This window comes from Heloderma suspectum, chromosome 3 (assembly GCF_057233095.1).
Source record: "Heloderma suspectum isolate Gila_16-S chromosome 3, 16-S_ref, whole genome shotgun sequence".
Classification (NCBI taxonomy): domain Eukaryota; kingdom Metazoa; phylum Chordata; class Lepidosauria; order Squamata; family Helodermatidae; genus Heloderma; species Heloderma suspectum.
This window is the reverse complement of record NC_139460.1, coordinates 128,066,853-128,211,031: the sequence shown is the minus strand read 5'-3', so window position 1 is coordinate 128,211,031 and position 144,179 is coordinate 128,066,853. Positions and strand designations below refer to the sequence as shown.

Below are 144,179 nucleotides of genomic sequence, written 5' to 3'. Positions count from 1 at the left end.
AACATGCATAGGATTGCACCCTATCAGAACAATGCTATGCATGTTTACTCAGATGTAAATCCCGCTGCGTTCAATTGGGCTTACTCAATGTTTAGGATTGCATTGCAAACTGAGGGCTTCTCCACACAGGGCTTTTATCCTTGGTTACTCACAGAAGTTTGCAGGTCCATTACATGACATTGTCAACCTCAAGGGCATCTCCAGCGCTAAATGACCTTTATCCCATTTTTTTTTACAGATAGGAGAGAATGAGCTATCAAATTACAGTGCATTGAGTTCCCTGGTGAAAAGAGGAAATGCTACAAAGAGAGAACCTAGACAACAGCGCCATCTAGTGGCTATGTAATGAAACATATAGGACATGCAGATAAGGGGGGAAGGGAAGCCCTTGTGATCCTGCATTTAAAACAGAAGCAGAAAGCCCCAGCAAAGTTGCAGGACTTTAGGCTGGTGTAGAAAGGTTCTTAGTGTAACTCTCAGATTTGTGCAATGCAGTCTCCCCCTGTCTTTTTTTTTAAAGGCAGCTTTGAAAAAGGGAGGGGAGGGATTTTGAGCAGAGAAGTGAAGGGAGAGGGTACATTTCTTTACAGTGTTGTTGTAAGAATTACTTAGATTGTACCATTTTCTTTATATATTTATATATTATGTATGCTTATATATTTATTATATTTGAGTGTCCACCAGAAGACATTCAAGGCGACACACATAAACTAATAACCTGGTCATGGATGTGAAGCACGTTGAGCACTATGGAATTGCTATATCAATGTTATAGCATTGTTATTATTATATGAATCTGAGAACATGGAAGATGGATAGGCGACGATCTGCCCTCTGCAGCACCTCCATCTGCTCCAGTGTCTCATAATTGGAAGCAGAGCACATCAAGCACCACAGGAAGAACGTGAATGATTCCAGCAATGAGCAGGCAGCAAAGCCCTCTAAACCTTTCTCCCCTTGAGACAAAAACATGCATATTTGTGGCAATACTCATGCAAGAGTCATGCTCTTCCCTGGATATGTATATGAGATAAAATCAAGAACCTTACATCAGTTCTGTAAAATCTCAGTCCTTCAATTGCTTCAAGAGCAAAGTTTTCAACTTTCTGTTAGTACTAGGATCCCAGAGGTCTCTCAATAGAAGTATAGATATTTAGGCCTCAACGGTGCAATCTTATACAAGTCTACTTAGAAGTAAGTCCCATTGAGTTCAATGGGGCTAGCCTCCTAGGTAAGTAGATACAGGATTGTGCTCTAAGTCTCACTGAGTTCAATTCAGCTTACTTCCAGGTATATAAGTATAAGTAAGCCTAAGGCTGCAATCCTATACAGACATACCTGAGATTAAACCTCATTGACCTGGGACTTAATTCTGAATAGACAGCTATAGGATTGTGCTGTAAATTGACTTTCCCATACATACAGTATTAATCCCAGAGGGGGGAGAGGAGATGGATGGGGAGAGATCATGCTGAGTGCATGTGATATGTCCCAAGGTCTTCCAGTACAGACTGCAAATGCCTTTCTAATATCCTAGATTTTTCAGATAGAATGTTCATAGCTTGAAGTGCCTGTTGCTAAATAGGCAGACACATACACACACACACCCCTGTACCAGTTGGTACTAAGGGCATACATATAATCACTTAAACAATAAGACAAAATCAAATAATGCAAACACTTGGTTTGACTATTCTAAAGCAAATAATTGCAGCCTTTCACAATAGGGCAAGAACAGTATTGTAAGCCCAGGATTTGGGTGTTTGGAAGACACCAGACAATCTGCCTTTCTAGTTTTACATTGCACTTTAGCTCAGACATTAATGCAATTAACTGTCCTCACACTTAACACATACTCCAAATGCTACTCTTAGACTGAAAAAGCAAACAGCAGAGCTGAATTAAATTATCCTAACTAAGTTTGTTCCCAGTCACAGGATATTTTTAGAGTTCAGCATTTGCATTCCAGAAAGAAGGGACATGGCCTCCATTTTTCAGCGGCTTTAATTTGCATCATGATAAAATAGACAGAGGTGATAGCACCACTGGCAAGTGGTCTACTCTAAATGTGTCATGACCCCAGGGCCATGGTTCCCAGAAGGGGTATCAGAATGGGAGAGGGACGTGCCCTCAGAACCAGCCCCAGGCATTCCCACTGTCCCAGCTCCAGAAGAAGAGGAGTCAGCGGAGGCCATGTTGTCATCTTCTGAGGACTCCAGCCCAGAGGTCCCCAGCAAAACTATGCAGTCAATGGCTACTGAAGCAAGGCAGGTCCATTCAACTAGAGAGGCTTTGATCCCCAGAGGTGGTGCTAGCTACCCAGGTGGAAGAGCCTGGGTTGGGTCTGATTACCTCATCCATGTTCCTGCCTCCTCAGCCATGTTTCCAGGACAATGGAAGGAGAAGCTAATGGAGGAGTACCAGATTTTTAAAAAGGGATCAGGTTTGCTGTGAAGAGAGGCTTCCCCCCTCTCCCCCCTGTCCACTCTCCTTTCCCCTGGAAGTCCAGATGCACCTGCATTTCAGGAGCAAACCTCATTGAGCACAATGGGAGTTACTTCCGAGTAGACCCACATATGCTTGTGCTGGGAAGGGGGGAGGACACAAAGAGGGAAACCAGCCCCCATTTTAACCCAGAGGACCTCATTGACCCCAATGGGAGTTACTTCTGATGAGACAGTAATGGGCTTGTTGTGGGAAAGAGAGTAGTAAACACAAAGACAGAAACCTGCCCCCATTGTAACCTGCACGATATCTATAAAGAAGCTGTGAAGTACTTTCTTCCTAAGGCAATTATTCAAAGCATCAAGATGCCACTTTGAAGGCTTAATGGCACTTAAGGAACTGGGCTTAAAAGTGTGCTGTTTCAATTGAGGGGGAATCTCTGTAAGTTCTGATGTAGGCATTCAAAGGCAAGCCTCATTCAGCACAATGGGAGTTACTTCTGAGGAGACACTAATGGTAAACACAAAGATGGAATCCAGCCTCCATTGTAACCTGCAGGATAGCTATAACGAAGCTGCGAAGTACTTTCTTCCTAAGGCAATTCATCAGAGCCTCGCTTGGTCGCTTAAATGCATTTGAGGAATTGGGCTTTAATGTGTGCCGTTTCAATTGAGGGGGAATCTCAGCCTCATCCACCGCAATGGGAGTTACTTCTGAGGAAACACTAATGGGTTTGTTGTGGGAAAGAGACCAAAACCAGCCCCCCAGCTTAACACATAGGATCGCTATTTGGAATCTATGAAGGAGTTACGTCCTAAGGCAATGGACCGAAGCCTTGAGATCACGCTTAATTGCATTTCAAGAACTGAGGGCTTTGACATGTGCTGTGTCAATTGAGGGGCTTCCCTGTTATTTCTGTGGTCATTGAGAGGGCAAGACTCATTCAGTACAATGGGAGAAAACACCCCTTGACTGGGGTCGTGGGCTGTGTTCTAGTGCTAATTTTCAATGATGTTTTAAAAGTTGGTCGCTTGGCATCCTGCTCCAAAACGGCGATGAAACTTCTGGAAAACAGAGAGGGAAAAGGTTGGGTCAATGAGGTCAGAGCGACACACCCACAAAGGCTGGGCTACACACCCCATGGGCAGGACTATGATACCGAACCCAGTGCGGTTGTGGAAACAGGTCAGTAATGGAGCTGTGGTAAGCTGGAAAAGTCAGACTATAACCAGTCTCAGAAGAAGTGGTTTTTCCACCTTAAAATGCGGGGCTGGTGCTGAATGGCCACGATGTCATGGAGACCTAGAGACCTCACTGTGCAGCCAGGTTGGAGTAAATCACTGATGGAAACACAGCCCAGGCCCCTGCCATCTGCATTATCCTCTGAAAGAAGGGAGCAGGCTTCCTTTTTCTGGAAGTGCAGGTGGCAAGTAGCTAGGGCGATCCCTTCTATTAAGCACACTTGAATGCTTTACCATGGACTAGCAGCTCATGAAGGATCTAGATGAAGACAGATTTTGTGTGTTAAGAGGATAAAAGAATATGATTGTGGAGCTGGGGGAAAGAGGGCTAGGTAACCCCTGGGTAATCCATTGCCAGCTATTTATTTGTCCTGTTGCGGAAATAATAACTATCTTTGTTGGAGCATACTTGCCCTGAGGGATGTTCCAATTATATTCAGACATTGCCCTTATCCACTGATGCTAGACATAGCTTATGTCTGCTGGTGATTTATTGATTTAAATAAATGTTCCACAGAAAAAATACTTCTCTAAGACATACTGTGTTCCAAAGTAACTGCAGGCTGCTAAAAGAAAAAACAGTTGCAACAGATCATGGCTTCAGTTCTAGTTTTGGGTATGAAGATCTTGCCAGAGCAAGATCATACACACATGCACATGGGGGTGGCAGATGTAGGTTAAAGAAGATGATCTGCAAGTAAAAAATGTAAAGTTCTGTGACAGGGGATGTCCAAAAAGAAGCTAGCAACCTACCAGAAATGCATTTGTAACTTGAATGAACAACCTAGATTTGCTAGAACATGCATCCTATTTTTTATCAATTTAAAAACTATCTTTTAACTTTAAAAAACCCTTTTAAATTGTTCTTATATTGTATTATAGAAATTCAGAACTAATGCAGTCGAGATGTGATATGGAAATTCAGTTCTATCTGGCAGCCCTCAAGATAGCATAAGAACACAAGAGCCATGTTAGATCAGACCAAGGGCTCCTTCACATGGAGCTTTTATCCTGCTATTGAGATTGCTCACTCACGGAAGTTTGTGGGTCCTTTTCATGATGTTGTAAACCTCCAGGGCACATCCGGGGGTATGTCCTGGTTATTCCATTTCAAAAAGATCCAGAACAAATGAACTATCTTTTAAAGTCAGAATGTTATGTGGTCAAAACAGCCACTAGATGGTGCTGTTTCATTGAGTTCTATGGAACCTTGAAAATTAAAAGCTTCCCCTCTCAGCAATCACGTGGTCTCCATCTGGGAGCCACTGTAAATGTGGAAAGGCTCCACAATGGGAGGACTGTAGGTTTTTTATTTAATGTAACCTGACCAGACCTATATTGAAAACATGGAATTGATATGGAGTCCTTTCCTGTACCCCACTTACAGAAATCATTTTCAGCATTGCGTCTACAATGCATGCCCTCTGCCTTCCTGGAGGGAAGATTTGACAGTACACCAGTCCATCAGTGACTCTGTATCTTGGGGTCTGCTGAGGTTGAGGGTGTCTCTCCTTACTTACTAAAATGTCCTCTATATGGCCATCCTAGGCACAAAGTTCTTGCCATAATTTTCCAGTGCCTCTCAAATAGAACGCCTTTAGAACAGATATGTGTTCTTCTTTCTGGCACTGATGCTTTTACCACTGCCCAGGTAGCAAAATTTGCCTTGGCAGCAAGGAAAAAACCAAAGCCCAAACAGCCTAATAGGGATGATTCCTTTGGATGTGTGAATTTATGTATATACAAATATGTGATTGTACTGTGCTGTTGTTTTTTTTCTCCTTTCCCTCTTTTTTTAATGTACATTGTGGTGGCCTATGGCTTTAAGCAATAAAGTATCTACTATTTATTTAATGTAAAGGCAGCCCAAGGCTTCATCTAGTCCAGCTTTCTGTTTTCACAGTAGCCACCCAGATGCCCCAGATTCTGTTGCACTCATGCCCACAGCGACACCCTCCTGTTCCCCAGCAACTGGTACACATAGGCATATTGCCTCTAATACTGGAGGTAATCTATAGCCATCATAACTAGTAGCCATTGATCGCCTTCTCCTCCATCAGTATTGATAGCCCATGGCCATGCTAGCTGGGGAGGATGGGGCCTGTAGTCTAACACACTGGAAGGCACCAGGTTGGAGCAAGCTGGCACATCACATTCAGCGCTAAAGCATCCAATAGACTGCCAAGCCTTCTTCCAGGGTCTGCAACCTGTGAAGCTAAAAATGCACATGCATGTTCAAGTAGTTTACTGACCACTCTGGAATCTGCCCCCCTCTGTATTATCAGCATTCACACCGTTTCCCTATGTGAACTGTCACTCAGTCACCTCCAGCTAGTCCAGGAGAAGACGTTTGCCTCCTCTAAATACTGGCTGACGTTGCCCTATGCTGAGACTCAGATGCAATCTGATCATGATATAAGGAGGGAGGTCGTTAGCTAAACCCCTGAAGGTGAAAATGCGGGGGGGGGGGGCATGGGGTTGTGCAGGTTAGCTCCACCCTCTGCAGACAGCAGAGAATCATCCCTTGCATGGAGGAGGTACACATTCAAGCCCCCTTCTCATGCTTACTGAAGATGCGAATGGGGGGCATTGACTTTGGGGGCACAGGTGCAAACCCTCTCCCCTCCACATGCGATACATGTTCATTAACAGTCCTTTGGTTGGTGATGGTGATGGTGAGTAATGCTCTCACTTTCTGCATTACCTCCCACCCCACCGCTGATTTCCTTCGAGTTTCATCCTCTTTGGTCCCAGGTTATATTGACAAGCCCAGGAGAAAAGTCTTGTCAATTTCATGGTGACCTGGTAAATTTAAAAATAGAAGAGGAAGAGGAATTGGGTAAGGCAGCCTTCCTCAACCTGGTGCCTTTCAGCTGTTTTGGACTACAACTCCCAGCATTTCTTACCATTGGCCATCTTGGCTGAGGCTGATGGAAGTTGAAGTCCAAAACATCTGGAGGCCACCAGGTTGGCACCACACCTGTTAAGAGTGACCGAAGAGGGGCTTCTGAGTCCATACAGGGAGGAAATTGTGAAAAAGCAATTCCCAGATTGTACAGCTCTATGGAGAGTTGTACAGTCTTGTGGGCGGAAGATAAAATTGTAGGGGGAAGATTTTAAAAAATGTGCTTCATATAGAATACATCTGAGAGACACACACAGATACAGGAAAGTTAAAATGCAAAACTGAAAATTCACTTTCATGCCCTATTATTAATAATAAGAATAAGAACAATGATAACAAGAATAACAGTGATAACAACACATTTGCGATGACATTTTTGTCTTCCTCATATGCACTCCAGCAGCAACAGGGAGGCATGTATGAAATGGGGAGAGAGAGAAGGGAGGGGAGGCCCAGCCTCTCTATGTGGCGGAGGAGGCCGAGCTAGGGAATGGAGAAGGAAGGATCAGGAGGAGGGGGGCTGCGGAAACCCCTCAAAACTCTTAGGCTTATGTGATTGGCAGAAGGCGTGGGGCATAGGCAGGAGTGCAGGGGAGGCTGGGCTCCTGGGTGGGAAGATGAACTGAGAATGGAGCAGATGATATGGGAGGCAAAGAAGGGACTAGTGGAGCGGAGACCAGGCCCTGAAGGAGAGAATTGGGGGGGGGGGTCAATGGGATACCTGGGCTCCCTTTCAGCAGGTACCAACTCACCCTCTAGAGCTGGGAAGAAAGACAATATGACTGTGCATGGCTCCCTTCATGGAAAGGCGGTGGGGGTGGGGGAGATAAAGCATGGGAGCTGCCTGGAGTAAGGCAGGACACTGCATGAAAGGTTATGGGTTGACTCTAGCTAGCTCCAGAGATGGGCACAGAGGCATTACTGCCCTCAGGTCAAGATTTCTCTCAGGAAGCCTGCTCACAGGATAACAGCAAGCCTGAGCTCACAAAATATATTTCTCCTCAAATAATATAATCCTTCCTACTTCACCAGTACAATATCTTATAGCCACCTTCCTGCAACTTGATACCCTCCAGATATTTTGGACTTCAACTTCCATCAGCCCTAGCCAGCAATGCCAGTGGTCAGGAATGCTGGAAGTTGTAGTCCAAAATATCTGGTGGGCACCAGGTTTGGGCAAGGCTGTTTTATAGGATCATATCTCAAAATACTATTTTCTTTTAGCGTTCTGTCATTTCCTCAGCAGCGGAAGGCAATCCATAACCAACTGGAAGGGGGAGAGCAGTCTTCTTACTGCTTAGACCAATGAACCTGGCCCAGAAACTATTACAGGAGTCAGGAAGCATCACTTGACCACTCTGCCATATTAATCAAGGAGGCTTCCTTACATGGTCTCCCTGAATTTCCCTCCTTTGGTCACAACTTGCTGCCTCAAAGGTTCTCAGTCCAAGATCCATTGTGCACTTCAAATCTGAGTCTTTTCTAGCCATCATAGTTTATTTTAGTTAAGCTAACTGAAAGTGTTCAGATTATGATACTATGATTCCCAGATGGGTAGCTGTGCCAGTCCATTGCAGCAAAAACAACAATGACACCGGCATTCATTCATTCATTCATTCATTCATTCATTCATTTTAAAAAATTCTCGGCTGCCTTTCAGGGCAGAAGCCCTCCTGAGGTGGCTGAGAGCAATAAAATACATAAAAGCAGTTAAAATATTAAAAAGTGATAAAAACAATAAAATAGCAATAAAAGCAACAATAAAAGCTGCCAATAAAACCATCAACAGCAGCAAAAACAGCAACAACAGAGGTCCTTAAGGACTAAGCATTTATTCTGGCATAAGCTTTCGTGGACACTGTCCACTTCATCAGATGCATGAAGAGTTAACTTCAAATTGACATATTTATATACACATGCTGGGGGTAAGGTGGAGATGTAAACTGAAAACACAGTGTACACACACACCCTGCCCCAGCATGTGTGTATAAATCTGCCCAGGCCTACAACAAGAAGAAGAGAAGAGTGGTAGTAGTGGGAGACTCCTTGCTGCGTGGGATCGAGACCCAAGTATGTCACAAAGACCTGTGGACTCGCCAGGTATGTTGTCTCCCGGGAGGATGGATTAGAGATGTGACTGAAAGATTGCCTGCACTCATAAAGCCCATTGACAGGTATCCCTTTCTTCTCATCCACGTGGGAACAAATGATACCACCAAGCGGAGCTACGAAGAAATCACGTCAGACTTTGAAGCTTTGGGAAGGAAACTCAAGAACTTTGGGGCCCAGATAGTTTTCTCATCCATCCTTCAAGTAGTTAGAAGAGGGCTAGAAAGGGAACAAAAAATACTCCGGGTGAATGACTGGCTACGAAGGTGGTGCCGATGAGAGAGATTTGGATTCTGGGACCACTGGCTATACTTCCTGGAAGATGGGCTGTTGGCAAGGGACAGGTTGCACCTCACAAAGGCTGGGAAGAATGTGTTTGGCCACAGCATGAAGAACTTCATCAGGAGGGCTTTAAACTGAATCCTACGGGGAAGGGAGATGTAATGTTGGGGGTAACAATGGATGTAGGCGCAACCAATGCACTGCAACGGAGAGAACAGCTCTGATAGTGCCCAATAATAGTCTTCAGACACATGTAGGAAGAAAGCCAGACTATGACGCACATGGTCTTCAATGTCCATATACTAATGCCCTGAGTATGGGAAACAAACAGAACGAACTTGAACTCTTAATACAGGAGGGAAATTATGACTTGATAGGTATAACTGAGACTTGGTGGGATGACTCTCATGACTTGAATACTGCAATTGAAGGATATAACTTGTTCAAAAAGAACAGGAGGAACAGAAAGGGAGGTGGGGTTGCACTGTATGTGAAAAATACATATCTCTGCACAGAAATACAGGAGGATGAGCTTGGTAGACCCAACGAGAGCATCTGGATCAAAATAAATGGAGCAAAGAATAAAAGGAACCTGGTGGTCGGAGTCTACTACTGGCCACCCAACCAAGGAGAAGATGAGGATGAAACTTTTGAAAAGCAAATAGCCAATGTTTTAAGGAAGCATGATGTAGTAGTAATGGGGGACTTCAATTTCCCCGATATTTGTTGGGAGACAAATTCTGCAAAACATGGCCCCTCCAGGAAATTCCTGACTTGTGCGGCGGATAACTTCCTCCTACAGAAAGTAGAGGAAGGAACTAGAGGATCGGCTATCCTTGATTTGATCCTAACCAAGAGAGATGACTTAGTGGATAAAGTAGCAGTTACAGGAACTCTGGGGACAAGCGACCATGTTGTACTTGAGTTCTTGGTTCTAAGGGAAGCAAAAGCTGAGTGTAGTCAAACGCATACCCTGGATTTTAGGAAAGGTGATTTTAATAAACTCAGAACAGTGATCAGTAAGGTCCCATGGCAAGCGACTCTAACGAGAAAAGGAGTCCAAGATGGGTGGGAGCTTTTAAAAAAGGAAATTCTCAAGGCACAATCACAAACAATTCCAACAAGAAGAAAAGGTGGAAGACAACAGAAGAAGCCAATGTGGCTTCACAAAAAGCTTAGGGATGACCTGAAAACAAAAAAGGACACATATAGGAAGTGGAGAGAAGGCCAAGTAACAAAGGAAGAGTAAAGGCAGGTAGCACAGAATTGCAGGGATGGTGTGAGGAAGGCTAAAGCTGAGAACGAGCTGAGGTTAGCGAGGGATGCTAAAAGCAACAAAAAGGCTTTCTTCAGCTACGTGCATAGTAAAAGGCAGAGGAAAGAAATGGTGGTTCAGCTATTAAATAAGGATGGCAAAACAATAACAGATGACAAAGAAAAGGCAGAGGTGCTCAATTCCTACTTTGGCTCAGTCTTCTCCCAAAAGAGTGTCTATGACCCCCCTGGCCAAGGCGAAGTACAGGCTGAAGGGGCAGGATTGCAACTTGAGATGGATAGGCATATGGTCAAGGAACACCTAATTACTTTGAATGAAAATCTCCAGGGTCAAATCTCCAGGGCCAGATGAACTGCATCCTACAGTAATAAAGGAACTGGCAGAAGAACTCTCAGAACCGCTGTCTATTCTCTTTGAGAAATCATGGAGGACGGGGGAAGTGCCAGATGACTGCAGGAGGGCTCATGTTGTCCCTATCTTCAAAAAGGGTAAAAAGGAGGAACCTGGGAACTACAGACCAGTCATTCTGACATCAATCCCTGGGAAAATTCTGGAGCAGATTATAAAGCAATCCATCTGGAAGCACCTTGAAAACAATGCTGTGATTACTCGAAGCCAACATGGATTTGTCAAAAACAAGTCCTGCCAGACAAATCTGATCTCATTTTTTTGATCAAGCAACCTCCCTTGTAGACCGTGGGAATGCTGTAGACATCATATACCTCGACTTCAGCAAAGCTGTCGACAAAGTGCCCCATGATATCCTGATGAGCAAACTAGCTCAAAGTGGGCTAGAGGAAACAACGATCCAGTGGATCCACAGTTGGCTACAGAATCGGACTCAAAGAGTGCTTATCAATGGCACCTTCTCAAACTGGGGAGAGGTAACGAGTGGGGTACCACAGGGCTCAGTCCTGGGCCCAGTGCTCTTCAACATTTTTATGAATGACTTGGAGGAGGAGGTGCAGGGAATGCTGATCAAATTTGCAGATGACACCAAATTGGGCAGGATAGCTAATACTTTGGAAGACAGAAACAAAATTCAAAGTGGTCTTGATAGACTGGAGCGCTGGGCAGAAAACAACAGAATGGCATTTAATAGGGATAAATGCCAAGTTCTGCACCTAGGAAAAAGAAACCAAATGCACAGTTACAAGATGGGGGATACGTGGCTCAACAACACTACAAGCGAGAAAGATCTTGGAATTGTTGTCAATCACAAGCTGAATATGAGCCAACAATGTGATGTGGCTGCAAAAAAGGCAAATGCTCTTTTGGGCTGCATTAATAGAAGCATAGCTTCCAAATCCCAGGAAGTACTAGTTCTCCTCTACTCAGCACTGGTTAGGCCTCATCTGGAGTACTGTGTCCAGTTCTGGGCACCACACTTTAAGAAGGATGCAGACAAACTGGAGAGGGTTCAGAGGAGGACAACAAAGATGATCAGGAGACTGGAAACAAAGCCCTATGAAGAGAGCCTGAAAGAACTGGGCATGTTTAGCCTTGAGAAGAGAAGACTGAGGGGAGATATGATAGCACTCTTCAAGTACTTGAAAGGTTGTCACAGAGAGGAAGGCCAGGATCTCTTCTTGATCATCCCAGAGTGCAGGACACGGAATAATGAGCTCAAGTGACAGGAAGCCAGATTCCGGTTGAACATCAGGAGAAACGTGCTGACTGTTAGAGCAATATGACAATGGAACCAATTCCCTAGGGAGGTGGTGGGCTCTCCCACACTGGAGGCATTCAAGACGAGGCTGGACAGCCATCTGTCAGGGATGCTCTGACTTGGATTCCTGCATTGAGCAGGGGGTTGGACTCGATGGCCTTGTAGGCCCCTTCTAACCCTACTATTCTATGATTCTATGATTCAATCTGAGGTTAACACTTCATACATCTGCTGAAGTGGACAGTGTCCATGAAAGCTTATGCCAGAGTTCAGATTATGTCCGTGATATATGTCCAGGATACATCTGCAGTCCAAATCTAAACCAGATTTTAACTGTCATGGCTTGCTCCAAAGAAGGCAGGAAATTGTTGCTTTTTGAGGATGGTAAGAATCCTCCATCAGTGATCTGGAGCTTCTTCACAGGACTTCAGAAGTCAGATGTTCTTGACTGGGGAGCAGGACAGGAAAAACGCATGTGAAACTGGCTTGAATGTGTAGTGCAGAACAAAGTGTTCTTGAATGGTACTAGCTATCTCTTAGAGCATTCAGAAAACTACATTCTCAGGGGTTATTGACACACAAGGGCAGAGACCTCCAAACCAAAGACTCCAGGAAATGGACTACATCTTGCAAGGGGCCTGTATTCATGTGAAGGTATTTCACCCTCTTAATTTTGTTTAAAAAATAAATCCAATCAGGTAACAACTATTTGGTAACGTTTCATTGAACTGATGCCTTGCTTAATTAAAGAAGAATGCATTGCCTAAATGCAGATAACCACATTACCATCTAATGAAATAAATGTGGTTTCAGTAGTTCCTGCAGACTCATGAGGAGCCCTTGCATAAATTAATGGCAACAAACTGGTGTAAAGCAGAGAACTGTGAACAGATCGCTTGAACGAAGTTTTCTGATATTTAAACTTTGTTTTGGTTTGCTACCAATTCCTTTTGCTGTCGCAAGCAACAGATAACTATGTCTAAGCAAGTTGTTAAATGAAAGCCTGTCTAGATTAATGAGGATTTGGACTGGTGGATTATGAGATGAATATAAATATGGACTGAAGTAATTTTAGCATGATCTCTAAACAGCAGCACCACAAGAATGAACAAACATTGCAGCCGGCTTGAGAAGGAAGAGAGCCAGAAAGCAGCTGCAAAACAGAAGCTTTTATAAATCATACTTTTGCAGAAGAGACAAAGGGTGGGAATGAAAGAAAGATGAGCACAGGATGAGATGTGTATAATAATGATGTTGTGCATAATGATGATGATGATGATGAATAGAAATGTAATTCACCCTCTGAAAACACAAAAGCCAATGGTCATCTACTGAAAGTCGTATGCTGGTGGCTTATAAAGGACAGGTTCTCAGTTGTGTCCATTTTCAGAGGCAGTGCACTTCTGACCAGTACAACAGCCTTTCCCAAGCTGGCATCCTCCAGAAGTGTATGACTACAACTTCCATCATCCCCAGCCAAATCATGTGAAAATCAACCTGGATGGTTAAAAAAAAATGATACAGGTATGAGATTTCACATCCCATGTGCAGGACGCTGCTAGGGAGATCTCCAGAGGAATGAAACACTGAGCATTAAACTTAAGATCAAAGATGATGAGATGACAGAGAGCAAAAAATAACAACAAAAGCCAAGGTGATGAGCACCATTCTAATGCACTGAGTCCTCCAGTTCCTCTAAGGAAGAAAAAAAAGTTCTCCAACCACATACTGGATGGGAAGTTTGATTCCAACACAATATATTGCTGACATTTCTGTGTGTGCTTCTTCCTCTTCACTAGCTCTGTTCCCTGGTCCTTAGAGTACCTATCAGGTATACAGTTCCTACCTCTTAAATCCACAAAATTAGATTAAAGGCTCAGCAGCATTTCAGTACAGAGCTTAATCCATTGTGCTCCTGGTGAGTGGCAGGCTAGTGACATCAGATTCCCATGAATATCTCGCTGGAAAGCTCTCCTCCTTGATGGGGAATGTGGCACTCAGTCAGTGCATTCTGATATAACCTTGTTAAAGCTGCTTATTGCAGATTGTCCTCCTCCCTCTATGACCTAGCCCTGGGGGCATCTGCAGCTTGATCAAAGAAAGGTCCCGGAACATTCTCCTGTTGACACGAGGGCCCCCAGTGTCAGCTGATTGTATGGGGAAGGCCAAACAATCCTAAAATGAGAGGTGCTGAGTCTCAAACCTGACTTCGCCCCAGGCACTCTGGCATGGCAGCCCTCTGCGTTCTAATCCCAGACGTGTTGGGGCTAGTTTCATTACTTAGTGATGAGAGGCAATGCACTCTGCATATGCACAGAGGGCTTCTACTTTATTGTTGTTTCATGCATGCCTGGGCTCAGCCCTGACACCAAAAGCACTACGTGTGCTATGTGGGCTATGGTGAGTCCTAGCTCAAATCAAGCACCGCGCAAAGGCAGCCAGATGTGCCTTGAAAATCCATTCCAAGACATCATGACTTCTCCAGCTCATTCTTGCCCAAGTCAAAAGTGCATATTCATCTTATTTATTTGCTATTTTTCTATCTGGTCTTTCCTCCAAAGATCTCAAGGTGGTGTACATTAGCCTTCCCCAACCTGGTGCCCTCCAGATGCATTGGACTACAATTCCCATGAGCCCCGGCAGCATGGCCAATGGACAATGATGATTGGAGCTGTAGTACAACCTATCTGGGGATGCCAGGTTGGGTGAGGTGGTGGTACACAGTTCTCCCCCTCCCCATTCTGTCCTTACAACAACCCTGTGAGGTGGGTTAGGCTGAGACATGGTGGTGCCCTGTGCAAGGTCACCCAGAGAGCTTCCTTGCTGAGTGGGGATTTGAATCTGTATCTCCCTAGTTCTACTCCAGCACCCTAACCACTACACCACACTGGCATCCCATTGATCTTGGAGAGAGGCATGGTTATGCTTAATCCTCTCCTTGAAATAAATGAGACTTATAGGACATTTCCCGATGAGGCTTGAAGTGAGTCTTGGTCCATTGGTAAGAATGCTTCTTTGCATTTACAAGTGCCTCTCCTCTGTTTTCTCTCCCACAATGATAAGATGTTAACATAAATAGCACGGAAGTCTTTAAAGGCCATTTAAAAGTCAACACAGAGATAACCAATAAAATGCCAAGAGAAGTGTGGGTGTCTTTCTTTAAACTGTAAAAGAAAGGCAGCATAAACGACATGTGTGGGAGTGGGGTGCCTGCCTTATACCTCAGTCCTTGCCAGAAAGGAATTGGGGAAAGGGGAGACATGCTTGGATCAATGGACTGATGGGAGGTAAAACACAGAGGGGGAGGGAAGGATTAGCATCCTCTCCAATGTGCTCTTAAAATAATATCTCCCCCCACCTCACTTTCTCTGAGGATGGGAAAGGCACATAGAAATAACCATCACATCTAGTATGGCCCAAGTCTCATGTGTGAAAACAGTTTTACAGCCAGATTGTATCCAATTGTGTTCCTATTGGATGTTGCCACCAAGTGGTAATCAGAAAGAACTGTGGTTCCTGTCTGCCTCACTTTGCAACGAAGTCCCATTCCTCATCTCATAGAATCATAGGGCTGGGAAGGGCCTACAAGACCATCGAGTCCAACCCTCTGCTCAATGCAGGAAGCCTGATTCCCAGGCGGTCTCCCATCCAAGTACTAACCAGGGCTGGCTCTGCTTAGCTTCCAAAATCAGACGAGATCAGGCGCATCCAGCCCTCTGCTCGTCTGAATGAAACAAGACTTTGAAAGATATTTGGAAAGCTTTGGTTTTCCTTGTAATTAAGTCCAAATGTTTTTGATTGGGAGGGATTTTATTTCCAAGAAAGTACGTTTAGGTGGACAAACTTAAAAGAGCTTAATTTATTAGCCCTATTCAGGCATTCCATATGTGTCTTTAAATAACATGAGTGGTGTGAGAGTGATGACAAGCATGATAGTTCTTCCCCCACCCCACCCCCTGCCATCACCATTTTTGTCACTCTCCATGTGATGAGCCACTCTTATCCATGGAGGCTCCTCGTGTGATTTAGAACCCAGGAAAATAAGATCTTATGGGGAGCCTCCACAGATTCAAGCAGCTCCCCTCTGCAGACAGTTGCACTGAACACAGAGAGAGCAGAGCTAGTGTGCTCATCCTCATTCTCCCTCATCGGGCATTAATTAAAGCCACATAACAGAATGCCTGAATAGGGCTTTGGTCTGACTGGTTAAGGAGATCAGGGTCTGGTCTGTCTGCAGGCATGCTCCCAGTTTGAAAGGATTGTCTTGAACAAACCTAGCCACTCATTATCTCAAGCACATCAGATAATTTTACACTTGGGGAAGGGAGTGGGTCCTGCTTTGTGTGTGTGCGCACACGTGCGCGTGCGCACATACACACACACACAAATGGAAAAGAAGCCTTAATGCCGGCTTGCCATTAGAAATATGGACACGGGATAAAACAGAGAGATGTACACTTGCCACAATTTTAAGATAGAGCCGCTATTAATTAATTGCACAATGGTATCTGGCATCTAAAATCAAAAAGGATTTCAATGAATGGTTCTGGAAATGTGGCAGGAGACAGGTGATTTTGGTTATCACTCAGTGGCTCCCATCAGTGCTGGACTTTGGGGCCCAAGTTCAAGGCCTCACAGCTCTGGGGGCTCCCAAACAACCTCCAGCAGCAGCTGAGGCAGGAATCAGGCATGGTCTCAGCACTCAACATGGGCAGCTGCATACCAGTCGCTGCCGGCTGCCACACAACCTCCTTTAAAAAAACCATTGATTAACTAACCCTTGAGGAGCTGTGGTGTGTGCTGGCCACCATTATGACAATGCAAACCTCAGCTGGGGGTTTGGGGAGGTTGTTGTGTCATGCGAACCTGGCCAGTGGGGGTTATTTGGGGGCTAAACAACCCTCGCATAACCCACCAACTGTTGTAGGGATATGTGAGGGTTGTTTAGCCCTCAAATAACCCCTCCAGCCAGGTTCACATGACAAGAGAACCCCCAACAACCCCTCACTGTTGGTGTTACATTTATTATTATGCCTTATATAGCCTTTTAGTATCTTTCTTCTTCTTAAAAAAACACAGTGCTTTACTTTGGCTAGATTGCACTCCAGTTTCCTGTTTCTAATGCCCACATGCACCACTGACAGTAACCATGCCCACAGCCCACAAGCAAGGGCCTCTCATTCTGCTACCGCAGTCGCATTGAACTCAGTGGGCTAAAGTTTTATCTCAAAAGCTTTTGCTTTATGGACTCTCCCCTAGTTATTTGATTTCTCTGGGGTATGAGAAGGCCAGAGCAATGCTCAGGCAATGCCTAGCAGGCACAGAATATCAAGTCGACTTGAGTTTAACTTCAAATTCCATTTTAACTGATACTGCACTTCGACTTCACAAACCAGCAGATTACTTCTATTCACTCTCAGTCCAGAAGTACCGCAAAGCTTTTACGTTGGCACGTCTCAGTTCCCTCCCCTCAGCTGTCTTAGAGGGCAGATTCCGTAAAACTCCCTACTACGAATGGAAGCATCCCTGTAACTCCGGAGAGACTGAAACAGTGACCCCTGCTCTTCTGTACTGTCTTTTCTATTGTGACATTCGTAAAACTTTTATTGATCCCTTTTTATCTAAACTGCCAGGATGCTCGGATGCATTTCATGTGCTTTTATTTCTCTCTTATAAAAAAGCATCCACTACTCTTATTGCTGCCAAAATTTCTGCAGCAGCAAGCAAAATCCATCAAGAATTTACTCAATTCACTCAGTGTATGTATGTGTGTATGTATATGTATATATATATATATGTATATACACATGCACACACACACACATATATATACGTATGTATATTCTTTGAAATGTCTAGAACTTTTCTGAAATGTCTAGAACTTTTATAATTTTTTGGTTTTATACATATATAGTCTTATTTCCTGTTATTGGTCAATGTGTTCTATGTTGATTATTGTGCTACTTTGGTCATTTGACCGTAATAAAAAGTGATTGATTGATTGACGCCAGCCCTGCTTCTCAGCATCCACCTCCACTCTCATCTAACTGTATACCTGGCTCACCAGCCACATTCATTTCCTGACTCCCTTGCCTTACTCACAAGCAGGCTATTACTTATAAAGAAGCCATCACTGGGATCAAGGAAAGTGCTAACAGGTGGAACCAACTGCCCACTGCCCCTGTGTCCTGGCTTGGTTGCCCCTGTGCCTCTCTTCTCTGCTCAGCATCCATCTTGTTCTTCCTCCCCACCCCCTATCATGGACCCCAACACCTGCATGCAAGGGCTTTGGCATGGTCCCTGGACACTGTACATTGCGTAGTCACAACAATTGCTGAATCCCAGCCAAAAAGAATTATGGCTTTATTCATGTCCTGATTCGGATATGGGTGCATCAGCATTCTGCAAGGTCAGGGCTCTCTCTGGGAATCTTGGTACGTATGAGATCACTTTGAAATCTTACTGCTGTACCAGTTGGGGCCACTTTTTTGGTGGCTTTGTCCCATGGAATGGTTGTTGCATGGCAAGAAAACAAAAGGAGGTGAGCAGCCAAAGCAGATCACAAAGAAGAGAAACGGGTTCTCAGGATTTTAGGCTCAGTCACCAGTAGAATGACACAGGAGACAAGCCTTTGCTGAAAAAATTCTGTGGGGTTTTTTCTTCACGCCCTGAAGAAGGCCTATAATGAGACAAAAGGCCAAAACACGTTGGGCTTCTTACAATATATTTTATCTTGCATCCTGAGAACATGTTTCTCTTCTTTGTTACATTGCAAGGCCTGCAACCATGTGCCTTGACATGAAATCGCCACCCCCAGTCCTGGGAAGGGTGATGGCCTCATGATGACCCACACCATGGGCCCCATCCCTCTGGTTGCAGACATCTAACCATTATTGCTAAAAAATGGGACAAGCATTAGAGCTGCACATCTCTCAAGTGGTTCCATTAGAACACGGGGTGCAGAACCGCAGGCCTGGGAGCTGAATCTGACCCACCGGGGGCCCTGATCGAGCCCTCTGGAGGTCCCCAGGAGGATACCCCCCCTTCTCCTGGCTTCACCCCCTTTCCCCTGACTACCAGACGTTGGGAGGCTTCCCAGCTTTTGTGCAGTTTTTTCCCCATTCTAAAAGGGTGAAATGCCTCCCCCAAGGCTTGGTGACTGGAGCTAAGATTTTGGCCACTCCCCCTTTGCCTTTGGCCCTGCCCATCACTGGAATAGGCCACTGAGAGCTTCTCCAAATGGAAGTCTGCCCTTAGTCTGAACTAAGGTACTGCACCCCGCATTAGATAGTGTGCTAAAGACTTGCTCTCGCACAGCCTTCCCCAATCTGGTGTCTGCTAGATGTTCTGGACTACAACTCCCAGAATGCCTGACCATTGGCCATACTGGCTGGGGCTGATAGGATTTGAAGTCTCAAACATCTGGTTGAGGAAGGCTTCTCTAGCACTATACCTTCCTGGACACCAGTGTGGGTACTTCTTATACAGCTCTTCTTAAAATATACCGACAGATATATTACAGAAATCATGTGTTGTAATGTGGGTTGGCCAGCTATCTCTGCTGAAATGCCTACTTGTACACACAGTTATTAAAGGTGGAGGAACCATGATCTACCCTGGGTCCATGACATGGGGGAAATTATTTTTAACCCTTTTTCCTGGCTGAAGACCCCCACCACCCCCACTACCAAATGTGCTATTTGCAGCAAATAGCTTAGGGAGCAAGTGGCAGCTTGGAGGTGGGGGGATTTTCAGCTGGAAAGGGGTAAGAGTTAAGACAGCATGGTCCACATCTGAATTGGAGCACCAACAGTTTTTTTTTAGAAGGGGAGAGAATCCCAAGCATGAGATTCAAAGGCATGGTACTTAATATCACATCTGGTTTGACCCCCTACTATAACACATCATACATGGGATCATTCATTTGATGAAGTTCTAGACCACAAAGCATCTGCCGCAATAAATCTGCTAGTCTTTAAAGTATTGCGGGACTCATTGTTTGTTAAAAACGTATGGGTTGGGTCCAGCATCTGCCTTCCACAACAGGAAGATGCCTTCTGAAAGTGGAACGGTTCTGCTCACATAGAAGGTCCCTCCGCCAGTTTAGGGGGATGCCCCGCACTACAGCTCACCCAGACTCTCTGTGTAGCACTTTCAGGGAGCTGCCATGGGAAGGAGCGGGCAGAGGTGTCCACTTCTGCCAGTGCAGTTGATCCAGCTGAAATCTGGATCCAACCCTATATTTATCCATAGGTATGTAGCACAGCTACCTATGGAAGAAACAGGACAGCAGCACTTAACTGGAGTAAGACCATCCTTGTTTCCATTGCAGACCTGTGCTGTTCATAATGATGCCTTAAAAGGCAAGCGTTGCAGAGATGCTGTGCTTCTTATCTCTGAGGACGGCTGCTTCTTTGAGATACTGTATTTATAGCTCATCTGGCAAATGAACTCCTGACTGTCTAATTGCTTAATACATAGTTTGGGTAATCCAATAAAGCAATAAGCCTCAGTGCCTGCCTTTGTCTCCCCTCATTCCCTGCTTGGAAAGTCGTCCAGCAAGGTAAGAGCAATGAGAGAGCGAGAGCGATCTTTTCAGCCACTCCTTTTCACCCTGCAATACTGCTATGGGGCTGGGCTGAAGGGAACTTTATGGTTTTCCTTCAATCCTGTCTGCGAGAAATACGCAATATTTATCTCCTCTCCCGAACAGGAGTCAGGGGATCAAATGTCAATGTTCTGTTTCCCCAGGGGTGATCTTTGCTCATTTTTTGTTATTGTTGCTGAAATGACAAGACTTGCCATTCTTGCCTCATAGTAGTTTTGCTGCACATGGAAAGGAATGGCGTGTACTACTGCAGTGCAATCCTATGCACATCTATTCAAGCAATGAGTTCAGTGGTACTTACGCCCAGGTAGGTGTGAATAGGCCTGTAGCCTCAGTTACTTTACATTACTGCCTTTAAATGCAACACCTGCACACCAATCACAAATAGGTTTGCCTATATAACTGTAATACTTGAATACTGCAGTTGCTTTGTCTGGGGGTGGCTGGACAGTTTTACTTGTTTGTTTTCATTATTTCTATCCCACGGTTCAAAAGCATTCCCCCCCCCCCCAAAGCAGCTTACAAAGAGAAAGCAAAGTTGTATTAAATTCTGTGGAGGTCGGGGTTTTCCAAATAAAGTGGAATGCCTAAAAATAAGGGAATCCCCACATTTTGCCAACAGTTTTTTAGAATGCTAGAGTCCTTACATCTGAGTAATTTCGGCTACGGTTCTGTGCATGCTTACTTGGGGCAGTCCATCCCACTGAATTTATCAGGACTTCCTTCGCGCTAAGTAAACATACAAAGGATCGGCCTGTTGGTTTCATGGTATAGGAGATGGAAAAATATTCTTGGGGGTGAGGAAAGATGCTTTTAATTCATTTCCATTTTTCCTTTGCCACTGAATACTTGGTAACTGGAAAATGAAAGGGTACCCTATCCATCTATAGCTGTTTTAATTATTTCCCAGACGCTGCTTTCTGGTGGCCTCTTAGAATATGATTCTGATTATATATTTAAAGAGCTTTGCATTAGAAGTAATGGGAACTGTTCTAAAAGTGTGGTGGGTGGGTGTGACCCCTAATCCATGTGTGACTTGTGGCAGGAGAGGACTTTGTCATAATTATTGTGCCAAGTAGTAGCTTTAACAGCTGCCAAACGCCCATTATAAATTCTTCATATTGAATTGCCTTTTAGAGTGATCTCAAGGGAGTGCTCTGTTTCGTTTGCAAAGCATGTTTACATGAAGAAGTTAGAGTGATTGTCTATGAATATTCATAGATCGTGTAAATTAACATGATAATTGTTTTTATGTGCAATATGTATTGCAGTCCTGGGGCCAAGGGTTTCCAAGTGGGAAAATATGTGTTATCCCCGTTTTATGGATTCAGATTGTGATTTGGGCTGCTATTCTGTACCTGCTTAGCTGGGTGAGTGGGACTTACCAATGAACAGAGTGAGGTTTACTTCTGAGTAAATATGCATAGGATTGTTCTGTAAATCTTATGTTTTTCCAAATCTACACGCATTGTAGTGGATCAACTTAAGGATCAAAATATAAGCAAGTAAATTTCCAAGCAAAATTTTTAACTGGATTTGTTTTTAAACAACCCCCCATCCCTTGCCATCAACCAATTATTTTTCATCTCCAAAAAATAAGACACTTTCATCTGATCCTTGTCTGATCTCTAACCCAAATATCATGGCATTCAATTAGGCATGCACATAGTAAACTAACTTGTCAGGCAGATTAGGTCTAGCCTAGGTCTCTACCTGAGTGTGCTAATATTCTAATTGCAAGGTGTTTTTGTTTTTTGTTTCTAAAGCCACCTTTCTAAGATTCCTGCAAAGTGCCTTATCAAAATAAAGGGTTTCATTATTGTTGTTTTAAAAATAACATCTGTCCTACCTGTTTAGTTTTTAAATAAGATAAATTATTAGATGAACAATTCTGTCTCTAGATTTGTTCTGTATTGAGTTACCATGCTATAAATCTAGGCCCCAGTTCAACAGTATGAGTTTGCCAGTTAGAGTGAAACTTGGCTGAGCAGGTTTCAAGGTTCATGAGTTTTATAAATTGAGTATGAATGAAGATCGCTGCTTTCCCTTTTATAATAAAAATGTAACGATAATAATGATTTATCTGTATGCTGCTCTGATCAGGCAGATGCATTTCTGGAAACTTTTATGGCAATGCAGCACTTCATGTTACATTTGTAACACTGTGTTTATTGCAGCAAAACTATGTGAGGGGTTGGATCGAGACCGAAGAATGTGCCGCTGGGCTGGTGGAAGTAGATTCCACCCCGTCCTACTCACAGCACACCCTCCAGCCCCCTGAAAATGCAACACAGAGGGTTAGGAGACATAGATGAATGGGGTGAACTGTGAGAGGGATCCCCCCAAATTGGGCATAGCCACCTTCCATGAGCAGAGCCCTTCCGTCTATGGAAGGCCAGTCCTGGATCCATCCCAAGGCATGGAAGTAAAACCTGCATATACATGCCTCTGGGAGATCTGATTTGCCCAGGTTTCCTAGAAACACGTACACAAGTATTTTACGTCCACATTCTATTCATTTGCCGCAAATGAGTAGAATGCAATTGTAACGTGCAGTGCTAGAAGGATAGACTAAGTCAAGGGTGGGGAACATGTGGCCTTCCAGATGTTCTTGGGCTGCAGCCCCCATTATCTCTCACTATTTGCTATGATGGCTAGGCCTGATGGGAGTTGCAGTCCAGCAACTCCTGGAGAGCTACATGTTCCCCAGCCCTTGGCTGATGGTGTTCATATATTAGGCTCAAATCATGTCTGAGCCTCTCTTACAGTATTTATGCAGCTGTGTGATCCTTGCCAGGAGGGAGTAGACAGCAGAAGAGAGGCACGTGTATCTGAACGTCCATTTTACCTAATGTAGGACTGAATCTGCACATAGCAGTTGTACCGTCATCATACCATTATCATAACTATTGGTGCCCATTGGTGTCATGTGTACCAATAGTTATGATAACAGTATGGTAACAGTATAACTGCTATGTGTAGATTCAGTCTTGGTTTTATACTCACATTACACGCACCTCTTTAAGACAAACTCATTTTAAGCCTCAAACTCATAATATTTAAAGAGAAATCTGAGCAGGTTCCTCGCCTACTACATGAACCCAGTTCCCTCCTGGCTTTGCAGTTTGCACGACAGCCTTACAACCTTGCAAGTCAAGTAATGGGTTAGCTGTTAATCTTGCCTCTCCCCTTATCCTTCAGTGGGGCAGACTGCTTTATTTTTAAGCAATATGGGCAGATTTTTGCGGCCTCCTCCTCCTCTTCAAGCATAAACATTTGTATACAGTTGCAGAACTGCTGTAGGAATGGGTGGCCAAGTGCCCTAATTTACAGAAGACTGTCCTCCACTTGACAGCATCCTCTATTTAAAAAACTGCCCAGTCCAAGTCCAGTTTAAAGATAAAGGAAGGAAGACCAGGGGCCTTGAAGCTGCCCATCAACTGCACCTGGGCAGCAGACTGAGCAAGGCCCACAGGTCGTCTGGTCCCAGTCTTCCACACTAGGGTGAGATGTACTGAATCTCTATTTAAATTACAGTAATTATTTCCACAGTTTGCAGGTATACATGTATATTAGCATTTTTGTGCAAATTTTATGTACATCTGTATCAACTTTTGTCCCCCTGGGTGATGCATTTTCTCTTTTTTGTTGATGCTTAAATGGCTGCCCTAAACTGGGGGCGGGGTGAGGTGTCCTGTTGACATCATAGTTGCCCACTAATCACACTGTCCACAGATGCCATTTTTTGTAGACATGCGGTGCAATCCTACACATGTCTACTTAGAAGTAAGGCCCACTGAGTTTAATGGGCTTAACTAGGAGTAAAGTATGAAGGGGATTACAGCCTTCCAGAGCTGTTCTTTTCCAAGCCACCATCTGGAGAGAAAACAGGTATGCTTAGACTGAATACAGCTTGGACCAATTGCCGAGTTGTCAATTGGGTGGGGAGGGGACACCAAGAAATATGCACAAACTTAGTGGCTGCAATTTAAATGGAGGGGAAATTTTCACACCTACAGTAAGCGTTCCATTAGTGTAGGTGCACAAAATTCCCCTCCATTCCCCTCCAAATTTCCCCATTCATTTCCAAGCTCTTAAATCTACCCAGAATTATCTTCCATTTACTTCCCAGACATTAAATTTCCATATATTTCTCAGTCCAAAATAATTGCACAAATATTCCCAACAGTTAAAAAGCAAACAAAAAAACCTTAGGTGGCAGAACAGGATGGAGCAAATGGGATATCAGCACCAGCAGCACTTATGCCTGCCTTGCCCCCATGGGGCCCGATTCGCTCCATCCCTTTCAGCTGCTTTCTCAGGGATTTTTTTTAAGAACTGCCAGAGATTTGGAGTAACTGCAGCAGTAAGTGCTCCAAAAAGGAGATGCAAAAAGGGGGGGGCTAAGATCTCCCCTTTCTGGAGTAGCTGGAGAGTCAGGGAAGTGCTTAAAAAGTGAAGGGCATTGAGAAGTGTCAGTTCGACACTTAAAACCCAATGGATCACATTGCTAACTGGGAGATATAGGGCCAGCCATTGCTGTTTCCCCCCCTCCCCTTTTATCTGTTCTTTTCCACTGAGAGCTCAGCAACTGATACCCAGCAACTAGGAATGGTGGAGAAATCCACTGCGTATTCAAATACAGCTGGATTCTCAAGAATCTGACCTGTGAAGTCCACAGCAGACCAACCCCACTCACCTCCAAATCTGCTGGATTTCCTGCAGGGTGGCTCTTCTCCATCCTGAACCATATGATCAATCGGGCTAATGGCGGCTGCCCTCCACCGATGGCGGGAAAAATACAGCCTCAAATTGCGTAGTTAACAGCATTTGCGGCCATAAAGCACTTTCTTCTATGTAAATTGTGATGTAAATGGCTGCAATTTGCATAGAAGGAAGTGCTTTACAGTTGCAAATGCCATAAACTACGCAATTTACAGCTGTATTTTTTCCGCGATTGGCTAATGGCGGTCGCCATTAGCTGATTGTGCTGTCTAGAAGGGGGGGAGCCACCCTGCAGGAAATCCGACAGATGCAGTAAGGCTCTGAGGAAATCCGCAGGGCTCCAAGTGGCCTGGATTTCCCCTTTGCAGACCCCCCTGCCCGGACTGGAAGTCACAGGGTTCATACATCCCTACTGGCAACTGTGTGCAAATTAGCCTATATGCAGTCTCATCTTGTCAGTTTCTTTGCATGTTACTATTCCACTTTGGTGCTCCCTTTGACTGCTGAAATATACAAGGAAATTGACCAGGCAAGACTACACATCAGGCAGCTGTAAGAGCGCACTTGCACACTTGCGAAAGACCAACAGTGAAAAGAAATGAAGACATTTGCACAAATTTCTGGGACCAGATTTTTTTTTTAAGGGAAGGTGAAGCAGTGACACTTACTCTAAAGTGCCACTTGGGCATTGGTTGAAGGGCTGTCACTGGTGGCAGAAGAGGGAAAATCATGAAGAGTGGCAGGGGTCTTTGTTGCTCTTCCTAAGTGGCTCACTGCCTAATTCCCATAGCTCCCAATGAAATGGCTCTGCCAGGTTCGGATGACACGCCAACCCATCATGGGTTGAACAACCCCTAAAACAAGCCATAGGTTGTCAGGGTGGCTTGTTGCCCCAAAATAAGCCACCCTGTGGGAAACAATTTGGACAACATGACAACTCATCATGGCTAGTTACCCACATATGGGTTGACCTGTTGTGCAAACCCAGTCTCTGTGTGTGCACTAAATTTATGCTTTAAGTACTTTCAGATTTTTTTTATCCCTTCAGCAATTCAGAAAGGTATCTTATATACACATACTACAATCTGGCATTACTGTTGTTTGCACCCATTTTGCATTTAGGCCTCATTCAGTGAGGTTGCCAAAATGCCTCTGGTATTGTGGGAGACGTTTTCACACAAACACATACATACGGCCACATACATGATCCCTGTCACACATGATTCCAAGATTCATAGGAAAACTCATGAACCCTTTTTTTTTTTAAAGGTAAATGTGGGCTATAGCACAACCAAATATCTCTGCTCTCAAGAGCTTTTATGTTTGTTATGTTTGCCCTGGCAATGTTTCAGTAAGATCAACAAACTTGCAAAGGCTCCTACTTAGTAACTGAAATTCTTAAACTTCAGCTACATCCTGTAACAAGAACAGTTGGCCTTGCCTTCTGCCCCCACACATACTAGATGTTCTGAGGTCTTCCCCCCCCCCCCCGGACTTTAATTAATGGGATATATTCCATTTCAAGGCTATAGAATTGGAAAATTGATCACTGAGTCTGTTGAAATGAAAGCTTTATTCAGGGTTCAGCTTGCCACTGAGGTCCAATTCACTAGATCAAACTATATATTCATATATAACTTTCTACTGACAGTTTGGGGAGGGGGAGAAAGAAAAGCAGCCATATGGGTCTGCAAATTTAGGCAGAGGACAAACAGGGGGAGTGCCTGTTAACCTTTTTACCTTGTATTGATTCTGTTCAACAGCCCCCCTCAGCAGCTTTTCTCCATGTGTGAAAATATATAACAGGATCTGGATCCTTTCCCCAGTAAGAAAAAAGCAACTGGAGTGGGGGTGGTGGAAAGAGATTTTGAGTGAAAAACCAGTTGGCAGGGAAAGGGTTAAGCATGGCCTCTCCACGTAGGCATTTTCTGCTCCCAGTTTCCATCTACTACTGCTGTTTTGGTTTTTTTTAAAAAAAACAGTGGAGAGTTACACTGTGACTGCACACTCCCATTTTAGTAGTGACCATAAAAAGGGGACGGTATTATTATTTTAAATTAACATCATAGCATTATGGTATTATAGCAGCATACCTCTCATTTTAAAAAGGTACAGCAGTAAAAGTGCTTTCACCATAATTAAAAGATAGATTAAAAAAACAAAAACAGGGTTATAAAATGGCAATTGCCACAAAGGTCATAATGAATTACTTATCTTCTCATGAGGGCAGAGTGGAGCATACACGTAAATAAAGCGCAATACTTCTGATAGTACAGAATCAATCACAATTCCACTTGTCATTTACAGTGAAAGAGCAATGATTGGGTAATGCTAGGAGCCACCCAGGTTAGATCCAGGATCTGCCTTGTGTTGATGGAAGGGGTCCACTCACAAGAGGGATCCCCCCTTCCCCTTTGCAACACAACTCACCCCATTCAGCAGGATCCCCTGATCCTTTGCATCGCATTCGCAAGGGGTTGGAGGGGTGCTTTGAGAAGGAATGGGTGAGGACTTCTACTTCCACCAGCCCAGTTGCACACCTAAATCTGGATCCAATGAGCCCAATATGGAAGCAGCTCTGACTAGTATCCATTGATAGTCTTCTCCTCCATGCATCTGTCTAATCCCTTTTTAAAGCCTTCTAAGTTGGTGGCTGTAACGTATGCCTATTAAATTAATGTTTGTTAAATGTAACCCAGGTAAGAAAAGGTTAATAGTATGCCAAAGAGTGAGTGAAAATGGGAGGGGCCTGAGTGTGTGTGAGGATTCTAAGGTTATATTAAGGATGAACTGACATTTAGGGCTCAATCCTATGCATGTTTAGACAGAGAAAAGACCTACAACTCCCAGCATGCCCCAGCTGGGAGTTGTAGGCCTTTTCTCTGTCTAAACATGCATAGGATTGCACCCTTAGTTAGTCAGACAGGGGCTTACAGATCCTGGAAGCAACATCTAGTTAGTGGGGTTTGAGTATAAGGATTTACAATTGCGCTCATTTCACATGCCAGCAAGGTTATGCTCAAAATCCTACAAGCTAGGCTTCAGCAGTATGCGAACCGAGAACTACCGGAAGTACAAGCTGGGTTTCGAAGAGGCAGAGGAACTAGAGATCAAATCACCAACTTTCGCTGGATCATGGAGAAAGCGAGAGAATTCCAGAAAAATGTCTATTTCTGCTTCATTGACTACGCTAAAGCCTTTGATTGTGTAGATCACAACAAACTCTGGCAAATTCTGAAAGAGATGGGGGTACCAGACCACCTTACCTGTCTCCTGAGAAACCTGTTTGAGGGTCAAGAAGCAACAGTAAGAACCAGACATGGAACAACCAATTGGTTCAAAATTGGGAAAGGAGTATGACAAGGCTGCATATTGTCGCCCTGCTTATTTAACTTACATGCAGAGTACAGCATGAGAAACGCCGGGTTGGATGAATCACAGGTCGGAATTAAGATTGCCGGGAGAATTATCAACAACCTCAGATACGCAGATGATACCACCCTAATGGCAGAAAGTGAAGAGGATCTAAAGAGCCTCTTGTTGAGGGTGAAAGAGGAGAGTGCAAAAGCTGGTTTGAAACTCAACATTAAAAAAACCAAGATCATGGCATCTGGCCCCATCACTTCCTGGCATATGGAAGGGGAAGAAATGGAAGCAGTGACAGATTTTATTTTCTTGGGCTCCAAGATCACCGCAGATGGTGACTGTAGCCATGAAATTAAAAGATGCTTGCTCCTTGGGAGGAAAGCAATGGCAAACCTAGACAGCATAGTAAGAAGCAGAGACATCACCTTGTCGACGAAGGTCTGTCTAATCAAAGCTATGGTTTTCCCAGGAGCAATGATGCTTTTGAACTGTGGTGCTGGAGAAGACACTTACGAGTCCCCTGGACTGCAAGGAGGTCAAATCAGTCCATCCTAAAGGAAATCAACCCTGAGTGCTCATTGGAAGGACAGATACTGAAGCTGAAGCTCAAATATTTTGGCCACCTAATGCGAAGAGAAAACTCTCTGGTAAAGACCCTGATGCTGAGAAAGACTGAGGGCAAAAGGAGAAGGGGATGGCAGAGGATGAGATGGCTAGATAGCACACTGATGCAATGAATATGGACTTGAGCACGCTCCAGGAGACAGTGCAGGACAGGAAGGCCTGGCGTGCTATGGTCCATGGGGTCACGAAGAGTTGGACACGACTGAACAACTGAACAACAACAAAGAATAGGTAGGGAAGTTAGGACCAAGTATTAATGAATAATAATATATAACTTGTTCATGTTTTAAATATTTATTTGTTTACTTTTTTAAAAATCCCAACACACACATCTTGTTTGATTTTATTCTACCTTTATTGTATCTGTTTCCTGGTTACTTCTTCTGTAGTAGGTTGAGAGAACCAATGGAGCATATTGAGTTTCTCTGGAACCTAGAGATGGTAAAAGGACTGAAGGTTGTGGGACAGGGGGCACAGCTGTCCCAAAGTGAAAGCAGGTGTCCCTGAGGGGTTTGGTTCTGAGTTTCTGAGGAGGAGGCTGGGGAAAGGTGGAACCCATGCAGGAGTGTCACAGTAGCCATCACTACATCTTGTGGCAGTGAATTCTGGGGTTTTAACTACATGCTGTAGAATGGAAGGACTATTCAATGCATCCTCCTCCTAGTATTCATTTACTACAAATCAGCCTATTCCCCTCTCCCCCACTGGTGAGCTGCTTTCTCCCTGCAAGGAAAAAGATATGAGGTCCCCATATATTTCTCCCCACATGTGGCAATGCATCTGAAGGGATTTTTAGTGTATAAATGACAAGATGGGATAGGGTCAAGCAGCCTCTTCCATGTCATATCTAGTTTGGCTGTCATAAATAAGTCTGATAATCTACTCGTTTCAAGGCCACAAGATTGGGGGAGGGATGTTTCCCTTAACAGGAAATGTTGAAAGGGGGATAGAGCCAGATTTAGTCATAATGAGACAGACCAATTGAAATCAGTGGGATTTGAGCTAATCATGACCAACTGAAGTCTTGTTGATTTCAACAGCTCTACTCCATGTATGACTGAATCTGAATGCCACCCAGGTTGTTTTCCGCATATTGTCTATACTTAAACTCACTCTCTCTCTTTTGTGATGACAGTATCAATTCTTCACTGGAGACTCCCAGAGCTCAGTTCCCAGCATTCGTTGGTTGGGAGGTAAAGTGGGTATAATGTGGTGCTCACGTTGGGACCACTGGCTAGTGTGAACTGGTCTACAGTGCCATCAGAGGTAGCTCAATAACAGAGCACATGCTTTGCCTGTGGAAGGTCCAGGTCCAATGCTTAGCATCTCCAGGCTGTAATGCTGGTAAAGATTCCTCTCTGAAACCCTGGAGAGGTACTGCAAATCACCGAAGACAATACTGAGCTGGATGACCCCATAGTCCTTGGTGTCTAAGGCAGCTTCCTACCTACCTTGAAACATATGACCTTTGACCACCCTTGCTCTAGTTACGCAATACATCATTCACAGCAGGCAGTATGGGCAGCGCAAACAGATAACATCAGCATAATCGTCTTGTTTATGAACCTAACCAGGCAAGGAGATACAAGATCAGTAGGAAAGGTGTGTCTGTGTGCCTGTTTGTGTAGTACACATTTAAATGCTTATACTTTTTCCTGGTGCAGATGGCAATTGCTTAACTTGGGTGGTATGGCCTAGAATGTATTTACCTGTTAAATTTCTATCCCGCCTTATCCTCCCAGGAGCCCAAGGCAGCATACATGATCCGCCTCCTCTCCATTTTATCCTCACAATAACCCTGTGAGGTAGGTTAGGCTGAGAGTCAGTGACACCCAGTGAGCTTCAGGTCTGAGTGGGGACTTGAACCCAGGACTTCCCAGTCCCCATCCAGCGCTCTAACTACTACACCACACTGGCAGTATACAGAATTTAAAACAACAACAAGAACAATGAAAAGACAAATATAGGAAGCAGAAAGCCTGACTGCTGTTATTGTGTTAATTAAAAACACACATTCAGGGATGGGACCCCAATATAAGCCAGTATGATGATGGGGCTGAGTGAGATAAGTGGGTGTGGAGACGATGTGCTCCCTAAGATATTGCGACTGCCAGCAGCACCGAGCCTCCACGAGTGAGTGTCTCTGGTGCTTTTGTCTCCTTATATGGTAAAATGATACACAGGGGGTTTTCACTAGGCTGTGAAGGCAGACGCCTGTTTCCACACAACGCAGACGGCTGAGCAGAAATACGAAGAGCGGCTTGCACAGACTGGAGGATCCCCTGGCTAGCTGTGCTTCTCCTCTTCTCTACCGGCAGGTCACTGTGTCAGCCATTTATTAATGGATGTGACTTCCCATCCCAACTCCAGAGGGTACAATTAACTACCTGCCTGTAAGTAGACATCCCTTTTTGTCCCCCCCTCCCCAACCAACAGTAAATCTTTGGAGGTTTCGCTGTAACTGACAAAGGATATGATGCTAGGACAGGGTGTGATGTTGGATAGGTTAGGGCAAGGGTTAGGAGGATAAAGCAACAGCCCTGAATTGCATATAAGATCTACTATACAAGAGGGCTGACCCTCCGCTTTTTTGCTTGCAAATATGGGCTACAGAAAGAGGCTGAGCAGGAATAAATGATTTTTGACTTTGGGGGAAAACGTTCTGTGCCTGGACGTGACATGCGAGCCAGGGGGAGATGGCATTGTGTCAGTTCACATTGAGACCATTTTTGCTACCCAGTGCAATGCCGGATAAGCCCCAGGGAAGATCATAAAAAAGCGAGTGTTCAGGTCGCGGCTTCTTTACACCTCTGCGAACACTTCCTGCTTCCTAGAGCGACAAAGTAGCTCATACATTTTTACAGTAGCAGAAGCACTGAAAACAAAGGCAGCCTTGCCCGTTTGTGCGTTCCCCCCTCTCTTTCTCTCCTGCTCTCCCTCCCTCTCTCTCACTCACACACACACAGTTTACCCCAAATAGCTATAAGAAAGGTAGTACTCTAAAGTGTACTTTTATTTTATTTCAAGATATTTAAATGCAACGTAGAATTTTTTCTGACTTTCTTTGCATTCAGTGTTTGATATCTGCAATGTTTCTTCAATAGCTATAACTGAAAAAATACATGTAAGTTAGTCAACACCTACTTTCATGTCTTGTCAGATTTATTTATTTATAAACATTGATATCCCAGGCTAAGCAAGCATCCAAGGCAGCTTTGTATGTCTCAGGGCACAGTCGTATGCATGGCTGGTTGGGGAGTTGCAGGACTTTTTTTTCTGTCTAAACCTGCAAAGGATTGCATCCTTACTAGACCACTGGGCCACTTCCTTCCCTCTCATTTTCCACCACAATACCTTTGCCTTTGATTCATAGTGTCCTGGATCACTGCACATACCAGCTAAAATACTTTCCAGGGGTTGTTAAAGCAAATGTATGATTTAAACTAGACTGAATAGTTGCCATATTTACCACCTGTTACAATTGCATGGGATCCAGGCATGAAATGAGAGAAATGTTAGACATGTAGGAGAACTGGGAGGGAGGGATACAACCTAGAAAAAGGATTTAGAGTCCCATTTAAATAATAAGGATTACCTCTGCACTTTAGTTCTGTTAATGTGATTTGGGGGGTTATACGCTTGGTGTATAACAGCCTTCCCCAACCTCGTGCCCTGAAGATGTCTTGCACTACACCTTCCACCACCTCAGCCAGCCTGGGCAGCCTGGGAAGGTTAGTGTATAATAACAAAACAGATGCAATAACTTCCTGCACATTATTTCCTCTGTTTATTACCTGCTACTTATTACATTAAACAGTAAGTGGTTTCTCCTTATGCAAAACAACTGCAAATGAACAGAGGATATATTTTCAAAGATGGTATGGAAAGAGCATCTGATTTAAAGTTCAGTATGTCTTACTTCAAGACCGGGAAAATTACAATCTATGTACTATAAGGAACTCAGATTCATGCACAGAAACAGCCTAATGTCACATCTTGGTTCATCCTACTTTTTAAGCCACACATTGTAGATCACAGGAAAAAGAAAAGTTCAGGCAATATTCAACCTACAGGCGTTGAAACCAAGCCCGCAAACCATGCCAGTGCTTCGTTTGTCAGATCAAAGCTGGAGCTGGAAATTCACTGCAATGAAAGCACTATCCGCACATTCTGAACATGCCTGAGTGTGTGTGCATGTGTGTCTGTTTGTGTGTGAAATTGACCAGTGTGGTCTGGCGCCCACTCAAAGGCCAAAGTGCTGTGGACTGATAGAACCACCCATACGCCTCAGAAGTTCACAGAGAGAGCAGGTCAGGATTGGTCTAGCAGGGTTTCTAGTTTTTTAAATGGAGTGCCTATTTTTCTACCATGTACAGCTGGAAGGTCTCTGACAGCGCATGGATCAACATTTCAGGGATGCCTCTCCCACTTCCTACAGCCTTGATGTTTTTCTTTGCTTAGGAAGGCAAGGTGTGTAAGGGGAGGAACCTGGTTTTGATTGGGTCTTTCTAAAAGCCTCCCTGACCAATGAGGCTTCGCATCCTCAAAGACAAAAAACCTCTGAGCTTTTCTTAGTGCCTGCCTCTTGTCCCAAATATTTATATTAAGAAATGTAATACTTGGAGTTGACACGGGTCTATCTTTAATGCAGCCTTCCCCAACCTGGTGCCCTTCCGGTATGTTGGACTGCAACTCCATAATTCTTAGCTAGCTGCCTGGGAATTATGGGAGCTGCAAGCCAACACATTTTTGGAGGACATCAGATATAGGAAAGCTGCTTTAACATGACCTACACCAGATTATCATTCAAACCTAGGTGGTTGTATCTGTGTTGTTGTTGTTTTAATATAAGAACAACATTTTCAGTAAATTAACTAAATCTATCTAAGCTGGTGTGTGTGTGATTTCTGGTGAACAAATTGCTGTTATTTTATAAAATAATTTCAATGCTTCTAGATGAATAATTCCACCCTGTCATCATTGACTGACAATTTTGAATTGACCTGGCAGCAAATGGTCAGGTTCATATCTTCTAAGTCATGCATACTTGGTACTATGTATTTTTGTAATTAATGACTGTAAACTCTACACCAACGTAAGTATTGGTCGGTGGCCAAATGCAGCAAACCACAATAGCTGGAGCATTCCTTTCTCTTCTACTAACTGTGGTTTCTGTTTCCTAGCCAGGCACAAAAGAAACTTTCCCCCAAATTTGACTCTTGATATACCCTAGCAACAATATTATTTGATTCATTTCTGTCAAGTCTGCCCAGGATTTTGTGAGCCACTGGCTCACAAAATCCCAATCTTTCTCTTCAGTTGCTCAGTTTTTCCCATCATCTCCTTCCTCAGCATTTTGAAAGAGAGAAAAAATATCTAATCTGTGCAATGTTAAAATATGTTTTTGATTGTTGACATAGTCAGGCACACACTTCAAGAGATATAAGGTTTTTATTTTACATGCAATAACAAGAAATATAAATTATTAAGAAATTTTTGATATCTAGGTATGAATATATTGTAACACACACATTGAATAGTCTTGTATTTTATTAAAAATTGAAATATAAATAAAAGAAATGGGCTCATCCCAGCTGAGAGGCTTCCTTGCAGGTAGGGATTAGTGGTGGCAGGGACAGAAAGTAAAAGCAAACACTTTTGCCTTCTGATGCAGGGCCAGTATCAAAGGCAGGCATGGTCAGGCACCTGCCGAGGGCCCACACCCCAGCAGGGGCCCACTGGCAAGAGCCTGTTGGAGTTGCTCCGCCTCTTCACCATTGCAGCCTGCTTGTTCACCTGCCTCTCGCTCTGGCCCAGACAACAGTGGTGGTGATGAAGAGGAGGAGCGGTAGATGCCACCGCCTCCTTGCTCACTGGCTCTCTGCCTGTCAAGCAGGCAAGAGGTAGCAATGATGAGAAAGAGGATGAGGAGCAATATCAGCTGGTGACAATGGTGGTGACAAGACTCACTGAGGGAGGAGCCCCATTGAGGGTCTCTTGTCCAAGGGCCATCAAAAACTTGGAGCTGACACTGCTCCTGGGCATTGTTGCTTAAGCATCTGCAGCCATGGGTTGTTTGAATGCTACCCTGGCCATCTGTGAAGCAACTGATGATAGCTCATGAGCGTTACTACTTGTTTCAGTATTATTGACCAGCACTGGCTCTGTGAACTCAGCCAACAGGTTGCTAAAGAAGCTGTGGGCAGCAGAAATGATCTTCACCTCCCCGTCTGATCTTGGAAGCTAAGCAGGGTCAGCCCTGGCTAGTACTTGGATGGGAGACCACCTGGGAATCAGGCTTCCTGCAATGAGCAGGGAGTTGGACTCGATGGTCTTGTAGGTCCCTTCCAACCCTATGAGTCTATAAGTCTAGGAGATAACAGGAGAACGATGACTGGACCTCCCAACATTTCCATTGTTCCTTAAATGCAGCTGCAAGAGGCCTGGATTTGACCATGACTGAGGTGCTGAGGGAGGTATGCTCTCCTCTGTGAGACCAATGGCAGCTAGTGACAATGGCAGTGTGAAGGTAGCCTCAGTGAGGGAGGGGGCCCATTGAGGTGCCTTGCCCAAGGGCCTCAAAAACCTGGAGACAGCACTAGGCCCTTCCATTAGGCAGTGACGTGGTTGCCTCAGGTGGTAAATACTGGAGGCTGTGAGGGGAATTGGTGGAAGCCTCCCACTGTTTTTTCTGAGCACAACCCACCACTGGTATTTATCTGTGTTGGAGGACAGAGCTGTCTGTTCCACATGGGCTGCCCTGCACCCACTAAGCTAGCTTGCTGCATGGTAGAGGACACTGTCCTGTCGTCACCATTGCTGAAGTACGTTTCAACAAGTACTTCTGACAGCTTCTGTACATGGAGGGGGCGGGGGCATCTTGTCCTTCACCTCAGGCAACAAAAAGTCTTGAGACAACCCTGTCCTGCTCCTGGCCATGCAGGCCTCTGATGGCACAATCGCACATTATTTCAGGAAATGCAAGTCCCCAGGCTCACGTTTCATGAGGTGGCATGATGTGGAGGGGGCACTAGGAAGGGCTTAGTCTTATGCATGTTTAGACATAAAAATGCCCTGCCACTGCCAGCATGCCCCAGCCAGCCTTGCTGGGAGTTGCAGGCCTATTTTCCTGCCTAAACATGCATAGGATTGAGCCCTAAGGGACATCAATGGAAGGGAGAGATACATAAGCCCTCCTCCCCTCACTAATTTCCTCCTTGTAAAGCCTCCACCCCCACCCGAGCTTTCTGATTTCAGAGCCTGGTGGGGAGGAAAAGATTTGAAAATGACTTGGATTATTTGCAGGAGGGAACTGGGTGGAAGCATTAAGCACCTTCCTCTTGCCTACTGGTTTTCAAATGCCCACCCCACTCCTGCTTTCATATTACAAGGAAACATGGGGTTAGGAATTCCCTATTTCCTTTGTATCCCATGGTCCCCATTGTACCCCAAAGAGAGTCATGAAGAGCAGGCTGATGAGATGTATTGTATTTCTGTTTAAATTATCATTGTTTTTAAATTTGAAGCTATACAGATACCTGAGCTATGCAAATTTTATGCAAACTGGTCCTCTTTTTTGGTGATAGATTCCCTCTTTTTTTGGCAATTCGTAAGTGGCCACCCTAGGCTACATAGACAAGTAGTCCGACTTGGTATAAGGAAGCTTCCTACATTCCTAATTAGTGGTGGAAGTGTGGTGGATTATGCAATTCTGGGCTTCCATGATATGACTTGTGGTGAGCATCAAGGAGATGGTGTACATTGGTGTGATGGGTGCTCCGCCCCAGAAAAAAACTTCTCTGTGATGGCCCCCATCTGCGGAATGCCCTTCCCAGGGAGATCCACCTGGCATTTTCACTGCATACTTTCAGATGCCAGATTAAGACCTTCTTTCTTCTAGCAGGCGTACCACTCCTAATCTGTTGCTCTGATTATGAACTATACTGCTGATTCTTTAATAGTTTTAATACTTACAACAAAAATATGAAAATATTGTATTTATCTCTTTGGTTATTATTTTATTGCTGCTTTAGTTTTGTTATGATTGTAAGCCTCCTTGAGGGCATCTGCCAGTTGGGCAGCATGTACATTCCATAAATAAATAAATATTAAAAAGTAAATCCATGTTTACAGAAAGGTGCTATGGAAGTTATTAATAAAAATGTGCATATTTATATCTGGACATGGCTAACTACCTTATACACTGCCTTTTCCTGGCAAAACCATTCCTTTCTCCAGTATCTTAATTCCTTACTTGTTTGTATAGATTTGTAGTTTTTACTGGAAAATGGATGAGAGTTCCTGGAAAAAGGACACAAATTCTCCTTAAGAGATGATCAGCAACATTTGTGCCAACTACTGGTAGGGGCCTGAAGAGTGATCCTGGTAGTGCAGTTTGCTCCAGTGTAACAAAAGCAACACTGTAAATCTTTACAGTTTTTGAAACAATAACAAAGATGCTTTCCAAAGCTTCTACTTGCATGGATTTATGCCTACAGATGTTCCAGATACAAATCTTGCTTTGTCTCGTGAAAGAAAACAAAGAGGAAAAGAAAAATTGTACATGGGCACCAATCTAAGTCCCAGGCGTGTCTTACAGTGTCTGTGTGTGCACGCATGTGCACACTTTAAAAAATATGAGAAGGAAAACTAAGTTCCTGTTTACAGCCACAAGAAAGCCCAGGGGTGGGCAACTTGCAGCCCTCAAAATGTTTTGGTCTACAACTCCCATCAGCCATAGCTAGCACAGCCAATGGTGAGGCATGCTTGGAATTGCAGTTAAAAACATCTGGAGGGCACCAGTTCAGGAACACTGCTTTATACAACCCTTTAAATTAAGGGAACTAGTCACTTGAACAGTTTTCTTGAGTTATTTTATTTATCAGTTTTGCACCCTATCCTTCTAGGACCTTAGGACGCCATATATTTAGTTACTCTCCCTTTTAATCTTCACAACAATCCTGTAAGGTAGGTCGAGCTGTGAGACAGTGACCCAATGTTATCCAGTGTCAGGGTGGAAACTGAGCCCATAGGGCCCCAGAGCAGTTCTGATTCTAAGGAAGAACAGCAATCCGTGGGAGAGGAGCTTGCTCATCTCTCACCTCTTACAAGCACAGCAGCTGGCAGAGATTCCTCCTGCCAGCATGCCTGGGAGAGATAGTAACCCTGGCAGCAAGAGAGTGCTGGAGGGGGGCTTGCTGGATACTCGGCGCAGACGCAGGGAGCGGCGACAGATGGAGGGCACCGAAAGGGGGCATAGCACTCGTTTGGCACGCAAACAACGGTCGCGTCCCGAGGTCCCAAGGGAAAGAGGGAGGATCTCTCCCTAGCCTATAAGTTCAGGGTCTTCCCGTGGTTCTCCTTCAAACGGGGACCAACTACCTTACCTGGAGCTTAGGCTACTCTGTTATCTTCCCCCAGTGCTGTTCTTTGCTTAGTCGCTAGTGATTAGTATCTGAAAGAGTCATAAAGTAATAAAGGAATAAAGCCTTGGAAAGAATCCTCGTCATCTGTGTCCTGAGCTGGCTATTGGAGGGGACTGCAAGAGGCAGCTAGGGCGCTCCTGACATCCAGTGAGTTTCATGGTAGAGGGGGGATTTGAACCTGGGTCTCCATGGGCCAAGTCTAATACTCTATCCCAGCCTTCCCCAACCTGGTGCCCTCCAGATGTGTTGGACTGCAACTCCTTTCATTTCCAGCCAGCTGGGAATGATGGGAATTGCAGTCCAACACATATGGAGGTGCTAGGTTGGGGGAAGGCTGGTCTGTGTCACACTCGTTAATCCATACATTTTTAAAAGCCAGCATGATAATGCTCTGGACATTATTTCAGGCGGCTGCCAAAGTCTTTTTTTCAGGATGGCCAAATGCCAGGAAGTGAATCCTGAACATTTTGCTTTAAAAATCCCCGTCCGACAGGGATGAAACACATAAACTGCTCTCTACTCTCTTCCTTTCATTCTGGTGACAGATTAGTTATGCAGTCCCTAATGAACATGTGTAGAACTCTTAGGTTTCCTGGACTGTCAGGCCTGATTGAAACCAGAGTAGAATCTCCATGTTGCATAAACTATCAGATATCAACTCTCTGATAAGAATCAGATATTGATATTGCCTGAGAGTCAAGGGAGATGTTATAAGGGAAACACAGGGCTCCTAGACCTGTATTTTCTTTACCACTTTAATGTGGTGGTTGAGGGACATCTGCAGTGGAGAGTCAGCATGTGAGAGAAGCTGTTTAACCTTTCCACCTCCCATGGTTCTCCCCTTCAGATTCCCTGCTTCCCTGCTAAATGTTAATGCCCAAGCTGGTTTCTGCAACTCAAAGTGAGTCTGAATGGTTGAGAAATGGTGGTGGCTGGCACGGATGGGGCTTGTGTGTGTTTATTTGAAGGGGAGGTCCCTCTCCCATTGAGATAATGACCTGGTTCACACATAATGACAATGGGTTGAGCATGAGTTGTTGTTGAATCATAGGTTGTCGTTACATGTGAACCCTGCACTATGGTTTACCTATGGGCTGTTAACCATGAACAATCCAGAGTTCACAACCCAACAAGTTCTTCCTGGGTTGTTCATGGTTAACAACCCATACTTAAACCACAGTGCAGGATTCGCACATAACAACTACCCATGGTTCAATAACAACCCACAGTTCAATGACAACCCATACTCAACCCATACTCTGGGTTGTCATTATGTGTAAACCAGGTCAATGTGTACTTTAGTTCTCATAAGAATTGTGTTGCTAGATCAGACCTGTATGTGTGTTTGTGAGTGAGTGAGTGAGTGAGTGAGTGAGTAAAAGAGAGAACGTGAATGAGTCTAAAGCCTTATTCAGGCATTCAAAAATGGTTACCATGGAGAGGACATCAGAACACACACACCAACACCCCGAAAACTACAGCTCTATCGCTTGACCTTTGTGTGTTGATGGGGCTGTAGCCATATTCAGCTGATTGCTGATAACAGTGCTCCATGCTATCGGGAACCCCTCCATGCCAACCTGTGGTTTTTCAACACCTGAATAGGGCTTTTTGCAGGGAAAAGACAGAATATATGAGGTGTTCTCTTCTTTTGTTCTGAGTGCTTGCAGTGAATTCAGCAATTCTCTCAAAGTAAAGAATATTAACAATTTGATATTAAAGATCAGAATGAGATGTAGGGTAGTATCATGGACAGAGTGATAGATCTGAACCAGAGCAATGAATCTCACCACGTAGCCTTGGACAAGCGGCCATCTGCCAACCTTGGATGTGGGATAAATTTGTGTGGTTTGCATTTTAATGCAAACTGACCTAATTCAAACTTCCTGAACCAATAAACAAACTGGAACAGAATTATCCTTCAATGTTTGCGCTTCTCTGAATTTTGCAATGCAGCTCTCCTATTGATCGCACCCTTGGTGATCAGAAGCCCCCAAACTCGAGATGTCTGCTGATTCAATGCAGGGCAGGAGGAGTGGCGGAGGCAATCTTCACCTCCCCGTCCTCGTCCCCTGCAGATTTCACTAGATAGACTTTTAGCCCAGCTTTGGAGGGGGAGGGAAGGAAGTGGAGAAGGCTCAGGATAACTCATATCCTGGCCTCTCTGGTCTCCTCCCCTCCCCACCCACTGGAACGCCCCCTTTCCCCCCTCTCTGAGGTCACTGGCAGAGTTATTTCCACACTGGCTGCAAGGGGTTGGGGGAGGAGGGTCAGACCTCTGACTTGCCCTTCCAAGGTTGGAGTACTGTTTCTGACCTCGGAGGGGGGAATCTGACCTATCCTATGTTCCCTGGGACGCTCACCCAAGGACCATAGGATTGTTCTCTTGGAGATTTCATCATATAAAGCAGTATATAAGTATTATTAATTAATAATACAATTATTATACTATTATACTATATTGTTAATAATAAGTAGTATGAATAAATAAATGAATAACACCTCACACAAAAAACTTCATTATCACGATATGCTTTCCACTCTGAAATTCAAGGTTACGCTATTTTAACCTGAAGCTGCTTGTTTTCTTGTTGACAGGCCATCAAAATCCTCGATGTCAAAATGACGGAACGCTTTGACTGCCACTATTGCAAGGAAACCCTGTTTGGCAAGAAGTACATCTTGAGGGAAGACAGCCCCTACTGCATCAAGTGCTATGAGAGCCTGTACTCCAACAGCTGTGAGGAATGTAAAAAGCCCATTGGCTGTGACTGTAAGGTACCTTGGATAAACATTTTACTGATCTACTTCTTGGATCAGATTTCCTGCATTACACACAGGCTCTCCAAGAGGTATCCTAAGGCCCCTGCCTGAATAGAGGGGTCTGGGAGACAGACACAGGGTTGTAGCCAATGTTAATCCTACTTACAGTAGACCCATTGAAATGACTGGGACTTAAATTAGACAAACATTGGATACAACCCATACCTTGTTCAAATGTTTCACCATTAACTGGGCATTTTCTCAACTCCAAAAATAGGGCTTCTTATAACAGCTGGTCCATACGTTCCATTTCTCCTACTCAGAGATTATCTGGTTGGCAAAAATTTCTTTCTTTCTTTCTTTCTTTCTTTCTTTCTTTCTTTCTTTCAGTCAAGCATTTATTAGCCATGGCTCTCAGAGCATCCATGGCGGAAAATAAAATCTAAAAATAGAATAACATCAAAGAACAGCAGTTAAAACCAAGCATAAAATAAAACACAGCATAAAAAAGCCTGGGTAATGAAAACCATTTTCCCCTGGAATTAAAAAGGAAATAAAGACAGCAGGAAGGAAGTGATGATACAAAACAGGGCACTATGATGGAAAAAGGCTCCATCTCTGGTCTCCACGGCTTGACTTCAATTGGCAGCAAGACATGGAATAGGTCCCCTGAGGCTGACCCCAATGGCCTGGCAGCTTCATCTTGTGGAAGAAGGCAGTCCTTTAGGTATCCTGGTCCCAAGCTGTTTAGGACTGCAGAAGTGCAATGCAAGAGCTTATTTTGCCACAAGAACATGGCTTTAGTAGCTGCACCTTCTTTCTCTCCTAGTCAGGTCTGGTTTAAACATGAGGCCAAAGAATATATATCAATATCATGGCATGCATATATATTGATATCGATATATATGCATGCCATGCAGTGCTCCATTCATCAGGCATCTTGTTTAAACTGGGCCCTCAGCTACTGTACATATTGGTCCGGTTCACACAATCACCACGGCTTCAACAACTCTCAAATAACCCAGGGCCTGTTGTAGATTTATTGGAGGGTTGTTTCCCCCTCAAACAAGCCATGATGGCCAGGTTTGGATGACATGACAAGCCATGCCCAAGTGGGTAATTAGGCAAATGGCACCTGACCTGGTATGCACTGGCACACAACTTAAACAAGCCACGCATACTGACTAGGGGATGCTGGGAGTTGTAGCCAACACGTCTGGAGGGAACTAGGTTGGGGCAGGCTGCTGTAACATGTAGCTCTACCTTTGGGGCCAACAGGATGAGGAAAAGAGTCATGATTAGGTGTTTTTATTGGAGCAGCAGCACTGGGGAAAGAGGGCTTTAACTCTTTCCTGTGTGCCATTTCCCCGATCCAAAGCAGCCCCTGAAGGGGGTGGAGTGGGGTAGGGGACAAATAGTCATGATAAAGAACAAGAAAACAGTCCTAGGGGAAAAGGTTCAACCCCTTCCTCTCCCAGCACTATGGGTCAAATCCAAATTGGAGCTCCAGTGGCTGCTTTAAGGAAAAAGTAACCATGTCATCACAGATCTCTCACATCTGGTGGCATTTGGCCCCAAGTCCTTTTTCTTCTTTGTAATCACACACTTCTAACAAATCAGTGGAAAATGCCCCATAGGTGCTTCTAGTCAGGTCTGGGGGCAGAACTCTATTAGTAAAAGGTATCGTACTCCATATGTACATACCTCTCAGAGTGATGGGGAGCAGCATGAAGAAGAAGCCATTTTTTAAAAAATTCCAAACCTGCATGTGCAGATTCCCTGCCTTGACAAGCAGAAAGGGGGTAGAGTTCTTCCCAGAGTTCCCTTTTGACTAAAATCGTTTTAAGCCCTTGGGCACTTTGCATGTGTTGACACTGAAGGATCCCTGAGCTTGGCGCAGCTTCAACAAATCTCAGAGCAAGGAATTAATCAGCTAAACTTTTCAACCCAGATGGATGGATTTGGAGGAGTGTAGGTGTTACCAGATCTCTCTCTGTTTTTTAAACAAGACCTTGTACAAGGGCAGATAAAGTATATGATAACATTTTATATGCCAGAAGACGGCTGGAGTTCTTTTTCTTGTGAAGGATTAGAAAAATATTTGTGTGGTGGTGAGCCGGGAAGAGTGTGTGTGTGCATAGCATACACACACACACACACACACACAGAAGCTGACAGTAGTGGCTTCTTAACAGTAACAGGAGAGAATAACCAAGCTGATGTGTGCTGCTGTACTATTGCCTTTGTAATATTGTCTTTGGGCCCATTCAAATAGAGTCCTCTCCCTGCAGTAACTGCTAAAACACACACTGCCATGTGGCAGTATTCCATAACCACTGCTCACCACGTGGCTGTTCTTGATGGCACAGGGCAGCCTTCCCCAACCTGGTACCCTCCAGATGGACTGTAACTCCCATCATCCCCAGCCAGCATGGCCAACATGCACTTACTCTCTATGCTGGCCTTCCTCGACCTGCTGCCCTCCAGATGTGTTGGACTGCAAATCCCATTATCCCTAGCAAGCATGGCCAGTGGGAGTTTCCTCCTCCTCAGATTTCTTCCTAAAAATCCCTAAAGTGCTTTTTAAAACCCCTTTAGTTTTAAAAGTCCAACAGTCAACGTCCATCGTGCACTTACACATGCCTAAGTCCCATCGAAGTCAGTGGACGTGTGCATGCATAACTTTGCAAAGGATTGCGACCATTGCACGGTTCAATTCGCCATTCTGGCTGGCCACTGTGAGAAACAAGATGGCGGACTGAAAGGACCCTCTGTCTGATCCAGCAGGGCCCTTCATATGTTCTTTTGATAAACAAATGCCTTTAGGCCAAGTGTGGGGCCCCCGCCCTCTTCTGGATAGGCCCATGTAGCAGCCGTGGTGGCAATGCTTATGCATGGAGAAGACTTGTGCACCTAGGAGCAGTTTGTCCTAGAAAGTTGCTGGATAATTAAACAAACTAGCTGACAGGGATTTCACCATCTCCAAACATTCTAAACAGGTCTTGAGAAAACTTGGTTCTGTTATAACAGTAGAATTGCCTTAAATGGATACAATATGCTTGAGTCTCCAGCATTCAGAGCTGTTGGGAAGGGGCAAAATAGGGGAGGATTAGCTACCCTAGTCTCCATTGGTATACGGACACTTCAGTTCACATTCTGACGCCTTACTAACTGTTTACATTTCCAAATATTCTTTTTGCAGTTGTCAAACAGGCAGTAAGTACATTCCTCCTAGGTGAGTCAAGGATTTCAACCAGAGATCTGGAATGACCTGGGACAGCTTTGAGTTACAATATTTTCATGAATAGTTTTTCTTACTGATGGAGTATTTTAATGGCCCAATAGGTACAGATGGTTATACTATTTGTAATTCAGTGAGAAGTCCCATAATTGACTCGCCTTTTATATGCACTGTACTGAGATTTACTATATTTCTATTTAAGTTATAGCAATTATTTCTAAATTTGTACCTATATATATCTAAATCAGTATGTGCTAATTTTATGCAATTCTTTGTCCTCTTTCCCCTGCTTTTTTGGTGATTCATTTCCTATTTGGGGGTGATGTGTAAGTGGCTATCCTAATCCCATTCTGTAAACCAGCTGTTTACCTGGTTCAACCCAGTTTACCTACATTACATCTAACCATTTCCTCAGGGGGTTGGACTCGATGGCTGTGTAGGCCCCTTCCAACCCTACTATTCTATGATTCTATGATTAATGGATAAGACTCAGGAAGCTTATCTTATATGGTGTCAGATCATTTATCCATCTAGCTCAGTGGGGCCTCCTCTTTCCGGCACCCATTCTCCTGGGTCTCAGGTGGAGTTCTCTCCCAGTTCTGCTGCTTGAGAAGACCCCCTTAGCTGGAGATGGCTGGCACCGAACCCAGGACCTTTTGCATGCGAATCATGTGCTTTACCACTGAGCTCCAGCTCCTCTGGGATGCTGCCTACATAACACACACTCTTGTTTTAAAATGGTGAAAATCAGATTAGAGGAGTGTGATCCTTCTGCAAGGTACCCTTAATGCTGAGTTGTGTTTATATAATGCAGGCAAAAACACTGCCGTTACAGCACTGCTTCTCTATGCCATTGCACCTGCTGACTGTTGGCTTGGAGGGCAAAAAAGCTTTAAAAAATACTCTCTACCAGATTTCCCGCCAACCCTATACAATTAAAAACAGATGGTCGTTCTTTCCTTTCTAGCCAAACTCCTCTTTCTGCTGTGGATCTGACTTGAACCATACTGCCATACATAAAAATTAGCATATGCAAATAGTATGCAAATTTATGTTCTCTTTTTTTGATGATGCATACATATGTGGCCACTCTATCAGTGTGGGAAACTAATATTATAGTGCAGCCTTCCCCAGTGTAGTGCCCTCCAGCATTAGGCATGCTGGCTAGGGCTGATGGGAGTTGAAGTCCAAAATATCTGGAGGGCACCAGATTGGAGAAGGCTGATATTATGCCTAACCCTAACAGAAATGGACTCATTGTAATCACCAAGATTTATGTTAGATTTTTGCTTGGCAAATTGGTGGGTAAATTTAGATCAATTTGAATACAGACTCTGCCGCTGTTATCCTTTGATTACCCAGTCCTTGTGTACATTGCAGGCTAAGTATTAAGCATGCTTTGTGGTTTGGGATTTCTACAGGATCTGTCCTATAAGGACCGGCACTGGCACGAAACCTGTTTCCACTGCTTCCAGTGCAAGAACTCACTGGTGGACAAACCTTTCGCCGCAAAAGAAGAGCACCTTCTCTGTACTGAATGCTACTCAAATGAATACTCCTCTAAGTGTAGTGAGTGCAAGAAGACCATCATGCCAGGTTGGGACTTCTCTGCTTTGGGGACTGGGGTGGGCATTAGGTGACCTCATCCAAAAGCCTTCTGAGACCAATTAGGAGTCTCTTCAGCAAACCACATTCTTGAACCTTTTATTTGCCATCAAAGACCCTCGTGGAACTTGTGCGTTTGGCAGTCCGGTGGCTCTTTAACAGGAATGGCTTTCCGTTCTTATCAGGTTTCTTTGTGCAATAATACCGCCACAGGACTATATTTGGGACAGCTGGGATATAGGGTGTGAAGCTCAGGGACACCTTTTGATTTCAGTTATTTATTAAAATGCCTTTAGACTACAGTTCAAAGCCGGGAATTGACTTCAAATAAAAAAACACCCTCCAAAAAAGAGAATCAAAATCAGAATCAAACCAACACTAAAATACAAATACAAAATGTAAAGCTTAATCCCTTTAAAGAGAAACACCTTACATCCCTTCTAGAAAAATTGGCAAAGACAGCCCTCTCCTAACCTCATGTAAAAGATTGTACAATTAGGGGCTATCACTGAGAAGCCCAACTCCTACCTGTTGCTATCCCAACATGGCATTAGGATGGGCCAGATGACAGAGCCTGTGACTAGACAGTTGGTGAGTGGGCTCATATGAAGGAAAGATGGTCAAGGAATGAGGTCTCCAGGCCATAGAAACATTAAAACCAGCACCTTGAATTAGGGTCAGAAGCAAAGTCACAACTGCTGTAGAATAGGCTGAATATGTACCTGCCTCCTGACATCTGACAGGAGACATGCAGCTGTATTCTGCACCCATAGAAGCTTCGTCTTCAAGGGCAGCCCCACGTAGACTGCATTGCAGTAATCAAGCCTGGAAGCTAGAGAGGCATGAATTAGCTTAGCAAGGTCCAACATGTCTAAAAGGCGAAAGAGGTTCCATAGTAAGTGCAGATTAAAAAAGACGCTCCTAGCCACAACACCGAATTGCTTCTTTGTTCCAGGAGTACCGCTAGGCTCTTGATCTGATCAGGCCACAGAGATCACCCCCACCTCCACCAATCACAGACAGGCTTGTCCGTTCCAATATTATATACATTTTAAAATACGTCTAGGGAAAGCCAGAAAATGGCAAACAATACATCCCTTTATAGTGCTGGAGTTGTCACACATGGGATTCATAAACTCCAGAGAATTTTCTGTGGGTTTTGCAAGTCATGGCCTCAAACCTGCATGTGACCCTCCCAATATTAAACACACACATCGCCTGCCAATTTCCTTAAACATGCTTTTAGCATTCTAATCAGGAAAAAATGAAAAGCAGCTTCTGCCTCGCAGCTGCACACAAGAGCTTCCCTGCTCTGGTGGAAATAGCCCTGTCGCATGCTAGCTGGCGTGAGTGGCTTGGGCCCTCATGCTGCTTTCCCTGCTGCCTCTCACATCACCATCTCCCTTCTGCCCTGATCACCCCTGTTGGCCCTGATCACCCCTGTGTTGGCCCTGATCACCCCTGTGTTGGCCATCTCCCTTCTGCCCTGATCACACCTGTGTTGGCCAATGAGACTACGTAGAGATATGCTGTTAACAGCTGTCCAGACACTGTAGAAACCTTTTTCCTTGGAAACTTGCCAAACTGAGCAAGAGCATCTTCTGCAAGGCCTTCTCTTTGCACTGACTTTGCAGGATTTCAGCCTGTGAATCCAGTCCTTTTTAAGTTCATTAGGCTGGCTTTGTATTTAACAATGTGCCCAGTCACCATAGGTGACAAGGAATTCCATGCAAGCAAGAGACCGAGTGGACTGTTGGAGAAGGGACACATCACTCTGTCGTTCCTCTGCCAGCTTGCTTTGTTTCCCCCACTTGGACCCCCCCCACACACACACACCTTTTTCTAACTAGGCTGCTGCTACACAGCTCATAGACTGCACTTCCATTCAGACCATATAGAAGGGGGGCGTCCCCTTGTCAGAGGCTACTGGCCTGTTAGCACCCTGGTAAAATATATATATGGCAGGCTAGTGACTTTTGTGGGCTTATTTTTAATGGAATTTTACAGGCAGGTCAAGACACTGTTGTCTTCCTTTTGTAGCCCTCCTGTGTTTTCCCACCATTTCTTCCATCTCCCCCCCACACACACACACACACTCCATTGAGGAGGGGAAGACGGAAGACGGAATAACTTCACAATGCCTTTTGATTGGTCATACTGGGAGCCCTCCATTTGGGCTCCTAGCTCCACTTCCTGAGGTAGGCAGTTTTCTCCATAGTTTTAGAAGAAAGCATATTGATGTGTGTGTGTTTTAAAAGCAATAGGAAAACTTATTTCCAACTTCTTTAAAAAAATTATAATAATGAAGGCCTGTACAGTGCCATCACCGGTAGAAACTGAGCCTACAAGATTTGTCATCATAAAGAGCCAAAGTTCCTTCTCCCCTCACCTGTCAGCTTTGGACTCCTCCACTTTGTCACACTAACATTTTCTTTCTGCAGGGGCTATCCAATGCACACCATTTATCTGACTGAGGGTGCACTCCTATGCATGTGTAGACAAAAAAAAGTCCTGCCTGGGGCACACTGGGAGTTGCTTTTTTCTGTCTAAACATGCATAGGATTGTTCCCTTAAAAAGAAAAGGTTATTTCTGGAACTCTGGAAACTGATTGTGGTTACAACTGCTGCGTCTTCAAGTTTGCCCCCTCGAAATCTAGCAGCCTTTCAACATCCCAAATCATGGTTTCAAAGCCCAATTAAATTGCTTTAATCATCGCTGTTGAATAGAAAGACATAACTTGGTGATGTGAGTGTTTATACTGGTAAAGTCTGAGGGAAGAGCTGAAAATAGAAAAACATGAAGTTTTGGATTCTTACAGCACAATACTATCCAGATAGACAGTCACCTCCGAACTCAGAGGTGACCACCTATCCAATGCAGGGCAGCAGAAGCACAGAGGAGATCATTCCCTCCACACTTCTCCTGCCCTGCATTTTCTGTCTAGCCACAGGAGGATGGAGCAGGGGAGGAGGCTGCTGTATGACACATTGGATGTGTCGTAAAAGCGTTTTCACCCTCCCTGCCCCAGAACACCCCCAGACACTCCCCTTTTTGGCTGCTCCACACTCCTCTTGAGAGCGCGGAGGATGGGGCTGTTCCGCGCTGCCTCCAAGGCAGCATGGAAGTGGGGGGAGGTCAGTTGTCCAGGAACCAACTGGAAAACAAGATATCCTATGGCCGTCTAGCCACTGTCTAGCAGCCATACGATTGCTCTCTAATAGGTCAATGAATAATCAGGTCAATGAATAATCAGCTGCTGATCTCTGGTAAGATCAAACTTTTTTTTCTAATTGCCTCTCATGTCACTTATCCTCAAATTAATTTTTATGCTTGATGAGCCATAACATTAAACTTAGAGAGCTTTTGGTTACATGATAGGGAAGTATAAATCACAATGATTCAACTATATTCAAAGCAGATGGCCAAATTCCATACCGTTTTCCAGGTCTCCCCCATCCCCACTACATATATTAGCAAATGTCCTAGAATGTGTGTGTATACTGTGTAAAAGCATTACTGGGATGAAACAGAGTTGATTCAGGGCTTAAATAGAACTGTACTCTGTAGATGAAAGGAAAAATGAAAGATTTGTGCAGAGCAGTGCCAGCTCCAGGTTTTTGAGGACCTCTGGGCAAGACACCCTCCACGGGCCCCTTCCCTCAGTGAGTCTTCCTTCTCACCACCATTGTCACCAGCTGCTGCTGTTGCACCTCACTTTCTTTCTCATCACTGCTACCACTTGCTTGCTTGTTAGGCAGCGAGCCGGTGACTGAGTAGACAGTGGCATCTACTGCTCCTCCTTCTCACCACCTCTGTTGTCTGGGCCAGAGTGACAGGCAGGTGTTAGCATTCCTGTTTTGGGTTCACTGGAATCCCAGTGCTGAACAGTAATGCAGACTTTGTCCTAGAGGAAGAGGGCCAAACATATCAGAGGGTCCAGCGGAGATGCTGAACTAGGCGCCCTGACACCAAGGCAGGACTAGAGACTGAGCTTGTCAGCATGGAGCCCTTTAAATCAGAGTCCTGAACTGGGACTTCCAGAGGGAGCATTTCTGGGAGCAGGTAGCCACCTTAGTTTGTGGTAGCAAAACCAACAAAGATTCTGGTGGCGCCTTAAGAGTTCACCAGTTTATCATGGCATAAGCTTCGATGGATGAGAGTTTATTTCATCAGATCAGAACAGCTCAGTATAGGAATGATTTAGAGCTCCTCTGCACCATACTTTTACCCCGCAGCTTTACAAGGGCTTCTGCTTCTCAATTCTTTGTGGGATCTAGCTCCACTTCTTTACATGTACTTCCCTTGCTTTTGGCAGGGAGTTTCCTTTGTCTGCAAGCTGTGTATGTTTCACTAAACAGCCTGTAGATGGCATTGTGGTGTAGCGCAATTGTGCACTTACAAGCAGCAATATTGCATTTCCCAGATTTAATCCCACATTTTCCCCATTAAGGGAAAAGCCACGATATTGGTCACAGAGAGGCCCTGGGGGTTGACGGCATCATGTGAAGGACCTGCAAACTTCCATGAATGACCAATCATGAGCACACAATAAAAGTCTCATGTAGAGAAGCTCTTAGAAAGTTGACAGTTAAGTTTCCCTGTTGACTGAGTGCCAATCTAGCTGGGTAGATGAGCAGACACTGTCAACAGGGGGTGTTGCACCCTTAATCTCATCCTCAAAAATGCAACCAGCCTCTTTAAGCCCCCTGAAACCTTTTTCAGTCTTCTTGGTCTTGGAGGATTTTGGAGAAACATGAAAGGGTAGCCCTATGATGGCTTGGTAACTATGATTCCCTTTTGGAACACCTCATCTACCACCACCACCACCACCATTTCTTCTTTAGGAGACAGCTGTACAGGCTCTGGCAACTATAACAAGGAACAGTATCCTATATGGCCACTGTGCCTCCACTTGTTCTGTTGTGCCAACGGAACCAACTGCTAGCATTTCTAGAACAGGGCAGGTCAGCAGAGCTCCCTTCTGTGAGGTCCACTGACCTGCCCATTTCTGGAAATGAGCATTTACACTCCAAGCTTATATCAGGAACTGATAGTTCCTGTTATGCTAGTGGTCAGTTTTGTTAGTGCATGGGCGGTGTAGGGTATTGCTCATTGACTATAGATAGCCTGCTGATCAGAGATTCTCTGGCAATCTGCCCCAGGGTGAGGTCAGGGGGAGAACAAATGCTGATTGGGCTCAACTGGCCTATATATTTACATCCGACATGGTACATACATTTCAAAAATAATTATATGCATGGATCTATCCAGATCCGGCTACAGGGAAAGCAATGTGTGGAATGCGTTTGCACATTCTGCTTCATGAAGTGCAATAATAATGACAACGAAAGCAACTTCTCATTACCTGATACGTAGCAGGCAAAGGCAACCCCTGAATATTCCATGCTGCATGGGGAAAGTAAATGCTCCAGACTCTGTTGTTCTTGCAGTGGCAGGTAGGCTGATAGATACCTGGAATGGTAGGTAGGCATATACATTGGCACACTTTCCCATCCAGGTAGACTGCAGAAGCCCCACACAGGATGCAATAAAACCATGCCTCCGTAGTGAGGTTGGAATAAGAACTGAAAGCACCTTAGCATTTCAGAGACGGGAATTCAAGCACCTTCTTGGTGAAAGCACCCTGTTCTATTAGTTATCAGATCTGCTTTGTTGAATAGCACATCCTTTCATTCCTTCAGGGACTGATGCTTTAGCTCTCTACCTAATCTTTTTTTTAAAAAATCACATAAGCACTAAATGTAGTATAATTATGCCTTTATTAATATAGCAAGTTAATAAACTGATAAGATGTGGAAAGCCCTTTAAAATGTCACAGAGCAAGATAATTATCTATTAACACACTTACTTCATTGCTTGTATGCTGATTACAGCATATTTAAGTTTTTTTTAAAAAAAATCATAGATTTCAATGCACAGCTTACTATAACGGGGACAAATCCTACCTTCCGATAAATGGTCATACAGAAGATAATGCAGCCGAAAAATAACATGGCTGAGCTACCATAAACTGGTATGCACTTTCACATCAGTCTAAGAGCCAACGAGGTCCACTTGAAGTATTTAAACATAAGCATTTCTGTTTAGTTCTGGGTTTCTTCTGCTCTGGATTGTTTCCAGAGGATGAAAACACACACACACACACACACACACACACACACACTTTGAGGGGGAAATCCATATATTAAAAATTGGGTATCATGTATACCCTTAGAATATATAGTTGTGGGAACTGAGACGCTTTACTTTTCAGCAGTTCAGGGCCAGTTTTTAAAATAAACAGAATGAAGTGGTACAGCTTTTCCTGACTATAGTTTATGTATCATATCAGTGGTGAAGGTTGGGAATGACATTTTTGAATAGCCCAGGGATAAAATACCCTGCACACAGAAAAATGTGCATCAGGAAGACTGGTTAAGTGTACCCTAAGCAAAGGGAAGCTTGGTTTTTGGATTCGGGCTCTACCTGTCACCTGAAGTGTCCAGTCCAGGAAAAGCTTTGCCACTTGATTCTGCAGATTATACAAACTGGTCCTCAGCCTCAAACTGGCCCTCAGGGTGATTCTAAGGTCCCAGTATGCCAGGCAGCTGCTACTCCAAGGCTAATATCAGCGTAACATAGTTGTGATCCAAGGCTCAATCAGGAGGAGAGTTGTGAGGCAAATAGAAGATGGCCCACCCTAAGGAACAGGAGGGGGATAAGGCAACAGAAAAGAAAGGAAGATACTGAAGGAGTGCATTAACACATAATGGGTCTGAGAGCAATGGGAATGGGTTGTATCCAATGTTAGTCCTTCTTAGAGTAGACCTACTGAAATGAATGGGACTTAAATTGTACTAACATTGGATACAACCCAATATATCAAAGGCAGGAGGAAACAGGCTGAAGATCGTAGGGGACAGAACTGGATTTATTTATTTTTTAATGTAGAAAAATGTAGACTTTATGAGAAAGTCTAGGATGTGAGAGATACAGAAGAGGCTATATAATTATTTAGTCAATCACCAGCAAAGAGAAAGTATGAACGTAAGACACAGTAAGACTCAGCATATGTGGCCTTTGATGAAATCAGCAAAAAGACTGGTAGTTCAGCTTCTTCTATTTTGTGTGTGGAACAGACATGTTAATTTGCCTGTGCCACAGCTGACTGAATCATGAGGTTTTCGCTTCGGTGACCTGCCTATGCTCGCCTCTTCAGTGCTTGTAACATTTTCAGCTGCTGGAGAATCTGTCCTCTCCTCAAACCTCGGTAGAAACACAAATAGACACATCTCAATGGTGGCTTGGTATTTTTGCAAGGGGATGCCCCCAAAAGGAGAGAATGCTTTTCCAATTTGGAAGTGTGTGACTGATTTTAGCACAAAGACGTGAACAGCAGGAAGGGATGAAAGGAACCCAAAACTTGAGGAAAGGAGTATGTCTCCCAGAAGAATGGTGGCTGGCAAATGTTGATGGGAGGGTGTGTGTGTGTATCATGCCCTGGCTCCATTGTGAGAGGTCAAAGTATTGACTCTATACGGAGCACACCTCTACAGCCCAGGATCTGAGTCAGTTGTAGGACTTTATACTTTCACTGATCCTATATACCAGGGGTGGGGAACCTCAGGACCATGGGCCAAATTTGCCCCCCCCCCCGTCCCAATCTGGCCCTCCTGGCATTCCTCAGATAGCCAGGCCCCGTTACCGGACACAACTCTTTCCCCATACTGCAAACCATTAGGTGGTTTCCCCATGTTTTCCTCCCATTCCAAAAGGTTGAAATGCCCCTCCTAAGGCGGAGTTACTTGTAGTAAGAGCTTTAAGCTAAAATAATAATGCAATATTTTTGCATTTTGGCCATGCCCCCTTTGCCTTTGGCCCCGCCCACCACTGGAGCTTCTCTGGGAGCTACTCTGAAATGGAATTCTGCCTTCAGGAGGAAAGAAGTTCAACATCCCTGTTACATACCAACTAAAGCTTCTGTTAAGTGTGCCCTGCTTCTCCTTGGAGGCTAACTGGAAAATGGAGCACACGTTTCTACTTGCCTTTTTAGAATGGAACTTGAAAGCTGAGTCAGGATTTCATATTATGGTCTCCTTGTAGGTACTCGCAAGATGGAATATAAAGGAAATAGCTGGCATGAGACCTGCTTTATCTGTCATCGGTGCCAACAGCCAATTGGAACGAAGAGTTTCATCCCTAAAGACAATCAAAATTTCTGTGTTCCCTGCTATGAGAAGCAGTTTGCTATGCAATGTGTCCAGTGCAAAAAGGTACTGTTCATTATTTCACACACAATCTCACACAATGAGCTTCTTCACACAGAGCCTTTATTGAGATCGGTTACTCGCAGAAGTTTGCGGGCCCTTTAGATGACGTTATGAACCTCCAGGGTGACTCCCACACTAAATGACCTTTATTCCATTTTAAAATAGACCGAGGATAATGAGCTATCAAATTACCCTGCTTGTGTTGCTCTTGAGTTCCCTCTGTGAAAAAGGAAAAGCCGCAAGAAGAGGAGCTAGATCAATGAAACATATGGAAGACTCAGATAAGGGGGGAGGAAGGAAGCACATCTAAAGGGAGTCCATTGTGATCCTGCATTTAAAACAGAAGAAGAAAGCTCCCTTTTAAATGGGGATTTTAGGCTGGTGTAGAGATGCTCAATGCATCTATAGTGACACAGTATAAAAATGTAAGAGAGACATAAATGTCAACATTCCCATTTCAACATCTTGTGAAACTGGTCCAATTTAGTTTCAATCAAAACTGCAGCCCAGCTCAGAATCTACTTCAGATTTCAGTGCCAACATTTATGAAGGTTTCAGACCACTGAACTTTGTACTATTGCAACATCTATCATTATTTCAGCTATTTTAAACAGCCAACCTTACAAACTATGGTTTATACAGAGGGGTCATAGGAAGAGCCACAGCCGAAAAGATTCTGACATAACAAGGGATGTAAAAGAAATGTGTTGGGTATGTAAATTTATATGAGCTTATCCAATTTGCACCTCCTAGACCTGGACCAAGCTGTGATCAGAAATCATCACATTTACGAGCTTGCAATCCAATTCGTCCTCCAAAAAGAATGTGTTCGAAATATATGTACCTTTCAAAAAAAGCAAATGAGAAATGTGTACCTTTGAAAAATGCACAAACCATGCCATAGTTAATGGGAGACAAATGCTTTTCAAAAATGCACACTAATAATGTGTATATTTAGAAAAAATGTACACTGAAATATGTACAAATTTCCATGAAAGATTGGGTGGGGAGGTAGCTTGCAACCTCATATATACCCGAGTCAGAACAAGCTTTGAAGTGGAATTGGAGGGGATCTTGATGAGACTGAGCTTTGCCAGTTCACACAACCAAGAGCAGAGAAAATGCAGCATGAGGATGAGATAAGTGAAAGAAGTTACACTCTCTATGTCAATATCAGCCTTCCCCAAACTGATGCCTCCCAGATGTTTTGGACTTCAGCTCCCATCAGCCCCAGTCAGCATGGCCAGTGGTCAAGAATGCTGGTAGTTGTAGTCCAAAACAACTGGTTGTGGAAGGCTGGTCTGTGATAAAGAGAGAACAGGTGTTGTAATGATAGCACCATTTTGAGCAAGCAAAGGCAACATTTAGGAAGCCACGGGGGGGGGGGGGAGCGGAATCTGTTTTCTAGACCAGTGGTCTCCAAAGTGGGGTGCACACACCCTAGGGGGTGCACAAGACGATCCATTGCGGTGTGAGAGCTGCCCGATAATCGTGTGCAATGATGGTGGTGGCGGCGGAGGCAGCGACAGGATGGGACAGGAGCCGAGAGGGAAGCTCCATGGCATTTCTCTCTCGGCTCCAGTCCTATCCTGCCTCTGCTCTGGCCACCGAGAGCAACTGCGCCTGTCTCTGCCAGGTATGGCAGAGGAAGCCATGGCACTGGACCAGCTGGCATCCTGCCGAAGGAGAGCAGGAAGGAGATTAACCCTTACCACTCTCCTTTGGCAGAATGAGGCTGAGAAGAAAGTGCGTGCTATGACAGCTATGTCGGCTATGACAGCCAATAAACCAAGTATTGAAATAAACTGAACTTCGAACCAGACCTTCGAATTGCTGTATTACAAAGTGTTAAACCAAGATTTGCAAAAATAATGAAGCATATTCAATGCCATTGCTCTCACTAAAATATATTATTAATGATATTTTTTAGTGAGAGAAAAAAGAATTTTTGCACCGTTAATAAATAAAATTTATTTTAAAAAAACATATTATTTATTTCATCTTTATCTCATCCTTTAAAATTTCTATTAATTTCTGTTTTTATGTATGTTTTATAATGTACATAAATTAGTACAGTAGTGCATATATATAATTTATAAATAAATATACATAGATTGGGGATGCATGCTCAAAAATCTTTTATTGATAGGGGTGCGTGATCAAAAATGTTTGGAAACCACTGTTCTAGACCACATACAATTAGTCTTCAGGACCACATGTGCTTACCATATCCTGCTTTTAGCAATTTAATCTTGAATATATTCAAGAGGAGGCCTTTGAATCATGCTGTGAATTCCCCCACTCCACTCTTTTCTGAAACCTGGAATGGTGCTGAGATGGCTAAAGTAGCAAAACCTGCTTACAGATTGAAGGTTATATATCATCAGTGTACATGGCGCCTATGCGTAGCAATTACTGCACTTTAGCGAATTTGCGCAAATCTCCCCAGAAGTTAAAAAAATAAAGCTAAATTTGTGCCACTCTCCCCAAAGGTGAAAAAAAAAATTCTACAAAATAAACTCTACTCCACATTTGCACTCGTTAGTGGAATAGTGGAGTAGGTTGCTGAGATAGTGCTGCAAAGGCCCATGGGATACGTCTGGGGAGCAGGCGGGAGGACTAAGGGAGAAACAAACCATGGCAAGCTGCAGAGTGCCTGATAGTTTGTCGGGAGTAACAGCGAACAACCAAATCACCATTGCCTATTTTCAGGGTGGCTTATCGTGATGTGCAAACTGGCCTATTGGCTTCATGGAAAAGGTACATTTGAGAAGGGATTTTGATAAATGAACATGTTTCCAAGCCGAAGGATGCTTCCAGATGAGGCTTTTATCATGCAATTCATCCTGCCTTGTCCACAGAACTTTATGGGAGGGTCCAGACATCCTCTTCTACTTGTAACCTTTCTGTGTTTTCCCACCACTTCTTCAGTCTCTCTCCCCAACCCCCACCCCAAATTTTCCTCAAGGAGGAAAAGATAGAATCATCCCAGAAGGTCTTTTGACTGGTAGCACCAGAAGTCGTCATTCTGGAAGCACCCTACGTATCAGGACTAGTTTGTGGTTTCTTTCTAAGACATTTGCAAGCTGAGAGAAAATGGAATAAGCAGTAAATAAGAATAAGAATAAAAATCAGAATAAGAATAAGAAATCAGAATAAAAGAAATAAGCAATAAACTCTTTTCTTTTCCTTTCCTTTCCTTTCCTTTCCAAAACAATAATTAAATAGCCAATCACCACAGGAGGAATTACTTACCGGGAGCAGCCATGGCACAAGGAGTGTTTTGTGTGTACCGGATGCAAGAAACAGCTCTCTGGACAACGTTTTACTTCTCGAGATGAGTTTGCATATTGTCTGAACTGCTTTTGCAGCCTCTATGCTAAGAAGTGTGCAGGATGCACTAATCCAATAAGTGGTAAGTATCCCTGTTGCCATTCTCTTTGGAAATAGAATTACCAGCACCCCTAAAGTAACAATACTCGGTTCAGGATAGTATCCAGGACACACAACAAAAAGTCAGCATTGGCGTTGATAGTGCTTAAGTTATGAATCCAGCAGCTTGAACTGGGTCATTTTAAGAGAGATTTGTGTGTTGGGCAGTATAGAAATGCAGTAATTAATAAATACATACATATATACATAAACACATGCATACATGCACACGTACATTTAAGCCATGAAGCCAAAAGGGCACACTCAGCAGCAACACAGTAGAAAAGTGTAGGGGCAGGGAGAGACCTGCTCCGCCAACAGTGTCCTTACTGCTAGTGAACGTACATCATTGAATACAGCGCTGGTGTCAAGAGTAGGCATGGTTGGGCAGCTGCTGAGGGCCCACACCCCAGTAGGGGCCCACTAACAAGACCCCCCTGGAGTTGCTTCTCCTCTTCACCACTGAAACCTCCTTGTTCACCTGCATCTCACTCTGGCCCAGACAATGGAGGTGGTGAGAAGGAGTAGTAGTAGATGCCACTGCCTAGTTGTTCACTGGCTCTCTGCCTGTCAAGCAAGCGAGTGGTAACAATGATAAGAAAGGGGATGAGGAGCAATAGCAGCTGGAAAAAGTAGACTCACTGAGGGATAAAGCACACTGAGGTTGTCTTGCCCAAGGGCAGGCACTGATTAGATACAACAAAAGACGTGGCCAATCTTTTTGTTTAGGGTTAAAAAATATATATACAGCAATTTGAGGTTAACTATACACAACCAGGATATGCAAATGAACCACAAGCACCCTGGCAGCTCTGACTTGGACATGAAGACAGAACATGTTGTCAATCACAGTTCCTAAGAACCATTACTTAAGAGCCGAGACTAATCAACCATCTTTGTGCTCAAAAAATGCATGACAAAGAACAGCGGCATACCCTGATGTACAAAAGATGTACAAGTAGTATAACCAAGTCCAAAGAGGTTTGCACAGTTGCCATGAGATCTTTTCCACATGCCTCAGATTCTGTTGGAAGCCTCTCCACCAAGATTTATTTTCATTACAATTATGATCTCATGTAAGGATTGACATTTTGAATTGATTCCACGTGCGCACACATGTGGAAAAATTTATATCACAACTGGTTATCCAAATAATTTATCTCAGCATCACTCCCCAACCTGGCATCCTCCAGATGTGTTAGACTACAAGTAACATCACTCTCAGCCAGCATGGGATGATGGGAATTATAGCCTAACACATCGGCAGGGTGTGAGATTGGTGAGTGCTATGACTCCAGGAACTGAGCGGAAGCTAATATCCTGCATGCAGAATCATCAACAGAATGTTGATTCTGCATGCAGGATCAATTTAAGACTCAACATTTCTACAGCTCTAGGTCCATAAACCTCCTTTACAAGCAAAAATGATGTGGGCATCTGTCCCAAATGACTTTACATAGTGGGGCTCCATGGTTTCATCTTATGACTTATTTTGCTTTTCCAGGACTTGGAGGTACCAAGTATATCTCCTTTGAAGAACGGCAGTGGCACAACGATTGCTTCAACTGTAAGAAGTGCTCCTTGTCGTTAGTGGGCCGTGGCTTCCTCACAGAACGGGATGACATCTTGTGCCCTGAGTGTGGGAAAGACATTTAAAATCTGAAAAGGGGTAAAATAATAACAATAATAACAACAACAATCTTACAAATGCGTATAGTTTCTAAAACAAGTAAGGAAGTGTATGGGTTTTGAAAGTGGAAAACGTAGTGTCTTGTTTTTTCAGCAATATATATTCATCAGTTAAGTTTTTTTCGTTTCTAGATTATAGAAATGCATTGGAGAAGGGAAAGGCAAAATGGAGCCAAGGTGATTTTGATATCAACTGTTAGGCGATACAATTCATGAAATCATGATCAGTCAAGATACCTAGTCATGAGATGTCCAGATATTACCAATATAAATGCAGTAGAAAACTAATGCACATTTAAAAATGGGGCTTCCTGAAAGATTGCAGTGGCACAGTTTAGAGTGATAATAGTTCAAGAATCAATATTTAAGATGTCCAAATTGGCAAATGTGTAGGTGATAATATGTACAGGATGTAGGTTCAATCAGTAACAGAGTGTTTTGTGCTATGCCTTAAAGTAAGGGATTACAGCTGCAGTTCTGTTCATCATTACATTGGCATAACTCCCATTGAACTCTGTGGGACTTGCTTCCAAGTATGCTGGATTGGGCTGCATGAGTTTTAAATGGATGCAAGTATGCAACACATTATTGCACAACATTGCAAGATCATTGCACAAAGTACATTTTCAGTTTCTTGTACTTGTTTTGACATTTCATAGCACCTTGTATTTTACAAAGTAATAAATGCATTTCTAACAAAGACTGCTGTATTTCGGTGAATGCTCATGTTTTAACATTTACTTTTAATAAATGTTAGCATTTAAAGTAAAGCTTGAAGCAAGCCCTTTTGTTTAAAAAGGACGAATCCATTTAAACAGACCCTCCACACACATAAAAAAGGAAATTTGCTGAGACCATTAGAAAATAGCACTACATAGTTACAAGGGTGTTTTGTAAAGTAACAGGAAAAAGTCTGTCTGTTCCATGCGTAGACAGAAAATTGCCCTATTTTCTTTGCTTGCTTGTTCCGTCATTAAGTCATGAAAGTATGAGCAGTTACATCACAAGTCGAAATATTTCCAGTGGTGTATCGGCTACAAAGTTTACAATATCTGTTCTTCATCATGTTCGTACAATCAGTAACCTCAGGCCCTGGCCAGAACAAATTCTGAATATTATAGGTAATGCAAGGAGCATTCCTATATATGCCTACTAAGAAGTAAACCACACTGAATTCAACAGAACTTACTCCCAGGTAAGTAGGAATAGGGCTGCAGCCCAAAAGGCAGATTAGGCTCAGCCTCCTTAAACTTAGACTTGACAGGATCGGGCAGGACTTTTTTTCTTCCTAGCTTATGGATAAGGTAGCCAAGGGTAGTATCTTTGCTCCTTGCCCCTTGAACTCTACCTGTCAATGTGGAGTTGGGCCCTGTCATCAGACAAGAATGCTTAACACTCATTTTCAACATGTGTCCAGTTTTATTAAGTAGATAGTGGTCCACTTGACTAAACATGTAGTATAATTTTCCCTCAGCTCTTCAAAAGGTGAGCTGGGTCCAAAGAACCACATAACTAATTCTGTGCATCCATAGTGGCTTCAGGCTTGAATGTCTCACAACAGCCACCCCATGCCACATAGCAAAACATGTTTGAAACAGAGGGACCTATGAAAAGTAGCATGATGTGACATGGGGAGGGGGGAGTTTGTCTTTGGCCACATCTAAGCAATTCTTTGGATCCCAGCCACAGTTTTAATATTTCTCAAGCAGATCAGACTTAACATTTTCTGTTTTTCAGACTGCACAGAGACTCGGGATATTAAAGTAGATTTAAATCTCTCAAACACTATAGGAAAACATCTGAAGGGACTGTCTGAAAAATAATTGTTAATAAAAACATTAGCTTTGTCAGGCCATTTTTTCTGGGAAGAATTGTGCAAATATATTTTTGGTATATACCATTTTTCTGAACAATGAAACTTTACTATTTTTCTTACCTCTCCTGTGGTTAACACAAGAAGGCTTAGAAAAATAATACACAGAATAGAAGACCATAAAAACTGACAAATATTAAACTTTGAAGCGGTAGTCCTGTGTGTATTTTCCTACCAATCATATTTCTTATGGAAGACACTGATCACATGTAGTTGCAGAGGAATTGGATGCTGAACCAATATGGCTGGAACAAACCATGAGAAGAGAACTCCAAATCAATGTTGAGTTCTTTGTATATTTCCCAGGTGGAAGCAAACATAACATGATTTACAATGCAACCCTATACAAGTATACTCAGAAGTAAGCCCCATTGAACCCAATGGGACTGAACCCCAGGTAAGTGTGCATAGGGTTGTAGCCTCAATATTCTCTTATCTGGGATATGTACCACTTACCATGATCTACCTTAACTTCAGCCACCCAAGAGATTCTGTTAAAATGTCAGTCACCAAAGAGATTCTTCTAAAACTGTCAATTTAAGTGCCTCTTACTGTGATTCTACTATAGCGCTCTACAAATGTTATAGCAGTTCAAGAACATTGACCAAATATATTCAGGTTTCAGTCCTATACACACTTACCGAGGAGTAATTTGAGCTACTAAGGGTGCAATCCTATGGCCGCTAGCCAGCAGCTAGATGGCCATAGGATAGGTGGTTCCCTGAGAACCGACCTCCACACCCTCCCGCGTTGCCTTGTGGGCAGTGCGGATCGGCCCTGTACTCCATGCTCGCAGAGAGCAGCATGAAAGAGCATGGAGCAGTGAAAATCAGGTGTTTCTGGGGGAGGGCAAACATGCCTTTCCGATGATTCCTATGTGTTGTCTGGCGTCCTGTCCCCCCCTGCTCCAACTTCCCGTGGCTAGATAGCTGAAATCGGCTGTCTAGCTGTGATGTGAATACAGAGCAGCTGAAGTGTAGAGAAGATCCCCTCCGTGCTGCTCCTGCCCTGCATTGGATAGGTGGTCGCCTCTGAGTTTGGAGGCGGCCGCCTATCCCTATAGGATTGCACCCTAAGTGATTTTATTTTCTCCATCAAAGTAGAGAATTTTATGTTGCATTTTACTGCTTTGCAATGCTTTTAATAATTATTGTTTAGTTTTGCTTTGTAAGCTGCACAGGGAACACATGTAACCATATAATAGATGGCCATATAAATTCCATAATAATAGTAGTGATAATAATAACCCTTTGATGTCACTTGGGCTTACTTCTAAGTATACATATATAGGATTGCACTATCCATTAATTTATAGTAATCATTTTTAAGGGAAGCAGCATGGTGTTTGCCTCCCATAAAGTTGCTGAAATATAATTGGTTTCCCACATGCACCTACAAGATCATGTTGTAAGCTGCCATATAGATGTCTGAGAGATGTGCAGTGCTAGAGTTGAAAATTATTATTTATTTATCATATGGCACATTTACATCGCATTACAAAGAGTTGTGAATGCCTGAAGATGTTGAGAAGCTGCTTGGAGGACTGAGGCCTACCATTTGCCCTTTAGATCCTTACCCCTCCTGGCTAGTGAAGTCTGCCAGGGCTAGGCTTACAAAATGGATATCAGAAGTGGCCAATGCCTCATTAAGAGCTGTGGTAGTTCTGATGGTCCTGAAGGATGCAGTAGTAAAATCACTGTTGAAGAAGCCAGGTCTAGATTTCTTGGCTACAGAGAATTATTGCCTAGTTTCAAATCTACCAGTTCTAGCAAGATCTTGGAGCATGTGATGTCAGCTCCAGGCAGTTTAGGATGACACTGATTATTTAGATCCATTCCAGCCTGGCTTCTGACCTGGATTTGGGACACAAACTACCTATTGGTGCTCATGGACTTTCCATACCATTGACCATGGTAACCTTCTGAACTGTCTCTGTGTGATGGGGTCTGGGGCATGGTGTTGGAGTGGTTCCAGTTCCTCCTGGAGGAATGAAGGTGGTTCTGGGGGGGCTTTTGTTCCACAACTTGGCCACTGACATATGGAGGACTTCACAGTTCCACCTTGTCCCCCATGCTTTTCAGCATCTACATGAAACTGCTGGGAGAAGTCATCTGAAAGTTTGGTGCGAGGTGTCATCAATACACAGTTTCATGTCTCTTCTCTACCATGTAATTCTAGGGAAGCAGTTAAAACCCTGGACATGTGTGTGGGGGCAGTATTGTAACTGATGAGGGCTATCAAGCTGAAATGTAATCCGGGTAAGACAGAAGTACTACGGGACAGGAAATCCACTAATCTGGATGGAGGTTTTTATCAAACTCTGTATGAAGTCACACTCCCCTGATGGAGCAGGTACATAGTCAGAGTGCTCCTGGACTCAGGCACAGGTGGCATCAGCTGCCAAGAGTGTTTTTTTACCAGCTTAGGCTGGTTTGGCAGCTGCAGCCCTGTCCAGAGAAAGCTGACTTAGTCACACTGACATATGCCTTAGTTACATCCTGGTTAAATTACTATAACATGTTCCAAGTGGAGCTGCCCTTGAAGATGATTCGGAAACTGCAATTGGTACAAAACTAGGCAGATAGAACACCTGTGGGAGCTAAGTGCTCAGATTATATTGCTCCTATTCCATACCATTCATGCTGTCTGCCTGTCAATTTCTGGGCCAAATTCAAGGTGCTGGCTTTGGGCTTTAAAGCTCTAAATGGTTTGGGATCACCTTACCTGAAGAACAGCCTACACCTATATGAGCCTGTCCAAGCATTACGATCAATGTCAAGAGGCCCTATTCTCTGGCCCACCAGCAAGAGCCATTAGGTTAGTGGGTACTAGGGAGAGGGATTTCTCAGTGATAGCCTCACACTCTGAAACTCCATCCCCTAGGGAGATACTTATATTCTCATCACTGCTGGCTAAAAAAAAAAAAGCTTAAAGATACATTTATTCTAGTCGGCATTTGGTGCTTAAAAACCATTAGCTGCTCCTGTGTGTGCATTTAAGTGTAATTTTGTTAATGTTTTTGTAATATTGTAAGCCACTTTGTGAGAGCAGCGCACCTTGGAAAACAGGTTAAACATCTACACAAACGAATAATGCAATGTTATGTTACACAAGTGGTATGTCCAAAATATATACTATGGCATCTGTATGGGATCTCCACCAGGTGAAATCTTTTTTGGCAGAGTCATGATGCTGTTGTCATAACATAGGAAGCCCAGTGTACTAGGCTGGACTCCAACAGGGCTGCACCTGCACATTATTTCTACAGCAAGAGTATGGTGTTTCACACCATTTCACATCTACAAGACCATCGAGTCCAACCCCCTGCTCAGTGCAGGAATCCAAGTCAGAGCATCCCTGACAGATGGCTGTCCAGCCTCATCTTGAATGCCTCCAGCGTGGGAGAGCCCACTACCTCCCTAGGTAAATGGTTCCATTGTCGTATTGCTCTGACAGTCAGGAAGTTTTTCCTGATGTTCAGCCGGAGCCATGTCATGAGCCACTACCGTGGCTTACTTGAAAGCTTTCATGAGACCAATTATAGTTGCCTCAATACTCATAAAAAATGGTCATGTGAATAAGTCCTTAGGTTTCCAAGTACTGCTCTGCTCCCTGCCATCTTTATGACTGGGACATAAACACTAGCTCCAGTTTGTGTATATATATTTCTGGCTGCAAAGTGGGTTACCTTCCGGGGACTTTGTCTGAACATCCTCCTCTTTACTTGGAAGTTAAAAGTGAATAATATTGCCACTTTCAATACAAAATTCATGTTTAGTTCAAGAGATAAAAATGAAAAAATAAAAATAGTATGGATTACAGGGAACACCCCCCACTTATTTGGAATGTATGCTGCAAATTAAAAAAAATAAGTTGGATGTACCCAGCCAAAACTAATTTTACAATTCTGTATAGGTACACTGATGAAAAGATAATATAGCCAAGCCATTATTAAGAATTCCAAGTTTAAGAAATTTTGAGCAAAACATTTTAAGTAGATAATTGCAGCACACGAGGGCTAACGTTATGCCATTTATTTAAAAAAATACTTGGAAGTTTCAGTTGGTGCTAGAGATACCCTAATGAACCACAGCTCCAAGTTTTCAGCACTTGCATAGCTGCTTAACTTTTCCATGGGATTTTGTGTGCGTGCTGTATCAATCTCTCAAAGCAGATAAAAATACAGCATGAAGATGGTCCATACAACTTAATAGATCACTTTGAATTCAATTTATTTAAATCAAGTAAGGTTAATAAAAAGACAGCTGTTCAGATACAAAAATACACAAAACTAAACGCTGTACTAAAATACAAAACTTGCACAAGTGTTCAAGAAGAGGCAAACACAAATACACTTCAACCACACCATTCTTTCTATTTCGAAGCGCTCAAAGATGTCTTTGGGAATGATCTAGTGGAAGTTGTACACCAACAGTGCAATCCTAAACATGTCTACTCAGAAATAAATCCCATTATGTTCAATAGGACTTACTCTGAGGTAGGAGTGTAGCCTAAATCTTAGTAATTTCAATGATAAGAAGGTAAGTACATACCTAAGTGTCCTACTGAAATCAATGAAGCTTACATGTATTCAGTATTGGCTGGACTGTGCCCTCTGTTTTTTAGGGAGATGGGCAATCCTTACTATAATCATATGAAAGCATTGTAAAATCAAATATCAACTATATTAAAATTTTACAAGTTTTGAAACTAAATTAATAAACTTGTTCCACCAAGATGTTGCCAGCATCTTCAGAGCATTCGAGTAAAGAAACTTCTTTTATATATAGGGTGCAGTACTATTTTGAGCATGGGAACGTGATTCTAACATTTAGACCCAGCTCAGATGGGTTTTACATGATACAAGGGTGAAATCTGCCACATTATTCAGACAGGAACGAGCCAACCCCCCCCCTTTTTTTTTGCACCACCTCTTTTCGAGCTGCCCAAGCAGGTGGAATGTTAGCTTTTCTCCTGAACTTTAGCAGGCATTTTCTAAGGAGGCAGGCAACGTCTTCCACAAATGTACATGTACTTTGTGTAAAATACTTATGCATGTACTGTATGAAAGCACAGCACTAGTTCATGCACTACCTTTCTCTCAAATACTCTCTGTACACAGCCTATTAGTGTGCTTCCATCTGTGTATCTCCAAAGACAACAGAAATCCATTTACCTTCAGTTATAATAAGAACTTCAATTTGAAGCAAAGACGTTACACAGTTCAGCTATTTTTCACCACATCTGTAAGAGGTAATAATAGTCTCAAACCTAGGTTGGAAAAGTCTGGATGTCTCCTAAACTCGTGGTATCGGCACCCAGGAATCTGAAATATTCTAGCCCTGCCAAAAGAACTGTTTTGTGCAAAATCCATTTAATTACCATGGGATGTGCAGCAGAATGGGGAAGCACAGTCTTCCACACCACCTAAACACACTTGCATTTACTTGAGAACTCAATAGTGCTATACAGTTGAATATGAATAGTTATAAACTCACACAGAATTTCTCTAAAAGGTCATGCAAGAGCTGAACTACAATATACTTGAGAATTCCAACTAGTAGAACAATCTTGTTTGACCAAAACCAACCACTAAAAGGAGAAGTAAATAACTCAGAAGTGCAATACAGGAAATGCTCTTAAGGTGATGGGTGAGAATATGGTGTCTGCTTTATAGTGCGGAATTGTTAACATTATGATGAATCCACTGAAATCTGCAACCCTGTTCAATACGACTTGTTTGTTCTGAAATGAAGACTGAACATTATTTACATTTCCAGGACCTCATGGGCTCATGGCCATGTTACATGCTGGATCTTCTTTTTTGATTCAGTAGGCCTTAGACCATTCTGAGGGAGAAATAAATAAATGTCAGATTTCCTGTACTAAACCATTTAAACACAAACATGGTATAACATGGTTTCTGTTGCCATCTTGTGGCTAAAATAAAAACACGGTCTTAACTAGAGATATAAAAGGAAAGGAAGAATTAAATGATCCCAAAATATGGGAGTAGTATATTCGAAAAGGTATAGTGAGAAGTATATTGGAAATATCGGGTTGGATCCTAATATCCTAAGGTAAGTTAACTCAAGGAAGTTCAGGAAAAGAACGATTGACATCACCTCCAGTATTTGCAGCCACTTGCAACGCCCCCCCCCCCCCCGCACCACTCAAGAGCCTCAGAGAATCAGGGCTACCTCCAGAAAAATGTGAAATGGGGTGCAGAGGGCTGCTGGAAATAGGGGTGGGTGAGGGGAGAAGTACCCAAAATCAGGTGAAGGTCCACCCAATTTTGGACAATTCCACCTTACTCCAACAGCCCTCTATGTGGGAACACTGTTCATGAGGACCCTCCGGAGAGTTTATTTAGGAAGCACAGGTGGCTTCAGGGGGAGGAGCAGATGGGAAATTTTCCTTATGTGAACTTCCTTAAATTAACTTACCTTAAAGAAGGGGGTAAGGGGAGGGAATAGACCTATAATGTAATGTATTAAAGTTTACTACATTGTACTCTAAAACCGGTTCCTAGCAAAATAAATCTCTCTCAAAAAACAAAAAACCAAGCATTTTTGAAAACACCAATCAAATGAAGCTTGCCATGCTTCCAAATAATCACCCTGGCATTTCAGACAGACTGGGATACGATAATTTAGAAGGCAAAACGTATTAACTTTTTAATGCCTATCTTAACAGCTAGTTAACAACAGCAAAATTGTGTTAAGTTAAAAAGATATAGTAACATTCAAAGAATTAGTGCATAGTATCCTAGTCACATTTTATAGCATCCAAGATAATTACATGCTGTATTACATCAGGGGTATAGAACTTTTTCAGCCTCTATTATATTTCAGAAAAGCTCTTGGGGGCACATTTTGTGGGCAGGGATGGAAGCCAAAAGAGGTGGTGCCACCCCCCCCCACCCCCCAAATACCAGCATATTTTACCATAGAGCTCTTACTGCTAGTATCTAAGCCTTAGGGGAAGCATTTTAACCTTTTAAAACTACATAAAAGCCAGGAAACCACCCAACAATTGGTGGCTAGGGAAAAGGGGATGGGGGACTGGGACCAGGGGTAAAGGGGTGGCCTTCTGGAGAACACTGGAGGGTCGGATTTGGTCTCTGGGCCTGAGGTTCTATACTCCTGTTTTATGTGTATGCTACCAGAGATGCCAACTGGTTACTTGAGTACTTGGTTAAAGAAAACAGCCATAGATATTGAGATCATACTTACTGATGCATCCAATTCTTCTTTTGGAGCAGCTCTCTTTAATTTCACAACAGTAGTTCCTGTTACCGGCACCAATGGTGGTGATTTCTGACTTGATGTCATATTGTTATTGATCATAATATTGTTCTGCTTAGCCTCATTAATCCTAGATTCTACTTTAATGTCCGATGAAAAAGCGGAAGCAGACATGCATGTTGAAGAATTTGAAGGAACAGACAGTCTCCTACAAGTAGTACTTGTACTTCCTGCTGTAATTAGTTTTAGACCATCAACAGCTCCATTCTCTGTCTTCCTTATTTTTATACTTGTACTTGTTGAGCTACCATCAAATACAATGAGTGGCCGTTTCCTTAGACTTTCCACAGCAGCAGTGCTGAACAAAGAAATGGTAACACAACATTCTTAGGAACGCATTATAAATACAAATGAAATCACACAATCATTGTAGAACTTCACCATCCTAAACACACTACTTGGAAACAAGCCCAACTGATTTGAATATAACTTTTCTCCAGGTTTGTGTGCTTAGATCAGCACCTTAGACCCCCGGGGGGTGGGGAAGCATTTTTGGTCCAAGGGCCTAATTGCAAGCTTGGAAATGTCTCAGGGACTGCAATCCAGAGATGAGCTTAGATGAAACTGACAAGAGAATTAGTCTAGAGCAAAATGGCAATGCTGCCAGTATCCTCAGATGTTACTTTATTTTACTTTTTTTCACTGTAATAAGAACTGTGAAAATACTGAACTAATCATTTCCCCCCCAAATTATAGTTTTTAATGAACATTATCAGACAGATACATGTTTATTTCTGCTTGTTGAGGATCACAACAATTTTAGAACTCAATAAATGCAAGGATGCTGCTTCAAAGTTTCTTTGTGTCTTGCAGTTACCTCCAGAACTCCTCAAGTAAACTAAATCAACAGAGGAAGCCTTCAGTTCCCTCTTTCCCTGCCAGAACACAAGACAATTCAGATGTTATATATCTGATTTCCATGCCATGGTTCAGAGATGGGCAACATATAATCTTGTGCTAAGTTCCAACGGCACTCAGAATTGTATCCCTTTCTACATAAGAAGAGCCATGCTGGATCAGACCAAGGGTCCATCTAGTCCAGCATTCTGTTCACACAGTGGCCAATCAGCTATTGACCAGGAACCCACATGCAGGACATGAATGCAACAGCACCCTCTAGCCCATGTTCCCCAGCAACTAGTATACATAGACTTAATGCCTCTGCTCCTGGAGGTAGCACATAGCCATCAGGCCTAGTAGCCATTGATACCTTCTCCTCCAGAAATTTATCTAACCCCCTTTTAAAGCCATCCAAATTGGTGGCTATCACTACATCTTGTGGTAGCAAATTCCATAGTTTAACTATGTGCTGGATGAAGTACTTCCTTATCTGTCCTGAATCTCCCACCAATCAGCTTCATAGGATGACCCTGGGTTCTAGTAGTATGACAGAGAGAGAGAAAAATGTCTCCCCAGCCACATTCTCCACACCATGCATAATTTTGTAGACCTCTATCATGTTTCCCCTTACCCTCCTTTTTACCAAGCTAAACAATCCCAGCTGTTGTAACCTTCTCTCATAGGGGAGATGCTCCAGCCCGTGATCATTTTAGTTGCCCCTTTTTGCACCTTTTCCAGCTCTACAATATCTTTCTTTAGGTGTGGTGACCAGGACTGTACACAGTATTCCAAGTGTGGTTGCACCATAGATTTGTATAAAGGCAGTATGATACTGGCAGTTTTACTCTCAGTTCCTTTTCTAATTATGCCTAACAGGGAGTTGGCCTTTATTACAACACACTGGGTTGATATTTTCATCGAGCTGTTCACCACAACCCCAAGATCTCTTTCTTGGTTGGTCAGCACTCTGGCTGGCCCCATTTATTACATTTACATCAGCTCTTCCTATCTCAAGCACAGGGAAAACTAACAGTGCTTTGTAAAACATATGTATATTTGTGGAATGCCAAACATTTTTAATGAATTTAGCTCTTTCAGATGATTTGGCCTACAATTCCTAGCAGCCCTAGCCAGCATAGCCAATGGTGAGGGATGATGGGAGTTGCAGGACAAAACATCTGGAGGGCCACAAGCTGCCCACCTCTGGCCTAAGTATTCTGAAAAATTTCGAAGAGAATCCAAAAACTATAGGCAAAATAGAATTACCTTTTGATGTCATGTTTCAACACCTGCTGACCTCTTTTCTTTTCCATCAGTTTACCCCATCTAGTTTTTGGTAAGTCACGCTGAGGCAATGGTATGACATGTTGAACATAGAGATCAGTGAGACCATCCTTATTGATCTTCACCTCATCTTCAACTGGAATATTCTTCTGTGGAAAAGCAGTGAAAACCATATCGTTATGACTACAAGTCTTCTATATATAATGAAAGTACAGAGTACACTAAAAAAAATTACATTACTGAAAATGTACTGCTCATCTTAAACAGCACAAAAATTTGAAGAAGCACAAAAAATTGCTGGCCTGGATTTGTAATTCGTTGCACCCACTCCATTTCCCCACAGTTCACCCCAAAAAGTGAAATGTTGTGATGGTGGTGGTATACCTTCAGTCTAAGGAGGCGCTCTAACAGCCTTTAGGTTTTATTTATTTAAATATATTTTTTTGGTTGGCAAGTGCTGTCAGAGAGAGAAAATGGGTGGACCCTGGGAGCTGTCTGAAGTGGGTGTTCTGGGGGATGCGGGGATGCTGTTTGATGGCACAAGCTACTTATACCAGAAAGGAGTCCCACAGGCTGTCCACACTAGACCTTTGCACGTTTCTGAACATCTCACTCTGAACCCACACAATAGCCAGCCCACTGCCTTGAGAGGCGACTAGAAGGGCCTCTGGAAAAGTCATGGGTTGCCAAACTCTCCACGCCGCCGCTTCTTCTTTTCTTTCTGGCCCTGGCTCCTGTGCCTTTAGCAGCAGCCTTAGCTTCATCTGGTGGCTTAAGAAGGCGAGACTGCCCATCTTCCTGCTGTGAGAGCTTCCCAGGGGGACCTTTACAGGCGCAGCTGACGTTAAAGGCAGAGCAGCAGGGCAGGACGGGATTCCTCAGGTCAGCTGGCAACCCGAGATATGACATGACGCGACGCACCATGAGGAAAGAGGCGCTTCGGCCTCGACGCTTTCAGGGGACGCGGGGCGGCGGGGGCTCGCCTGGACCCTGGGACGCTTCAAGCGTCCTCTGGCCCCGCCCCTTTCGCCAGGGCGCGCGCGCCCACCCGGTGTGCCGCTACCTGCTCGAGCGTCAGCAGCAAGAACTCCTGCGAGAGCAGCTCCGGGTGCAGCAAGAGGCCCGAGTCCGCTCGAGCGCCGCTCTTGCCTCCCTCCCCAACTGAGCGCTCTCGGCCCCCGAGCGCCGCCATCTTTTCGAGCGCGATCCTGATTGGCCGCTTGAGTATTCCTTCCCTCGCTTCTTTCCGGTTACCCACAATTCCTGCGCTAGGGAGGGAGGGCAGCATAGAGATAAGAAAAGGTGGAGAGACGCATATCTTTGTCTACAGGGGAAGTTTCCGAGTTGAGGTTAGAAGCCCTTTTAAAAAAATCTTCGCCAGGGAGAAAGTGAGAGCAGCCAATAGAAATCCATGGGAGAAGTCAGTGTTTTAGGGCACAATTGCTGGCTGGGACAAGCTTATGTTAACAATGCATTATGTTAACATTGCTTGCATTGCTGGCTGGGGCAAGCTGGGAGTTGTAGGTCTTTTCTCTGTCTAAACATGCACAGGATTGCGCCCTTATAGTACCAGCGTGGCCATCCCCAAACAAAAGATGACAGCGAACATAGAGTTCCTGCGCTTTCTAACTTCCCGTTATAGAAAATTGTTTTTTTTAAAAAAAACAAAAACCCGGAGCTTTAAAAACATTTTAAAAATAGCCCTGCTAGTATACATTCCAATGCAAATACAATCCTTTATCCCCATATTTGTGTGGGGTTGCTATGGCTGAAAGAGACTGGCTTATGTCAGCCCTGCAGTGTAGTCTGATGTTACTCTCATTACAAGCTTGGGATCGGATGGAGGCTGACGGTAGCACACAACAACCCTGCAGTGTTGTCCAGAGCTGTTATCCCTACATTACATGTTACTGTTGAGCTAAGAGTGGTTTACGATGGCCCTGCAACGCACCCCACGATTAATATTGCGGGTCTGAAATGGGGCTGGTTTGAATTTCCAGCTAAAAATGCCACACCCGAAACACCTCTCAGGTTGCATCAAAGGCCAATGCCATTAAATGTCATTATTCCGTTAGAGCGCAATCCTATGCGCATGGCTAGCTGGGAAAAGCTGGGAGCGGTAGGACTTTTTTTCTGTCCGAACATGCACAGGATTGCGCCCATACCCAGGGGCCAATGGCCTGCAGAAGCCTTGTGCTCTGTTGACTTGTGCAGCGCGCTTTGAAGGTTAACATAAATGGTTACATATACGATTTCTGTTGTTAGCCGCCTTGAGATCCCCAGAGGAAAGATGGGGTATAAATGCAGGTGTACATTTGTTGTAGTTTTTTAAAGTTTAAAAATAGAAATACAATTTAAAAACCCCAACAACCACAATATTTTCCACAAGAAATAAGAAAGGAGCATGAACTCCCGTCTTTGCTGCTACCTTTCGCTGGGGTGGGGACAGATATCTTACTGCTCAAACAGAGGTACGGCAGCATCCAGGGTTTCTCCATTGTTTTATTCGGGCATCTCTCACTTCCTCCCCGAGAAAAGAGGGAAGGCTCCGGAAACCGGAAGTTTAAACTGTGCGTTATTCTCAATTTTCTATCTCTGTGAAGAGAAGAGAAATGCGAGAAGAGAATCTGGATATGCGCACTTGAGGGGGGAAGGGCGAAAGGGGAAGCCGGGAGGTATTTGGCTGGAACCGAGACAGCGTCTGGGTTAGCAGCGCTGGGCGTGTGTTGGTCGTGCAGACCTGGGGGCTGGAAACATTTCCTAGCTTTCTTTACCGAAAGGTTTCTTCCAGTTAATGTTTATTTATTTTTTATATTTCTATCTTTTTATTATTGCATTTAATGTGTGCTATTCCTTTCGAATTTAACACATCGACTTGTTTAACGCATATACAATAACACTGATATTATATATAGTATGTTGGACTTATTGGTTTGTTTATAAAATCTGACCACTGACTGCAATTGTTTTTTTAAAAAAAACTTGGTGCACCATCTAAAATTAATCACTGGTTTTGCTTATGTAAAGACTGTCATGTGCTCCTCCTCTTTACCATTGCAACATGCTTGTTCACCTGCATCTTGTGCTGGCCCAGACAATGGAGGTGGTGAGAAGGAAGGGCAGTAGATGCCACTGCCTACTTCCTCACTGGCTCTCTGCCTGTCAAGCAAGCAAGTGGTAGAAATAATGAGAAAACAGTGGCACCTGGTGACTGGTGGTGAAAAGGTAGACTCATTGAGGGAGGTGGCCCATTGAAGGTGTTTTGGCCAAAGGCACAGCACTTAGCAGTTGGGAGGGAGAGTGGTGCACCAAGTATGGGGAATCCCCCTGTTATCTCTGATCAGTGATATGAGATAACAGAGCAATTCCCTTCCTCAAGCCTCTGGTAGACTCCAGGGGGTGGGGGAAAGTCAGGGGCCTGTGTGGGGAGCCAAAGCCTCTGTGGACCAGCTGGGGAACCTCTGCAGGTTGAAGTTTCCCATCCTTGATCTAGCCTGATGAAGAGTTCTGGAGAACTCAAAAGCCATTTCTATTGCGCCTTTCTAACAAATATTCAAGTTAGTGTACAATAAAAGTAGAAGCTATACACATAATAATATCTGCATTGTAACACCCAATTGTTGTTGTTGTTCAGTCGTTAAGTCGTGTCCAACTCTTTGTGACCCCATGGACCATAGCACACCAGGCCTTCCTGTCCTCTGCTGTCTCCCAGAGCATGCTCAAGACCATATTCATTGCATCGGTGATGCTATCTAGCCATCTCATCCTCTGCTGTCCCCTTCTCCTTTTGCCTTCAATCTTTCCCAGCATCAGGGTCTTTTCCAGGAGTTGTCCCTTTGCATTAGGTGGCCAAAATATTTCAGCTTCAGCATCCGTCCTTCCAATGAGCATTGGAAGGAAATCAACTCAGAGTTGATTTCCTTTAGGATGGACTGATTTGACCTCCTTGCAGTCCAGGGGACTCATAAGAGTCTTCTCCAGCACCACAGTTCGAAAGCATCAATTCTTCGACGCTCAGCCTTCCTTATAGTCCAGCTCTCACAGCCATACGTTACTACTGGGAAAACCATAGCTTTGATTATACGAAACTTCGTCAGCAAGGTGATGTCTCTGCTTCTTGCTATGCTGTCTAGGTTTGCCATAGCTTTCTTCCCCTTCTATATGCCAAGAAGTGATGGGGCCAGATGCTATGATCTTTTTAATGTTGAGTTTCAAACCATCTTTTGCACTCTCCACTTTCACCCTCAACAAGAGGCTCTTTAGATGCTCTTCGCTTTCTGCCATTAGGGTGGTATCGTCTGCGTATCTGAGGTTGTTGATAATTCTCCCGGCAATTTTAATTCCAACCTGTGATTCATCCAACCCGGCATTTCTCATGATGTACTCTGCATATAAGTTAAATAAGCAGGGCGACAATATGCAGGCTTGTCGTACTCCTTTCCCAATGTTGAACCAAGCGGTTGTTCCATGTCCAATTCTTACTGTTGCTTCTTGTCCCTCTTACAGGTTTCTCAGGAGACAGGTAAGGTGGTCTGGTACCCCCATCTCTTTCAGAATTTGCCACAGTTTGTTGTGATCCACACAATCAAAGGCTTTAGCGTAGTCAATGAAGCAGAAATAGACGTTTTTCTGGAATTCTCTTGCTTTCTCCATGATCCAGTGAACGTTGGCGATTTGATCTCTAGTTCCTCTGCCTCTTCCCCTCCCTGCCCACCCAAACGCCCCCCTTTCCCCTTCGTTACTGCCAGTAACTAAGCCTTAGGAGGGGCATTTCAACCTTTCAGAATGGGGAAAAAAATTCAAAACAGCCAGGAAATCACAAAATGATTGGTGGATGGAGGAAAATGAAGGTGGCGGAGGGAGGGAAAGTGGATAAAGCCATCTGGGGAAACCAGGAGCAGCAGAGTTGGCCCCCAGGCATGAGGTTCCCTGTCTCTGATCTAAAGCAGGCAGTGTCGTTTCAGGTTTTGGAAAACCTTTGGGCAATATGCCCTCAGGGCCTCTCCTCCCTGAATAGCGTACCTCCTCATTAATGTTGCTGCTGCCCATTTGCTTGCCATGTCCCTCTGGGCACAATCCACACCACTTCCTTGAATGAAAGGACAAGATCAGTGGAGGCTGCTTCTCCTTGCTTCTGTTACTGCTTACTCACTTGGAGAGGGCAGGTGACATGCATTGATAGCAGGAAGGAAGAGAAGGGGGCTCTGTGGTTAGCAGTGGTCTCTCTGCTCAGGCAAGGCACCCCAGCAGATGCCCAACAATTCCAACCCCTGCTGCTGGATCTGTTATCGTGCCTAATATACATTGTACTTGTTTTAATACACTCTTAAGTATTTAAAAAAATACTTTAACACAGAACACTAATTAGGTTGAAATGATTTATTGAAAAGCTTAGATTTTCCAGTGAAACTATCACAGCGTACAAGAACATAATAAAAACATTTCTTTGATCAGCTCTTTCATCTGGTTGCTGTGGTTATATTCATGTACAATCCACTTTGCAGAGATATTTCTTCATGCAGCTATGTATACAGTAGAGATTATAGGAAGAAAATAAGCAGCTGTTTCAAATATTTGAACTGGACCTCTATTTTTGCTTATTGTAAGTTATTTTTAGATTGATTCCAGAATATAGAAAGACTTACACCAATGCCCATTCTGTTGAGAACCACAAATATTACAGTTCTTTCAATGGGGCTTACTCCCAGGTAAATGAGAATAGAATTTCACCTTATTATATTCAACAATGACATTATAATATACTTGGGTTAAGCTCTTATTCAATGTATAAAAGTCTAGGACATGTATTTATAAGATCGACTGGACACAGGTCTGATTCATTCTGTCCTTTGGAGGGCTTGAAGAGTTCATAGTACAACCTCAGGATACTGAATTGTTTAATGCACCAACACAAAGAAAATAATTAACCTAGAAACTTGCTGTACTGGTTACTAATGCTTCGCTCTGCTTTCTGCGGTTGCCTAACCCCATCAAACTGGAGCAGTTGGAGTTAGCTGAATTAAATCCGCCCAACACATTTGTTATTGTGATGGTTACGAAATCTCACTGATGTTAACTACTTTGTTGTTGTTGTTCAGTCGTTAAGACGTGTCCTGTATAGTTCTTCTGTGTATTCTTCTTCTCTTCGTGACCCCATGGACCATAGCACGCCAGGCCTTCCTGTCCTCCGCTCTTTCCTGGAGCATGCTCAAGTTCATATTCATTGTATTGGTGATGCCATCTAGCCATCTCATCCTCTGCCGTCTCCTTCTCCTTTTGCCTTCAGTCCTTCCCAGCATCAGGGCCTTTTCCAGTGACCTTTCTCTTTGCATTTGGTGGCCAAAATATTTGAGCTTCAGCTTCAGTATCTGTCCTTCCAATGAGCAGTCAGGGTTGATTTCCTTTAGGATGGACTGATTTGACCTCCTTGCAGTCCAGGGGAGTCGTAAGAGTCTTCTCCAGCAGCACAGTTCGAAAGCATCAATTCTTTGGCGCTCAGCCTTCCTTATAGTCCAGCTCTCACAGCCATACGTTACTACTGGGAAAACCATAGCTTTGATTATACGAAACTTTGTCAGCAAGGTGATGTCTCTGCTTCTTACTATGCTGTCTAGGTTTGCCATAGCTTTCCTCCTAAGGAGCAAGCGTCTTTTAATTTCATGGCTATAGTCACCGTCTGCAGTGATCTCACAGATTTGCTAGCAACAAAGCTAACAAATCTGCTTCTGTTAGGTCCCTGCTTCTTTGTCCTTTATCATGCCCGTCTTTGCACAAAACATTCCCTTGAGATCTCCGTTTTTCTTGAAAAGATCTCTAGTCTTTCCCATTCTATTCTTTTCCTTGATTTCTTTGCATTGTTCATTTAAGAAGGCCTTCTTGTCTCTCCTTGCTATTCTCTGGAACTCTGCATTCAGTTGGATATATCTTCCCCTTTCCCCCTTGCTTTTCGTTTCCCTTCTGTCCTCAGCTACTTGTAAAGCCTCATCAGACAGCCACTTCGCTTTCTTGCATTTCTTTTTCTTTGGGATGGATGTAGTTGCTGCCTCCTGAACAATGTTACGGACCTCCGTCCATAGTTCCTCAGGCACTCTGTCAATCAGGTCTAATCCCTTAAATCTATTTGTCACCTCCGCTATATATTCATAAGGGATATAATTTAGGTCATACCTGAATAGTTTAGTGGTTTTCCCTATGTTCTTCAATTTAAGCTGAAATTTTGCAACAAGAAGCTCATGATCTGAGCCACAGTCAGCTCCAGGTCTTGTTTTTACTGACTGTAGAGCTTCTCCATCTTTGGCTGCAAAGGACATAATCAATCTGATTTCGATATTGACCATCTGGTGATGTCCATGTGTAGAGTCGCCACTTGTGCTGCTGGAAAAGAGTGTTTGCTATGATCAGCGTGTTCTTTTGGCAAAACTCTATTAGCCTTTGTCCTGCTTCATTTTGTACACCAAGGCCATGCTTGCCTGTTATCCCGGTGATTTCTTGACTTCCTGCTTTAGCATTCCAATCCCCTATGATGAAGAGGACATCTTTTTTTGGTGTTAGTTCTAGAAGGTGTTGGAGGTCTTCATAGAACCGATCAACCTCAGCTTCTTCGGCCTCACTGGTTGGGGCATAGACTTGAATTACTGTGATGTTGAATGGTTTGCCTTGGATTCGTATTGAGATCATTCTGTCGTTTTTGAGATTGTACCCCAGTACTGCTTTCCCCACCCTTTTGTTGACTATGAGTGCTACTCCATTTCTTCTAAGGAATTCTTGCCCACAGTAGTAGATATGATGGTCACCTGAATTAAATTCGCCTATGCTTGTCCATTTTAGTTCGCTGATTCCCAAGATGTCGATGTTCAATCTTGCCATCTCATGTTTGACCACCTCCAGCTTACCTTGATTCATTGATCTTACATGCCAGGTTCCTAAACAATATTGTTCTTTACAGCATCGGATTTTCTTTTCACCACCAGACACATCCACAGCTGAGTGTCCTTTCGGCTTTGGCCCAGCCGCTTCACTCTTTCTGGCGCTACTTGGAAATGCCCTCTGCTCTTCCTCAGTAGTATATTGGACACCTTCCGACCTGAGGGGCTCATCGTATCTTTTAGCCTTGTGATACGTTCCATGGGGTTTCTTGGCAAGAATACTGGAGTGGGTTGCCATTTCCTTCTCCAGTGGACCACATTTTGTCAGTCCTCTCTGCCATGACCTGTCCGTCTTGGGTGGCCCTGCACGGCATAGCTTATGGCTTCACTGAGTTACGCAAGCCCCTTCGCCACAACAAGGCAGTGGTCCATGAAGGGGGTTAACTACTTGGCTGGCCTTATAAAGGTTCCCCTTGAGGTTTTTCCCCCTCGTTGCTCTTTGGCCCTTGTCTTCATGTAACAATATTTATTTTCATCAAATAAAAATAAAATACAAGAAAATATACAGTTAACAATGCAATCCAATCCTATACATGTCTACTTAAAGGTAAATCCCACTGAGTTCAATGGGATTTGTTCTTGGATAAATGTGTATAGGATAGCAGCCTCAGTTCTCACCAGAAGAAAAAGCTTATAACTGAAAAATAGTATATAATATTGAGAATTTCTTGACATATTTCTTCATATGTTTTAATACTGTTTCAGTAAACAACAACAACACTCTTTGGCCCTTGTAACCTACCCACATCATTGCTAAGAGGTAGACTAAGCACAGGAAAATACTGAGAATAAAATGCTGCTCATTAGCAGGCCCATGCACCTTTGCCAGAAAAGAAGCCGCGTTGAATACAGTGAGGTTTATTTCTGAGTAAACATACATAGGCCTGAGCTGCGCAGGATCCAATGCAGGCTAGTTACCACAGCCCCTTAACACACTTTATATACATTCATAACAAGGCAGCTCACAAATAATACAACCTATGTGTCATGTGAAAATTTTATAAGTGCTTAAAAGTGCATAGGATTGTGCCCTAAGGCTGCAATCTTATACACACTTACCTGGGAGTAAGTTCTATTGAACGCAATGAGTCTTACTTCTGAGTAGACATACATAGGCTTACAGTGTAAGAAAGAAATTTTGCACATGCATCACACTCCAGTGCTAATACGTTTACTTAGAAGCAACAGAGGGGTGGCTGTGTTAGTCTGTTGCAGCAAAAAGAGAGCGAGCGAGCGAGTCCTGTGGTACCTTAAAGGCTTTATGGTGTTAGGTTTTGTGGACCAGAGTCTGCTTCATCAGATGCATGAAGTAGATGCATGCTATTCTAAGTTGGCAGGGTGTGTGTGTGTGTAACACACACAGTTGTGGGGGAAGGGTTGTAAACAATGAGGTGAGAGGGAAATTAAATCCAAAATATACAGACTGTAACAATTATGTAAAAGCTTAAAATCATTATAATGACAATTCATAAAGCAGTGTTGATGAGAACATAAATATCCTGGCATTGGTGAGCTAACTAACACCTCTAGAATGATTAAAACACATTCGTTTGATTCAGGCCAGAGGTAATAGAGTTGAACTTCTTGATATGTTGTTCAGTGGTTTCATGCTAGAACTTCAAAGGGAGACTACAGCATAAATCCATACTGAATTATAACTTGTCAAAAAGTTCACTGAGTGTCAGTCGTCACTGTAAGCATTTACATGTAGGTTTTGACATCAGTTTCACAGTCTATAGTTCTTGCATTTCATTTCCCTCTGATCTCACTGCTTACGATTCCCCCTTAAGAATGATGTGTATATATATCTGCCACCTTAGGATAAGAGTTGATTTAATGCATCTGATAAAGTACACCCTAGTCTACAAAAACACATGCCATAATAAATATATCTTTCAAAAGGTTATGCATGTTTCATTCTCTTTAAGAGCTTGGTCTCAACCACTTTCTCAGAGTGCAGGATCCAGCCCATCTCTAAAGCATTCCTATGATCGTTCTGAAAGATACTTGTCAATATGCTTTTTATTCAGAGGACTTATTCAGGATCCAGCCCCACCTCAATACGTCCCAGTGGCCATTTGGACAGGTAATTCTTTTTTTAAAATTTGTTTTGCCATATGTGGGCGGTCCTTAAACTCTACTGTGTAAGCAACCAGACACTTTGGGTTTGAAGCATTCCAAAGGTCATTCCGAAATTCAGTGTGCTCCTATGTCCATTTCTGATGTATTTCAGTGACAATTCTGTGTCTTTCATTTTAATATGTCCCCAGTGGAGTGAAGCCTAAGTAAGGACCACACTTTTTAAGGCTTTTTATTCTTTGCACATGATTACCTAGGACTCAGTTCTTATGGTCAAAAGAGGTTTCAGATATTGCAAGTCTGGGCTAAAATTAATAGCTTCACCCTATCATGTTTACCTATCAATGAGGCCCACTGATTTCTGTGGAATTTACTCCCAAACAAGTGAAATCTATGCATTACTCAGAGGTAAATCTCACTGGATTCAATGGAACTTATTCCCAAGTAATTATGCGTAGGACTGCAGTCTAAGGCTGCAATTTTATGCATGCTTACATGGCCCAACCCCATGCATGCTTACTCGAGAAAAGCCCCACTGAGTTTTCTGACAGACTTATTTCCTAGTACAGCCGAAATCCCAGCGCGCCATAACCTGAGAATTCGTCTGATCTGAACGCACTGGAACTCACTCCAGGGTAACATGCATAGGGGATTAGGCTGGATGTGTGCCTAGGAATGCAACCCAAGGACTTTATTACAAGAGCTCTCTGTAGCCCGTTTTCCGCAGATCAGCCTTCCCCCAAACCTCGAGATGTGTTGGACTACAACTCCCAGGATGCCTGACCATTGGCCATGCCTGTTGGGGCTGATGGGAGTTGAAGTCCAAAACATCTGGAGCCAGGGCACCAGCTTGGGGGGAGAAGGCTGCCCGGGAAGATTCTTCGAGGCTGCAATCCTACGGGAGGAACTAGCCCCGCCGAACTCGGCTCCTCTGACAGGGCGCTCCTGTGCACGGTCTCCTGGGAGGAAGCCGCGTTCCGCTCCTGAGCAGACGCGCGTCGCGGCCGGGGCCGTGCCGGCTGGCTGGTTTTTACGCTCTCCTCTCCTCCTTCCCTCCGGCCTGTCAGCCAGCGGGAGGAGCCTGTCTGCCTGTCAGCCTGCCTTGTGACCGGAAGGGCCGGGGAGCCGCCCCCGGAGGAAGCAGCAGCTGCGGCGCCTCGCAACGGTGGCGGGGGAGCCGCTGACGCCGCCGGGGCCTGGAGCGAGCGGGCGCGCCTGGGCCGGCTGGCCTTGACTGGAGCAGAGCGGAGAGGGGGAGCCCGCGGGAGGCTCCGGCTCTGGCAGACCCGGTAACGGGGGGCTGAGTCCCCGCTGCGCCTTCCCTGCCGCCGCCGCCGCCTCCACCACACCCGTCCAGCCGCCGCTCCTCCTCGTCCTCCCTTCGCCCCGTCCCTCGCCATCACCCCCCTCGTGCCGACCCGCCGCGGTCCAGCGCCCTGCGGTGGCGTTTCACCCGGCCCGGCGCCTGCACCCTCCTCTCCCGGGCTGGGGCTGGGCGTGGTGCCCGGGTTTCTGGGGGGCAGGATCGTGGTGGCCACTGCGGGCCTGGCTTCGGAGGCTGCTGCTGCTGCTGGAGCTGGGGTGATGCAAAAGGCCCGGTCCCACCTCGGGGTTGGTAAGGGGAGCAGGACGCTCGGCCCTTCGAGGGCGCGTCTGATGGAGGGAGAGGCTGCAGCGGCCGAGGCGCCTCCCTGGCGCTTCGCAGGAATGGTGCAGAGGCACCACCACCTGCTTATTCCCCATTAGACCGAGGCTGCCGGTCTGTGTGACAGGGAAGCCTGTGCCACCCGCTCAGCTCTTCGCCGAGGGGCAAGCTGTGGCCCTTCAGACTGCAGACTGCTCTGTGGCAGTCTTGCCCAGCCCGGTGCCCTCCAGATGTTCGGGACGACGACGACTCCCAGCATTCCTGACTGTTGGCCATGTTGGCTGGGGCTGACGGGAGTTGAAATCCAAAGCAGCTGGCGTGCACCAGGTTGCCGGAGGCTGATCTGTTGATTGCCTTTCGATGTGCAAAACATATAAAAAAGAAAAATACCATCATGTTAATAAAAAAAAAAAAACTAAAACTGTCAAAGAGAAGTGGCATGGCCCACACAGAAGTTTTTTGCCTCACTGAGGGAAGAGAGAAAGATGCTCATCAAAGGTTTGAATTGGTCGTTCTGTGCTCTTGAAAAAGTGGATAGTAGACCGCCTTGCACAGTCAAGCTGTCCAAAAAGCAGTCCCAAAGGGCACAATCCTATGCATGTTTAGACAGAAAAGAAGGCCTACAACTCCCAGCATGCTCCAGCCAGCCATGCTGTCTGGGGAAAGCTGGGAGTTGGAGGACTTTTTTTCTGTCTAAACATGCATAGGATTGCACCCTAATTTTCATAAGAAGCAATGTCTGAATCTTTAAAGCAGGGTTGGGGAAATGTGTGGCCCCCCCAGGTGTTGTTGGAGTTCAGCTCCTATCATCCCTAACCATTGGCTATGCTGGGTAGGGCTGATGGGGTTTGTAGTCCCACAACATCTGGTGAGCCACACATTCCCCACCCCTGCTTTAAAACAGCATTACTAGGGCTCTGTGGTGTGTCATATTAGAACAGCAACACATGAAGGAGTGGTATAATCTCTCAAGGAAAGTGCTGTAGTTTCATTCTGGTTAACAAGAATTCTGACTGAAGGAGCAGATATGTTTGATTTTGAAATTGCAGACTGACTTCTGCTTTGTGTGTGTGTTGTAATGTTCTGTCGTGGCTCCATATGGTTTGTTTTGCTATTGTATGTATTCTAGGCACTACTGGGCACTCAAGATCAGAGTAGCCACTCCTGGATAGAAACGTTAATACTGCTAAGAGTATGCACATTACAAATATATTTTTTATATTTGTGTGTGTGTGTGTGTGTGTGTGTGTGTGTTACTATTTGTGTGTGTATGCTGTAACATAATATAAAAACTATTTACATACAACATTGTATTTTTAAGGTTTTTAATCTTTGTAAACTGCCCAGAGACTTTGGCTATTGGGCAGTATAGAAATGTAATGAATGAAATGAATGATTTTGATTCATAGTTTTATTTTTATTTTTTTTAAAAAAGGGGGAAGACAACATAGACACACAATACACATCATTACAACAGCACACTCAAGGATACACTAAAATACATCTAAGATTATAAGGTATCTACCCTCGGCTCCCCTTACACAACAAATGCTTATTATTGATCTCTGCTTCTTATCTTAGTTGTATATCATACATTGAGTTCACAGACATTATTTCATTTCTCCTAATTTTTAATCAATGATTGAGCGACAACTGTTCAAAGTGCTTTACATTCTCAGCAAACCTTGCCACAATCCTGTGAAGTAGGCCAGTATTATTATCCCTATATTGCATATGAGGCTGAAAATTAGTGGCTTGCATTTGTGGCCTGGGTAAGATTTGAATTGTTCATTTCTTGATTCCCATTCTTAGCTGCTGTGCTACAATATTTGTGTTTAAAACAATAGTAAGGTTGCAATCCTTACTACTTGGGGGTAAGCCCCATTGAAAGCAGCGGGGCTTCTGAGTAGACATGTATAGGATTTTGTTGTAAAAGTGTCTTTTGTTGTAAAAGTGGAGTAGATAAGTAAGTGTGCAATCCTATGCATGTTAGACAGAAAAAAGCCCTACAACATCTGGCATGGCTGGCTGGGGAATGCTGGGGGTTATGGGACTCGTTTCAGTCTAAACATGCTTATAATTGCATCCTAAAATGTGAAAGTAAAACCAGGTAGTTTATTCTTGGATAAGAGTGTGATTTATATGTGTACATGTAACATAAATAAGAATGGCATAGATGGATTATTGTAGTAAACCAATGTTTATAAAGATGGAATGTGATAGAAACATTAAACATCATAATTTCAATGGACTTTAGAAATGTAATTTAGAATGTGGTGGCCTTCTGAGGCCATACATGCAAACAAGATCAGATGAAAAAGCTGGCATGTTGGTTTCTTCCAAGTAAGAAGAACTGGGGTGTAAGAATATTTTGTGTATAAGTAATGAGGGACTACACTTGATGCTTTAATATTTTTAAAAATCTAATGTCAAAGAAACATGGTTAAACTCACCAAACTATTATTCCTTTTAAATGTATATTATCCTTGCCGTGTTAAGGCTGCAATCCTAAACACACTTAACTAAGGAGTAAGCTCATTGATATTCTGTTTGTTTCTGAGTAAATGGTGGTAAATGGTGAGATAGCTATAACATATGATAGACACATAACTAGATTTGTTGTTCAGTCGTTAAGTCATGTCCGACTCTTCGTGACCCCATGGACCATAGCACGCCAGGCCTTCCTGTCCTCTGCTCTCTCCCGGAGTGTGCTCAAGTTCATATTCATTTCATCGGTGATGCTATCTAGCTTTCTCATCCTCAGCCGTCCCCTTCTCCTTTTGCCTTCAATCTTTCCCAGCATCAGGGTCTTTTCCAGTGACTTTTCTCTTCGCATTAGGTGGCCAAAATATTTGAGCTTCAGCTTCAGTATCTGTCCTTCCAATGAGCAGTCAGGGTTGATTTCCTTTAGGATGGACTGATTTGACCTCCTTGCAGTCCAGGGGACTCGTAAGAGTCTTCTCCAGCACCACAGTTTGAAAGCATCAATTTTTTGATGCTCAGCCTTCCTTATAGTCCAGCTCTCACAGCCATACATTACTACTGGGAAAACCATAGCTTTGATTATGCAGTCCTTTGCCGGCAAGGTGATGTCTCTGCTTCTTACTATGCTGTCTAGGTTGGCCATAGCTTTCCTCCCAAGGAGCAAGCGTCTTTTAATTTCATGGCTACAGTCACCATCTGCGGTGATCTTGGAGCCCAAGAAAATAAAATCTGTCACTGCTTCCATTTCTTCCCCTTCTATATGCCAGGAAGTGATAGGGCCAGATGCCATGATCCTAGTTTTCTTAATGTTGAGTTTCAAATCAGCTTTTGCACTCTCCTCTTTCACCCTCAACAAGAGTTTCTTTATATCCTCTTTGCTTTCTGCCGTTAGGGTGGTATCATCTGCATATCGGAGGTTGTTGATAATTCTCCCGGCAATCCTAATTCCGACCTGTGATTCATCCAACCCAGCGTTTCTCATGCTGTACTCTGCGTATAAGTTAAATAAGCAGGGCGACAATATGCAGCCTTGTCATACTCCTTTCCCAATTTTGAACCAATCGGTTGTTCCATGTCTGGTTCTTACTGTTGCTTCTTGACCCTCGTACAGGTTTCTCAGGAGACGGGTAAGGTGGTCTGGTACTCCCATCTCTTTCAGAATTTGCCACCGTTTGTTGTGATCCACACAATCAAAGGCTTTAGCGTAGTCAGTGAAGCAGAAATAGATGTTTTTCTGGAATTCTCTTGCTTTCTCCATGATGCAGCGAATGTTGGCGATTTGATCTCTAGTTCCTCTGCCTCTTCGAAACCCAGCTTGTACTTCCAGTAGTTCTCGGTTCACATACTGCTGAAGCCTAGCTTGTAGGATTTTGAGCATAACCTTGCTGGCATGTGAAATGAGCACAAGTGTACGGTAGTTTGAACACTCTTTGGCATTACCCTTCTTTGGAATTGGAATGTAAACTGACCTTTTCCAGTCTTGTGGCCACTGTTGAGTGTTCCAAATTTGTTGGCATATTGAGTGCAGCACTTTAACAGCATCATCTATTAGGATTTTGAATAGCTCAGCTGGAATACTGTCATCTCCGCTAGCTTCGTTGTTAGTAATGCTTCCTAAGGCCCACTTGACTTCACTCTCGAGGATGTCCAGCTCAAGTTCAGTGACCGCACTATCATGGCTATCAGGGACATTCAGATCTTTCCTGTATAGTTCTTCTGTGTATTCTTTCCACCTCTTCTTAATCTCATCTGCTTCTGTGAGGTCCCTGCCTTCTTTGTCCTTTATCATGCCTGTCTTTGCACAAAACATTCCCTTGAGATCTCCAATTTTCTTGAAGAGATCTCTAGTCTTTCCCATTCTGTTGTTTTCCTCAATTTCCTTGCATTGTTCATTTAAGAAGGCCTTCTTGTCTCTCCTTGCTATTCTCTGGAACTCTGCATTCAGTTGGATACATCTTCCCCTTTCTCCCTTGCTTTTTGCTTCCCTTCTTTCCTCAGCTACTTGTAAAGCCTCATCAGACAGCCACTTGGCTTTCTTGCATTTCTTTTTCTTTGGGATGGATTTCGTTGCTGCCTCCTGAACAATGTTACGGACCTCCGTCCATAGTTCCTCAGGCACTCTGTCTATCAGGTCTAATCCCTGAAACCTATTCCTCACCTCCACTGTATATTCATAAGGGATATGATTTAGGTCATACCTGAATAGTTTAGTGGTTTTCCCTACGTTCTTCAATTTCAGCCGAAATTTTGCAAGAAGCAGCTCATGATCTGAGCCACAGTCAGCTCCAGGTCTTGTTTTTACTGACTGTATGGAGTTTCTCCATCTTTGGCTGCAAAGTATGTAATCAATCTGATTTCGATATTGACCATCTGGTGATGTCCATGTGTAGAGTCGTCTCTTGTGCTGCTGGAAAAGAGTGTTTGCTATGATCAGCGTGTTCTCTTGGCAAAACTCTATTAGCTTTTGTCCTGCTTCATTTTGTACACCAAGGCCATGCCTGCCTGTTATCCCGGTGATTTCTTGACTTCCTACTTTAGCATTCCAGTCCCCTATGATGAAGAGGACATCTTTTTTGGGTGTTAGTTCTAGAAGGTGTTGGAGGTCTTCATAGAACCGATCATCCTCAGCTTCTTCGGCATCAGTGGTTGGGGCATAGACTTGAATTACTGTGATGTTGAATGGTTTGCCTTGGATTCGTACTGAGATCATTCTATCATTTTTAAGATTGTACCCCAGTACTGCTTTTCCCACCCTTTTGTTGACTATGAGTGCTACTCCATTTCTTCTAAGGGATTCTTGGCCACAATAGTAGATATGATGGTCACCTGAATTAAATTTGCCCATGCCTGTCCATTTTAGTTCGCTGATTCCCAAGATGTCGATGTTCAATCTTGCCATCTCATGTTTGACCACCTCCAGCTTACCTTGATTCATTGATCTTACATGCCAGGTTCCTAAACAATATTGTTCTTTACAGCATCAGATTTTCTTTTCACCACCAGACACATCCACAGCTGAGTGTCTTTTCGGCTTTGGCCCATCCGCTTCACTCTTTCTGGCGCTACTTGGGAATGCCCTCTGCTCTTCCCCAGTAGTATATTGGACACCTTCCGACCTGAGGGGTTCATCTTCCGGCGTGATATCTTTTAGCCTTGTGATACGTGCCATGGGGTTTTCTTGGCAAGAATACTGGAGTGGGTTGCCATTTCCTTCTCCAGTGGACCACATTTTGTCAGAACTCTCTGCCATGACCTGTCCGTCTTGGGTGGCCCTGCACGGCATAGCTTATGGCTTCACTGAGTTACGCAAGCCCCTTCGCCACAACAAGGCAGTGATCCATGAAGGGGATCATAGCTCGTACATCACAAGAACACAAGAGGAGCCTTGCTAGATCAGACTAAAGGTCCATTTAGTCCATCATGCCCAACAAGATGCTTCCAGGAGGCCCACAATCATGGCATGAAGGCAATGGCCCTTCCACTCTGTGGCATACTACCTCTTAAAGCTATTGCTTACATTATCCATACCTTGCCAAAGAAGTTCACATCTGTATGTATGATGGAAGGGGAATGTCATGCAGTTCCGTTGCACCTGTGATGGGAGATGTCAGATTAAGGGAGCAATCCTATGGCCTCTAGTCAGCAGCTAGATGGCCATAGGATATGTGGTTTTCTGGGAACTGACCTCGGATCCCGCGCTCCGAAGTCAGTTCCTGGAGAACCAACCTTCCTCCCTTCTGCACTGCCTTCTAACCCTTGCAGGCAGTGCGGAACAGCCCCATGGTTGAAAATGGGGCATGCCGGGGGGCGTTCTGGGGTGGGGAAGGCAGAAATGTCAGTAAGATGCATCCTATGTGTCCGGCAGCCTCCTCCCCCGCTCCACCTTCCCCTCCGTGCGTCTCCTTCCCTGCACTGGATGGGCAGTCGCCTCTGAGTTCGGAGGCAGCCGCCTATCCCCATAAGATTGCGCCCTAAGTAACCCATTCAGGCAGTCTTGATCCATCTCGGAACTGCTCTTTATCACTGGGAGTGAGCTCTTCTGAAAAACTCTTCCTAGCCCTCATGATGATGATTTCTAAAAGTCTGAAAAGTGGATAGGAGTTGTTCCAAAGGATTGGGTACTAGAAGATCAGGGACCTAAATCTGTCTTAATGTTTAGCATTAACAATTTTGAGGGACTGATGTTCTGATCACTCCATTTTATGACAGGGTTTAAAATAAACTCAATGTAATTGTTTCCTGAAATGGACTCCTATGTAGCTGAGTGTAGGTGAAAAGAGACAACTTGTATTGCTAAAGTTGTCAAAGGAGAGAGGGCTGCTTCCTCCTCAGATCTGCTTCTTCCCCCCCCCCCCCGGCCCACCCCCAGTGGTGACGGTTGTGGGCAGGCTGTGTGTGGGCAAAGCTGTGTGGGTATGGTCTGAGGGCACATGATGCAGCCACCACCTGAAGCTTAGCTGCTTTGGGTTTGTTTAGTGCCTGGATTAGGAGAGTGTCTGGGAAGTCCATGTACACCACCTTGAATTCCACGATGGAAGAAAGGTGGGATATAAATGTACTAAATAATACCTAAGTATGCCAAACATGTGCATTGCATGCATCCTCCTAGAGTAGTTGTTTTACAGTGGTGCTATTTTGGACAAAGCCACATGCATGAGCTGTAACATCACGGAGGTGCCCCTTTCCCATCCCCAGTGATACCAGATGCTGGAGCTGATGAGCTTAGGGCCCATGGACAGCATATTTTGAGCAAATTTTGTTCAAATCTGCTTGCCTTATATTAGCTTCAGGCTGCCCATGTACTGGCCATCAGTCAACAAATGTACCGTTTCGGATGTTCCATTGTAAAGTGCACTTATTTTTAGGAAATGTTAATAAGTTACAGATTTGAACTGATTAATTTTAAATGTCCTATTTGTTCTTCTCTATTGCATGGGTGTGAATAAAAATGCAGCCTTTCTCTCTTCACCCAGCAGGCCATCTGGAAAGCACAATGAGTGTCAAGGCCTTCAAGCTCGTCCCCGCGGTTGAGCGGGAAATGCTAATGGGTGACAAAGCTCGAATCAATATCGAATGCATTGAGTGCTGTGGAAGGAACCTCTATATTGGGACTAATGATGGGTCTATCTGTCACTTCCTCCTGGAAGAGAAGAATTCACCAGCAGAAAAAATGGCATTTTCGGTCACTAAGCAGCTGCATAAATACCTAAGTTTTCGGAAGGCTGTGGGAGAATTGAAAGCAGCTTCAGCACTTAATAGACTTCTGGTGCTTTGTGACAATACCATCATGTTAATGAACATGATGAATTTGGAACCCATACCCACGGGGGCTAGAATTAAGGGAGCTGTGACGTTCACGTTGAATGAGAACCCCGTGAGTGGGGACCCATTCTGTGTTGAGGTTTGTATCGTTTCAGTCAAACGGAGAACCATTCAGCTGTTCATGGTATACGAGGACAGGGTCCAGATTGTGAAGGAGCTTTCCACTCCGGAGCAGCCCTGTGCAGTTGCCGCAGACGGCCACTATTTATGCCTTGCTCTGACTACCCAGTACATTATCCTGAATTACAATACAGGAGTCTCCCAGGATCTTTTTCCTTACTCTAGTGAAGAGAGAAGACCAATTGTGAAAAGAATAGGCAGGCAAGAGTTCCTGTTGGCTGGACCTGGAGGATTAGGTAAGGCTGCAGTGTCTCGTTGCATCCCATTTGAAGGATTTTTGCCTTGTCTGCCCTCAAAGGTTTTCCTTCGTGATCAGACAAAACTTGCTTCAATCAGATTTGTTCCTTCATGCAACACTCTGGGAAATCTTGATATCTACTTTCAATATCATGCTATCTTTTTCTGCACAACAGATTAGGATTTCACAGCAGGAGAGCATACAACAACAAACAAATAAGAAAATAAAAGTAAATGTAAAAACAGTATGGTGGTGGACACTGGGCCTAGTCATTATAGTCTAGTCATTATAGTTGTCTAGTCATTATAGTTGTCAAGGGCAATATCCAGTAATACCTCAAATACTTGTACAACCCTATACCATACAACAGTTTGTTTATTTTATTTGCTTGCATCTGTCCTCCTGATACAAATTCAGGGCATTTACAACAATAAAATAACAATCGCCTAAAACGAACAATACAAATCATCATTAAAAGCAGTTAAAACCAAATTATAAAAACTATGTGGCATTTAATTCTGAATGCATATGCTTAGGATTGTGCTCATAATGCCTTTTCCTTCCACTTACAGTCAGGTTTAGAACATAACTGATGTTGTAATGTACTTGAAACTTCCTAAGGGTAGCAGCTATTCAGCAGTGGAACAGACTTGGAGGTGGTGTGTTCTCTTCACTGGAGATACTTAAGTAGAGGCTGGATGGCCATCTGTTGGGTATATTGCACTTGCAAGATTCCTGTACTGAATAGGTGGTTGGACTAGATGATGTCTAAGGTCGCTTCCATCTCTTTGATTCAAAGTGAAATTTAATGTCTCTTTCCTTTTAACAATAAGAAGAAAGGGCAACTGAAGCACAAGGTGTTGGGCTGAAGTCATTGTCAATACATCTTATTTCTTGATTTTTCCGCCATTTAGATGGTTATTCAGGGTTGTCCAGCAAGAGACAGCCTTCTCAGGCAATTAATTTTGGGTGACATGAAAGGGCAGCAAATTGTTAGTTACTTACGTTCTTGTTGTATTTTTACTGCTAGGGGGTGGGGAGAAGTGCTTATGGGATTTCCTGCCCTAGTGCCAAAATAACTTGAGCAGCCTTAGGTATTATACACCTTGATGGGGTGGGGGAAGAAACCATTTTCTGCTCCTGCTCAAACAGTAGTATGTCTTAGGCCAGCGCCAGGACTTATCCTTTTGTGTGTGGAACTTTCTGTTCTGACGTTTTGAAATCTTAATAGCTTTTCCTTTTAACAATGAATGGTAGAGTTTATTAAATTAGTGTTCAAATTATCATGCACTTGAGAGGAACTGTTCTTTTTTGTTCAGAACTTTCGCTAAAGACACCATCATTGAGGCTTTGTAGTATGTCAATCTATACAAACAATAGTCTGAAATCCAGGTGATCAGCTGGTTGTCTGATCAACATCTCATTCACATTATTCCCTTTATAAACTGGCAGGTATGTTTGCAACTGTTGATGGCATTTCCCAGCATGCTCCGGTTCACTGGTCAGAAAATGTGGTTGGCGCTGCCCTCTGCTTTCCCTATGTAGTTGCTCTTGATGAAGAGTTCATTACCGTGCATAGTATGCTGGACCAGCAACAAAAACAGACACTACCCTTTAAAGATGGCCACATTCTACAAGACTTTGAAGGTACCATCTTGTTAATCTTGCACTGATGTAGATGTGGACTCTTTTTTCCCTTTTTTAAAATAATTGCTTTGGTGAATATCTAAATCTATTTTGTTTATAACCTTTAAAAATGCAAAAGGCGGGGACTTGCCAAGAACTCGCTGCCAAGCTGCTTTTCCTAATTATTACTCAATTGAATGTTACTGGTAGTATCCAGTGCTGGCACAGTGTTAGTACTAATGACATTGTGGCAATGTAAACCAGTGCTAGTGCAGTGTCATTGGTGCTTGCTAAGAAACGGGGGAAAGCCACATTTTTTGGCTGAACTATTATGTGGAAAGGCAACTAACTGATGAGTTCTATAAATAACTAGGGAACATCAGCACATCTAAACTCTACTAATCTGAAGTTTCACTTTTTCAAAATGGAGGGGAAAATGCATTTGCGCAAGTATCACCAAGCATCTGTGTATACAAACAGTGTTTGTGAATACCTGCTAGCTCTTGCATCCTAGATCCTCTTCACTAAAACAGCAGCAAAGATGTTCAGGGCGCAATCCTATGCATGTTTAGACCGAAAAAAACATGGCTGGCTGAGGAATGTTGGGAGTTGTGGGACTTTTTTCTGTCTAAACATGCATAGGATATCCTCAGTCCCATTGCTAGCTAGATTTTTGCTAGGTGCCACCTTCCTGCTTTATTGTGCATCGCCATTGTCTGATAGAAATTGTTGTTGTGCTGCATTTACTATGAACAGGTGTATTTTCACTGTTAAAAGCTGTATTCAGTATTCTTTTTTCTCTCTCTTTTTAATGTCTTTTGCTATGGTGCCAAATGTCAATTGGACATTTTGTTTTCATTTTTTAAAATTCAGGCAAAGTAATTGTAGCTACCACCAAAGGAGTATACATCTTGGTGCCGCTACCTTTGGAAAGACAGATTCAGGATCTTTTGGCCAGCCAGAGAGTTGAAGAAGCGCTAGTGTTAGCAAAGGGAGCCCGAAGAAATATTCCAAAAGAGAAATTTCAGGTCGGTCTGTATTTTAAATATATCTAGTCATGTGAAGATGATGGAGTAGCAAACAAACTGTGAAGATGAAGCTTAATTTCGATATATCTGATAACATGTTGGAATTGCAAGAAAGATACCCTTCTTGGTGCAGCTTACAGGATGCACTCCAAATGAATGGAGCTATTAGGAGTCTGTAGAGTTGGGTTAGATTGCATGTGTTAAGAGTTGGGTTTGAATGATTCTTGGAGTAATGAGCAATTCGTATTTGTAACTGGAGGAATAGCAGAGTGGTGCTTTGTGACCTGTCTAATCTTTGTCTAAATGTTTTCACCTCGAAGCAAGTTTCATTGATTTCAACAGGTCTTGCTTCCTGATGGGACCACTAATGTAGCAAGTTCAGGAGGAAGCGATAAGCATTTATAGAATGAATTTCATGTGTTCAAAGCACTTCATATACACTGGGGCTATTTGCACATAATGACAATCCATTGGTTTAAAAACCAGTGGATTGTTGGGGGTGCGCATCCCCCTCTTCCACTTTATAACACAACCCATAATCAGCTCCTTCGAAGGTTGTACAGCATGATGTCCAAACCTGGACCCCTGGGTTGTTTAGGGGCTAAACAACCCAGCAGTTAACCCAACAACAAACCATGTGTTAAACACTGGTTATTTAGCCCCTAAACAGCCTAGCGGTCTAGGTTTGCCCATCATGCTGCACAACCTACAAAGGAGCAGATTGTGGGCTGTTCTGTAAAGTGGAAGAGGTGGACGCTTGCGCGTCTCCAACAATCCATCGGTTTTTAAACTGATGTATCATTACGTGCGAACCAGGTCACTGCGTGTGGTATCCAACCCATGTCCCTCTGCCAACAGAAAGCCTCCATCAGCGGAACGGAGAAGGGTGACTTTTGGCAGTTCTCACGCCTGCAGCCCCTTGTGCATCTTTACCCTGCCCTACTGCCAAAAAGGCTCCCAGAGCATCTTACATAAGATCAATAACAAACAGCATTGACAATCTGCAGGTTTATAATCTAAAAGACAGAACAAAAAAGAAAAAAGAGATGGGGAGGAAGTTGAGAGTGGGGGAAACAAATTCAGGCACCTGTTCTTAAAGTTAAAAAGCTATTATAACAACAAACATAAATGGAAAAGTTATTATAACAACAAACATTGCGGGAAAGAGGTGCCCAGTGGAGCTGGTGTCTCAACAGAGCTGATGAAGTGACACTGCAGTCAAATAGTAAATGTAACGCCCATGCTGTGGCTTTGAAATACCAAGAAATGTATTGATGACTGAAAGATAAATAATTGACTTTCTCCATGCTGTTTTAATCTATATATAATTTTGTATTGCCTGTCATTAGATAAATTTAATTACATTTTAATAATTTAGGAAAGACAGAATATACATTGAATTCTGTTCAGCAAGTAGTAAATTATGACACTGGTCATAGTTCAGGCCTCTTGTCACATTTCCTTTCTGTTCTGTGCTAGCACTAATCGTCATGTGCCTCTGTGTACACACCCATCCTCTTCCTAGGTTTTTAACAATAAATGCTGAATTTGCACACTTCATTTCAGTCAATTTGATGTAGAGTGCTGGGAAAAGGTACTGGTGGCTTCAAGTTCATGTTGAGCTAGTCAAGTAAAGCTTGTGATCAAATTATTGAAAAGAATGAATAGGTAAAAATGGTGAATAGGTTCACTATTGCAAATGTGTGCTAAAACATTTTAAAATTAAGCAAATATTACTGTATTTGCTCTTTATGTACGTTCTGAGAGGTTCGGCTACAGGACAACTCATAAATTGAATGAATCTATCTTGATTCAAAGCAATTTGGTTAAAAACTAATCTCTCCCCTGCCCCCCATGTCTGCTTCCAAGTGTCTGTTTACAAATGTTTGGGAAGCATTTCCATGGAGGGGAGAGCTTGTATCCCAGATGTAGGCTTACATAATGTATATATGTATATTGTAGCTGTGACTAGTTACTGCTTTCCTACACATGACATGAGTGCATATGAGTGCACATAATCCATGTGCTCTTATGCAATTTCCTACATAGAATTGCTCTCCTCTACAGGAATCTTACTAGGTTGAGGGTTATAGCTCAGAAATCACTTGAGTCATCTGTAGCAGTTTGTCTTGTAGGCATGTTTCCGTTCTTCACCTGGCATCCTTTTGCAGAGCTGGTGGCCTTCTGGCCTTTTCCATCTGCATATTGTGTAAAGCAATACAAAATGTGTGATAAATGACCTGTAAATAGGAAGCCCAGTCCTGTTTTATTCCTCATTTCAGTGAGACACAACTAGTGCATTAGTCACTCTATAATACATGGTTTGCACACTTAAAATACCTATTTTTCTTTGTTTCCTTTGCAGGTAATGTACAAGCGAATCCTGCAGCAAGCAGGATTTATACAGTTTGCACAACTTCAGTTCCTAGAAGCAAAAGAACTCTTCAGGTAACACTTCATACCGGGTGAGAAATACTCTTGCAGGGTTGTTAATCAAGCATTGATTAAATCCATGCACTTGGCATTAAAGGCTCTTACGTTCTGAGACATTTTAATATGGTTAGACTGAAACACTTAAAAGGCATGAGTCTTCGGGCAGTAAACCAAGGCAAATTTGGGAGTTGCTCTTTTTGATTAGGTAGTGACCAGTGATGCCAGCTCTTTTCTAACATAGGCCCAGGTCCTGTTGGTGCATGCTTTGATTCCGGCATACTAGGTGTGTGATTGGATAACGAGATTGTTCTCGCCTGCTCTGCCCCTTGGCTTATCTAGTCCAGTTGTGGATTCAACTGATGTGCCAGACTTGATTTGGAATCAGCTTGGCATTTACAACTTTCTTTGGCAAGCGTTCAGAAAAACTCGCAAGATTTCTGTTCTGACTGTAATGTTGTTGCATACACACTGGTTCTGTGTGTGTGTGTGCTTGGTATGGCATACTCCCCGGGAATTGCAGTTTCGGTACCCACCTGCACAACTGAAGTAGCAGCTGAGGAAGGGCTGTAGCCCAGTGGTAGGAGACCTGCTTTGCATGCAGAAAGTCTCAGGTTCAATCCCCAGCATCTCCAGATAGGGCTTGGAAAGAAACTTGCCTTAAAGCCTGGAGAGCTGCTGCCCATCCTTGTCCACAATACTGAGCTAGATGGGCCAATGATGTGACTTGGTATAAGGCAGCTTCCTACGTAACGTGAGTTTATTTGTTCAGGCAGCACGGTATTTTGTAAACTATACTGCCATTTAAAAACCTGTTGTAGAACTATATGAATGGGTGAGAATTTCGTTGAGAATAAAGAGTTCACATTTAAAGAGCTGTGTGTGCACCTAAAAAGACTGGATTTGGGTGCCCGTTTGCTAACCGCATGAGCAGAATCTCATTTCAATGTTCTCAGTTGGAGAAGAACTTTGGGGAGGAAGCAGCACTCGGTTTGCAATACAGTTGAGCAAGACAAACTTGTATACTGAACTAGGTAATTATGAACGTAAACAATATCACTAAGATGCACATGTAAATGCTATGTACATATGTAAAGCCCAATGCACAATAGTCTAGGATCCTTATCTCTGGCCTCGCCCCTTCTTGCTTGGTAACCATAGTATTTTATCAGGCCCACGTGCTCTGGACTTCATGCTCCTCACATGCTACATTCTACATGGGTGAGGGTAGAACAAGCAGATGTGATTCTGCTGCCCCCTGTGTTGATATTTAAAGGCTTCCCTGGTGGTGTAGGCAGCTTGATGGAGGCAAAAGGCTGGTCATTTCATTTTATTTATTTATTTGATTTGTGCCTTATCTTTCTACCAATAAAAATGGCACTCAAAGCAGCTGTTGCTTGAAGCCGGTGGTTATTTTACTTTCAAATTATTTGTGTATGTAATGGCAAGCCACTGTGGGTGAATTTCCCCACAGAATGGCTCGCTGTTTTGTATTTTAACATTTCAAGCCATGGCGGTGGTATGCCACAGCTTGTCTTTACATGCAAACCCAGCAAGGGTGGGTTGTTGGGGTGGTTAATAAGCCACCCAGAACCCATTGCCTGTTTTAAGGTTGCGGGTGGCTTTTCCAATCACCCCAACAACCCACCCTCGCCGGATTTGTAGATAATAACAAGCTGCGGCTCGTCTCCGCCACAGCTTAATTTTTCAGAATGGTGGCCAGTGCTGCAATAAGAAGCCCCATGGGGAAGTTCACCCACGGTGGCTTTTCGTTACATGTGAATCGCCTCATAGACCCTGCGTGGCCCTCTCTGGAGCTATAGGACAGTTTGTCTCTTTATTTTATTTTATTTTTATTTATTTATTTATTTACTTACTTACTTACAACATTTGTATACCACCCCATATCTGAAACAGATTCCGGAGTGGTGAACATAAGAGGTAAAATAGTAAAAAGATAAAAAGAATTAAAATGCCATATTACAATTGTTGTCGTTTTTAAAAAGGATGCCAATAAAAACTGTGGCTGGTCAGTTAAAGAATACTTCCTGGAATAGAGCTGTTTTCAGGAGGTGGCAGAGTTTTTCTTTATGGTAGAAAGAAAAATTGCAACGTATCCTGGGAGTAGAAGGAGGTAACAGTAATGTAAAGATATCCATGCACATTATTAACAATTTGACTGAAACCTAAATGTTAGTAAATCTGCTCCCCACCCCCTTTTGAAGTTTGGATTTTCCAGACTAGTAGAAATATCTTAGAATGGTTTTGAAAGGTTCTGCAGCTCAAAACAGCATTGGAAATAGTGGCCTGGTTAAGATGATCATAGCATAATAAGCTAACCAGGAAGACTCTTAAGTTTGGATCCAACCTTGTGGTTAATTAGAAGCTTCCTGGTTTGGTTAACCAGAAGCTTCCTGGTTTATTTGCTTACACTGCCAAGAAAGGAGTGACAGGGCTGAGGGGATCAGTAAAAAGGTTGTTCTTATCTTGGCTTATTAAGCTGAGATGGTATGAATACAACCACTATGTTGTTTGAGCATTTTTCCTGTGTCTGAGCCCCCAGAGACTTCTTGGATTGAGGTTTTGAGACATAACACTTCCATAGAATCTCCAAGAGAATCTTACTGCTAAGCTTCCCTTGATTATTCCAGGTCTTATATTTTCTAGTGCAAACTTGGAATGGCCACTGAGGGTCCTAGTATCTTCTTTAATATGTTACTCATGAAATGTTTCTTATGCTAAATTAAGCTTAACTTTAAAGAAATTCACAAGTGGGCAGCTGTAACAGTATCCTTATTCTCTTACGTGGAGGGGGAAAAGCTCAGTATCCTCCTTCTGTGTGTGTGTGTGTGTGTGCGCGCGCGCGCGCCTACGTATACTTTTTATTTCTTTTTTGCTTCATCTAGTTTGACACTGTAATTGCAGAAGTGGCCAGCTTGATGTCCGGGAGCTGATCTCGCTCTACCCCTTCCTGTTGCCTACTTCTTCTTCATTTATGCGATCGCACCCTCCCCTCCATGAATATGCCGACTTAAACCAACTGACGCAAGGGGACCAGGAGAAGATGGTCAAGTGCAAGCAGTTTCTCATGACCTACTTGAGTGAAGTACGCAGCACTGACATTGCAAATGGCTACAAGGAAGACATTGATACAGCTTTATTGAAGCTCTATGCAGAGTCCAGTCATGAAAGCCTTCTAGATCTACTTGTTTCGGAGAATTTCTGCCTTCTCCCGGATAGTGCTGCATGGCTGGAAAAGCACAAAAAGTAAGCATGTGACCATCAGAGCGTATTTCCTAGAGTCCCAGTCCTCAAAGTGAGTGGTGGGCCTCCTTAATTATTTAATTAAATTTATTTATTGCCCAACTGACAGATTCCTTTGGAGCAGTTTACAAGCATCCCCCCCCCACAACAGTAAAGTAACAACCAGAACAATAAGTACAACAATGACAATATCAAAATTTTAAATATGAAAATATTAAGGGTGCAATCCTATGGGGATAGGTGGCCTTCTCCGAACTTGGAGGTGGCCGCCTACCCAATGCAGGGCAGGAAAAGCATGGAGGGGATCGTTCCCTCCGCACTTCTCCTGCCCTGCGTTTGCAGCTAGACAGCCAATTTCGGCTGTCTAGCTGCGGGAAGGTGGAGCAGGGGAGGAGGCTGCTGGATGACACATAGGATGTGTCGTACTGGCATTTCTACCTTCCCTGCCCCAGAACGCCCCATTTTGACCGCTCCGTGCTCCTCTTCCAAGTGCGGAGTATGAGGCCATTCCACGCTGCCTGCAAGGCAGCATGGAAGGTGAGAAGGTCAGTTCTTCAGGAACCGACCTCGGAGCACAGGCACTGAGGTCAGTTCCTGGAAAACCACATATCCTGTGGCTGTCCAGCTGCTGACTAGCGGCCATAGGATTGCTCCCTCCAAATATTAAAGAGCCAGCAGTAAAGTTAATAATCAGGGCAACAGAGTAAAGATTAAATGCTTGCTGGAAGAGGAAAGTCTTAACCTGGTGTCTAAACATATATAGTGAAGACACAAGGCCGATCCCCCTGGGAAGGGCATTCCACAGATAGGGGCTGCTACAGAGAAGGCTCTTTCCCTGGTAGCCACCCATCACACCATTGTGAGCAGCAGAGAAGAGCCTCTGGTTATGATTTTGGCAGATGGGCAGGAACATAGCGGCGAAGATGCTCCTCCAGGCTCTCCTTAAAGACACATTGTTACTTCCCCGATTCATTTTTGTCCATTATTTTTTTACATTTTGAACTAGGAGCCCATGTCCATCTGGAACAAGATGAAGCCTGCTGTCATCAACTATTTATTTTTAACTGTTAACTATATTTTTTTAGGGAAAATGATCTTTACAAACAGAAAAATAACATTATAGCAAACAAATCCCCTGAAAGCAACTCCTAAGAGTGTAAGATTGGGGGTTGGACTTGATGGTCTTGTAGGCCCCTTCCAACCCTACTATTCTATGACTCTACAATTCTATGACTCTAAGATAATTTAATATAGTTCATTTTTTATAACCAAGAAATGACTTTATTTCTGAGGCTTAGACCCCTTTTTGCTTATCAACATCTGCATAATTCAAAAAGTGAACCTAATCTTTAAAGGATGTGTTTTTCTTCCAGAGCCATCCATATAAGAACCGTCAGCTATTGCATAAGTGCAGTGTCCCAATATTGACACTGTGTAACTGAGAGGTCTGAGCACTTTGAGATAAGCAAGGGTTCAGGAGGCCCAGCATCACTGATTAATGCCTTGCTGAGAAACAGGCAGAGAACTATCAGACTCCCACCCTGTGAACAACAGAGTTCTCCCCTTCTTGTGCCCCTCAGTTGTTATGACCGGATTTGCCTTTGTCTTGTCTTGTGCATGGGAGGTAATAGAAGCAGGTCACTGGGATTGTGGGTTGGATAGCATGAGATAGGAAGACCTCAGAGCAGGGGTAGGCAGCCTGGTGCCCTTCAGAGGTTTGGGTTACAGTTCCCATCAGCTTCAGCCAGCATGGCTAATGGTCAAAGGTTATGGGAGTCATAGTCCAAAACATCTGGAGGGCACTGGGTAGCCTCACCCTGCCTTAGTGACTAGGTTGAATCAGCCATTCTGTTGCCTTACCCCAACATAGATGGTTATGAACCTTCCTGTTTGTTCACGGAACACGAATATAACCAAAATGTTTCCCCCTTGATGGAGAGCAGGAATGAAGAACCAGAATGGAATGGGGAGCTGAATCAGCCCCCACAAGGTCCTCCGTGGGGTGGATGATGTCAGTGGCCATGGCCACACCCACTGACATCATTGGAGCCCCCTACTCTGCCCATTTTGCCTTTCTCCATGCTGAGGGACACAGAGTTCTGTAACTGCTTCAGCATGGCAAAAGGGACTTGACCAGTGCTCCTTCCAGCACTGGTTTTGTGCGGTGCGCATCCCCATGGAGGTGGCATGCATCACGTGAAGCTGCTCATCTTAGTGCTGGGGGAAAGGGCTGCCCTCTCGGATCAGAGATAACAGTAGGGATTATTTGGGGAGGCTTGGCCTCATGTCTGGAGATCTACTATGAAAATGTTTGAGAATCTGTTTCAAAATATAGGTAAAAACTTGGTCGTGGCTAGACAGTAGCTTCTGTTGGATAGCTTTAGATTGTTAATAGCTGTGCATGTCTAGTGGGTTGCGTGGGTTCTGTTTAATGGTAGTGCTGTGTTCTGGCTCTACTGTGTTCTGAATACCACCTCTTTAGACCCAGGTGTAGCAATTAGAAAGCAGAAATTCAGCCTGCTTCCCCATGTGTAGAATGGGAATAATATAATCCCACTTTATAGAATCTGTGCAAGAACTGAGCATATAAAGATTGTCATGCGCAATACTTTACAAACGCCAAGTAAATCATTCTAGTCACTTGCCCTTTTATATCACTTTTTATGCAGGTTTTTTGCACTTGGGCTCCTGTATCACTCAAATGATCAAGATGCTGCAGCACTACAGGTCAGAGTGCAACCGTGTGTCCGGGAAATCAAAGCAATGTGTAAATACTTCCTAGTGAACAAAAACACTGAGCTCTTCTTTCAGACCCAGTTCTAGACACTTGGAAACTGCCACATGTGCATGGATTTAGAGCTAGTAATACATTGTTGTTCCTGTCCAAATACAGTCAGGGCCAGAAATATTGGAACAAGGATAACTGTTTTGGCAGTTGGCCTCTGTACACCACCACATTGAAGTTGAAAGGAAGCACACCCAGATGGGGCGAAGTCAGGACTTTCAGCTGTAATTCAAGGGGTCTGACAAAAGTGGGGCACTACCCACTCAGGAAGGACAGCCAGTGGCATACGCACACACCCATCGTTGGTGGCTCATAAGTAATGGAACGAATGGCTGACAAGCAGCTGCATGGCCAGGTGTGGCCTGTTTCCTGGGTACCCCATAACCACTCAAGCAGATCAAAGGCTTGGAGGTGGTTCTGAGTGTTACATTTGCATTTGGTAGCTGTTCACTGGCACTCCCAACATGAGGCCCAAAGAGGTGTCCATGTGAGTGAAGGAGGCCATCATTAGGCTGAGGAAACAAAATAAACCCATCAGAGAGATAGCAAAAACAGTGGGAGTGGCCAACACAACAGTTTGGAACATCCTGAAAAAGAAGGAATTAACTGGCAAGCTGAGCAACAGCAAAAGGCCTGGAAGACCATGGAAGACAACTACAGTGGGTGACCGCAGAATTCTGCTCATGGTGAAGAGGAACCCTTTCACAACATCTAGCCAGGTCAAGAACGCTCTTGAGGAGGTAGGCATGTCATTGTCAACATCTACAGTCAAGAGATGGTTTTATGAATGTAAATACAGAGGCTTCACAACAAGGTGCAAACCACTGGTAACGCTCAAGAACAGACAGGCCAGATTAGCCTTTGCCAGCAAACACCTAAAAAAGCCTGCCCAGTTCTGGAATAAGATTCTTTGGACTGATGAAACCAAGATTACCTTGTACCAGAATGATGGGAAGAGAACAGTATGGAGAAGGAAAGGAACAGCTCATGATCCAAAGCATACCACATCATCTGTCAAACATGGTGGAGGCAGTGTTATGGCATAGGTATGTAAGGCTCCCAATGGAGCTGGGTCACTGGTGTTTATTGATGACCTGACTGCTGATAAAAGCAGCAGGATGAATTCTGACGTATATAGGGCTATACTTTCTGCTCAGATTCAGCCGAATGCTGCCAAACTGATAGGATGCCGCTTCATATTGCAGATGGATAATGACCCAAGACATACAGCAAAAGCTACCCAAGAGTTTCTGAAGGCAAAGAAGTGGGCTGTTCTTCAATGGCCAAGTCAGTCACCTGATCTCCACTCAATAGAGCATGCTTTTCACTTACTGAAGACAAGACTGAAGGCAGAAAGACCCACAAACAAGCAGCAGCTGAAGGCAGCTGCAGGAAAGGCCTGGCAAAGCATCTCGAGGGAGGAAACTCAGCATTTGGTCATGTCCATGGGTTCCAGACTTCAGGCAGTCATTGACTCAAAGGATTTTCATCCAGGTATTAAAGGCGATCCTTAAGTTTGAAGTGATGTTGGTTTGTTCCATTACTTATGAGCCACCAACGATGGGTGTGTGTGTATGCCACTGGCTGTACTTCCTGAATGGTTAGTGCCCCACTTTTGCCAAACCCCTTGAATTACAGCTGAAAGTCCTGACTTCGCCCCATCTGGGTGTGTTTCCTTTCAACTTCAATGTGGTGGTGTACAGAGGCCAACTGCCAAAACAGCTATCCTTGTTCCAATATTTCTGGCCCTGACTGTAGATAGCTGAGCTAATGGAAAGAGAATGGAACCCTTAACTTAACCCTGTCCCCCCCACCCCCACCCCATATCTATTGTCAGCTTTAAAATCTTTTAGGTAGGGCTGAAACTCCTGCCTTAAACCCTGGAGAGCCGCTGGCAGTCAGTGTTGACAGTTATTTATTTCTTTTATTTAAAATATTTCTGTGCTGCCTTTCAGGGCAGAAGCCCTCCCAAGGTGGTGTACAATAATAAAACACATAATAAAAACCAAAATAGTCTTCAAAAGCAATAAAAACACAGTAAAACAGCAGAAACACAATGAAAACAGTGATAAAAACAGCAACAGCAGCTAATATATCAGGGGAAGGTCAAAGTAAAATAGTATGTGTTCAGGGCCTTCTTAAAAGCCTGCAATGATGGGGCTTGGCAGATGTCCGATGGGAAGTTATTCCAGGAGTAAGGGGCCGCTGCAGAAAAGGCCCTGTCTCTTGTGGTTGCCCACCTAACTACTCTCGCAGGCAACTGAGGGCCTCTCCTGCTGATCTTTAAGTGTGGGCAGGCTGATATGGGTGAAGGCAGTCCTTCAGATAATTTGGTCCCAAACTGTTTAAGGCTTTAAAGGTCAAAACCAGCACTTTAAATCGGGCTCAGAAACACACCAGTAACCAGTGCAGCTGGCGCAGTGTAGGTTTTATATGATCAAATCACCTCGACTCCACCATCACTTGGGTGGCCACATTCTGCACCAGCTGAAGTTTCTGAACTGTCTTCAAAGGTCAGCCCCACGTCCAGTACCAGGCTAGATGGACCGATGGTCTGACGGTATAAGGCAGCTTCCTATGTCCCTACTTGCACCACTTCTTAACTCTGCATTGTATCTGCTTGTAGCAGCCAGTGGTTGCTCTTCCCTGCTTTTCTGGCATAGTGACTGTTCATGAATGCATATGCAGATCTCAGATAAGTTGTAAGATGCCAGCTCATTCTGCCCCCATGGTTCAAAGACATTCCAAGAGGCATCAAGGCAGTCATGTGAATAGTCACTATGCCAGGAAAATGTTATTCTGTCCTTGGTTCATCGCCTCAGTTATTTGCCTCAGTCCGCCCTTTGTCTCACCCGGTCTTCCCCAACCTGATGCCCTCCAGATGGTTTGGACTACAACTCCCAGAATTCCTGGCCATTGGTCATACTGGCTGGGACTGGTTGGAGTTGAAGTCCAAAACATCTGGAAGGTACTGGTTTGGGGAAGGCTGGTCTAGCCATGTCGTAGTGACTAAAGGTTTGTGGTGAGGCATGAGCTTGTAAGATACAGGATCTGGACTGAGGGTGGGACTAGAGTTTACTCTTGACGCAGGGATGCTGCCCAAAATGGCAGCCCCATGTAAAGTTCTCCCTTGCCCTCCCTCCGTAATGTTTAGGCATAGAAATATAGGAAACTACCTTATACTGAATCAGACCATTGATCATCTAACCCACTGTTGTCAACACTGACTGGCAGTGGGTTTCCAAGGTTTCAGGTGGGATTCCTTCCTAGCCCTATCCTAAGAGGCCAGGGATTGAACCTGGGACCTTCCGCGTGCAAAGTGTGTGCTCTAGTCCTGAACTTTGGCCCCTTCCCTGACCTATGGCATGTGTAACCACGTTGTTCCCCTGCCAATGCAGGGCAGTTTTGGTAAATCATATTGACCTGGTAATGACAACTCAGAGTATGGGTTGAATGGTAGGTTGCTGTTACATGCAAACCCTGCATTATGGTTTAACTATGGGTTGCTAACCACAAACGTTCCAGAGTTTGCAACCCAACAACAAACCATGGGTCCTCCTCCTGGTTCATAGTTAAGAACCCATAGTTAAACCATAGTGCAGGGTTCACACGTAACAACAACCCACGATTCAATGACAACCCATACTCAACCCATACTCTGGGTTGTTGTTATGTGCAAACAAGGCCATTGACTGACAGCCTCAAGGTTGTTTGCCTTTTAAGGACTGAATTGTCATGCAATTGAATCTGATTGCTATATGTTTCTTCTGTACTTCAGTTATGGATAAAAATTGTTGATGGAGACATTCAGGATTCTACACGCACAGACCTTTACGAGTATATAGTAGACTTCCTTACCTCCTGCTTGGACCATGAATTAGTGTGGAAGTATGCAGAATGGGTCTTACAGCAAAGTGAGGAGGTTTGTGGATAGCTTCTTTTGGGAATTGTTTTTTAAATGGCTGTTGCTTGGATATGTTTTCTGGAGTGACTAGTTCTGCACATCCTGTTCTTTTTCTGAAACCTTTAAGTGTATTCATACATAATTCCAGCATCTTACCCTCCCAACAAGAAATTCAGTGATTATGATGAAACAGGTGTAATAGTTTACTGTAGTAGTAAAGTGCCAACCAAATAGTGGGAATGTGTATGCGAGGGTGGCCATAAAGATGACCTGCAATTTTGTTTTGCATAATCGTTCCTTTTATTCTCAAGGTAGCATTTTTGTTGCTTGGAGATCTCATGTTCCCAGCACTCAAAGCACAATATTCTGTACCTGGAAAAATGCAATACTTTCCCCAGAGACTTGCATGCATTGCTGTCATACTTATTGTGGAATGGAGTGATTCAAGTGTCACTGGAATCTGCTAGATATTGTGTGACTTAATAAATGACAGTCCAAAGAATTGCCTCCTCCCTGTAAGGAGGGAAGTTCTGTTTTATTGTGTATTTCATTCAGTGTGTATTTCATTCAATTGGAGGCTGAATGAAATGTACACTTAGGACCAAGAACACACATCTAGCCAATGCTGATAAAGAGACAAAGACCAGGCACAGCTGTACCTCACACTACGATTCTATTGTGTGTAAATGGACATTTATGTTTCTTTTCCACTATAAGGTCCATTGCTGCATAGTGGCTACTTATGTCATGTTTTCAGTGATTTTGTAGGACTAGAGAAGGTCAAGTCCTTTCAGTCCCTTTTAACATGTTAAGGAATATCAGGCAACAGGAATTGGTAACCTAGCACCAGAAATGTGTATGTGGTGTCTGTAATTTGTAAATTTACAGTTCTTGATTTCCTAAATGCATCTTGGTTTTAGGTTGGAGTATACATCTTCACTAAAAGGCCCCTGGAAGAAGGACAACAGGAAAACAGCTTTAATCCAGATGATGTAATCAGCTGCCTTAACAAATATCCCATATCGCTAGTAAAATATTTAGAATTCTTGGTTCTAGAGAGAAGAATAAAAGTAAGTTGGGTGTTAAAAACAATTAAAAACACACACATATGTATGAGTGTTCAATATATGCCTGAACTTCTACATAGCTCAGAAAATCCCAGTTGTTTCTCTAGAGCAGCCTTCCCCAACCTGGTGCTCTTCAGATGTGTTGGACTACACCTCCCTGTATTGCCTCGGCTGTGGGCTGCTAAGGTTTGGAGGTGCCGAGATAATGATAAGCCAGACCCAGGTTTGCTTACAAGGAGTCTTCATTAGCATGGAATGTACTGAGGCTGCGCTATTGACCTTTGACTCATCTCACATGCTCAGAGGCCCACTAGCAAGGACATTGCACTTATTGAGTACTTATAGCACACAGGCGTACTTTATTGAGTACTTACAGCATACAGGCATACCCAGTGGTTGGATCAGACAGCTTCTCTGAACACAGAGCCATAGGGTAAAATGGGTTTTATACCATACATGTTAGCAGTGAGGCAGCATGACAGCAGCAAGTGTTAATTAGCATTCATCTGCAACTTTCCCAGCATAGACTAACAGTGCTTGTTCAGAAGGAAAACAATCAGAACTTTCCCAGCCCAGACACCTGTAACTTGGCATAAATATAGCCTCACTTCTCAGGCACATCCTAGGCCCTGATAAGATATAGCCTTCATTAGCAAGGAATGTATTGAGGCTGCGCTATCGACCTTTGACTCATCTCACATACTCAGAGGCCCACTAGCAAGGAAACTGCACTTACAATGAACCTAAGCCAAGCATTATGGATCTCTAGGCCCCTCTAAAACTACAGGTGATTTGGTTACACTCCTGGGGCCATTACACTCCTATAATTCCCGGCTGGTATGGCAATTGGCCATGGAGCTGTAGTCCACATCTGGAAGCACCAGGTTCAGGAAGGCTGCTCTAGATTTTTGAAAGGCAACACTGTTTTGGATACCTAGTCTTAGAGCAAAGGGACAAGAGGTTCCTTATTCCCTTGCACCAGGAGTGCAGGATTCCTGGCCTTTGCTGCTGCTGTGCAGCAGAATATGGAATTGGGCTCTTAAAAAGACAGGCTTTAAAAAGTTTAGCCCAAAGAGTTAGCAGGTGGTTAGGAAGTAGTATTTCCAAGAGTGGAAAATAGTGTATAACTTCAAGCACTTCGGAAGCAGCAGCAGCATTATTATTCCACAAACAGGGGAACCCTGGCCTACATAAGCCACTGAATTTGAATGGGTAAAATGCAAATGGCGTGGCAAAATTGTGGTTTTGAAAAAATGCCAAATAATAGGATTTGTGTTTTTAGTTATTGATCATATTTTGAAAGACACAGGGATGCATTTTCCTCTAAGTGTCCTGAAATTTCATCAACTTAGCAGCATGTGGGAGAAGCTGTATTGGTGGAATTTCTAATTTGTTAAGTTGTACAAGGACAGAAGCCCAGCCCTTTTGAAACATATATTTTGAGTATATTTTGACTTGTTATCTTGATTTGTTGTAATTTATATCTTGTTAAAGTATGAATGGAATTTGCTTACATAGACTACCTTAGAGTTGGTTGATGGTCTCTTATACCGGCAGAAGGAAAAGTACCACACCCATCTAGCAGTGCTTTACCTGGAAGAAGTGCTACATCTGAGATTGCTGGGCACAGAGTGGGTTGAGGAACTGACCAAAGCACAGGTGAAGCTACGGAATCTTCTGCAGAAATCGGACCTGTATAGAGTTCATTTTATTTTAGGTAAGAGAACTAAAATTGCGTTTATATTGGGGGTGGGGAACCTGTTTTCTGTTGAGGGCCTCATGCTGGCAGTGGGTGGGGCTTGAGCCAAGAGTGGGTGGCATGCCCTTTGTCCATGCACAGTGGGCTGCCAGGAGAAAGACAGATTGCTCTTGCCAGAGGTCTGAACTGATCACTTGTGGGGCACTTTTGCAAGTAGGCCAAGGGCCACAGGTCACTCACACCTGGTTTATATACTGCAGAAGATGTTTTGCCAACTCTGTACAGGCATAGAAATAGCATGGAAGGAAGTTAAAATTTTGACTACACTGGGTGACTTGAAGTTGTCAGTGGGACAATTTAAAATGGTTTGTGTTGATGCCAGTTTCTGTTTCATTACAGCTGATTCACGTTTCTGAGTAATTAAAGGCTGGTTTAACTCACTACTGAATACAGCTACCCTCTAAAATGCAGCATGGCCTAGCCACTACGTAACATACATCTCGGAATGTGATGTGGGCGTAAGCATAACATGCCTGATTGCCACAGTCCTTTCACTGCGTTTCTGAAATGGAAGGATTATAGGAATCAGGTATTTCATTCATATGACCACATCATATGTTCTGCTCTGAAAGGGGGCCTAGAAATATTTTTTAATATAATAATAATTATTAGTGTACATATGGGGCTGAGTCCCACTGTGCATGGGTGATGTATGAATCCAATATTGTCTGAATCCTAGCAAGCCTTTTTGTGATCCAAGAAGTTTGGTCTCTTTAACATTGTGTTTAATCCTGCATTAAGCTAACAAACACAACCACCTCTCCAATAATGAGGAAAATATTGGCCAGGATCCAAACGGCAGGCACATAGTAGGGTTTTTTCCAGGGCTCTGCTTTTTGTTGCGCTCTTCATAGCCCTTGAAGCTGTTCCTGAGGGTTGGAGGATCGTCCAGAATGGTGTGTGATACAGCTGGGAGAGATGGGATACCAACCCCATTTATATGCAGAAATGCCTTCTCCTTCTGCACAGAGTTGTCTGGATCCTGCCCCATTGTATTTATAGATATGCTGGTTCCAGAATTCTACATGTAACTAACTGCCAAGAGTTGATGAAAATCTTGTTCCTGGTTTATCTTTTGGGTTGCTTTTAGTTTTCAATTTTTTTTTTTATGACCACAAGCATTCTACTTAAAATTTACCTTTGGCAGATAAAATCAGTGACACAGATCTTCCAATGGAGTGTGCAATATTATATGGAAAACTGGAAGAGCATGACAAAGCTTTACATATCTTGGTCCACGAACTGAAGGACTTTGCTGCTGCTGAGGACTACTGCGTGTGGAATTCTGAGAGCAAAGACCTTCCTTACAGGCGGAAGCTTTTTCATATGCTGCTTTCGGCGTATCTCAATTCCAGCACATCAGAACATGAACTGGTCATGGCTGCTGTAGATCTCCTAAACAATCATGCAGCCGAATTCAATGCAGCGTGTGTTTTGCAGCTTATTCCTGACAGTTGGTCAGTGCAGCTTCTCTCCTCATTTCTGACTGGTGCAATGAGAGAAAGTATCCATGCACAAAGAATGACTCAGATTGCACTGGGCTTAGCAAAAGCTGAGAATCTTACCTATAAGCACGAAAAGGTGAGTGTACCAGTTTGATAATTTCATTCATTCAATTCTATACTGTCCAACAGCCAAAGATCAATATGTGCACGTTTTGAAATCCTTTGGTAATGCCCCCGAATGTTTGGATTCCTGATGAAAGAACACATCTTAATTCTCCCTGGCTCATAAATAAATGATAACCTGCTAATTGATTATTTCCATCCTGCATCCCTATATTAAATATGAAACTATTTCCATTTCCTGAAAAAAATAAAGAATTTGAGTGTTGGTGGGTCAGTGGTTTGCTTTGGGAAGGACCGTGGCTTAGTGGTAGAGTACATATGTTGAACGCAGAAAGAAGGTCTCAGGTTCAATCCCGGCATCTCCAAATAGGACTACAAAAATCCCTGCCTGAAACCCAGAAAGCCGCTGCAAGTCAGCGTTGACAATACTGTGCTAGATGGACCAATGATCTGACTTGGGATAAGACAACTTCCTATGTTCATGGAGCTCCTGTTTAAAAACTTTGGTTGTATCCAGTACCAGCGTGTGGACATGTATGCAAGGGAATACTTCCTCAGTGAAACCTCTGGGGGCTGTCAGGAAAGATCGGGGATGTGGTGTGGGAGGGCTGAAGTGAGAGGTGGGAGTTGGGGAAAATTGGGCGTTGGAAGATTACGTGAGCAGAATGAACACAGATTCTCTGTTGGAGTTCCATCCACTCACGCACACAAGCACAGGCAGGCTTTTGTAAACATGGTGCCAAGAGTTCTTTACTTACAGGACTGGATGTGATCTAGGTTCCTGAGGGCCTTGGACAAGACACCCTCAGTGGGCCCCCTCCCGCAGTGGGACTACCTTCTCCCTGCCATTGTCACCAGCTGCTCTTGCGCCTCATCCTCTTTCTCATCATTACTGCTACTTGCTTGCTTGACAGCAGAGAGCCACTGAGCAAATAGGCAGTGGCATCTACTGTTCTTCATTTTCTCACCATCACTGTTGTCTAGGCCAGACGCAGGTAGGTTGCAAGGATGAAGAGGGGGCACAACTCCAGGGGAATATTGTCAGTGGGTCCTGCTGGGGTGTGGGTGCCTACTCTGAATGCCAGCTCTGGATAGTTGCTCTTCCAAACCTGCCCATCATTGACTGAACAGGATTAAAATACTTTGTAGTAGAGTTGGGAAGAGGGAGTGTGTGCATCCCCTCCAAAACACAATGTAAAAAAGAAATTCATATGGCTAAATCCTACCATCACATTCTGGTGACCCAAGGCCACAGCTGTACTCCTGATTTGGCTTTTATCCCACTGTCTGGCTTGGTTTTCCAAAAGAAACCTTGTAATTGTAGCTTGATGAATGTACTGAAAGCCACTGTTAGGGAAGCATTTCTAGTAGACCACACAAGCCACAAATACAGCACAAAGAGAATGGGCTTCATAAAAACAAAAACGGGGCCTTACATCTCTTCCCAGTTCATGTACCTGTTTTCATTGACACTTGTGACTTGTCTCATCTGCTTGCAGGTTAAACTGAAAGGAAGCCCAACCATTCTCTCGGACAGAAAACTCTGCCAGGTGTGTCAAAGCCCTTTCAGTGAGCCTGCTTTTGTCAGGTATCCCAATGGCAGTGTGGTCCACACACACTGTGCTGCAAACAGACTTGTGAATTCTAACACAAACCACCACTTATCCAGCCCCAGCGGACGGACATGAAATGTGTTCAAGGTGGTGCCAATTGCTGTGTTAGTGACTCTTTGGAATAAACAAGGAGAATCTTCTGGGTAAAGAACAAGTAACCAGTCAAGAAAAGGAGATTGTCCCCAGGTGAATGGGAAGACTTCAGTCAATGTGAAATACGGCCACTTAACTGCTGATCCTTATGAATGTAGATGGCACAAGAAATTTCAGATGTTTATATACTGAAAAAATAGTTCCCTCACAGTAAGGGTGCTAGGGAGGGTAAACTTTTTTTTAAATTAAAACTTGCACTGAATTTGGTGATCAGTTTGTCTTGGAAGGAGAAGGGCTGATGAACAGACACATCTCTTTCCCCCAAACAGCTAATTATTCTGACTCTTGGAGAAGTGGCATAAAGCAGCACTTTCCTGAGAGTAGAGCATAGGTGCATTATGTTCTCAGCAGGATCTACACATTTCCTGTTGGGACAGGATCATGAACTTCTTCTGTGCTCTTCATACTGTTAAGATTTGATGCACTTTTTGAGCCTTTGTTCTCCTTCCCTCTCTGCCATACTAGTCCATGCATTACGGAACCTATTGAAGCACTAACCTCTTGGGACCTCCCACTCTAGTTGGGAGTGAGAGGGAGGCAGGATGATGGGAAAACCATGGCTTGAAGGCCCCACAGTTTCTGACACTACTAATCACAGTGCAGCCACTGGTGTCTGTCATTTGGAACCATAAACCATTGGAGGGGGTGGGATGGGGGTGGGAGGGCTGAAGGAAGTGGCTTTAATAAATGTAATGAATTATTTATTATCATACAGATGTTCTGTAAATACAGTTGAATGAAATTGTTTTATATCTTGACATTCTCTAGAGCAAACACATGTAAATCAGTAATTCCAGGTCTAGCTTTTGAAGAGTCTACACCTGACATCACAAAGAGCCATCTTTAAGATTCCCTGCAAGTAAAGAAATCTGTGCCTCTGATCTGTTTGCAGGAATGGGTTAATATGAAGGGAGAAAGGTGCTGTAAAGACATCAATAGTTGCAGCCTGAAGGTGCTGAGAATAAGCTTGATAACATTTAATAAATGCTGTCTGGATTCTCAGGTAGTGTGCCAGACTCTTTGAAATCTGCCAATGTCTGCAAAGCTACCATGATGTTGCTTTTCAACTTGTACTGTGGTGCTGTTTTCCTGAGTTACACACACACACACACACGCCCCTACTTATCTCTGCCTCTCCAGATTAATCTTCCTCCTGAGTTAAAAAGAAGCACCTGCTTCCTTTTTGGATAAATGCATAAATGAAAGCTTTAAATTATTTCCTGGGTTGTATTTTTCCTAAAGAAAATGAAGCAAGCTTTTGATTCTAAACCTGTAAGCTTACTGCAAAATATAACGTTTTGCACTTTCCACTTGAATGAAAACAGATAAGAGTGCCTGTAATCCCGAGATGCAACCATGTACCACTAGCGTGTTCCAAGAAAGCCCCCTCCCCTCTCCCTGATAGGCAAATTTAACTCTTATGCTCAATAAGTGGCTTAATGGAATTATTATTTAAAGGGAAGCACACAGGAAGACCCTCTTTAAAAACAAACGCACACACTTGCCTTTTTGGAGCTGGGTGTATGTTCATGGTCATGGCTCAGTTATTGACCATTTTGAGTCCCTTTGATGTCATCAGGTCTCAGTTAAGCATGGATTTAACTCACCAGTTAGAGGACAATCCAATGGGATAACTTATTTACTGACAGTTAATATCTTCGATAGATAAATAATCAAGTTTGAGCATTCTAGAGAGGAATGGTATTAGATATAGAAAATGGAGATCAGACCTGAATGTTATACAACCGGCCCCAGAAGTAAAAAGAACTCCACCTAGACAAAGTGGAAGATGAACTTTAGGATAGTGCAGGATTTCAACTTCCTGTCTCTGATACAACCCAGATACGAATTTACCATCTCTGCACTAAGGCTGCAATCTTATTCACACATACTTTGGAGGAAGGGCCTTTTTCTCAGTAAAACTTTCTGATGACAAACTTTCTACCTAGATGTATGATGCAAACGAACATGTACTCATCTGCTTGGGAAGAATAGCTCTGGTTGAACTCAATTTTACATTCCATTAATATGCAAATGTTCAGACTGGTAGCTTCTTTCACAAAATATGCCCCCAACATCCATTATAGCCACTATAGCAAAGGATTTCCTCCCCTCTATCATCTTTAAAATAAACGCCTCATATTCTATTTGCTTAATTTTTTGTTAGGTGTCTTATTGCTTCAAAGTACATGTTGTGAGAAGAGCTGCAGTAAAATTGTTTGGCAAGGATGGAGGGGGAGGGCCTGTAATTTTATCAGTCATCTCCATGCTCTCCTAACCATCTCAAGAGCAGAAAGTTCTTGGCCCACTCCTGTGCTTTTAAGAGCTGTAGTACAGTGGATGCTATCAAACTACACTATGTAAAATGTGTAGTTTGGGGCAGCAGGGTTGTTTTTCTAACTGTAAACAGCAAATCTGGGGGGCACAGTAAGGATCAGGGCTACAGCATGTAGGGTAGATTTTGGTGTTATTGTGAAAATATCCCCCCCCCCCAGTTGTTTTCTTCTCTAGGAGGGAAGCTACCATTGGTGTCAACAGCAGCTTACATCCTGTGCCAAATAGTTTCAGGAGGGTGATTAACATGGCCCTGATCCTGCTAGGGTCAAAATACCCCCCCCTTCAGTTACTATTTACAGTTGGAAAAACATTTAATGGAATACGTATTTGGCTCTCTGGACTTTGTTTTTTATAGTGGTTTTATTCAGCTGCAAAAATAAATACTAGTTAATGTAATAGAACATTTAATAGACTCTTTGGGGTAAGCATAACTTTTGAACCTCTGGTTTTTTTAATTAACATATATGAAACCTATGAATAGTAAATACAGTGATCCGTCATTGTATATGGTAGCAGCAACAAGAATTCCTTATCTTAAATACTGGAGAGAAAGGCTAACACCTACCCTCAACAAATGGGAGACTTAATTGCATGAGCATGCAGTTATATGACTAAACTAATACTTAAGGGAAGAATCAAAGGTCAACAAAAATGTAATGTAATGAAAATTGGCAACCATCAATTACTTACCAGAATACCTCAACAAGTATTAATCAGATATTTTACTTTCCTGTACAACTGAGGTGGTATAAATTGTCTTGTGTGAATTTATATATTTGCAACTCTTTGCTAAATGTTAAAATCTGTAATGTGGCAAAAAAAGGATCAACTATGGTTATTTTTCTTGTTTTAACTTTGCAAAATTCATAGTAGAGTTTGCGACACAAAACTCAGTTTGCTGAGGGGTAGCTATGCACATAAAGCAGTCATACCCAGAAGGGGCAATCCAGCAAAAGTTAGTCAAAACAAAGTTTTGTTGAAATGAACAGATCTAACAACCAGCTTCTACCTATGTTTACTGAGAGGTAAGCCCCACTCTTCTTGGTGGGGATTTAATCCCAGGTATGCGTGTAAAGATTGCAGACTAAAGTGCACCGCTGCAACCCTAAGCACACTTACTGACAAATAAGTCTCACTAAAATCAAATGGAACTTAGGATTCACATGGGTTCTTTACTGTAGGCTGTTGCCAAAACAAGCAAACCACAACAACAAAAAGCACTTGCAGCAGCCTACCCAAACCCAATCCACATAGGACTCGGAAGTTCACATGACCACCTCAGCACAGATTGGTGGGGCTGGAATTTGGCGCTGAGAGAATTGTGTAACAGACTTTATTGCCAAGCAACTGTGCACACCCCTTTTGTTTAATGAGATATCGTTGACTCATCACCACCGTATGCTGAACCGGAGTATGACCTGAGTGTGATGTGCTAAAGGGCACAATCCACCAAAAGTATCATTAAGAGAAACTGAATGTGATATGTAACCCATTCCCATGCATTTCTGCTTCTGAGTTCACCAAGACTAAGGACAAAAGTGGTTGTAATGTTAAATATGTAACTGCATTTTGCTTATTTAGTGTCCCCCCCCCCCCCCGCAGCACTGCAGTCCTGATGGAAATCTCTCTTCCCCCTGCAAAGATGCCATAAGCCTGGGAGGGAAGCTTCCATTAGCGTCAAAGGCTGACAGCAGTTGGTGTGGAGTCTGGATCCAGCCCATTGATTTTACTGTGAGTGTGTTGTTTTTCTAACTAGAAGGAAATAAAATGATAAAGGCAGTATTGTTATTGGCAGTATATTTGGTAAGAACACAATGTTGGTTATTCTTATGGCGAGACTAGTGTAGCGAGTCTCTAGTCTCGTGTAACTAGTAATGTGAACAAAATTCAAATGTGCTTACAGTCAGTACATAAAACAACATTGCAGGATGGTGATACAAAAGCAGTGACTGAAGAAATGAGCTGTTCCAGATTCCAATACATTTCTTTCTTTTTGTTCGTGGTTTACTCCTAAACTGCAGATTGGTGCTCATTACAGACATATATTGTACTTGGCCTTATTCTCCTCTTTGTTCGTCCAGGCACTTTAGGAAAGATCTTAAATGTTTTTGGCATGAACTCCAGACAGGCCTCGCGGAATTTCTTGATTCTCCAACAGTAGATAACAGGATTGAACACTGACTTGAGGTAACTCAGCCACAAGACATAGGTACTGGTGACATAAAAAGAGGGGCTGTAGTAGAACTGTCTGCTGAACACCGACATCAGGCTAAATACTGTGTTCGGAAGCCAGCAGAGGGAAAAGCCAACAAAAAGGATGAGGATGGTAGTGAAGGCCCTGGTCTTGAAGCTCATGTCAACGTTCACTTGATGAGGCTTTTGCAGCCCTACTAGACCCAGTTTGCTCACCTCACTCAGGCAGACACTCTCAGCATGGTTGTGGATTCGTACAGTGTTCCGACGGACAGTGTTCAGAATGCAAAGGTAAGAGTACAACATGATGCTGAAAGGGATGAAGAAGACGGCCACAATTAACATCACAGCATAAGCTCTGTCTGCAGGAAACTCAGTGTATCCCAGGACACATTGAGGAGCCCGGCTTGGGACTTCTACAAAGGTCCACCCAACCACTGAAGGAAAAGAGATGCAGAAAGAAAAAGCCCAAGAAATGGCAATCATGACTTTGGCACGGTGAGGGTTCAGTTTGTCTTGGCGCTGGACGATGATTAGGAACCGGTCCACACTAATAATCAAGAGTATAGATACACCTTCCAAAACAAAGAACCAGTAGAGCATAGCTGATATTCGGCAGAAGTGAGCCCCAAAGTTCCAGTTCACTGTAATGATCGTAACTGCAGTAAAAGGCATGCAGAACAAAGACAACATGATGTCGGAGAAGGCCAAAGTTGCTAAAAGCAGGTTGATAGCTGAACGCATGGCTGGCTTTTGGTAGACAATCAGGCAGACAATGGCATTGCCTAGGAATCCAATGGCAATCATTAATAGCATTATTATGGCCAGGAGTACCCTGAGTGGAATTGGCAAGGGTGGGTAACTGGAGCCTGTGAGCTGGGCACTTGCATTCAGGGCAACGAAAATGTCTGTAGGTGTCTCATTGCAGACCATCATCATGCAAAAGATGGCATCCGAGATGCAAAGCCCCCAAAGTCTTCCTGCTAACTTTTTGGCTGCTGCCATTTTCCCATTGCATCAGCCATACATGCTCTAAACAGGTTAGTCTGTCAGTACGGGTCTGTCTGAAGAATGTTTCCTCAGCAATCGTGGGCAAACCAGATTATAGCCATTTTAGCAAAGAACAAGTTCCGGCAGATCCTGAACAGAGATGTAGGTGAAGCCATTTTCAAGAGAATATCTTCAGAAACTCCGATCTAGAAAACTGGAGGAAAAATATGGTGACAACATTTATTGATTTTTGAGTAATACACATACATTAATAAATTAATTGATTACATACATTGATTTTGTAGCAAGTTGTGCTGAATATTCGTTATAACACAACATAGTGCAGACTTGTTCCATTTCTCAGATTTAACAACTTACCCAGGGCTGGGGAAAACTTGGAAACTGGTTGCCCACCCAGTTCATAACTTCATGCTGGCTTAAACTTTATAGTATGTCTAAACTGCCTTCTTATTAAAATACTCAAAGAGGTGTGTGAAAAATATTCAAGGTAACATCTACGAACAGATACTATAATCCCTATAGTGGCAATCAGGGGAGACTTTTCTGAAAGCCTGACTGTGGCAGTGGGGCAGTGATTTTTAGGGGTTGTGGCAGTACTGGAAAGGGGAGAGTTAGCCCTTCTCCTCTCAGCAGCAAACCGACTAAAAATGTCCGCCACCCCACATGCTGCAGCACTGCGCCTTTTTAAAAAGCACCCATGGTAACAAGATGTTCTTTTCCACACAATGCTGTCCGCACCGGAGGTAGAGGCCAAGCTCTGGAATGAGCAGGTTCTCTTGTAGGTATAACACAGCCTTAATTTCACACATTCCAAATCCCTTGCCCTCTCCAATATTGTTCTTGCCATGTAAGAATGTAACATAGGAATACATCTGATACACGGCCCTCAGGTTTCCAACACTGCAGTGTGAGACAGGGTGCTGTGCTTATATGTATGTGTGGGATTGGGTTTATTTTGTCATGGTTCAGATGTGTTGATTCAGCTGATCCACAAACAAATAGCATCAGCAGGCCACTGATCCTGACCTTGATCTCACTAGTTTACTGGCTGATTTGAGGATTCATACAGTTACCACTGACTGGTACAACAGTTCATGGAGGGGATGTCAAGCTGACCCTTCACAACAGCTGAATTCCTGGCGTTGTTTGGCTGCTACTTTCTGCAATTCTGGTTTAGTTCTAATGCTCCAAATGAGCAGCACAAGGAGATTGTGGATAGAGGGCCACTTTGCTGATTCCTTTGCAGCAAAGCTGAGGTGGTGTGGTGGGTAAATATAGAGAGCTTCAGCTGTTGGGAAGGTATAGAAATGAAATAAATAAATAAATAAGAATTTTAACTACATATACCAGGGGTGTTGAACCTCGGGACTGCAGGCCAAATCCAGCCCTCTGGAGGCTCCCCAAATGTCCAGACCTCTTTCTCTGACCAATCATTTGGTGGTTACCTGGCTTTTGTGCAGTTTTTGCCCCGTTCTAAAAGGTTGCAATGCCTCTCCTAAAGCTTAGCTACTGGCAGGAAGAGCTTTGGGCTAAAATATGCTGATATGTTTGATATTGTGGGGCTACTGCCTTTTGCCTTCAGTCCTGCCCACCACTGGAATGTGCTCCCTGAGAGCGTCTCTGAAATTGAATTTGGCCCTTGGGCTGAGTTTCAACAGACCTGATGTACACCAACAACCAGGAGTGACAAGTATCTCTCTGCCTTGCAGCTCCCATGTTTTGTCTTGTGCCATGCCCTTTTCACTGTTGCCCCCTGCCCCCACCTTCTGAGATACATCCAGTATTGCGTAGCCACCTGGCTGTTTTTATATCACTCCAATAGATTCTTGTGCCACCAGGATTATCCCTTTACTGGGAAACCTTAAATTGACATGTTTTCAAACTGACGTTACATATATGCAAGTGTGCCACAATTACATTTACTTGTGGAAAAGGTGACCACCCCATTACTGAAAGCTCAAGATAGAGTGAGTGCAGAGGGTGTGATGAGGGGAAATGCCTCACAGTCAGGGGAGGCCCTGCCCTAAGAGCCTGAGCTCTGTTTACACAGCACAATATAGCACACAAGGTTGTAAACTGCTGCATGCTGGGTAACTATCTGAAGTCTAGTTGTGGGCAAAAAACCAAGCTATTCTGTTTTCTATTTTAAGTCCATTTAATACATGAACAAGTGCAGATGATATATTCTGGACTTAATCGTAAGGTAAAAAACCAAGCTCAACGTGCATACACACACACGCACACACCACTCCGTTCCCTTTAGTCTTGCATAACTGATTAGACCAGGGGTAGCAATGTGGTGGCCATAGGCACCAAAGTGCCCTCACACACCTCTCTCAGTGCCCACTAAGGTGCCCTCCCCCTCCCATTTTTTAAAACATTTTCTAATTGGCAGCTGGGATTGCTGTGAAATATGTTTCTGTTGGTGCTGAAAACTGTGGGTTCAAAGAAGTTGTTTAGTGTGCTGTGTACCTCTGCCTCGTACTTAGTCTTTGGGGCAGGTTGCTTGTCCTGTGCCACACCTCCCATGGAAGCCATTTTGTGGTGGCGTCCATGAGAATTTCTCAAATTGCCAAATGTGCCTGTGCCCCAAAATGGTTGCCTACCCCTGGATTAGACCTAAACTTGGGTTGTCCTAATGGCTGATTTTTCTCTGGTTCGCATAAACTTTATTTAGGCGTTCTGAATTTGAATACTGCAAACACATGAGAAGGAGCACTCCAGCCCTGCCCCTCTCTCACATCATGTTTATCAAGCTCTACTTGTAGAGAGCAGCAGTCTGAAGAGGAGAGCCTCCTGTATCCATTGAGGCTGTCTACACATGTCCGAACGAGGATTTTTCAGCATTCTGGCTTGCAGGGAAAGCCTCCATGGATATAGGAACCTCTCCTCTTCAGACTGCCACCCTCCACAAGTTGAGGGCGATGAATGTGACAGAGGCAGGCCTGGAGCGCTCCTTCTCCTCATGTGTTTGGCCATTCAAGTTCAGAATGCTTGAACAGGGCTATAGAGTCTAATGTCTCCAGAACTGACATCAAAATCTATGCTCAAAGGACGTAAAATCGAACAAGTTTTCAACTCCATTTGACAATGAACCTTTCAAAGCACCAACAAAGTTTTGGCATGAGCTGATAGAACTGCAAAACAGTAATGAACTGAAGAAAAAGTTCAGAACAGTCTGCAACAGCACAGAACTGCTGGAGGTTCAGAAACTATACATAGATACTGAGCAATGTTCTTGTGCATTCCATGCACAGAAAATGATCTCTGTATTTGGCACTACCTACTGCTGTGAGCAGGGGCCATCTACATGGCACCGCTTTCAACCGTCACTCTGTCGTAACTGTGCAGCATTGCAGCTGCGAATTAGCTTCTGCTGCGGTACACGCTTGATTTACTGTGGACTTATCCAATGGGAAAATCCACTGTGCCCTGACACATAGCCGTTGAAGCGAAGTAAACTGCGGCAGTCGCGCTGCTCTTTTTACCATTATATTTAAATGCGCAGCTGCATAGGCACACGAGGGTGGGGGTGCGACACCTTGGGTTTTAGTGACTGTTCTGCATTTTAGGAGTTCTTTGGTGTCTGTCCATTCCTCGTTAGGTAAAATGTGGGTAGTCTGCTCCTTCTTTACGATGCCAACTGTTTGGCAGTTCTCCAGCCCAAGACTCTCACGATGGTTCACACATGCCCATGAGAGGTATGTGCCTACCCATCATTCCAAAATGGTGGCTGGAGTGAAGTTGGTCCTGGACCTTCTGCTCCCCCGACACTCCCCCCTCTGGCCCTTGGCCACTGACTCCAAAGCAGCCACTGCGAAGATACGAAGCTGCGAAGGTGTGGTTGAAGAAATGAGCCCGCTTCTCTGTGCCTCTGTAACTGCGCAGCTGCGAAGGAATGCAGAGGAGGAAAGGAGCATCACAGAGTGACACAAGCACTAGGCGTGCCTACCACACGCCCACCACAAAATGCAAAGTTGGTTCGAGAAAGGGACAGAGAGCTCGCAACAGAGGGAAACCCGCAGAAAACCAAAAATATTGCAGCAGAATGCCTCTTTGGAAATCTGCCTTTTCTGGGTGAAAACCATGGTTTGGCTGCAAAGTGGTGGCTACATCGTATGTCTTGAAGAACCTCAAATGACAGCAGCCTCAGAGTAAATGGCTCGGGTAGATGGGGCCCAGTTCTTCTCAAAGCTTTGCATTGCTAAGAGTCCACACTGTTCAAGATTCACTGAGGTGAACGTGGAGAAGCAGCTGAGGGTAGGAATTTCTTCCATTCCACCAGACATAACAAGGTACACAAAGAAAAGAAGACCACAGGCATCCCATTAATTAAGGTAAGCATATCTCATACATAAATGTATGTAGTACATACCTAATACAGAAGCTCAACAAGCAGACTCTTGCTTTTCTCCCACAGGTAATGGTACAAAGACAATGGCAAAAATGAAGAGTAACCATGATTCAGCTTTGGCCCCACCTACTCTTTTTGCTCAGGCCCCATGCTTTTGGTTCAGGCCCTAGCCACTCTTGTTCTGGCCCCTCCCCCTTCAGACATACAGCCCCCAACTAGTTGTCCAGCAAGAAAAATGGCCTTCGACCTTGCAAAAGTTGCCCACCCCTGACACAGACATAACTTTATTTCTTTGTACTTGATTATGGCATACTTTCAGCCCCCTTTCACAAGAGTTCCATCCACATGTTTAGCCAATGCTCCTTCCAATACCTATAAATTGAACAGAATGTTTGTGCGGTGTGGGTGGGGGGCTTCTGCATACTTTTCCTTATCAGCATACACCCCAATCATATAGGCATTTCCACTGGCATGGACAGCTTGTGAGCATTGTTGTTGTTGTTCAGTCGTTCAGTCGTGTCCGACTCTTCGTGACCCCATGGACCATAGCACGCCAGGCCTTCCTGTCCTGCACTCTCTCCCGGAGCGTGCTCAAGTCCATATTCATTGCATCAGTGTTGTGAGCATACAACTGTATATAGCATTCCCCACACACAGACCTGCCAATGATCTCAACATGTGGATGTCAGGAGGCAGAGCCGGGGGTGGGGGTGGGGAATGCAGACATCAGGCGGGGAGGTCCATTGCCCCTTCCTTGCATTGGCCATATGTCTGGAGGGGGCTCTTGTGAACACCCCCTTTTATGATTGGCAGCTGAACAGAGCCCACTGAAAGGCATTGTGCTTGAAGTGATGATTTCTATGAGAACCCCATTCATACACCTAAGTCATCAGAGTTAATACTGCAGTCAACAAGGGATGAGCAGGCATATGTGAATCAGCCTTATGTCTGCTGCAGACACAGTCAGGGAGTGCAGGGGGCTATCCCCAGGTTTAGCACTGGCCCTGTGCACAGCCCCTGGGTTCAGCAATGTGGAATGGGGAAGAATGATTGCAACATTACACAGCTTATGTGGTGCAAGCAACGCAGAAGTCACATGTGGTTCTATGATGCTACACCATCATCAGATGGCACCGACAGCCAACCTTCACATAGCTGGGGGCAAACAGCATCACTGAAGGGTGCAAAACATTGCAATCTTGAAGGCCAAGACAAACATCCTGCATTTCCAGCAGGCTGCTCTTGCTGCTGAGAAAGTAAACAAAAAATAATGCATTGCAACAATGCAGAAGGCCAGCACTGTGGACAAACTCATTGACAAGACATGGAAGGAGAGTGTGCCGACTGCGTTGCTATGGAGATTGCTAGTTTAACCAGGCTGTTTTCGTTTCTACTGCAACTGCAGGATTTTGCAGGCAGCATCATTACAATCTCCTGATCTCCCACCAAAGAACAGTTTGAAGACAATAAAACAAAGGGAGGGGATGTTAATAGTTGAACAATTTCATTTCACATTTGTAGGCAGCTTTGTCCTGACAAACTCAAAGAATTTCACCAAGCGAGAGGTGCTGTTACTGCAGCCACCTGTTTCTTCTTGGTCCCTTTTATGCTTTTACACCTGAATTGCCCTTCCAGACTCCATCTGGCTCACTAGGAGGCAGCAGGAAACAGCCAGCACCCACGGAAGGAATTTCAGAAATGGAGTTGATGGAGATTTTTTCTTTTTCTAATGTACCCCCTGCCCCCCGCAAGGGCTAGAAAAACAGGAGGAATTTAATCCCCCATCCTGGAGCACCATGGTCCTGATCCAAATTGGGGCCACACGTAGTTACACAAGAGTAAGGAAAACTATCACACATAGCGACACGATGCGTGATTGGCAGAATGTGTGCTTGGGCCCCATAATGCTTCGTTTGTTTGTTTGTTTATTTATTTTATTTACAAAATGTATATACCACTTCATATCTAGAACACATTTTGGAGCGGTGAACACAAACAATAAAATGATAAAAAAGATTTAAACACCACATTAAAATTATACTTGCTTAAAAACTGACACACTGCCAATAAAAAACGTAACTGGTCCATTAAGGAAGGCCTCCTGGAAGAGTGCTGTTTTCCGGAGGTGCCGGAAACAACACAGTGTTGGTGGCTGCCTGACCTCCAGGGTCAAGGAATTCCAAAGAAAGGGGGCCGCCACACTGAAGGCTCTTCTCCTGGTGGACTCCAATCAGGTCCATGTGGAGCCACCAGGAGCAAGCCCTGCAATGACCTCAGTGACCAGGCAGGTTGGTAAGGGAGATGGTGCTCTCCCAGGTATCCTGGTCGCAAGTTGTTTAGAGCTTTGTACACTAGTACTAAAACCTTAAACCTGGCCCAGTAGCAAAGAGGCAGCCAGTACAGTTCCCTCAGCAAAGGAGTTACATGATGGAAAAGGGCAGCTCCCGACAACAGCCAAGCTGCTGCATTCTGCACTAGCTCCAGCTTCCGGACCAGCCTTAAGGGCAGTCCCACATAGACTGCATTGCCGTAATCCAGTCTTGGGGTTACTGGAGCCTGTACCACTGTGGCCAAGCTATCCCTGTCCAGCAGAGGCCATAGCTAGAGAACCAGCGGAAGCTGGTAAAAAGCACTCTGAGCTGCAACGGCCACTTGTTTCCAGCAATAATGATGGATCTAGGAGTACCCCAAACTATGGACCTGATCTTTCAGAGGGAGTGCAACCCCATCCAGAACAGGCAATAAGCCTATCCCCCAGACTCGGGAACCACTCGCCCACAGGGCTTCCATCTTGCCAGGATTCAGTTTCAGTTTATTGGCCCTCATCTAGCCCATTACTGAGTTCAGGCACTGGTCCAGTACTTGCACGGCCAATCCTGATTCAGATGTCACAGGGAGATAGAGCTGTGTGTCATCAGCATACTGATGGCACCTGGCTCCAAATCCCCCAATGACTGCTCCCAGCAGCTTCATATACCTGTTAAATAACATTGGGGATAAGATGGTACCCTGCAGAACCCGACAGCTCAACTGCCAAGGAGCCAAAGAATGGTCACCCAATGTTCCTCTCTGAAATCTGCCTCACAAGTTCGACCGGAACCACTGTAACACAGTGCCTCTGATACCCATCCCACCAAGTCAATCCAGGAGGATACCATGGTCAATGGTATCAAAAGCCAATGACAGATCGAGCAGAATTAACAGGGTTGCACTCCACCTGTCCCTCTCTCAATAAAGGTCATCCATCAGGGCAACCGAGGCTGATTCAGTCCCATAACCAGGATGAAACCCAGACTGAAATGGGGCTAGATAATCAATATCCTCCAAGACTGCCTGCAGTGGTTCCGCCACTACCCTCTCCAGAACCTTCCCTAAAAAGGGGGTATTTGCAACTGGACGGTAGTTGTCTAATACCATTGGGTCCAGAGTGGGCTTCTTCAGGAGTGGTTGCACTACTGCCTCCTTAAGGACAGCAGGCACCACCCCTTCCCAAAGAGAACCACTCACCACACCCTGGACTCGCCCAGTCATACCACCTTGGCTAGCTTTTATTAACCAGGAAAGGCAAGGATCGGTGGGCACATGGTCGGTCGCATTGCTGAGAAATACATGAGAAATACAAGGAATTAACAGAAATACATCATGAGAAATACAAGGAATTAATAACACTTAAAATATAAACATTACATTGTGGCTTGCCTAATAAGGCGTTATAGTGAATAAGCCGAGATTTGAAACAGAGAACCCTGTGGTAGGCCATGCCCTTTACCATTGCAACACGGTAATTCTTGAATCAGCACCCAGGATCTAAAGTACTTAGACACCCCCCCCATCCAATCACAGAATGATCTCTCATTCTGTGATTGGATGGGGGTGGGGGCGCATCCAGCTGAAGTTTGTTACATTAATTTCCATTGCCAGTGAATTTATAGGCCCAATTAGAAATGCTGGTTGTTATGTCTAAGGCCCAACATGATTTAAGATCAGGTTCTTTGAAGGACCAATCTACACCTATATGAACCTGTCCGAACCTGGAGAATGGCTACAGATACCCTACTCACGTACCCACCATTAAGATATATTAATCTGATGGATACAAGAGACAGGGGCTTTCTAATGGAAAAGTTCCTACAACTCCCAAAATAGCTGGCTGGGGCATGCTGGTTGCTGTAGGACTTCCTTTTCTGTTTAAACATGCATAGGATTGCATCCTGAATGACCTGGCTATTCCGATCTGCTTTCAGTCAACTTATTGATCTGGAAACTTTAAAAACTGCTGCCATTTTAATGTATGGTTTTGCAATGGATGGTTTTAGTTTTGTGTTCGATATGATTTGTTTTGTTTTAATTGTACCTTTATTTATGAGGGCCTTTGGCCCTACAAAGCAGTATATAAATACCTAAAATATCAATAAATGCATCTGTCCCAGCCTTTTCATAAAATACTTTTAGTGGTTTCTTTTCTGAGAAAGAAACCACTAAAAGGGTGCCCTGGATCAATCACCCCTTTACCCATCATCACTGCCTGTTAGGATTGGTTACAGTAATGAAAAACTACCCTTTAAAAAAATGGACACGACAGAGATAGATGGGCAATATTTAAATGAGCCACTTAACCTGACAGTTCTAATGCTTCCTATTGTAATGAAACATTAGTCTTTAAATAAATGTGCTTTGTTAAATATTAGACAAAGGGAGTGCTTTCAATATAAACCTTGTGATTAAGGCCATCTGTGATCAGTGAAACATCGCAGCAAGGTAGCACTTTGTGAACTGCGCTGAGCATAACATGCCATGCTTCCTGATGCAAGCTTTTGACCAGGCTCCATTAGCGGATTGACTCAGACCTCCTCAGGCAAGGAAACAGCATTCATATTCTTCACCATATCTCCATGGCAATCCCTCACTTGAAAAGGATAGACAGGATCCAGGAGTAAATCCGCAAATAATCAGCCTTAAACAAACATGCAGAAATACACAAGTGAGGAGAATAAAATGTATTTGAAACAAATTGACAACTGTGCCAAGATGTTGGCTTTTTAGTTTCAAGATCAATTTGTGTTTAATGTTATTGCTTAATATTTTGTTATGTGTTTTATACTTTAGTTGTAGTTTTATTGCTTATATTGATTTAACAACTTTTTATGTACGCCACCCAGGAAACTTCAGTTACGGGGCGGCATGATAATAGTACAAATAAGCAAGCAAACTTGGAAAGAATACCATGGGTGCAATCTTATGTATGTTTAGACAGGAAAAAGTCCTACAATTCCCAGCATTCCTGAGCCAGTCAGGACTTTTTCTCTCTAAACATGCATAGGATTGCGCCCTAAGTGTAAGATAAAGTGTGCCTGGGATGGATTTAATCAAAACTTTTATAGAGCAAGGCCCCAGACAAATTTGGGCCTTGTCAATAAGCTTCTTTAATTGGGATCCCCACTTTACCTGCAATGTACAACAGGGTGGCTGTTTTGTTGTCACAGGAAACAGAGGACCATGCTGTTCTCTGGAAATCTTGTAGGCTGGCCTACATGAGAGACCAGAGTACTGAGTGAGAGTGTCTGTTCTCATACATGCACGACAGACAGACACATACATATACCATTCAGGGATAGAGTAGGTGCATGGATGTCAGGGAGTGTAGTAAGCTAAGTTTATATAACCTTTGTGTAATTACACTGTCAGCGGAAAATCGGATACAGGGCCTTAAGATGTGAGGCTAGTCCATATTCTTCACCCTTTAATTATCTGACATCAACTGCCCGATGGGAAGGAAGGAGGAAGATAGGAGCAGGCAAAGAGACCATCACTGCCTGCTCCAGTCCCAACCAGTTTTCTCCACCACTGGGCCAACTGACACCAAGTGTCCTGGGGGACAGAACATCAGATGCTGGCCGCTGCTGAAGTGGAGCTGGTTGTATTGTTCAGGTTTGGTTTTTTAGCGTGTGGTTCTTGCTGTATCTGCTGTAATTTATAAATATTGTAAAAGCCACTATGAAGGCTCTAGTTGAAAAACGGGATATAAATCTACTAAACATTAATTAATTAATTGGGTCCTGGAGCCTGCTGTAGGGTTCTACCATAACAGTGCATCAGTTTGAGGCCACTGACCTGAATGGCTTCATTAGACCTGGAAGTATGTGGGAATTGTTGTAAGCAGTATTGCCATGCTAAAAATTGCATCAGTTTCAAAAGGTGCCAATATGAACAGAACCCATACTTTGGTTGCAGAGTCTCTCTTGTTTTCTGCCCTTGTTACTATCCTGTCCCTTGGTTTCTTGTCCACTCCTATCCCCCATTACCCAGCCCTTGAGGGGAAAAAAATGTGCAGGTTTTATCTTGTCCTGTATAGCTTGTGAAATCCTGTACACACACTCGTCAATCAGTGACAGGCAATGGATTAACTTTAGACCAGGGATAAGGAAAATGTGGCCTTCCAGATGTTGCTGGACTGCAATTCATCCTCACCATTGCCTCTGTGGGCTACGGCTGATGCGAGTTGCAGCCCACCAACAACTGGAGGACAACACATTCCCCACCACTGCTTTAGACCAAGGAGATGAAGGCGCAAATCCAACTCAGTAGGAACGCAATCCTATGGGTTGTGCCTTACAAGACGTAAGCCTCCAAACTCAGAGGCTTCTGTGTATCCAGTGCCCTGTCGGGCTGAAGCCGGCAGGGTAGGAGGAGCCGTGGAGGCGATCTTTGCCTCCCTGTCCTCTGATTGCTGCGTTTTTCTCTAGACAGGCTTTTTTGACCATCGACCAATGGCGCTTCAGAGGAGGAGGGAAAGAGGCTGGAAGAGGCTCAGGATAACTTCTATCCTGGCCTCTCCAGTCTACTCCCCTCCTACCAGAATGCCCCCTTTCCTCCTCCTCCAAAGTCAATTTTCTGACCTTGGAGGGCAGCTGGCACAGTTCTTTCCATGCCAGCTGTGAGGGAACCTCCACTATCCTATGGCCCCTCAGACAATGTCTAGGGGACATAGGAGTGCTCATCAGGTGGCTTTAGGCCAACTCCCCCCTCTCAGTCTAATTTGGTACACACAGAGAGAGAGAGAGAGGGAGAGTGTACCACAATCAGGTAAATAAGGGGACACCAGCATTTACTGTAGGAGGAGATCTTTACTCCAAACTAGGTGCTGATTCATACATGCATGATTTCTGTACAGTTGACTGGCAACTGAATATGCATACCAATCCCACTGAAAAAGCTCGGTCTGTAAAACATGACTGCTGCCTTCTGTGGTAACTGTGATGGGTTGCATGTGTGGATGAGCAAGTGATGAACATTCATGAGCAAACCAGGCTTGGAATGGTTTTAAATTCCAGATTGAAAATCTCTCAAGAAGGCAGATTATCTTGAAATGGCATTCAAATATCAAAGCAGTTTGTGAATGTTTGAGCAGATGCCTCATGCCTAACAGTCATTAACGTTGCAGTCCTATACCTTCTATACCTACTTACCAGGAAATAAGCACCAATTAACTCAATGGGACATATTTCTCAGTAGACATGTATTGCGCTGTAAATGCTCGATTGACTGGTCTTACCAAACAGAATCCTCCTGTTCTCTGTTGTAAAGATGAGTCGCACTGATTTTTGAAGGCTGGGTTTCATGCGCAACAGGGCACAATCTATCAGGCACTGCTGGTGCGCAGTCCTGTGCAACTCCCTTATATATGAAATTGAAACGTGCAGAAGCCGACGATACCAGTGCTTGAATATTCTGCCCATGGTGCTATTTTATCTTAGCAGATCATCCAGAGCTAAAAGTAACGTAATCAAATCACAATGCTACAACTGGTGTGCACCAGTATTTTTGAAACTAGGAGGACACAGTGGGGCACTGAAGATCAAGCCAGGGGGACACAAATTATTTTGTACATCTCATTAGTGGTGCTTCTCCTTCTGAGTTGTAGCCTCAGAAGAGTCAGAATTTCCAAAAACATAGGATGTAATACCATTGGGAATCACTCTGAGAGAGAAAGAACCCTGGGAACTGTAGTTTGTTCAAAGTGCTGAGAATTCCTTGCATGCTCTGCTGTCCTAGAACTATAGTTCCCAGGAATCCCTAGGAAAAAAAGACTATTAAACCAGTTTAAATCTATAGCATAGATGTACTCAAACTGATGGAGGCAGATGATATGTGTGTGGGGTGGGGGTGGGGGGGGAAGCTGTGTGTAGGATACCAGGCTACTTCACCCAGTTAGGTTACCAGTTAAGGAGGTGGGAGATCTAGGGAAAGGGAGAAGGAATCACAATGCTCAAGAAACGCTGCCTTGTAGGTCTTATTTATTAACCAGATTTAATAAATAAATTGAAACAAATCCCAAAACAGTTTTAGGAACAACTCCATGTTGGAAGAGTCTTTATGAAAGATCCATATCAAAAGAATGAGTAGAAAAGAGCTGTTCCATCTGTTTAAACTTATTGCCCAAGAGAGATCCAGCTATTTTGTAACATTGTCAGAAGGCCAGGAGGAAAAAATAACGCTGAGTACCAAAAATGGTAAACCTCCAACACTCTAAAAATCTGGTCTATAAATATTACCACCACCAGAAGTCACATTAAAAAAATGAAATAAAATTATGGAATCACAGAATCAGAAGGGGCCTTGGAAGTCTAGCTTAGTCGAACTCTCTAAATAAATAAAGACAAAAGAATCACACTGCTACGTTTTTCTTGGATAAAGCAATTCTCCTGTGACTTAACAGCTAACTATAATACATGTGATAAATAAACGTGCATTTAAACTTTGACAGTAGTTAGGGAAAAGCAGCTTTTGGGAAGAGCGATTGTCAATAGAGAAGCGGGTGAGGGGTGAATTGCTTAACCTTTTCCCCACTTGCCATTTTCCCACTGCAACCTCCCCACTCCCACCCACAATTTTTCTGCCCCTTTGGAGTTCCAAACAGAGGTTTGCACGAGCATTTGGATCATCTGTAATATTCCACCTCCTGGGGAAGGAGATGGCTTGTTATTGCTGAGAGCCACACTAGATGTCACAGCAAGAGACACATCATTTTAAATATGGGTCTGTTCCAATCCCCCTTCATGGATCACTGCCTTGTTGTGGCGAAGGGGCTGCCATAACTCAGTGAAGCCATAAGCTACGCCATGCAAGGCCACCCAAGACGGACAGGTCATGGCAGAGAGTTCTGACAAAATGTGGTCCACTGGAGAAGGAAATGGCAACCCACTCCAGTATTCTTGCCAAGAAAACCCCATGGCACGTATCACAAGGCTAAAAGATATGACGCCGGAAGATGAGCCCCTCAGGTTGGAAGGCGTCCAATATACTACTGGGGAAGAGCAGAGGGTATTTCCAAGTAGCGCCAGAAAGAGTGAAGCGGATGGGCCAAAGCCGAAAGGACACTCAGCTGTGGATGTGTCTAATGGTGAAAAGAAAATCCGATGCTATAAAGAACAATATTGTTTAGGAACCTGGCATGTAAGATCAATGAATCAAGGTAAGCTGGAGGTGGTCAAACATGAGATGGCAAGATTGAACATCGACATCTTGGGAATCAGCAAACTAAAATGGACAAGCATGGGTGAATTTAAGTCAGGTGACCATTATATCTACTACTGTGGGCAAGAATCCCTTAGAAGAAATGGAATAGCACTCATAGTCAATAAAAGGGTGGGAAAAGCAGTACTGGGGTACAATCTCAAAAACTCAAAAAATAGAATGATCTCAGTACGAATGCAAAGCAAACCATTCAACATCACAGTAATTCAAGTCTATGCCCCAACCACTGAGGCCGAAGAAGCTGAGGTTGATCGGTTCTATGAAGACCTACAACACCTTCTAGAACTAACACTAAAAAAAATATGTCCTTTTCATCATAGGGGATTGGAATGCTAAAGTAGGAAGTCAAGAAATCACCAGGATAACAGGCAAGCATGGCCTTGGTGTACAAAATGAAGCAGGACAAAGGCTAATAGAGTTTTGCCAAGAGAACACGCTGATCATAGCAAACACTCTTTTCCAACAGCACAAGAGACGACTCTACACATGGACATCACCAGATGGTCAATATCGAAATCAGATTGATTATGTCCTTTGCAGCCAAAGATGGAAAAGCTCTATACAGTCAGTAAAAACAAGACCTGGAGCTGATTGTGGCTCAGATCATGAGCTTCTTGTTGCCAAATGTCGGCTTAAATTGAAGAATGTAGGGAAAACCACTAAACCATTCAGGTATGACCTAAATCATATCCCTTATGAATATACAGTGGAGGTGATGAATAGATTTAAGTGATTAGACCTGGTAGACAAGAGTGCCTGAGGAACTATGGATGGAGGTCTGTGACATTGTTCAGGAGGCAGCAACGAAATCCATCCCAAAGAAAAAGAAATGCAAGAAAGCCAAGTTCTTTGCTTTCAAAGTTCTTTCTTTGCTCATCAGCTGTCTGATGAGGCTTTACAAGTAGCTGAGGAAAGAAGGGAAGCGAAAAGCAAGGGACAAAGGGGAAGATATATCCAACTGAATGCAGAGTTCCAGAGAATAGCAAGCAGAGACAAGAAGGCCTTCTTAAATGAACAGTGCAAAGAAATCGAGGAAAAGAATAGAATAGGAAAGACTAGAGATCTTTTCAAGAAAATCGGAGATCTCAAGGGAACGTTTTGTGCAAAGACGGGCATGATAAAGGACAAAGAAGGCAGGGACTTAACAGAAGCAGATGAGATTAAGAAGAGGTGGAAAGAATACACAGAAGAACTATACAGGAAAGATCTGAATGTCCCTGATAGCCATGATAGTGCGGTCACTGAACTTGAGCCAGACATCCTTGAGAGTGAAGTCAAGTGGGCCTTAGGAAGCATTACTAACAACAAAGCTAGCAGAGATGACAGTATTCCAGCTGAGCTATTTCAGATCCTAAAAGATGATGCTGTTAAAGTGCTGCACTCAATATGCCAACAAATTTGGAACACTCAGCAGTGGCAACAAGACTAGAAAAGGTAAGTTTACATTCCAATTCCAAAGAAGGGCAATGCCAAAGAGTGTTCAAACTACCGCACAATTGCACTCATTTCACATGCCAGCAAGGTTATGCTCAAAATCTTACAAGCTAGGCTTCAGCAGTATGTGAACCGAGAACTACCGGAAGTACAAGCTGGGTTCCAAAGAGGCAGAGGAACTAGAGATCAAATCGCCAACATTCGCTGGATCATGGAGAAAGCAAGAGAATTCCAGAAAAACGTCTATTTCTGCTTCATTGACTACGCTAAAGCCTTTGATTGTGTGGATCACAACAAACTGTGGCAAATTCTGAAAGAGATGGGAGTACCAGACCACCTTACCTGTCTCCTGAGAAACCTGTACGAGGGTCAAGAAGCAACAGTAAGAACCAGACATGGAACAACCGATTGGTTCAAAATTGGGAAAGGAGTACGACAAGGCTGCATATTGTTGCCCTGCTTATTTAACTTATATGCAGAGTACATCATGAGAAACGCTGGGTTGGATGAATCACAGGTCGGAATTAAGATTTCCGGGAGAATTATCAACAACCTCAGATACGCAGACGATACCACGTTAATGGCAGAAAGTGAAGAGGATCTAAAGAAAGAGCCTCTTGCTGAGGGTGAAAGTGGAGAGTGCAAAAGCTGGTTTGAAACTCAACATTAAAAAAACTAAGATCATGGCATCTGGCCCCATCACTTCCTGGCATATGGAAGGGGAAGAAATGGAAGCAGTGACAGATTTTATTTTCTTGGGCTCCAAGATCACCGTAGATGGTGACTGTAGCCATGAAATTAAAAGACGCTTGCTCCTTGGGGGGAAAGCTATGGTAAACCTAGACAGCATAGTATGAAGCAAAGACATCACCTTGCCGACAAAGGTCCGTTTAATCAAAGGTATGGTTTTCCCAGTAGTAATGTATGGCTGTGAGAGCTGGACTATAAGGAAGGCTGAGTGCCGAATAATTGATCCTTTTGAACTGTGGTGCTGGAGAAGACTCTTACGAGTCCCTTGGACTGCAAGGAGGTCAAATAAATCAATCCTAAAGGAAATCAACCCTGACTGCTCATTGGAAGGACAGATACTGAAGGTGAAGCTCAAATATTTTGGCCACCTAATGTGGAGAGAAAAGTCACTGGAAAAGACCCTGATGCTGGGAAAGACTGAAGGCAAAAGGAGAAGGGGACGGCAGAGGATGAGATGGTTAGATAGCATCACCGATGCAATGAATATGGACTTGAACACACTCCGGGAGAGAGGGGAGGACAGGAAGGCCTGGCGTGCTATGGTCCATGGGGTCACGAAGAGTTGGACACGACTGAATGACTGAACAACAACAACTGTTCCAATCATGTAGAAAGCGGGAGCAAGGGTTAGTTAAACAAAATGGGTCCATAGGTGGACAGTGCTAACTCTCACATCTGTGGCTTACCTTCCTGTAGTCCAGGGATGCAGAACTTCAAGCCTGAGGGGCCAAATCCAGATTTCTGGGAGTCCCCAGAAGACTATTTTCTGGCACTACCTCTTTTCCCCAACCATTTGGTAGTTTCTTGGCTGCTGTGCAGTTCTTTCCCATCCTAAAGGGTTGAAATGCTTCTCCTAAGTCTTATTTACTGGTAGTACGAGCTTTAAGCTAAGATATGCTGGTATTTGGGGCCCTGTCCCTTTTTCTTCAGCCATGCCCACCACTGGAATATGCCCCCTCACCACAAAGGTTTTCCAAAATGGAATCATCCCTCCAGTTGAAAGAGGTTCTGCACTGATTTCCTCTATGAGGCTCCTACACTTGAAGTGAACTCAGCTGAGAGAAAAAGTGCCTCAGGCACAGAGTGTGCAGAGGTTAGTTGTGGGTAGGTGGCAGGATTCAGCACCTCTTACCCACACATCCCTTTTACTCCTAAAATTCAATCCCTAGTCTCACATGCATGTAAAGAAATACATGCATTTAGAGAGAGGGGTCAGCTGTCATCACAGTCTGCCCTAAGAAACCTGAGGCAAATACTTTGCTCTGTCACTGACTTTCTACAGTGTTGTGGGCAGGTCATTAGAATTCCCTTGTTCTGGAGTTAGAGGTGATGACGACGGGTTTTAACATTTCAAGCTTGCCTTGTCCCTAAAAACTCTAGGTGAGCTATGACACATGGAAAATACATGGTCAAATTTCCAATTCTATATACAGTTATCAGGGAGTAAGCCACACTGAATACGGTGAGTCTCAGTTCCGAGTAAATGTGCACAGGATTTGTGCTCTTCAAATGATAAACACTTGCACTTAAATATGGGAAGCCAACTCAAATTAAAAGGCTTTTTAATACTTTGAAAAGATGTCCCTGTCACCCAGACTCACACAGAAAGTAAAACTCAAAGAGAATGGTTTGGACCAGCTCTGTGTCCAGTTGACAGTTTTTGGTGCTCCCAGTTTCGGACAAACAAGAGCATGAGGAGAATGTACTTATTCTTGGCCTCCATTACAATATGCGCTCTGTAAGAGGCCAGTGCTGTGGACTGCAATAATCCTCTGAACAATGGTTGCTGTTGGCCATTTGGTTCAGCATCTACACCACAGATATCAGAATAAGTGAAACAGCACATCTGATGCCCAAAGCAAGAGTCATCCAGACTCACATATGAATAGCTTTCTTTGGGAAACAGCCACAAAGATACACATAGTAGTAACAATGTTTAACCTATATATCAGTACCATACTGCACAATTTTATGCATGATGGAAGGCAGGGCGAGAAGAGGACCCTTCGGTGTCTGCAGCGCACAGGCTCATTTAAGACTTCCACGTTAACTCTTCTGGAGCACACGTGGTCTACTCTTGATCCAAGCAGACTTCCCCAATTTGGGGCTCTCCAGGTGCATTGGATTACCCCTGGGGATCATGGGAGTTGTAATCTGGAAGGCTGATCCAGTTTGATCACCCTTGGAATGAGAACATTAGTGGTGCCAACAGCCTCGCCCCAGGCCATGGGGTGAGAGGCCTTGGAGGGAGCAGGGGCCTACCTTCCAGCCTGTCTTTTGAAACCCAATACACAGTAAGGTCATCCTCAGAGGACTGACAATGCCATGATTTTAGCAAATTTACTATTTTATTAAAATGACTGTCAGGAAAATGACATCTTGAAAACCCTGCGTACAACTAACAATTTCCTTCTTCGCTTTGGCCATTCATTTCTAGACTGCATATGCTGAAGAGCAATTTAAAGAGAGGACTATAAAGGAGGCAGAACATTAACAGCTGAATTAGTTATATAATATGGTCCTGGCTTCCTTTTCCTGCATCTCCGTTACTGCAGCATCTGCCTGCATTTTGCAGTACAACTCAAGAGACATATAGACCCGGACTTCGTCAGAGACGGATTGCTAAGAACACTGACGGGAAGTCCGGAGAGCAAAGCACACGATCACAGCTCCCAGACAGAGCAAACCTCACCGACGCCCTAGTCAGAGACTGCGAGCAGCGCCATTCACACAAGCTGCCTGTGCTCAAATGTCTTGCAGCACCGGAAGACAGACCGACACACACAGATTTGTGCTGATGAGCCCAGAAGGGCAGCTGTCCTTCACGCGTGGCAGCATTAACTGTCCCCGCTCCCCCATCCCATATCCAGGGGAAGTCCCGTTCGGGCAGCGTGCGCGCGCCCGCGCGCGCGCACACACACAGAGTGCAGCCGCCTACCTTGGTTCTTTAACAAGCAAGCAGGCAAGCGGCTGCAGAGACGAGCGCTGCGCACGGCTCCGTGTCTGAGGCTGGCTGGACCCCCTCCAGCCGCGCTCGGGCCCGTCTGGGCACGACCATTCACTCCTTCTCGGGAGCCTATCAGCGGCGACGCGCAAGGTCTTTGTGAGCCGCGGCGGGCCCGCTGCAGGATTAGGGGGAGCGCGCCCCCTGCAGGTGCTCTTCAACCATCGACAGGAGAAAGCGGCGGCACCCAGTTTAGGGACTGGGCAACGGCCAGTTCCTAGACTGGAGAACGTCCAGGCGGGTAGCAGGCCCAAGCTTGCTCCTCGTAACTATTTCAAGATGTGGCGAAATAGCTAAGGTTGCTGTCTGGCGAGGCACACTCTGCGTATGCCCAGCAGCGTATTACTATTAACTTTTCTTAACCACATCTTGAGCCCTTCTGTTAAAAACGCCAGGTTCTGGGGTCCAGCTCTCAAGGAGAACCTATGTTTAATTTAGCCCCCCTCCCTCGCCCCCTGTTTTTCAGTTAGATGCCCATGAACATGTACACAGTGTCTCCTCTGCCCTACGGAGTAACCACTTAGGATTAAGAAAAGGGGATCCAGGTAGAACGCTCGACTTCCAGGCAAGTTTGAGGGTCAACATCTCACCGAAACAGCACCCCATGGTCACACTGATTGCCGTTTGGCACTCTGACATGCAATCCAAACTCATGTGCTTAGCCCTTCTCTCTTTTACAGCTTCATAAATAGTCAATAATCATACAAAAATAAATTCAGCGAAGAGAATAATCAGATCACTATCCACTCTTCCTCAGAAAACATGAGTTTTAGTACAACCCCTTATGACAAACAGGACAGACTCCTCCATTTAACGCAGCTAAATATTTTCCTTTGTTAGTACAGCCACAGTACAATACCAGTACTATCTGTGAATAACTACCCTACAGGGTGGCTTAATCAACTCTGGTCAGCCAAGAACAAGGTGCACACAGGCAAGAAAAAGATTAGAAATTTTAAATCCTGACAAAATAGCAACTGTCAGGCATGATAGCCAAATAGAACCTCCATTTTCAAAGGTAGTTTACCTCTGAATCCCAAACACTGGGGAACATAGGAGGGTTCTTACTTTTATACCCTGGTTATGGATTTCCTCAAGGCATTTGTCTGGGCCCTACTGAAACAGGATGCTGAACAGAGTTCTTCTTATGCTCTTGTGGCCAGGATGGATAACAATTGATGATTTTCTTTAAAAAATGATTTTTAAAAAATTAAACCTGATGTTTTTATTTAAATGGATGTATTTTTTTTAAAAGCATCATAAATAAAATTCTAAATTTCTAATTTAAAAATGATACAATTAAATCCCATCATAAACATGCTAAATCTACACAGAGGGAGCAATCCTACCTGGATAGGTGGCCACCTCTGAACTCGGAGGCGACCGCCTATCCGATGTAGGGCAGGAGAAGCGTGGAGGGGATTGTCCGCTCTGCGCTTCAGCTGCCCTGAATTTGTGGCTAGACAGCCAATTTTGGCTGTCTAGTCGCAGGAAGTCAGAGCGTGGGAAGTGGCAGCCAGACAACACGTTGGATGTATCATACTGGATTTCTGACTTCCCCGCCCAGGGACGCCGTTATCGCCACTCCGCACTCCTCTTCTGAGCGCAGGGCCGTTCAGCGCTGCCTACAAGACAGGGTGGGAGGGAATGAAGGTCGGTTCTCAGGGAACCGACCTATCCTATGGCCGTCTAGCTGCTAACTAGAGGCCACAGGATTGCGCTCTTCGTCTCATAAAAATGTCGTTAACTGCCAATAAAACATGGGCATTAGTTTGTTTTTCATCTCATGAAAGTGGCTCTATCCAGCCTAACAGCTCTTGCTTCTTGAAAATTCTTGGCTTCTACTTTCTGTGACTGAAGTCACACATTCAAAGACACAGGGTAGATATGATTGTTGTTCTGTGCTTATGGGCTGGTTGAGTCAAGCAAGGCAGAGGAGTTAAGTCAGAAAGACAATATAGCAGGGTGAACAAAAATGTGTGTTTTTTTTTAAATTCCCTAAATTGGATTTTTAAGCCCAGTATCAAACCTTGCTTTGACCTATAAGTCCTGGACATTTCATTTTTGTTCTCCACTTTGTTTTTTGTGAGGGCAAGGCTGGGTGAAGATAAGAGTGAAGGAGAAAGGAGCAACACTGGAAAGAAAAAAGAAAAGACAAAACTATCCAGTATGCATCTTCTTGTGTTCCCATACTTAGGCTACAGTCCTATAACTACTTGCCTGGGAATAAGCCGCATTGAACTCAGTGGAACGTATTTATGAGGAGACATGTATAGGATCAGGCTGTTAACCTCAAACTGTCATTGGTGTTGGTCATAAGACATATCCTATATGGGAATATTTTAAAGTCATTCCCTCCATAGGTAAAAAGGGGAAAGCATGCAAAATATATAGTGTGAAACAAAGAGATTCAAAGCCTGCTTGAAACAGTGTAGATAAATGTCATGTAACCTTCCGTCAGGTCCATCTGCTTCCACTTTGGGACAGCTGTCCTCAGTGTCCCACAAGCTTCAGCCCCTAAATTCACCAGGTAAAAGAGACACCCACTATGCCTAATCCTTGCCCATCTTGGCTCATTATGAGCTGCAGAGAGAGACTGGGTGAGGGGATCAAGGCGGTGGTGAACGCCTCCCTTGAGGAGGGAGTGATGCCATCAGCCCTCAAGGAGGCAGTGATAAGACCGCTCTTAAAGAAGCCCTCCTTGGATCCTCAAGTTCTGAACAACTTTCGCCCAGTCTCAAATCTGCCATTTTTGGGCAAGGTGATTGAGCGGGTGGTGGCGGTGCAGTTGAAGGCACACTTGGAAGAAACTGATTATCTAGACCCATTTCAGTCGGGCTTCAGGCCTGGGCATGGGACAGAAACGGCCTTGGTCGCCTTGGTAGATGATATGAGGAGGGCTCTGGATAGGGGTGAATGCTCCTTCCTTGTTCTCCTCGACCTCTCAGCGGCTTTCGATACCGTTGACCACGGTATCCTCCTGGACCGCCTGGAGGGGTTGGGCATTGGGGACACTGTATTGCGGTGGTTCTGGTCCTTCCTCTCTGGCAGGTACCAGAGGGTAGCACTGGGAGAGGAGGTTTCGGACCCGTGGCCACTTACTTGTGAGGTGCCACAGGGTTCCATCCTCTCCCCGATGCTATTTAACATCTATGTGAAGCCGCTGGGGGCTATCATCAGGAGGTTTGGGGTGCAGTGTCATCAATATGCGGATGACACGCAGCTCTACCTCTCGTTTAAATCTTCACCAAGGTTGGCCGTAGAATCTCTGTCCAAATGTCTGGAGACGGTGAGTGGCTGGATGGGGAGGAATAGGCTGAAGCTGAACCCTGACAAGACCGAGGTACCTTTGGTGGGAGACAAGAGGAGGCTGGGGGATGTTGACCTGGTGTTGAATGGGGTACGGCTACCCTTGAAAGTCCAGGTCTGCAGCCTGGGGGTCATTTTGGACTCCCAGCTGTCCATGGAGGCTCAGGTGTCAGCTGTGAGCCGGACAGCGCTGTATCAACTCCATCTGATACGGCGGCTGCGCCCCTTCCTTCCCGACCATCTGCTCCCATCGGTAGTACATGCCCTGGTCTCCTCTCGTTTAGACTACTGTAATGCGCTCTACGTGGGGTTACCCTTGAAGACGGTTCGGAAACTGCAGCTGGTACAGAACGCGGCGGCTCGCCTGATTAAAGGCAGCCGCCGGCGAGATCACATCACTCCAGTGCTGAAGGAGTTGCACTGGTTACCAGTTGTTTTCCGGGCCAAATTCAAGGTGTTGGTTTTGACCTTTAAAACCCTATATGGTTCTGGCCCAGCCTATCTTAAGGAGCGCCTCCAGCAGCACCAGACAGGCCGCTTAACAAGATCAGCCTCGGATGGCCTTCTCTCTGTCCCATCAGCCAGGACAGCTAGACTGGTGGGGACGAGGGAGAGGGCCTTTTCTGTGGTGGCCCCCACTCTGTGGAACTCCCTCCCTAGGGAACTCCGTCATGCCCCCTCTTTAATGAGCTTCCGTCATGCATTAAAAACGTGGCTGTTCAGGCAGGTATTTGGGGTGGGTTAGGGTATTTTAGAAAATGTTTTTATTGTAGAATTTTATTGTTTTAAACTGTTTTTATTGTATGTTGTACATCGCCCAGAGTGGCTGGGTGACCAGCCAGATGGGCGATTAAAAAATTGAATAATAAATAAATAAAAATAATTGATTCCCTTTACCCAACCAGAAGTACCCAGGAAATATGAACACTATTGGTAATGCAGAAAGATGAACAAGATGTGGGATTTTATAATTTTAAAACAAAGTTTATTTAATACTAGAGATGTTATTTGTTGTTCAGGCGTTAAGTCATGTCCGACTCTTCGTGGCCCCATTGACCATAGCACGCCAGGCCTTCCTGTCCTCCGCTCTCTCCCGGAGTGTGCTCAAATTCAAATTCGTCGCATCGGTGATGCTATCTAGCCATCTCATCCTCTGCCATCCCCTTCTCCTTTTGCCTTCAATCTTGCCCAGCATCAGGGTCTTTTCCAGTGACTTTTCTCTTCGCATTAGCTGGCCAAAATATTTGAGCTTCAGCATCTATCCTTCCAATGAGCACTCAGGGTTGATTTCCTTTAGGATGGACTGATTGGGCCTCCTTGCAGTCCAGGGGACTCGTAAGAGTCTTCTCCATCATCACAGTTCGAAAGCATCAATACTTCGGCACTCAGCCTTCCTTATAGTCCAGCTCTCGCAGCCATACGTTGCTACTGGGAAAACCATAGCTTTGATTACACGAATCTTTGTCGGCAAGGTGATGTCTCTGCTTCTTACTATGCTGTCTAGGTTTACCATAGCTTTCCTCCCAAGGAGCAAGAGTCTTTTAATTTCATGGCTACAGTCACCGTCTGCGGTGATCTTGGAGCCCAAGAAAGTAAAATCTGTCACTGCTTCCATTTCTTCCCCTTCTATATGCCAGGAAGTGATGGGGCCAGATGCCATGATCATAGTTTTTTTTAATGTTGAGTTTCAAACCAGCTTTTGCACTCTCCACTTTCACCCTCAACAAAGAGGCTCTTTAGATCCTCTTCGCTTTCTGCCATTAGGGTGGTATCATCTGCGTATCTGAGGTTGTTGATAATTCTCCCGGCAATCTGTATTCTGACCTGTGATTCATCCAACCCAGCGTTTCTCATGATGTACTCTGCATATAAATAAGCAGGGCGATAATATACAGCCTTGTTGTACTCCTTTCCCAATTTTGAACCCATCGGTTGTTCCATGTCTGGTTCTTACTGTTGCTTCTTGACCCTCGTACAGGTTTCTCAGGAGACAGGTAAGGTGGTCTGGTACTCCCATCTCTTTCAGAATGTGCCACAATTTGTTGTGATCCACACAATCAAAGGCTTTAGCGTAGTCAATGAAGCAGAAATAGACGTTTTTCTGGAATTCTCTTGCTTTCTCCATGATCCAGCGAATGTTGGCGATTTGATCTCTAGTTCCTCTGCCTCTTTGGAACCCAGCTTGTGCTTCCGGTAGTTCTCGGTTCACATACTGCTGAAGCCTAGCTTGTAGGATTTTGAGCATAACCTTGCTGGCATGTGAAATGAGCGCAAGTGTACGGTAGTTTGAACACTCTTTGGCATTGCCCTTCTTTGGAATTGGAATGTAAACTGACCTTTTCCAGTCTTGTGGCCACTTTTGAGTGTTCCAAATTTGTTGGCATATTGAGTGCAGCACTTCAACAGCCTCATCTTTTAGGATCTGAAATAGCTCAGATGGAATACTGTCATCTCCGCTAGCTTTGTTGTTACTAATGCTTCCTAAGACCCACTTGACTTCACTCTCGAGGATGTCCGGCTCAAGTTCAGTGACCACACTATCATGGCTATCAGGGACATTCAGATCTTTCCTGGATAGTTCTTCTGTGTATTCTTTCCACCTCTTCTTAATCTCATCTGCTTCTGTTAGGTCCCTGCCTTCTTTGTCCTTTATCATGCCCGTCTTTGCACAAAACGTTCCCTTGAGATCTCCGATTTTCTTTAAAAGATCTCTAGTCTTTCCCATTCTGTTCTTTTCCTCGATTTCTTTGCATTGTTCATTTAAGAAGGCCTCCTTGTCTCTCCTTGCTATTCTCTGGAACTCTGCATTCAGTTGGATATATCTTCCCCTTTCTCCCTTGCTTTTCGCTTCCCTTCTTTCCTCAGCTACTTGTAAAGCCTCATCAGACAGCCACTTTGCTTTCTTGCATTTCTTTTTCTTTGGGATGGATTGAGTTGCTGCCTCCTGAACAATGTCACGGATCTCTGTCCATAGTTCCTCAGGCACTCTATCAGGTCTAATCCCTTAAATCTATTCCTCACCTCCACAGTATATTCATAAGGGATATGATTTAGGTCATACCTGAAGGGTTTAGTGGTTTTCCCTACGTTCTTCAATTTAAGCCGGAATTTTGCAAGAAGCAGCTCATGATCTGAGCCACAGTCAGCTCCAGGTCTTGTTTTTACTGACTGTATAGAGCTTCTCCATCTTTGGCTGCAAAGGACATAATCTGATTTTGATATTGACCATCTGGTGATGTCCATGTGTAGAGTCGCCTCTTGTGCTGTTGGAAAAGAGTGTTTGCTATGATCAGCGTGTTCTCTTGGCAAAACTCTATTAGCCTTTGTCCTGCTTCATTTTGTACACCAAGGCCATGCTTGCCTGTTATCCCGGTGATTTCTTGACTTCCTACTTTAGCATTCCAATCCCCTATGATGAAAAGGACATCTTTTTTTGGTGTTAGTTCTAGAAGGTGTTGTAAGTCTTCATAGAACCAATCAACCTCAGCTTCTTCGGCCTCAGTGGTTGGGGCATAGACTTGAATTACTGTGATGTTGAATAGTTTGCCTTGGATTCGTACTGAGATCATTCTCAGTACGAGAATGATGTTATATATGTTATATAGATGTTATAGAGAGAGGCTATATTTTATAATTAATCACTTAGTTCTGGGTCTTACCCTGCCTGCTCTACCCCTTCTAACTCCCATTCTCACAACCCCACCATCTAGATGTAGCTTCATGAAACCTAAGGTCCTATCTCGAAACCCTGGGCTCCTTCACACAGAGCTTTTATCCTGCTATTGAGATTGCTCACTCATGGAAGTTTGTGGGTCCTTTTCATGACATCGTCAACCTCCAGGGCATATCCAGAGGTATTTCCTGGTTATTGCATCTCAAAAAGATCCAGAACGAATGAACTCTTTTTAAGTTGGAATGCTATGGAATCAAAACAGCCACTAGATGGAAGTGTTTCATTGAGTTCTATGGAACCTTGAAAATTAAAAGCTTCCCCTCTCAGCAATCATATGGTCGCTGTCTGGGAGCCTGTGGTAAACGCGGAAAGTCTCCAGAATGGGAGGGCTGCAGGGTTTTTCTTTAGTGTAAAGGCAGCCCCTATCTAACCAACTGTTGCTGCCTTTTATAAAGTCAGTCTCCTCACCCACACAAACCCCTCCCACCTATCACTCACTCACTACCAGTTAACCCTAACTGGGTTCTATTTAACACAGCACACACAAGTAAACCCTAATATGAACTCCACATAGCAAGTATTGTGATTTT

The 144,179-nt window shown here is 44.0% G+C and overlaps 4 protein-coding genes across 12 annotated transcripts; 2 read left to right on the top strand and 2 right to left on the bottom strand.

The window, feature by feature from the left end:
- The first annotated feature begins 31,472 nt into the window (after window positions 1-31,472).
- Window positions 31,473-62,805, top strand: FHL2 (four and a half LIM domains 2). Of its 2 annotated transcripts, none has more exons than XM_084844484.1 (6): window positions 31,473-31,643; window positions 41,274-41,453; window positions 46,101-46,275; window positions 54,389-54,558; window positions 57,784-57,970; window positions 59,492-62,805. In XM_084844484.1, the coding sequence occupies exons 2-6, from the start codon at window positions 41,298-41,300 to the stop codon at window positions 59,641-59,643; spliced, it is 840 nt and encodes a 279-aa protein (XP_084700610.1). In that variant the 5' UTR covers window positions 31,473-31,643; window positions 41,274-41,297; the 3' UTR covers window positions 59,644-62,805. The 2 variants fall into 2 exon arrangements, with proteins under 2 accessions (XP_084700610.1, XP_084700611.1); XM_084844485.1 differs by having other exon boundaries at window positions 41,274-41,448; window positions 59,492-60,509.
- On the bottom strand, window positions 56,678-72,194 carry TSLIG2 (tRNA splicing ligase complex subunit 2). Of its 2 annotated transcripts, XM_084844487.1 has the most exons (5): window positions 72,044-72,194; window positions 70,963-71,129; window positions 68,785-69,154; window positions 67,322-67,398; window positions 56,678-59,620 (listed from the first exon to the last, which is right to left on the bottom strand). In XM_084844487.1, exons 1-4 carry the CDS (start codon window positions 72,170-72,172, stop codon window positions 67,342-67,344), a joined length of 723 nt encoding a protein of 240 aa, XP_084700613.1. In that variant the 5' UTR covers window positions 72,173-72,194; the 3' UTR covers window positions 56,678-59,620; window positions 67,322-67,341. The 2 variants fall into 2 exon arrangements, with proteins under 2 accessions (XP_084700613.1, XP_084700612.1); XM_084844486.1 differs by lacking the exon at window positions 56,678-59,620 and having other exon boundaries at window positions 65,768-67,398.
- Window positions 72,195-82,094: 9,900 nt separating this feature from the next.
- TGFBRAP1 (transforming growth factor beta receptor associated protein 1) lies at window positions 82,095-115,163 on the top strand. Of its 6 annotated transcripts, none has more exons than XM_084844477.1 (13): window positions 82,106-82,273; window positions 84,065-84,146; window positions 90,090-90,791; window positions 92,246-92,440; window positions 93,293-93,447; window positions 95,813-95,895; window positions 98,803-99,144; window positions 101,811-101,868; window positions 105,705-105,848; window positions 106,751-106,900; window positions 108,455-108,614; window positions 109,804-110,237; window positions 111,724-115,163. In XM_084844477.1, the coding sequence occupies exons 3-13, from the start codon at window positions 90,107-90,109 to the stop codon at window positions 111,910-111,912; spliced, it is 2,595 nt and encodes an 864-aa protein (XP_084700603.1). In that variant the 5' UTR covers window positions 82,106-82,273; window positions 84,065-84,146; window positions 90,090-90,106; the 3' UTR covers window positions 111,913-115,163. The 6 variants fall into 6 exon arrangements, with proteins under 6 accessions (XP_084700602.1, XP_084700605.1, XP_084700603.1 ...); XM_084844475.1 differs by having other exon boundaries at window positions 90,087-90,791; XM_084844481.1 differs by lacking the exon at window positions 111,724-115,163 and adding an exon at window positions 110,985-111,066 and having other exon boundaries at window positions 90,087-90,791.
- GPR45 (G protein-coupled receptor 45) lies at window positions 114,717-136,635 on the bottom strand. Of its 2 annotated transcripts, XM_084844483.1 has the most exons (3): window positions 136,542-136,635; window positions 121,245-121,419; window positions 115,489-117,724 (listed from the first exon to the last, which is right to left on the bottom strand). In XM_084844483.1, the coding sequence occupies exon 3, from the start codon at window positions 117,523-117,525 to the stop codon at window positions 116,338-116,340; it is 1,188 nt and encodes a 395-aa protein (XP_084700609.1). In that variant the 5' UTR covers window positions 117,526-117,724; window positions 121,245-121,419; window positions 136,542-136,635; the 3' UTR covers window positions 115,489-116,337. The 2 variants fall into 2 exon arrangements, with proteins under 2 accessions (XP_084700608.1, XP_084700609.1); XM_084844482.1 differs by lacking the exon at window positions 121,245-121,419 and having other exon boundaries at window positions 114,717-117,724.
- Between the last annotated feature and the right edge of the window lie 7,544 nt (window positions 136,636-144,179).

Bases quoted from the DNA above. Each gene is read 5' to 3' on its own strand.
- FHL2 (XM_084844484.1), top strand. From the start codon at position 41,298: ATGACGGAACGCTTTGACTGCCACTATTGCAAGGAAACCCTGTTTGGC. The intron at 54,559-57,783 runs GTACTGTTCATT...ATAATTAAATAG, and splicing joins AATGTGTCCAGTGCAAAAAG to CCAATCACCACAGGAGGAAT. The intron at 57,971-59,491 runs GTAAGTATCCCT...TTGCTTTTCCAG, and splicing joins ATGCACTAATCCAATAAGTG to GACTTGGAGGTACCAAGTAT.
- TSLIG2 (XM_084844487.1), bottom strand. From the start codon at position 72,172: ATGGCGGCGCTCGGGGGCCGAGAGCGCTCAGTTGGGGAGGGAGGCAAG. The intron at 71,130-72,043 runs GTAGCGGCACAC...GCTTTTCCACAG, and splicing joins TGCTGCTGACGCTCGAGCAG to AAGAATATTCCAGTTGAAGA. The intron at 69,155-70,962 runs GTAATTCTATTT...TTCTTTGTTCAG, and splicing joins TTGAAACATGACATCAAAAG to CACTGCTGCTGTGGAAAGTC.
- TGFBRAP1 (XM_084844476.1), top strand. From the start codon at position 90,107: ATGAGTGTCAAGGCCTTCAAGCTCGTCCCCGCGGTTGAGCGGGAAATG. The intron at 90,792-92,245 runs GTAAGGCTGCAG...ATAAACTGGCAG, and splicing joins GGCTGGACCTGGAGGATTAG to GTATGTTTGCAACTGTTGAT. The intron at 95,896-98,802 runs GTAACACTTCAT...CTGTAATTGCAG, and splicing joins GAAGCAAAAGAACTCTTCAG to AAGTGGCCAGCTTGATGTCC.
- GPR45 (XM_084844482.1), bottom strand. From the start codon at position 117,525: ATGGCAGCAGCCAAAAAGTTAGCAGGAAGACTTTGGGGGCTTTGCATC.